This window comes from Tetrao urogallus (assembly GCF_951394365.1).
Source record: "Tetrao urogallus genome assembly, chromosome: 23".
Lineage (NCBI taxonomy): Eukaryota > Metazoa > Chordata > Aves > Galliformes > Phasianidae > Tetrao > Tetrao urogallus.
The window spans coordinates 1538950-1671583 of record NC_136836.1 but is presented as its reverse complement, the minus strand read 5'-3'; the positions used below and the strand labels follow the sequence as shown (position 1 = coordinate 1671583).

Sequence of the window (132634 nt, the reverse complement as noted above, 5' to 3'; positions counted from 1 at the left end):
TTGTGCTGTTTCACTCTATTCATTTCTAGTTTGAGAGCTGAACGAGATGTCAGAAATGCATCTGTACCTGTGCAGGCATCGTCTTTCTCAGCAAGTTCAGCTTCAGAAAGGTCTGAGCTGACTGTGGAGATCTGCTTCCATTACTGTTCAGTGCAGCTGTTGCAGTTAAGAGACCTGCAGCTCCTCCCTGCACTGCATGGTGCTTGGAAGGACTCTTCTCCCAAGATCTGATTTCCATTCTGAAATCCCAGCTCTCAAGCTTACACTTCTGTTAATCTCAGACCAGCTGGTCACTTTCTGTAAAGATAAAATAACGTCTCAAATAATAGTTATGTTGCAATGGTCTGTATGTAAAATAAATTTTTACCCAAGTTACCTTTTTTTTTTTTCTTTTTTCTTTTTTTTTTTTTGCAAGGAATTATTCAAAGATACACTTGCAAATTGAGTGCTGGCCACTGAGATGTTACTACTGCTCAGTAACACTTGCCCTGGTAAGGTTTTGCAATTATTCCAAAGTCTGATGTGACTTGAATTTTGAGTTAGTAGTCCTCCATTGTGGCAATAAGGAAGACTGGAAGAAGACATCTCTTCCTTTGGATGCTGCCTGAGTGGGCTCTGAATGTTCCAGGGTCCATGCTGATTCCTGGTCTTGTTGCCATGCCTTTGGGTGGTGAGCACAGATGGGGTGGGAGGACTTATGAATCTGGCAGGGGGAGTGTAACTTCTCAGAACTGTGGGATCACATTAAACTCGTGAGTTTTGTTTTTCAAAATTGTGCTTCAGGTGTTCATTTAAGTTTCAAAGAGATTCTCAGCTATTCAGAGGCATACCACCTGGATTGTTCTACTGATTCACGTGTTCCTGGTGGACTCCTCTGTTGTCTGAGCTTGGAGACTCCTCCGTTCTGTCCTGATGGCAATCCTCACATCTGGGACTTGTGTGTAGATGCTCCCATGAAGATACTGCTCTTCGTCTTCCTCGCCGCCTCTAGCCTGTTCACTCCTATTCATCTCTTATACCCTTCACATTAGTTCAGTCCACTGTGCTGCTTTTTGTGCCTAGAACATGGTCAAGTCAGAAGGATGGTTTTTGCTGCCCCTGAAGAGGTGTTTTATCTTCCAGTGTCTCAACCAATAAGTTTTGATGATTGAACTCTTTCTGCATGCTGCAGAAGGGTGATGTGATCAAGCAGTGTTACCACTCAGCTCTCTGCAGGAAGAGCAGCTCCCAGACGAGCAGTGCTTTCTGACACAGCCTGAGGCTTAGATGAATGTGCTGAAAGGTGGCTTGTGTTTTCCACTTGCTTCTGTTTCTTCTTTTCCTGTAATACACTGGTCTGGGTGGCCAGATGTAGTGAAACACCTTCCTAATAAAACTAAGGTAGACTGAACTGTACAGCATTGCTGTGTTCAGACAGTGAAATTCCTTTTTATTGGCGTTGCTCATTCCTTCATCAACTGGGAATGCTTTGGTGGGACACAACTTCTTTGTTGAGGCAGCAATTAGACTCAGTTGTGGGGAAAATGTTAGTTAACTTTTGTGGTATTTCTGAGATGCATCTCCTGTGCTTCACAGACGAAGGCTGTAAGAAATGAGCAGTGCTGGGCAGTAGCTCAGAGGGTTTGAGCTCTATTGTGCAGATGGTCCATCTGGAATCTCTCACCCAGAAGATGCTGTTCCTTTCACTCAGCTGGCTCTGGTTCCCCTGTCAAAGTATTTCTCACTTAGAGATCTCCCCCAGTGACTTTTCTCCCAGTCATTGTTTTTGATTTTGAAGTCTTGGTCTTGCTGGTAGCGTTTCCTTTCACATGGTTTAATGTCTTTGCTGACACACGTATTGACCTTTCAGATCTTCTTTTCACGTTTTTTTTCAAGTAGCACAGGATGAGTCCCATTAGAGCTCGAGATTTTTCTTATGTGAAGTTCCTGATTCTCTTTCTCAGAAATGCATCTGTTTATGAGTGTGACCGATGGAGCGATGTAGCACTGACACTGAGGAGTGCAGCCTTGAGCTCCTTTGAGTCATTTGTTCCACTGAGTGTGCCTTGCTGTGCAGCAAAACGTGTCTTAGAAATAGAAATGTCTTAGCAATAAGGTTGTTCACTTTCAATTTAGCTGCTCCTGTTTCCTTTCTTCCCGTTCTACCTGTATGCTTATATGTCCAAATATGCAGTTCTTCTCCTACTTTATCTACTCAGCCAAGTCCTTTGAAGCTTCTCATCAGCTTGGTGATCTTTAACAGCAACAAAATACCTGGCCCTTTGCTGACTATTTCCCTGCTGTATTGAAGGGAGGTGAATCTTGATCCTTTTATTCAGGCTTTGTAAAATCAAACTTGTTTGAATTGCTTGGATGGATAATAATGGCACCATGTGGGTGCACAACAGATGCAGCCTGAGCTGTTGCTCAGCCTCTGCAGTGTACACCAAGGCTGTGGGGCAGACTGAATGAAACACTTCAATTTCAAGAGGTAGAGATGATGCAAATCCTAAAACCCTCAGATCATCTTCTTTGGAGCTGTTTTTGGGTCAGTGCTGTGTGGAGGCTGAAGTGTTTGTCCTAAACCTAAAGGTTTTGGTTCTCATCTGAGGCAAAGATTCTGCCTTTCCCTTTGCAAATCAAGTTATGACAGCTGTAGAAAACTGAGTGATAAGACAGAGATGAAATCTGTTCTTGAAGAGGCACGAACCATTGTGTTACTTAACATTTATCTTAGGTTGTTGCACATTGTGGTGTTCTCTCATTTACTTCTCCTGCTCAGGAACCCCCTTAGTGAATTGAGTTCTATTAGCAGAGACAGAATGAAGTAAAACAATCCTCCTAGCTGTGAAGCCATGTTGTGGAGCTGCCGTACAGATTACACAGATGCCTATTTTTTATATGTGCTTTACGTATAACCTTCAAAAAGAGTACAGAGGGAAATCAAGTCATCAAGCTGTTCTCTTCCCAAACCCATGAACAAGAGGTTATGGAGGGAAATGAACAAGAAATTGGTTGAAAAGACAGAAATATGTTTCCTGCTAGCTGAGGAGGTCTCTGCCACAGATTGGCAGATGCTGGTGGAGATGCTTTCTTTTGCTTATCATCCCCTAGCTCCTGCTGGACATGGTGTGCAGTCAGGTGGCTTGGGTCCAGCACCACCTTGCCTGTGCTGTGTATGCTGCTGTATCTTCTGGCCTTCCTGTTCCCTAAGAGATGCCTATCCTTGCAAAAGCATGGAGAATCCCTCTTTTTCCTACCCTGCCTATTTCAGGAGCATAACTGTAGCTCTGGGGTATTGCCTATAGGTATGGCAATGCTGGATAGAAGGACCCAGGTAGCAGAGATCGAGGGCAGGTCCTCTTCCTCCAAATAGGAGGTATTTGTGCTGGACTGTGCTCTCTCAAAACATCTTAAACTGTGAGAGGTTGGGCTTTAGCTTAGCAAGTTTCCTTCACAAAGAATTGGGCTGTTGCAGTGCTGTTATCTAGAACACAAAGGCTGTCATGGCTTCCTTTTCTTCTTACAAATGGAGATAGAAGCAAACAAGGCCTCCTCTGCTCGGGCAGCTGCGATTCACACGGCCATGGGATGCAGGCGTTGTCTCTTATCGTGTGTACCAACGTGCTGCCCAGGGCCTGACAGCACGCATGGCTGTGCTGGGGGCTGAGCTGCATGCTGTGCTCCTCTGGCAGCTGGCAGCTCCTGCGGTTTTAGCAATGCCTTTTGCTGCTTGGACTTGGTTTTGTGCACAAAACGGGCACAAAAAGGCTCCAGAGTCCTTGGGCAAGAATGGCTACGTCCTTTGGGAGAACTGAGTCTTTCATTTCTAGCAGATGTGTAGCTTGACCTCTTCCATATCTCTGCACTGGACTCTTCACGTTGCCAGCCTCTCTGACAGCCTGCTTCATTGAGATTTCCCATCTGAGATACCTGCGTGTCCTACAGCTGCAGAGAACTCAGAATCAGTCAAGTTGGAAAAGACCTCTGAGATCCCAAAGTCCATCCCCACCCCTACTGCTGCCCCATCCCTCAGTGCCACATCCCTGTGGCTCTGGAGCACCTGGTGACCCACCACCCCCTGTGCAGCCTGTGTCACTGCATCACTGCTCTCTTGGGAAAGCTGTTCCTAATATCCAACCTGAAGTTCCCTTTATGCTGCAACTTGAGGCCATTACCTCTCATCCTAAAGTCCTCGTGTTCTCTTTTGTATCCTTCTCCCAGATAACAAAAAATTCATTTTTGTTTCAATCATCTCTATTAGAAAACCACACGGCCCCTCCTCCAAGCCAGAACGGAAGGGTGACCTGTCAAATAGCATTAATATTAACATGAAACTAAGGTGCAGAGTCACTTGCTTTTGCCTTTTGTTCTCACCAAAGCAAGCAAGGATGTAAATTGAAAATAACGGATGAGATTTATCTATCACCCATCTTATCTGGTGCATCCTTTTCAGCTGCAGGCACACCCCGTCTGGGCGCTTTGCCATGTTGACCTGGGTGGAATGGAGTTTATGTGAGGGTATTTTGATGACGAGGAGCGGTAAAGGAAAATCGTGCTGGCACATGGCCCAGCGCAATTGTTGCGGTTTGAGCAGAGCAGCTGGGTGTCCAGCAGGCTTAGATGGGGACCTGTGTGACTACAGGCTGTGTCTGTTCCATTTGGTAACAGCCCAGGTTGGATATGATGCACTTTCAACATACTTCTGTGCACCTACCTGCAGTTGTTGTTCAGCCCTTTGGGGCTGTCCCAGCTCTCAGAATCCTCATGCTTCCTTCCTTGCAGAAACCAGTGCCGGCTCTTGTTAAGAGAGAAAAAACCCAGCAGCATTTCCGTGTTAAACAGCCTGCGGTGAATGCAGGCAGCAGAAGGAAATGTGGAATCTCATTACAGCACGAGTGACTCAAACTGGTGTTATGCCTGTAGTCTGTGCAATATCGATGCACAATTGGGGAAACCCTAGGTGGAACCTGGCCATTGCCCTGGGGCTATGGCAGCAAACCAGAGAGTGAGCGGGCTCCACAGAAAAGGAGCTCCATCCATCCTTTCTTCCCTAAGTGGTGGGAAGGGAGCTGCCATGAGGGCAAGGGAACTTGCAGCCACAGCCTGGGGTGTTTTTCTGGCCAGTGTTTCCCCATCGCCCTCTGGGACTCCTACACTGAGCAGCCTCATACTGACACAGTACCTCACTGCAAGTCAGCTGCTGCTGAGATGTTGGAACAAGCATGGAGTGCTGTGCTGGCTGCCACCCGTGCTTGGAAGGGAATGAGAAGCCCAGAGGATGCTGAGCCCAGACCCCTGGTGTGGAGCTGCTGCAGGTGGGGCTGCCCCATCCCAGGGCACAGGATGATGCCAGAGAGTAGCGAGCCTCTGTCCTGCACAGCCATTTCCCTGTGAGATCCGTGGTTTGCACCAGGGTGTGGCTGGGGCACGTCGGAGCCGTGTTGCAAGTGCCAAGAGGGAAGTGAGTCACCCACCTGTGGACCAGCGCCTTCTTTCCCGTCCCTGCTCCTCCTGACAGAGCTCCTCCAGGCCTGGCACGCTGCTGCTGCTCACGGAGGACCAGCGTCTGCTGGGCTGGATAGCCCCAAGGTAAGGGCATCCCATCCCTTCTGCTCACCTCCCTCCCGAGCTCATCAGCTCTTTCTGCTCTGTGTTGTGGCGGTGGGATGCAGGCTGGCTGCGCATCCCCAGGAGGTCTCTGGCCTGAGGCTGCCCTGTCCCTCTCTGCCTGGCTGCCCCCAGCAGACGTGTGTGTTTGTGCCCTGAGTTCACTGCCCTGTGCCCTGCTGAGAGCTCACAACCACAGAATAGAAGTGGAATCGTGGCGATGCAGCGGTGGCAGTGCAGTCCGTTGCTGTTTGTCTGGGGGCTGTTTTAATGCCATCGCTGTAAGGGGGCACCAACACGGCTTCTGGGCAGAGCACAGCTCTTACTGCAGCCGTTGTGCTGGAGAGCCCTGCACTCAGTGTCAGTGATGGGGATTTCCTGCCCAAAGGGGTGCAGAGGCAAAGCTTCCATTCAGAGCAGCCCTGAGCTGCAGTGTTCAAACCCTGATGCTGATGGGTCTGGGTAACAAAGAAATCTAGAGTCTGCCTGGCTCGTGCACGTCTGCAGAGCTCACCCATTGCCTGGGAGCAGCAGGGCTCACGCTCACCTGTATTCCTGCCCTGCACACAGCACCGCACTGCTCTTGTCCTGCTGGCAGCTTCAGCACTGGCACTTCATGTTGTTTCTTTTTGCTGCCCTTGTCACTGAACAGAGCAGTTGAAAATGTGTGCAGAGCCCACCTGCTAACTGCTGCTGCTCTGCTTGCAGTCCATGCTGAGTTTTTCTCCACTAATAAAATGATCTCCAGGGATTTGCTAATGAGATCATATTTTCTAAACCATCGTGCCTGCAAAACTAAGCTGTGGTCATAAAAAATGGGTATTCTGCTAACAGGCTGTGTCTCAAGGGGATGAGCTTAAGAAAAACTGCCAGTGCATACAAGGAGGCAGCACCCACCTCTGTGCATGGTGGGAGCAAGTGCTCGCTCTGAAAGTACTGATGTGGTGCCAGGAACCAGGGGAGCATCCCACTGCATTCCAGCCAGATGTTGGCCCCGAAAAGCATCAATTGGAAGAGCTACTCCAGGATCCAGTGTCCTGGATACAGCAAGCAAAAGTACCATTAATGCTAATTATCAGCACCGCGTGGGAATCAATTATAGTAAAAAAAAATAATAATTAGATTGTGTTTTTTTTTTTTTAATAAAACTAAAGGCATGTTCAAGATGGCATCCAGTGCAGGCAGACTCTGTGTGCTTCCCCAGGGCTGGAAGAGCCGGGCTGCTCTGTAAGTTGGGCTCCTGAAAGCACCATGCATTCAAAGGCTGGATTCCATGTCACACACTCAGAAACAGCAGCGGCGCAGTCCCAGAAGAGCAGGGTGTGATTTCTGACCAGAACTCCTCCCCAGCCCCAGACCTCTTGGGCTTTCATTTCCTCTAAGAACTTGGCTGCGCAGGACGGCACACTTTGTTTTGCAGCTTTGCAGCCTTTGCTAATGGTCCCCTTCCCCCTGTGACAAGATATCCTCACCGCCTGCTCTGTCCAAAGCCACAGCCCAGTTGCCAGCCAGCCTCCCTGGAGTGCTTTTAATTTGTTTTTAATTTAAGTTCCCAGAATCGCTGTCACAGGCAGGGCACAAATGGGGCTCTGGCCATTCCGAGGAGGATCGGGGTCTTTGGTTCACCTTCACAGTACTGCTGGTGCCTCTCGCATGGAGGGCAGAGTAGCCCCCAGCATGGGAGCTGCATTTGGAACATGCTGGCCTAGCAGGGGCCGTACCTGCAGCTTTGCTTATCACTGGCATCCTCCTGAGCACCGCATCAATTTGCATCCCTGTGATGAGTGCTCCTCAGGCTGCCCCAATCGTGGCGGTCAGAACGTGATGGCCAGTGATCCAGAAGATCTGACATGCTGCTGTGTCCCAGTGCCTGCTGAAGGCCGCTTAGATGAAAGGAGATGTGGCATGGCGATATTCCTGGGTCTGTTTGCACCGAACACAAATGTGAAGGAGACTCTGCTAGAGAATGAGTCTGTCTGTGAGGTATATGAGTCTTCTGGCACTTTCTTTTCTTTGAGTTATTGGGTCAAAACTCTTCTGGCTTCTGCCATTCATCTATTTAGGAGAAGGATGTTCAAATGCTATCTGATCCCAGGGACAAAGAGTGGATTCCTGTTCTGCATTTAAAGGAAAATTCCAACTCTGCCTTCTTTCGGGATAATCAGAAGATGTTTTGAGGAAACAGCTCTAAGGACTTTCCAGATCTTTGCTGCGGTTGATTGCTTTCCTCTACAAGGCTATTTTATTTCTCATTTCCTTTGAGCTGATGTCACACATTTCCTCTTCTCTAGTGACTCTGCACTCATGCTGCAGTTGCTCCCATTCTGGTGTCCTCTCCTTGAGAGCTGCCCTCGGGGAGACCTTTCAGACCGTGGTTGGAGAATGTAACACTGAGAAGAGGACTGAGCCCCTCAGTAAGACACCGATCTCCATTAGAGCTGAAGATGGACATATTGCACTGAATCCCTTTGTGGTAAGGCACAAAAGCGATTTTCTTGATGCTATTCCTGCTGAAAGATGTTTTTCTGATGTCGTAGCCATCAGCCAGCGAATCCTTACTGGGAGAGCATGGCCCATTGGAGAGACTGGGACCAGGGTCTGTGTTCATCCCAGCCGCTCTCCTGTGCAGCTGCTGACTTCACCTCTAGTTCTGTACACGGTAGACCTGAGGATAGGAAGCTCTGGGGATTATCAGCTGGTGCACAGGTGTACTGGGCAGTGGCTTTGGGCTACAGCTACCAGGGATGTGGTAACACAGTGCAGCCTGGTGCAACTGGGAATGGGACCCACAGTTGCCAGCCTGGACTCGACCACCACTTTTCCCTCGTGCTGGCACAGAGAACGTTTGTGTTTTATATAAAGGGGAACTGCCTCGAGAGGAGAGACTGAGTGGGATGACCATATGGTTGCTGTGGCTGAAGAGTAAAATTGGTGTTGAATAAGTTTGGAGGGGAGTGGTGCCACGCTCTCAGCTAGTTACATGATGTGGAACATCTGAGGTGGCAAACAAGAAGGCAGAAACTCTCTTGAGATTCCCTGGAGGACCTCAGCATTGGCTCTGCACAGCCAACTACTGCCAAGGTAGATGAGTTTGACCAAGCTCTGCCAGAGCTGTAGAAGGCATCGTCCTCTCCTACCGCCCATCCTGCTCCTTTGCCAGAGCACAGATAACAACTTAGAGCACATCCTTGCATTCATTTCTCCAGTCAGAGTGCAGCCCCGTCAGCCCAAACCTGTCTTCCTTGGGTGCAGGGCTTTGCAAGTGGGGGATGCACAGCTTTAACTTCCTTAGCACCTGTCTGCTCAATCCAGCAGCTGGGGGCAGGTCTGGAAAAAGACAGCAGGGAAGTTCATAGAGCCCCAGTGTGCAGCAGCAGACATGCAGGGGTGGAGGGATTTCACTGCGGCAGAGCCCAAATTGACTTTGTCGGTTACGTCAAAGATCCCAGCCCCAAACAGCAGAACTATTTGCTGAAGGTGGCAGCCAGTCAGAACAGTGAGTTTAAGATACAGATTTGAAGCAACCATGAGGTCTCTAATGATCTTCGGCAATTAAGACTTCATTTTACTTCTTATTCTGCCATTAGAAGAGTGCATATCGAGCACAGAGGTCCCCATGAGTCTCTCTTCACCCCTTGCCTGAAGTGTCTGTGCCTGCTGCCCCCTGACCAGGGATGCCAGCCCTTCCAATTGTCTCATGTCTTTACCTGGGGTGGGTTCCCATTGAGCGGGAGAGCAATTTTCATCTATAAATGAGGGTGCAGAAATGGAGCCATGAGATAATACAGGACTTGCCTTGAGCCTTGCATAAATCAGAACAGGGTGCAGAGCAACCAGCAGCAATGGGAAGGACCCAGGGCAGGTCATGGGCATCCAGAGTTGTCATGTCCATAAGGCACCTGTAAGGAGTAAGGATGGACAGGCTGGGGAAGGTGACTGCTGCCTTCCTCTTCTCCCAGCTGGGAAGTACAAAGAAGTACAAAGGTGTTTGCAGAGTGTTCTGAGGAAAGGGGCAGTTTTCTTGAGGTAAAGATGACTTCTCTATTTGGAGAGGAAAACTGCAGTGCCACAAATGAGGAACCAACACCATGTGGACACAAAAGTGTCTCAGAGAGGGTTTCGTGCCCCTGCTGCTAGGGAAGATGCAGTTTTGAGGCAGAAGGTGCTTGCCCAGGAGGAAGCTTGCTGTGAAACTCTTGGTGTCCATGGGGCTGGCAGAGCACAGCAAGCACATTGCAATGCGCAGCACTTGGCTTTGCCCTCATACTTTGCACAAGAAGTTCAGGCATTGTGACTGGTGGCAGAATTTACATGGCAAACCACCACGTTCCGCATTGTACAAACCCTGCGTTGGCTTGGATTATTTACAAGCCTTGTGTGAGGTGAATGAGCAGCCTCACACTCATTTGGTGGCTCACCACAACAAAGCAGCAACTCTGTGATAGTCAGTCATCTTCCTTCAGCTTCCTAAGGGAGCAAAAACCAGCAGATCTGCAGGACTGGGAGAGGTGAGTGCCTGTCCAGCGTCAAACAGGGCGCAGGTGCTAGAAAGAAGAGCAGGGCTTATGTCCTCTGTACAGTGAAATAAGCAGGCTGGAGTATGCAAGGGATTGGTCTGAATCCCACCTAGACCTGAGACAAGAACACAGACCCTACTGACGACGCAGAAATTGGATGTCAAAGCTGTAGATAAGGTCTGAAGAACTACTAACTGAGGGGGAGACTGGTAATGCTAAAATCCTGAAGGCATCTCTTTAGTGACTGTCAGTTACTTTCAGTGGAAAGCACAGAACTGCTGCTGCTCCAATTGCATTTGATGCAGGAATGATAGGGGGAAAAAAGAGCCAAATCGATTTGAGAAAAGCCTGAATTCAGAATGAGGGCACAGCCAAAAACAGGCAGGCTTTAAAGAAAGAGAACTGCAGTTAAGAATCAAGAAAACGCTGCATGCCGGTAGTAAAAGATGAAGAAGCTCAGTCTGTGTAGCTGGGAGGAGAGTAAGAGAGGCTTTACCTGTTATATGAACCTTCATGCAGAAGTCTTTTGAGATTGGTGATCTGAGATCAGCACTGTAGCAAAAAACACTGGATGAAGACCCAGAGGAAAGTATGGTGTGGAAATGGGATAGATGGCAGGACCCAAGGGGGCAGAGCAGGTGCCTGAGCCTTGAACGAGGGCACAGGGCAAAACACCTGTGGTTCCAGACTGCCGAAGTTGAAAGCTGGGCTTTGGCTTAGCAGTGGCACAACACCAATCAGCTCATTTTATGCTTCTTATTTTCAGGCAAGAAGAAAAGCTACAGCAGGAAATCGTGATTCACACGTATCCACTCAACAGCACGATGTCTGGAGAGGGCAAAGATGATGCTGCAGGCAATGTGTGCCCAATAGACTCTGAGTTTCGCTACAGCCTCTTCACTGTTTTCTACAGCATCATTTTCATTCTGGGCTTTGTCGCCAACTGCTACGTGCTCTGGATTTTCAGCCGTATTTACTCCACCAAGAAGCTCAATGAAATCAAGATATTTATGCTGAACCTGACAGTAGCTGACCTGCTCTTCCTGGTTACAATGCCACTGTGGATTGTTTACTATCACCACCACGGGGACTGGATCATGCCCAAGTTCCTCTGTAATGTGGCTGGCTGTTTCTTTTTCGTGAACACCTACGCTTCTGTTGCCTTCCTGATGGTCATTACATACAACCGTTACCAAGCTGTGACGAATCCCATTAGAGCAGCTCAGTTTACCACCCAGAGAAGGGGTATCTTTCTCTCAGCAGCCATCTGGATCATAACAGTGGGCAGTGCTTTGTATTATCTTTTTGATGATAATACGAATGTGGAGAAAATTGGCTCAAATAATTATACGCGTTGCTTTGAGCGCTATGACTCTACTGGCAATGTTACACCGGTTCTTGCCATTCATGTCATCATCTGCACCCTTTTCTACATCATTTTCCTATTTATCCTAGCTTGGAACATCATCATTATCAGGACCCTGTTCTCCAAATCAGGGCAGCAGCGGAAGAACGCTCATGTAAAGCAAAGGGCGCTCTGGATGGTTTGCACTGTGCTGGTTGTGTTCATCATCAGCTTTGTGCCTCATCACATTGTGGACCTGCCCTGGACGCTGACTGTTCTGGAGCAATGGAAGAAGGAAAACTGTCGCTTGCGCCAGCAGCTCAACGATGCTCACCAGGTGACTTTGTGCCTCCTGAGTATGAACTGCGTGTTGGACCCAGTCATCTACTGCTTCCTCACCAAGAAGTTCCAAAAGCACGTATCACAAAATCTGAAAAGCATGAAAGGGAGCCGCAAGTGCTCCAGGCAAACCACAGATACGGTGATTGAGGGCACCATTCACCAGGAGGACGCCATTGGGTTCTAGGTCAGTCGGTTTTGATTGCAGAGGCTGAGGTGCTGAATGAGTCCCTCATCTTTTCTCAAACGAAGGCACAGAGGGACACGACAGGGCCAGAATATTACTTTCCATTTTTCCTGTAAGACAGAAGAATGAACACCCGTTTGTGACAGGACAAGAGGCAGTGTGCATAAACTGGAACACAGGAGGTTTGCCCTGAACATTAGGGAGAACTCTTTAATGTGAGGCTGACGGAGCACTGGCACAGGTTGCCCAGGGAATCTCCTCCTTGGAGATCTTCATAAGCCACATGGATGTGGTGCTGGGCAAGAGGTGTCCCTTCTGAAGCAGGGGTTGGACCAGATGGACTCAGATGTCTCTTCCAACCTCTGTCATTCTATGATTTCTTCTATCGCTCTCAACTGGCAGCACTGAAACTTGTAAAAATCTGTGAGAAAACCACCTTCTGTCTGTGCTGTGGGCACTGAGAGCAGCTCAGGCAATCTGCTTTTACTGAGAGAAATGCAGCGAATGTCTGCAACGAGCAAAGTACACTGAAATTATACATGATGTCAGCCCTGGTAGTACCATGCCTGGTCCTTTGCCTGCTCAGCTTCCAGGAAAAGTCCAGTATCAGAGCTGTAAGACTTCTAAACAGCCTGGTGGAACGTGCTGAGCTGCTACCATAATCAAGTAACATTTCTGAGCAGCTGTTCTGAACTGTCTTTGCTCACAGCTTTTGTATCAGACAAGTCACTGGACAAAGACAACACAAGGAAGAGAAATTGGCAGTGCCTCAGCCCCAATCCCAAATCAGCTCCTCAGAGGGGGCTGCTGCATGCCCTCTGGTTTCTTGTATGATTGCAGAACTGGAAAGTAAGTGGCCTCTTGCACTCAGATTTTGGCTGGCTGGTATTTTTGTGCCTGTGGAGATCCCACCTCATTTTGGATGCTCTGGGTAACAGAAGACTGCTGTCAGCAGGGGCATTATTAGGAGAAGACAAAAAACTTCAAATGCTTCTCTATCTTTGTTCTTATTTATTTAAATGAGGATTGTAAAAAGCAACTGTGCGCTGTCCTTCCTCTAGCCTTTTTATTTCTGCTATGAAGAAAAGAAGCTGACTGGCTCTTGATAATCTACCACAAATGAAGTATTGGGTTTCTGAGTAAATCGGTGATGCATAGTGATGCAGTGCACTTTGCAGAGATGTAAGTAATGCAATTGTGAAAGACTTGAGACTCCTCACTCAGGGCTGGCAGCAGCCAGCAGGGCCCCAGGGTAGTTTTCCAGGGGTGCCCATTTCTGTTACAAGTCATGAGACAGTTGAGGTTTCTTTTTCTGACTGTAATTACTCAATCCAGCACAGGAAATTGGGCAGGGCAAGGAAGGGAAGCTACTTGTTTTTAACAATCATTTTTTGGTTCCTCAAACTGCATGGGAGAGTCTGGGTGGTAATACAAGAAAAGTCTATCTGACATGGCAATATTATTGATTTATACATGTTGTCAGCAGCCTTCGTATGCCCACCAGTTATGAGGAGAAGGTGAAAGATGAGCTTTCCAAATATAGGACCAACAGACCTATCAGACCTGTCTATGTTTCAGTGAAGATGGGTGTCCTTCAGCTGTATCTCCTGCAGCTCCTCGAGCAGCTTTTGCACTTATGTGTGTAAATGAGCAAAGGAATTAAAATGTTTTTTTCTTTTTAATGCCACACCTGATGGTGAGCTGTGCACTCCTGTACCAGGCAGTGGGCAGAATGTGATCACAAGCCAAATGCGTTCCCTCTTGGTTCTGTGCTCTGTATGGTCACTCACAAAGAATACTTGCTGGCATCATTTCGCAGAGACTTTTCCCTGGTCCCTCGGCCATGTTCAAAGCTTTGCTCCGTATCCGCAGTCACACAGTGCATAGCAAGGATCACAATACTTCATCTAAAAGCCTAAATCCTGGGAGCTGGAGGAATGTGCTTCTGTATTTTGCCCTCGAGAGACGGCACATTCTGGTTGGAAAAACTTCTCCTCACCACCCCACATGTCAGTAGATCTTGCTTCACAGCTGCTAAAGCACTGGACAGATCGAGTTTGGCAACTCTTGGAGGAAATGGAAAGGGATTGTTTTATGTAGAAATGTGTAAGTTTATGGTCTTCTATAGACTGCTGGGAAACTTGCAGTGGAGTGTATAGTTTGGGTTACTTACTGTTTGCAAATACACACAGAAGGCAAATACTCCACAGAAACCAACTGTAAGGCAAGTGGGAGATCAACAGAACAAATGTAAACTTGCTTCTAAGGGAAAGGTTAAACAGTGAAAGAATTCTGAGGACTCTTCACGAGATTATGTTGCAATAACTAAGTCAGCAAAAAGGCATTTTAAAAGAAGTTTGACCTTCTACTTCTGTTCCTGGAATTACTTGTTCTACAGCAGTGTTGCAGGACAGAGTTTTGATTTGCAATGAAAGGAATCCTCAAATGTTCTTCTAAATAAAGCGTGTTTCCCAAATGTGTTGCCATTAAGGTCTCTTTTCTTCTCATCTTTCTGTATTTACACTTAAATGCTTTGATACCACACAAAGTTGATGTGATGGCATATTCATGTTCCTTTTGGTGTTTTTGTTTTCTATCACCACATGAATCATCACAAAAGGTGACACTGAAGCAAACGCAGCAAGTTTTGACCTGCTAAAAAACCCCACAACTTCTGAAGCACGTTTAAGCTGCCAAGAAGCAAACCTGAGGAAACCCCCAACCGGTGACCTACACACACAGGAAGTTTTCCACAAGAAGCCTACCGTGTGGCTTTAACACTCAGGCCGAAAAGCGACAAGTTATTTCACGTAACTGCAATCGCAACGCCTGTACCAAGAGAAAATAAAGACAGAAGAGCGGCACAGCGCCAAGGACCGCCAAGCCCCGCCTCCCCTCAGCCGCCCCTGGCGAGCACGGCCTCGGCCCTCGGGTGGCGGTGACGCCACTTCCGGCGCAGCCGCGTTCTGTTTCCGGGTCGTGCTGCGGCAGTGGAGCCGTGGGGCTGCCGCTGCCATGTCGGATGCGGGACGCGTTCCCGGGCGCGGCTGTGGGGCCGCTTCTCGGTAAGAGATCGTCGAGCGCGCCCGGCTGCGCTACGCGGGGCCTCTGCCGTTCATCCCCGTCGCCTTTCCGGCCCTTCAGGCCCAACGGGCCGCGGCTCGGGGGAGCGCGAGGAGCGCGAGGAGCGCGTGGCTCCGTTATCGCCTTTCCCGCGGGCCTGAGGGGATGCCCGGGGCCGCTCGGGCGATGGCGTCGGGTTAGAGCCCAGCACTCGGCCGCGGGGTACCGCTGGCCCGGCCCGGAGTGGTGCTCCTGGGAGTCCCGGTGCCTCCTGAGGGCGCTGGGGAGCATCCGAGAGCCGTGGGAAGAGGCTGTCCGGCTCCCTGAGCTCGGGAGTGAGGAACGGTTTGTGAGGTAACCGGGGAGCACGGCCTGCGGTGCACCTGGGCCTCGTGGATCGTCTGCCAGGCCATCAGCCGTGTGGAGCTCCAGCTCAAGGCAGCCTTGCTTAGCCTGTGGTGGCTTTGCAGGGAGTCAATTAATAGAATAGTTCCTTTGGACAGGACCGTATTGGTAACAGAATCACAGAATAGTTGGGTTAGAAGGGATCTCAAAACCTCCCAGCGCAAACCCCTTCTATGGGCTGAGTGCACCCACTACATTGGGCTGCCCAGGGCCCATCCGTGGCCTGGGACATCTCCAGGAATGGGGCATCCACAGCTCTGGGCAGCAGTATCAGTGCCTCACCACCCACTGAGCAAAGAATTTCTCCTCATATCTAACCTAAATCTCCTTTCTTTTGATTTAAAACGGCTCCCCCTTGACCTATCACTGTCATGTCATATAGAAAGTCAATTTCCATCTTGTTTATCAGTACTTATAATAATACGTACGGGAAGGCAGCAGTGAGGTCACCCCAGAGATCATCTCATCCAACTGCCCAACCACTTGAGGGCTAACCAAAAGTTAAAGCATACCATTGAGGGTATTATTCAAATGCTATCGAACACCAGCAGGCATGGGACATCAACCACCCTGCTAGGAAGCCTGTCCCAGTGTTTGACCAGCCTCCTGGAGAAGAAATTTCTCCTAATGTCCAGTTGGAACCTCCCTTGTGCAGCTTTGTGCTCTTCCCACATGTCTTGCCACTGGTTGTAGAGAGAAGAGACCAACACCTTCCTCTGTACCTCCTCTCCCCAGGAAGCTGCAGGGACCATTGAGGCCATCTCTTGGCCTCGTCTTCTCCACACTGCACAACCCAGGTGTTCTCAGCCTCTCGTAGGTCACCTCTTCAGCCCTGTTACCAGCTTTGTTGGCACTGTCTGGGTGCATTCTTATCTGTAAACATACCTGCACATTTTTGTCTGGATGGGTTTGGTATGGGCTCGCACCAGAGCTTGTGTAGATACATCCAAGAGGATGTGTTTGGGTTTGGCAGTGCCGTGATCAGCTGGGCTTCATAGCTGCGTTGGACTCAGATCCGTGCTTCTTGATGTTCCTGGTTTGTAGAATCATAGAATAGTTTGAGTTGGATGGGCTCTTTAAAGGTCATCACCTACTTCAACTCCCCTGTGGTGCACAGGGACATTTACAGCTCGATCAGGTTGCTCAGAGCCCCAGCCAGTCTAACCTTGAATACCTCTGGGGATGGGGCATCCACCACTTCTCTGGGCAAGGTGCTCTACGCTTGCTGTGCAGAATTGCTGAAGCTTTATGTGGAGCCAGCTCTGCAGTAGAGTGCCTTATTTGGCTTCTACTGCGTGGTGAGGCTAAATTGCTTCCAACTGAAGCTAGTCCTTGATGTGGAGTATCTCTAGCAAGTCAGATGGATCGTCATACCAGGCCTCTTTTTCTGTATGGAGCTAGCTCTACTTCTGGTTTTGTGATGCACTTAGTCTGTAGCCTGGTAACTTCCAGCCTGCAATTAAAACTCAATCATATTTGCTATTAGGATAAGATATGTACAGTTGTCATCTGCCTTGGTTATTTGGTTCCATGACTTTTTGCAGATTATCCTGAATTCATTGTACCAAATGGGATAGGCTTTTGTTTAGAATCACAGCAATTTGCATGCCTCCAGTCACTGTTTTCATAATTGACAGCTTAAAAAATGCATAAAGATTATTTAATTTGCTCAGTTTGCAAAGCTACGGGCCCACATACCTAACTGTGTACCTATTAACCTTTGTGATTTTTTAAATGATCTCCAGGTGTTATTTGTGCTTATGCAGTTCTGCAGTCCAGTTTTTACCACGCAGCCAACTTCAGGCAGCTGCATTCTCACTTGTAACCTTCAAAAGGGAGCTGAGGTGAAGGTCTAGCAGTGCACAGGCCACTGGAAGTAGTGCACGGCGTCCTTCTGTGCCTTTTGCCTGTATCTCAGCTCTCCCATGCAACGTCAGTGGCAGTTGTGGCACCTTGGTAACCGTGTGTTGTTGGTTTATGGGACAGACAATTGCAAAACTGTCACTTCCCTATCACAGATGTGTGCAACTTTGTAATAATTCCCAAGTAATTACTGACTTCTGAAGGATTTATAGCTTCTCAAAGTTCTGCCTGGTAGAAGTTGAGATGTTGGGGTAGGTTTTGAATTGATTATGTCTCTGCTTTATTAAAAGGGCTTCCATGTGTTAAGGAGTTGGAGTATCTCTCCAGCAAATTAAGTGTAGTGTGTCCTGGCTTCCATGTACTGAAGGACAGCTATAAATGGTACACATACTGCTGTGGTTTTTAAGTGAATGAAGAACCTGAAAGTAGTCTGTTTTTGTGTGAGCCACATTATGCATCAAGGTTCTGGATTTACAGCAGTTGTTACTTGAGGATGGACACGAGTAACACAGTGCCACTATCCTTATTTGTCAGAAATAGGAATATTTAAAATTTCTGCCCTGCAAATGGACAAGGGCCTGTCAGGATGGAGGCGCAGGGGAAATTTCTGAGGGCCTGAAGGGAACTGAGGATTTGATATTTTCTGTATGATCCCACAGCCAGCAGTGCTTATAAGCAACCCGCCTCCAGGCACTGCTGTCTCTAGCAGCAGCTGGTTTTCTTTGATCACCTGAACCAGCAGTGCACACTGGTTAGTTCTGAGTTGAAGGAGGCATTTTTCAGCTTTTCCTTGCTTTCTCTTGTCTTTAATTTATTCCTTTTTTTTTTCTTTCATCCTAATTTGTCCAGAGGTTTTTAATTTGTTAAAGGGCAGCAAAACAAGCTGCTCCTCAGCACTGTCCTCCCTGGTGGCTCCTCTGTAGCAGTGATCAAGGCGCAGTTCAGGTGGGTGTTGTGGCTGAAGGTTCCCTGGTACCCAAGGGAGTAACTTCAATTATTTCTTCCATCTTACAGCTGCATCTGGAGCTTCAGTTCAGGTGGTGCTGCATGGAGTTACATTCCTTCCTAACATGTTACCAAACCTGGCGTTGAGAATAGTGCTGTGGGAAGAAAGCACAGCCTATTCTTTGCTGGTTCTTCAGTGCGTGGAATCATTCTGGGATCTTTTTTAATCTCTTAGATAAACTTTGGAATTAAGAATGTGGGTCATCCAATTTCAGAGGCAATTAAATGGTAGCTCAGTTCTGCAGCAGATGGTCTGTCCTGAAGTTTAGACTGATTTAGGAGGCTGTTTTCCCATCCCAAGAGCTTCCTTTTGGAGATTTTCCAGAATAGCCTTTTGCTAATTTTTTTTCCATGATGGTTTTAGTTGCCCTTCTGTATTTGGGAAAGCATAAGAAATTCTTCCTTAATTACAAGTGATTTGAGATGAACAAAGAATACTGCATATTAGTATGAGTGTCGTTTGGAAAAGCAGATGGTTAATTACTTTTCAGAACAGAGGAAAATGAGTGTCAGCTCTTTTCAGAACTGCGTGGCGTTATTCTGAAATAGGTTTAGCCATAGGTTGACTAGAAGAAGTTTCCCCACACTTCTTTCCTGGTAAAAACATAATTTTTCTCGTATATGAATTAAGGAAAACACTGTCAGAGAAAACAATTCTGTTGAATTCAAGGTTTTAGAATTTTGCACAGAAGTCTGGTCTCATTTGCAATAACTTTGTTCAGTGCCACTGTAAGAGTTCTTGAAACTTCAGATGCCATTGCCTTGGTTTTTCTGTGTGTTAAACCTTTGTTTTCAGTCCACCCAAAACTTTTGGGGCTCAGGGAGAGAAGTTCATCTTTGGGGATGATAAAGGGGCTCAAAGGTAATAAGAAATACTTCTGTTCTTTGTTACCTTCCCAGTGCTCTGGAGAGCTATGCTCACACAAACATTTTCTTTTTCCATTGAACCCATTCTTTCTCTCTGCCATGTCAAGCCTGCTGCTAGGTTGGCATTTTTAGATATGAAGAAAAAAAGATACTTTTTAAGCCAGGAAATGAAAAGTGCTTACACTTATCTGGCCCGAAGGAAGCCAAGAAGCCCAGATAAGTCAATGATACAGCTTTTGGAGTTAAAGGCAGCAGAAAACAGTGTGGGCTGTTGTTTCTCAAAGGCTATCTGTTGCATTAGGTGAGTAAGAAGATATCTGACCTGGAGGGTCAACAAGCCTATGGCAGAGGTTGGAGGACTTGAAGGTTCCCAACCATTCTGTGATTCTATTGCTTGCAGAAGAGGAGGAGCAGGTGAGCAGGCTGAGGGTGTCGGTGGTTCTGCCAGAACTCCAGTGCTGTTAGTCACAGCTGGGAGTGACGCAGCTAACAGCATGCTGAGCTGCAGCAAGGGGTTGTGCCTAGCCCAGCTGTTAAGGAAATCTGATTGCAGCTTAACAGAGTGTAAGGCTAAACAGTTTTTTATAACCTCTGTGGTAGTTTGTGTAATGTGGTTCACTTTGCTACTGGTGTGAGTTAGATATCAAATACATGCTGCCACTTGCTGTGACTCAGCTAGTTGTAATTATATTAGTAAAACAAAAACCTAGTGCTTAATTTGTCCACGTTCATTTTGCAGTCCAGATATAAGCCTACAATAGTCAGAAACTTCAGAACACGCAGCACTGTTTTTGCTAGAATTTATTTGTTGTGTGGATAGGAATTAATTCTCAACAAAAAGATCTGAAGGAAAGTGTATTCACAGTAATGAAGACATCTTCATGATCTTGTTTGTTTCTTCATGGAGTCAAGCAACATACCAAAAGGTTAAAGGACCTGTTTCACATGATGCCTGAAGCAGTGAAGGTAGCTTTCATTGATGCTAGGGCTTGCAGCTGACTCTTGTTCAACTTTTTGTCCACTGGGATCTCCAGTTCCTTTTCTGCTTATCTGTGACCTTCCAGTTGGATCCCAGCCCTGCTGCTTGGGGTTACTGCATCCCTGGTTCAGCACACTGTACTTGTCTGTGTTGAATGTTGCAGGGTTTCTGCCAGCCCACACTTGCAGCATGTCACAGTTCTTGTAGTTTTGGCTTTTCAGGCATTTGAGCTTCAGCTTGTTGTCATCCACAGACAGGGTGAAATAGCATTCTGTCCCATAACCTTGCTCATGATCGTTTTACCTCCCTGTTTGTTTGCAGGGTGACTTTGCATTACTAAAATCAAGTTACAGAATATTTACAGCTTTCTTCTTCCACAGAGTCAATCTGCCTCTCATCAGGAATGGCACTCAGGTTGGTCAGGAAGCATTTGCTTTTGGTGAACCCGTTCTGTCTATTCCCAGCCACTTTCTTGCACTTCAAGTTGTGGGAATGGTCTCCATCTAGATTTGTTCTGCAGTCCTCTGACCCATTAAGGCAACTCTGAGTGGCCTGTATTTCCCTTATTGCTTGTTTTGAAGGCAACGTTTGCTCTTTCTCAGTCATCAGTGATCCCCCTGTATTGATGTGACCTTTCAAAAGTTGAGAGCACCCTTAACCCCTGCCATGACATTGGCCACCTCCTCCTTCCATTTGTTTGGTCTTATGGACACGTATAGATGCAGGCTTTTTTATGGCATGCTCTAACCTAATATTTTTGTACCATTGATCATGTCGGGGAGCAGCAGGGACATGTTAACCCCTGGGAAAGGAGTGCTGAGTGTGACAGCAAGGCAGAACAGCAAGGATACCTCCCTCAACACCCAATTGGTGAGTGGGACAAGCTGGATGAAGGCGAGAGGTCTGCAGAGCGGTCCACAGAAGGGCAGACTTGAGGTCAGGCTGAGAAATCACATCAGTCTCAGGCTCAGGATTGGAAACAGCAGCCACGGCCAAGCAGCAGCCTGTGCCAGGTGGCCCCGTGCTGACAGCTCTGCTTTGTGCTGCCTGGGACATCAGGTTGTGGGTTGGTGACAGGTGCCTGTCTAGGCACAGCCCACAGCTCAGCTGCACTGGTGCTCAGGTGGGCACCCAAGGTACAAGCCTTGGCTCACATTCACTCCCTGAGTGGGAAGCAGTGACCTTCACTGCAGTCTCCAGCAGAGCTTCCTGAGAGAACTGGCTCCAGGGTCACCAGCTGTGCTGTCTGTACAGATGCTCTCCTCCTCCAGCCCTGCCACTGAGCACAAGGACTTGGAAGACCTGAGAGCAGGCCTTGACAGTAAAGCCTGAAGTAAGAAAGACATTGAGTGTCTCAGCTTTACCTGTGGCCTTCACTGCTCCATCACCAGCCCTGCTCAGCAGCTAACACAGAGCTGTGGGTGCCCCATCCCTGGAGGTGCCTGAAGCCATGGATGGGCCCTGGGCAGCCCAACCTAGTGGGAGGCACCCGGCCCACAGCAGGGGTTAGGGCTGGGTGGGCTCTGAGTTCACTTCCAACCCAAACATTCTGTGCTTCATGGGAAACACATCAGTGTTGGAGATAGAGGACAAGGCAGGGCTGTCTCCTCCACGATCCTTTGAGCACAGGGGTCCTTTGAGCTGTGCCTCTGCCAGCAGCACGGATACCATGGGAGGGAATGGTATAATGAGTGTGCTGAATTAGAAGCAGCATCAGTTGCTGAGCATTGAACACAGTCGTTTAAACTTTTTCCTGAGTAAAAAATCTCAAATATCCAGTACTTCATTCTTTCCTTAATGATTTTTTTTTTTTGAGCAGGTTACTCCAGCAACTGTTGTTGCTAGGAGACAAATAGCTACAGATGTCCTCAGGACTGACTGCATGGTGATAAATGCCATGGGCTTCCCTTGCAAAATAACGAGAAATATGTAAATTCACTGCAGTGCCACCTTTTAAGTATAGTTATGGTGACAGCTGAGTTTCTCTCTGTCAGAACTGTAGCTTGGTTTCCTGGCAGTGTGATGGTGGCTGTGTTAGTAAAATTTCTCAGTGAAAAAGGTTTACAGCTGCATAACATCAATAATTCCTTTTTTTCCACAGTTGATACGATGCTGGGTTCTTTTTCTGAGTGATTTAAAACTTCAATCTCTTGTGGGTAAATGTTCAGGAAATTTCCAAACCTATTTTAATGAGTTGAAAGTGGTGTCTGGAAATGGGAGACAATATGCTCTATTGTTTGAAAGTTTGTTTTTAAAACAAGCTCTTCAGTCAAACATCATTTTTGATGCCTTTTTTTTTTTTCTTCAGAGCTGCAGCTCCTGAAGTTTGCAACCCAGTGATCAGTTTCCTAAACCACAAAAATATGTGCAAGCTGTTTTAGAAGAGCAGCCTGTTCAGTCGTGGTGAATTCTTATGAAAAGAGGAGTGAATTGGCTTTGTTACTTTCCTTATGTGTGTTTAAGTCATTGTGCTGTGCTTTGTAAGGAAAGCTGGTGCACGACACTTCAGCTGGGTGAGCTGTGTGTTACATCCATCTAGAAGTAATCATTGCCCTGTGTCTGGGTTTCTGGGCTCATTGGGAGCTGTTTTGCTCAAAGATGAAGCTGTTATTTCCAGATTTTCTTTTTGTGGGGAAAAAAAGAACAAACCAACACAGTGCATTTCTCCATTTAAAAATTTCCCTGTTGGGTTTCAAAATCGAATTGAAGAGAGTTGTGTAAGAGCAGGGCAGGCAGGCTGTGTGCATGGCACTGCAGACAGCCTTAACATCAGTAATGCTACGGGGATTTGAGAAAAAGAACATGAAAGTTCCTGCTAGTGAATTGAGCAGTGCTTAGGCTAAATATGTATTACAGCATTGAATTCCTCCATCTTTATATACCACGCTGTCCTCCCCCACCCCTCACTTTCAGATTATGAAATTTTGATCAAACGTGAACCTGAAGTCCTCCAGGACTGTGTTTACATGCTTGTCGCGGCCACTCTCACAGATGAGACACGTAATCTGCCTTCCCTATAACTTTTGCAGGTTTTTATTCCGAGTCTTCCCCAGTTAATAAAGACGGAGAGAGAGATCGAGCGTAGAGAGCAGCAAGCAATCCAGCAGATCTCACAGCAAAGGTTTGTTCTCTGGTGTTTGTCACAATATTTGGGCAGCCCATGTTGTGTGTGGGTGTGTGTGTGTGTGTGTAGAGATGGAGGAAAAGCAAAGAACAGTCAAGCAGAAATCTCTGCCATGAGATTTGCTGAGCTGTTAGAGATAAGAGATCTGCAGGCTGCTGTGTGGCACCGTTTTCATTCATCAGCTCTGCTCCATTTTTTCAAAAGGCTGCTCCCTGCTGTGGCAAAAATAAAAAAATAATAAAAAAAAAAAGGATGTACTGGAGAACTGTACTTAAAACAGGTGGATTTAACAGACCAAAGCTTGACGTATTGTGAACTGCCTTACAGGTGGATTCTGGGGAGAGTTTTAGTTCTGGAGAGCAAAGACTGAAGACTGCAGCCTGAGGAGATGGATGCCGGCAGTGTCAGTCAGAAGGAGTTGGGGCTCTCACGTTTTGGAGTTAGAAATCTCACTTCCTTTTCCCTCTTACTGCATCTGTGTTTTCCAGACTGTTCAACACCAAATGCTCAGCCTTAGTGTGTCACATCTGGCTGTGGTGTTACCCTCTGGTTGTGGTGCTCAGGGATGTGATTTAGCAGTGGGTTGTTAGGGTAGTATGGTTAGGTTGAGGTTGGACTTGATGATCTTGAAGATCTTTTCTAACCTGAGTAATTCTGTGATTTTGAATTAACTTGAGAACATCGTGTGAAGTAGATCATTCATGGTATTATTGAGGACTACTTGTGAAAGCAAATGCTTTGTTTCTTAGTGGGGGAGGAAAGCTGGGCTCCTGCTCCTCGCTGTCTGTCCTTGCATGGCGCTGCAGCTGCACTGTTGTGTTACACACCTTTCCTTCTCAGCCTCTTTGAAGTGTTTTGAATTTGTACTCAGACTCAGCAGACAGACTGTTTTACGGGTCAAGGCGTCTGTTTCCTCATTCTCTTGGTTTGTGTTGTTGTGATGGTACAGTGTTATAAAGCATTTTTATCTTCTTCTTTTCTAAAGGAAGGACAAACAGCACAGGATTCTAAATAGTTCAGTTCCTGACTGTTCCCAAAGGAGCCATCTCATTGTACCACCCAACCCAGCAGCCAGCCTGGTGCTGTCATTCCTGTTCTTTAATCAAGAACAAAACAGGAGATTCTGCAAAAGCTGTGATGAGTGCCTGTTCTTCCCATTCTTATGGGAGCTCTTAGGAAAAGAGCTGGGTTTGCTGTCCTGGTGCAGGGTGAATGCAAGTTTGGCTATTTGGGACATCAAGTTAAAAGTGTTTTGACAGCTTGACTGATGAAATAATGTCACAGTTGGGTTTGGGGATGCTGGAATATGAGGAAGGAGAAAATAGTGAAGAAACATTCCTGTGGAACAGGGAAGTTATGTGCAGGGTCGTGCTCCACTGGAAAAAATAAGAAGCTCAGACTCTTCTGTTGCTTAATTCATAGATTCACTTCTCTTCATTGTAAGCTTCTGGCCTTTGAGTAAATGAGGAATGGAAATAACAGCATAGGTCCCATTGTTACACATATCACAACAAAGCATTCTGTTTCAATTTCTATGTAATAGTTTTAATTTCATTAGGTCAACTTAGATTTTTTTTTCTAAAGGAAGTAGTGGCTATTTTGAAGTAAAACAAAACCATGTTCAAGCAGCTTTTTTTTCTTTTTAATCAGTATAATTACAGCTTGTTGGTTTTATCACATTATCCTTGACTTTAATTATCTGCAGCTTGAGAGGAGAACTGTTCCTTTATATGAAGCCAAAGCAGATGGCCTTGAAATGAACAAAATTAAAGTAAATAGCAGTCCAGCTAATAGCTGATAGCTTTTGGAAATTACATCCATAATGTCAGGTTGAAAGAATTTGATCAATATAGACTTTGCATTTTGGGATTTTAAAAATAGGATTTATTACAAGAAACTACCTGGGCCTTCAGTAGGGATTAGCACTGTTATGTTCTGTTATGTAGAACAGAAAGCAGTGACTAATTTGTGTAATTCTCTAATCCATACCCATGCTTTAATGCCTTGTTTTGAAATTTATGTAATGTGTTTCAATAAATTGAGCATGCAAAATGACCTGACGTGCAAAATGCCTCTCCTGGCTATTGCACATCGCTGGTGTGCTGGGCAAGTGGAGATTTAGCTGGCTTGGCTAATCAACAAATCCAATTTAAATTGAAAACTGTTGTTTAATTCAGATATTACAGGTAAATAATGAAAAGCATCCTACATAGGAAGGAAGTGTATGTTTCCAGCTTTTTGGCAGTCTTGACTTCTTCATTTTCCAGGATGTTTCTTTCACTGTGCTGATGTGTTAACTCATGGCACACCTGGTTGTGTTTTGTCGAAGCCTTTTCATTCGTAACCCCAGTGCCCCATGGAAGGATTCTGACCATCAGAACCAGCAGCTGGACACGAGCAGCAGTGTGCTTGCAGCACGGAAGGCCAGCTGTGTGCTGGGCTGCATGAAAAAGGGGCGGCCAGCAGGGAGAGGGAGGTGATCGTCCCCCTCTGCTCGGCTCTTGTGAGGCCCCATCTGCAGCGCTGCGTCCAGGCCTGGGGCCCCCAGCACAGGAAGGACGTGGAGCTCTTTGAACAGGTCCAGAGGAGGCACTGAGATGAGCAGAGGGCTGGAGCAGCTCTCCTATGAGGAAAGGTTGAGGGAACTGGGCTTGTTTAGCTTGGAGAAGACAAGGATCCAGGGAGACCTTGTGACCTTGCAATATTTGAAAGGAGCGTATAAACAGGAGGGGGAACGGCTGCTAACGAGGGTGGACAGTGATAGGACAAGGGGGAAAGGTTTTAAACTGAGACAGGGGAGGTTTAGGTTGGATATTAGGAGGTTTTTCACCCAGAGGGTGGTGATGCACTGGAACAGGTTGCCCAAGGAGGCTGTGGATCCCCATCCCTGCAGGCATTCAAGGCCAGGCTGGATGTGGCTCTGGGCAGCCTGGGCTGCTGGTTGGCGACTGTGCACATAGCGGGGGGTTGAAATTAGATGAACATTGTGGTCCTTTTCAACCCAGACCATTTTATAAGTCAATGAACTTCCCAGACCTCCCTCTCCCAAAAAGTATAATCAAAATATAGACAGGAAAAGTGACCAAACCCAGCTGCTCCCCAAACTGTTGATCTCCAGTTTCTTTTCTGAGGATAGCAAGCAGTTGGGAAGCTGTGGTTTTGCAGTGGGAAGGGGAGGAGGACTGATGACGGTGTTTCTTGCATGGCGATGATGTGGTCACCTCTGGTCATGGCACAACTGCCACAAGATGGGTACCAAAGCTATTGCAGATCTGCTTTGCTATCTCTTCTGTTGTGGTTGCCTATGGTTTAAAAATGTTTGATAATAGAAACCGTGTGGTAAGCTTATCTAAAGCACAGGCTGCCTTGAGTTTTATGTAAGTTAAAAATCTAATGCTGAAGTTTGGGATAATGGAAAAAAAAAATACAAAAAACAACTACCAAAAAACAGCTGTTGGCCTTGAACTTTTAATAATCAGCTGTTTGCCAAGGCAGATAATCCACCAGGTTTAAGCTGAGCAGGTGCAAGATGCTGGGGTTGCTTTTTTGGAAAGCCAAGTACTGCACCCAGGTTGGAGGCTGGCAGTGCTGAGTGGTGCTGTGTCCATAGCAGGCTGCTGGGGATGAGAAGGATTCAGCCCTGCTGGCTGCCAGGTGCAGCTGTAGCTGGCAGCTGCTCTGCTCTGCCTCCCTGCAGTGTGAGCCAAGCATGGAGTGGGGTTTTTCCCTTCCTGCTCCCGCCCTCCCCCCCCTCCCCCGTGTCCCTGGGTGCTCGTGGAGGCGGTGGTGGATGAGCTGAGGGCACAGCAGCTCTCTGCACCCATGCAGGGTGGGTGATCCGGGCTGAAAGGCCACTGAGTCACACAAGTGCCATGGCTGAGTGTGTGTCCCTGGTTTTGGCAATGTGAAAAATAAGTGAAAGAGTAAACGAAGCCATGATGTTACAGTGACTGTTAATGGGAAAGGACATCCTGTGTTCCCACTTCTGTTCACTTGCCTGTTTTTTTGTGTTTTATTGTTTTTTTTTTTCTATAGTACAAGATCAAATCCAGCCTGTGGCAGCCAGGCACAAAGGAAGGGCATCATGCGAGCAAGAGTGGGTTGCTGGAGATAAGGGAGGAGCAGGAGCTTTTCCTTCCTCAGCAGCTCCAGCTGAAACTGTGGCATAGGAAACCTTTACTAAAGTACAGCCCTGTCGCTCCTAGCAAGTCCAGGTGTGCTGCTTAAGCACATCTCTGTCATCCAGAAATGCACTCTGCTTCTTCTGGTTGTTCTGCCTGCTTCTCTGCGAAAACACTGGGAGATCCTCTGCCCCACCTGCTGTTTCTGGAGCTGTAGATTCTCTAGAAGACAGTGTGGCAGTGATTCTTTCTCCATACGGTAGAGTTCAGTTTTGGAGTTTTATAAGAAAGTATGCAATGAAACTGTAAAATCAAAGGACAGGGGACAGGACCAGACTCATGTGATACCAAATTCAAACATCACTGCTGTTCGCATTTGTATTCCACACTTGTAGTTATAACTTTTGAATGCCACAGCCTCTCTTGTATCTTGAGTTTCCTGTATTATCTCTATTAAAAAGAAATAAAGTAGAAGGAAATGGGTTTTTGTATTTCAAACAGTGAACAGTTAAAACTGATTTTCACTGAGAGTGAAAATTGGAATGGTGACAGTATCCCTTTGTTTTGCATACTTTCTTGTAAGTAAGGTGTTGTAAGGTGTTGTTGGAGAAGATATGGAGTTACTGAAATGCTTTGGTGCAAATTCAGTTGTTTCCCAGTTAAGGCAGTGAAGATAATTATAAGTAACCCTTAATTATGGGAGATGGCCTTGGAAAATACTCAAACCCTCAGTGCAGTTTTACCTGGCATTTAAGATCTTTTACCTTTCCTTTTGTAAGGGAAAAGAAATGCATTGTGTTTCCATGGATAATAGGGATTTATTACTGCCTTCCGTGTTCCCACCGAGGTACATGGCAACGTTTTTGTGGCTCTGGAGGCAGGAATAGATTGTAACTCAGCAGAGGAATTGCAGGTGCTGTTGCTGTATTTGATTATTTCCTCTGAACCACTGAGGGTTTTTCTGCTTTTCCTCTAACTGCTGTAACCCATGCAGGAGTTGCTGTGTGTGCCGTAACACACATAATGCCCATGGAGGGACAGCTGTGCTGGGTGGGCTCTGGGAAGATGGGATCCCAGAAGACAAAATGTGGTCAGCTGGTCGGTGAGCTGGTCTGGCAGAGCTGGGGAGGATGCATGCCTTCATCTGTTGTCCAGCAAGTAGCAAAAAGTTGATAAAGTGATGACAGCAACCTGCAAAATTGTATTTTCTTGGATATAAAACCTTGCTTACAGCAACTTTTTGGTGCAGTATATAGGAACTCTGTGCTAAATGTGACCGGGTTACTGTCTGCTACTTTTTGGAACCACATGCTCATCAAATGCATCTTTTTTGAGGGGTGCAGTTGGAATACTGAGCTTTCTTTGTGAAGCTGACAATAAGCAGTGCTGTGTGTAAATACATTTAGGTGTAGGCTCTTGTCCTGATTTTTTTTTTTTTGGTGTGTGTGTGTTCGTTATATAAATGTTCTAAATTAAAACAGGTTAGATTGAATCACTCTGTTTACTGACCTAGTAGACCAGTCTCGATCATTTAAAGTGTCTTTAAAATCATGGTGCACGTGTCTGATTGACACGTTAGCTTCTGTGGTCAGTATGGTACAAGCAAGTGATGCAGAAATGTGCCACGTGATGAAAAATGTCTGTAAGTTGAAGCTTAAAGCTAAATCCCTTGTTTATGAAATCTTTCCGTATATGAATTTTGTCTCTTAGTTGGGAGAGGGCAACACGAGTTTAGGAGGCTTGTGGGTGGAATATATAACAATTATCATTCTCTGATAGCCTAAATGATAAGTCCCCCCAAAAGTACATAAAGCTATGAACACCTTTTCTTGACAGGCTTTGAAGACTGCCGAGGAGGACACGATTTGAATCGTTCAAGCATTAAAATAATAATACCCATGGAAGAGCCACAAGATTTACCCGAGCAACCAGTAAGTACATTTAAATCATACTGAAGATGAGCATGTAAAAGCAATCAGTGATCTCACAAATTCAGTATGCAGTTATTTTATTTAATAATGGACAGTAAGGCTGTCTGTTAGTAAAACAGTAATAAAAGGAATGTGTGCCTAAACTCTGTAGTGTTTCTATGTAAAATTATCTGTTTTGCTGAGAAAGCCAGACCATTTATAATCCTAGAAGAAATTCAAAATCACTGTTTTAATGACAGAATCCACGTGCTGGCTGTTACCACGTAAATAGTCTGTAATACTTCTTGTGCTTAAGGTCTTGGAAAGGTTCCACGACCCTAAGCGTGCCATCGTATCTACTGCTGGAGAACAGTATTTAAAGTCCTTAATTGAACAGGGCACTGACGTAGGGAGGTGTATCTTAAGATAGGAATTGCTATCTGGAGTTATTAGATATTTGCAACGCTGTCCACATTAAAAAATGCTGATTTTATAACATCCGATAAGTTTTGTTTGGGATGGTTGTTACTGTGGTATGACGTGAAGGTAAATTATTAAAGTTACACTGCTTGACACAACATGCAAATTATTCCTGTCTGTGTCTGTGCACAAAACGTGAGGCTAATCAGCAGCAACTTACAATTTGAAGTCTAAATGTCTGCAGGATTTAAACTTAAATTAAAAAAGGAAATATCTGTTATTACGTCTTTACATAACCAAAATTGTCTTTATAAACCTTTATTATTTGGAGTATAAGAGATGGAGCACAGCTTGCTTTTGGCACATGAGAGCATTGCCCTTAAGCAGACACTTTGTCTGCTGAAGGTTTCCTTGCTAATTTCAGGTAGGTACCTTTTGCTGCTCAGTCATTCTGAGACAGAATTTGAGTCTGTACTGATCACAGCTGTATGATGTGGTATCATCTTTTCAGCTTTGAAACCCAGAGTTGATACTGCACAAACTTGCTTTCTTTCTCAAATGATTTTTCTTTTCCCAATAATGGTCCTTGCAAACTGTTGATGACTGAGTGTGGAAGGGAGCCTGTAGGGAAGTCATCAGACTTGGAGTTAAATGCAATTTACTCCCTCCATTTAGTGCACATACTGCTGCAGGGATGCTAAACAGGTGAGCCTTTTGTCCTTGTTTTCGGATGTTTTTTCCCCTTCCAGATCTCAGTTTAAAATGGAAAAGTATGTGTAAGACTCAGTGTATTGAAACAGACATGGGAAGTAAGAGAGCAAAGGAAAGTTCGGAGAAAAGTGACCAAAAGTGACCTTTTGTATGACAAAAAAGTTTTAAAAGTGCTATTATTTATCTTTTAGAAGTGATCTCTTGTAGTAATCTCTCATTTGATGCAATACTTAATTTAATCCTGATTGCCAGAAAATGACAAAAGTCTTTTTGTAAGAGCTGGTGAACTTGTATTACATGCATTGCAGACACCCACAGAGTTGATTTCTGTTTGGAATGAGTTCTCATATGGGGCAAATGATGGGGAGAACCCAGAGGTGGGAAGGGCCCCAGGGAGACCCAGCATTGCCAAAAGGACAGAGGACAAATGGCTGTCAGGTGTTTGGACTGTAGGTTTTTCCCAACTCAAATTACCACAGGGATGGCAGTTAAACTCCACATTCCTGACTGGTGTACAGTCCTCTCTTCACAGCATTGCTGCAGGCAACACTGCTGCCATTGCTTTGGTCGTGTTTGCTTCAGCAGCTCATCATCTGCTTGGTTGGTGGGTGTGCTTTTCACTCAGAAATTTGTCTGTGAATGAGTCTGAGTGTGGAATTCTGTCACAGAGCAACTGCTGCCATGACAGCATGAAGAAAATGGTGCTTCTGCTTTGATCCTGACTATAAAAGTACAACTGCGCTTCTGACCTGAGGCTCAGAAGCTGTTTTCCACCCTTTCCCCTTTCTTTCCTTTCCCCTTTCAAACATTTTTTCTAATTAAGACTTGTTTTGAGTTGAAGAGCCCATGGTTACACTGGTTAGCTGTGCAGTTCAATGCCAGGCTTTCTTTTCAGCACTCGTGCAAACTCTATAGTAACCACTGGTGATGTGCTGCTGGAGGTGTGTGTGGATTCTGCCAAGGACGGCTCTTTTAGTTGTGCCTCTGAACATTTCTGTCTTTGCAGGTGAAAAAAGCCAAGATGCAGGAATCCCGAGAGCAAAGCTTAAGGTATGTCACTTTGAATTTTATCTTAGTGTGGAGCAATTACTGCTGCTCTCATGTCATTATAAGCTCCCGTTTTAGCAGCCTGCGTATTGCTGTATTTGTCAGAGAGATGGGGCAAATAAAACCCAGATTTGTGTTGGCTATAAAAAAAACAAATTAAGCAACCCTTTGGTATTAAGCCATTATAAAAAGTAAAGTTTTGATTACATCATCAAGCATCAGCTTTTTCCTCAGAATCTTACAAGGCTGTCACGTTCTGCACGTAACGTGCATTCTGATGAGACTCAGAATATTTTAGTAATCTCTCTGCTATGATTCTCAGATAAACTATGCAGGTGACTGTTTTGAGAAGTAGAGAGCTCTCAGTCTGATAGCTGCTTTTGTTTAAAGCTGCTGTGTTGTCCTAGTTGTGCTCAGTAGAGGCTGTCTGATGTGTGTTTGGTTTAGGAGCTAATCACTGCGATTTCATGTAGAGAGGATGTCTGTATTTGGATTTATTCTTGTCTTGTGAGTAATAGCAAAAACTAAATATAAAGATTTCTTTTTGGATCCTCTGACATCTCAGTGTGAGTGAGGAGTAAGCACAGCGTGCCATTCATGCAACAGTGGACATGGTAATGGAAGCCCTGAATTACATCAGTAGTTACATGATTATTAAACAAAGAATGATGAAGGGAATGCTTTGACAAGAAGCAGTGAGCAGTGTGAAATTCACCACCTGAATGTTAGAAACTGCTGGAAGCTGCATTTCCAGCCAGCGTAAGGCGAGAGGAGCCCAGCCTAGGGGCGCCTCTGCTCTCGTAGGTGGTAAGTGATGGAGAACAAGAGTGCTTGGGATGAATTTGTACCAAAGCACAGGTGTGTGGTTGAGGAGTAACACTGAGAAAGCTAGAAGAAACAAGGGCTGATAGAGTATAACCAGGAATTTTATCTGCTGTCACATTTTCCACAACAAGTGATAAGTAGAAGTAGCTGTACAGCTCTCAGCCTATTTGCAAGCTGTACGGAATTTGACAGCCACAGGTTAACTGTGTCACGGAATCACAGGACTTTTATCCCACAAGAAGTGCAGTAGATGAATGCTCTGAGTCTTTACTGAAATGTGAGGTTTTTTAATTGCAAAACTCAAAATGTTCTAATGAAGTCTGTTCAGCTACTAGCATTGAAAAAAGGTTTTCACAGAGTCTGGTTATGAATGTTTTCAGAGGGGAGAAACACCAGTTCATGCATTTTGAGCAAACTTCATTCCTTTTCCCCAGCCATAGGAAGGAAAACGACATGCATGAGACCAAATCCACAGCACTCACTGCTCAGCTCTTCCATCCCCACACTCTGCCCAGCACTGCCTTGCTGGCCCCAGGGTTTCACCTGAAAGCTGCCTGCAAGGAGCAGGGCAGGCGGAGGTCACATCCCTGGGGTGGGTGAATGAAGCAAAAGCACCCCCACAATTTTTTCTGCTCATTCAGCAAATTAAACTTCCATGGAAGAGCCTGGTGGGTGTCTGAGGTGCTGCAGAGAAGTAGGAGGCCGTGTCCAGGTGGGAGGAAAGAAATTTGTGCTTCACACTGCAGATGGCAGTGCCAAGCTGCTAGGTCTGCTGCTGGGCTGCAGCTTCATATGGAGAGATGGGCTGGTGAGTTAACATGCTGAATGGCAGTTTCATGTCTGATCAGAGCTGCAGATCTCTCTCTTAGGTTCTCTGTGTGACATATCAAAGTGTGCAGAGCTAGTTTTTGTTAAAAGTCAGTTTCTCTCAGTGCAGAAGGCTGAAGTGGGGGTTAAGATAACAAAGGATGTTAATGCAGAGGTTCACAGTGCTGATGTTTAGGTTTGTTTGTTCTAGCAGTCATGTGAGCAACACCGAAGTCAGCGATCAGAAACCTGAATCTTCAAGCCTTGGTTCAAACCTTTCCATGTCAACTGAGAGTAAGTATCTTTCAGAATCCTTCTGCTCCCAGTGTGTCTGCTCTCTTCATTTCTGCTGCTGATCTCATCACTTTTGTGTTTCATCACTGAAGTGCAGACTTCATCTCCTCTTTATAATTTGTCCATGCTATCAGTTGTAAGGTGAAGGTTTGCTGTGGTGCTTACAAAGCACCACACGCCTGCATGTGTGATGGTAAGCAAACACCATTTCCTATTTACTTTTCCATTACTGTCCCCAAACTTGCAGTTGGTTACTGCTGTGTATTACCTGTCTGTTATTTTCCTTTGGGGAAGGGTTGAATTAATAATGATGCCTGTTAGAAAGATTTCAGTTTTATCATCATCTCTACACAGCTGGTTGGGTCTTTTCTAATAATACACTGTATGTTTAATTTTAGACTGAACTATATATAATGTTTGCAGAAATTACTTACAAAGTACTTTGGGAGGGAACTGAGGCAGAAAATTAAAAATATTGCGTAGTAAGAGGGAGGTGGAATCTGTTCTCACTGGAAAAGCAGGGCTGGAGGTTATTATGGAAGTAAGAGTCCTGTGCAGAATATTTCTGACTGTCTACAGTTACTTATAACTGTAAATCAGTTCAACCTGATTAAAAATATATACCATACAACTTTGCATTGCTAACTGATTGCATATTTGCTATTTTAATCAGTGTGCTGCAATGCAGTTGAAGAAGTTACCAGGAATTTTAGCCTGCAAATCTGCTGCCTATCTGGCTAAGCCATTTGCAAATTATGTAAGTTACATGGATCCATAAGCAGCACAGCTGTGTTTGCTAAGAATTTGGCTATGGTGCTTGTGGGTCAGAACTGTTGAACTCATGTACTCTGCAGACTTACTGTCAGACTTACTGTTTAGCTTGGAGATCACTGCACCATAGTATTTTATGGGCTGACATGCCACAAGGGCCTGTATGGTGCCAGGTTCTGTGCTGGAGGCCCTACATATTCTCACTTTCCTGGTCTGATGGACAGCTCAGTGTTTATCAGGTCTGCTCATCTGAATTCTGGATGCTGCAGTGGCTGCTGGGTTAAGTCGTACCAACTCAAGCACCCCAGTGCTGTATTGGGATCTATCTCATGAGGTATCTGAGATGAGTTTGAACTCAGGTTGTGCAGCCTGAGTGACTCTCTTATCCGTTCTAGAGTGTGATTGCTGTGGATTTATTCGAACAGAAAAATGGAAGCATTGCATTATATGCAGTGAATTGGCAAGAACGTTTTTGGTGTGGTTTAATGCTGTGGGTTTTGAGAATTTACTTTAAGACAGGTATCCAAGGCACTAAAAAGCCTTCTTGTGTTGGTGAAAATCATGTGAGTGTGCAGGTAATTAACTGACGTTAGTTGTTGGTTTTAGAAATCTGTGTAATCATATAAACTTTCTTTTTCCAGTTATGACATGCACTGACTATATCCCAAGGTCATCAAATGATTATACCTCACAGATGTATTCTGCAAAGTAAGTTGAACAACTGTTACAAAATTCAGTAGCTCCTTTCTGAAGTCATCTTTCCATATCACTATGTATTTAATTACTCTGACCATACTCCCCTATCTGCTATGCAGCAGGCACTCACTGCTGTGCACACTGAGCCTAATGGAAGTCATCCTTCAGCTTCAGTGGCCATTATCTAATGATTCCAGGAATAAATAGACCTCTTCAATTAATTAACAATGGAGTGATCTTGTTGAATAGCATTTGAGAGATAAGCAAGCGTATAAAAGGAGTGTAAGATGTTACCAATCACTGTATTTGAGCATCATAAAATGTTTTCTCATTGCATGGTACAGGAGGCCTAAATCTCCTGTGTTTGTTTTTGTATAGTCTGTTCCATTAGTTCTGACACCACTGTATTCTTTATATCACTGCTAGCTTTAGGATTTGCTGCTGTAAGGCACCATAGGTGAAACTAACTGCTCGTGCCTGTTGGAACATGGAGTTCCTTTGGCCCCGCTCCCTGCCCTCGCAGTCCCAGTAATTGAGGATTGTTTCTTCTTTCTAAAGCAATTTAATAATGCATCTTCTGGCTTGGGAGGCTGAAAACTGCGTATGTGAAAAGTTATGTTGGTTTGTTTGTTTGTAATTTTTCTTCCCTCTTTTAATCAGGCCATATGCACATATCCTTTCTGTACCTGTATCCGAAACAATGAGCCCTTACCCTGGTCAGACTCAGTACCAAGCACTACAGCAATCTCAGCCCTACACCATCTACCCCCAGACCACCCAAACCTATGGACTACCTCCTTTTGGTAAGAAATACATTTGCAAAGATTTCTCAGTGCCTGCAGTTACTTTCTTACGTCTCATTAAAAAGCAAATAGGAAGATTAACCAGGTGTGTTGGAGAGAAGCACATAGAGGAGAGCACAACCCAGCTTAAATTGTAGATCTGTGTGGAGCGATGGAAAGGTGTGTGTCAATGGCAATAGCTGTGGTTTAATGTGAGTCATCTCTAGATGAAACTTCATCTTGTAAGACCTTTTTTGTTTTTTATTTAACAAAATTGCTTTTCTGGACAGTAATTTGAATGTAGCCACGCAGCTTGCTGAATGCTTCTTAGTTTAGGGCCATCATTTTCTCCAGTTATGGCATGGCTCTGTTTGTGCAGATCACAGAAGGCCCCATACTAGAGCATCTTTTCTTGAATATATTTTTCTTTTCCTTTTTGTTGGCTAAGATTAAGACTTCTGTTACCTCACGTTTCACCAAATGCAGATTTCATGCAAAAATGTCACCGAGTTTTCTCAGCCTGTGAGTTTGCTTAAGCTGCTCTGATAGTTGAGCCCTCTATTAGCCATGGCAGCTTTTGTAAAAGCTTGCAGGGTAAGAGTCCTGTTGTAACTGAAAATCCAAAGCTTGATGACAAGGTTTGAGCTGTTCACCATGTGCTTCCTTGGTACGTATGGTAGCACAGGTGGTTTTGCCCCTCAGTGCCTGCTTTATTGTGAGAGAGGACAGCACATCACCTTCTATGCAGGTAACACAGTGGATTGTCAGCTATGAGATAGCCATGAAATGTTTGTCTTGGGGATTTGTAGTCATGTTTCGTAGCTAAATTAACAGAGCCTCATGCCAAATTGTCTTCAGTGCTAAAATCTTAGGATATCAGACTGTAAAAGGATGAGTTTTCCTTCATTGGAGAACTAAATGCCTTTGTGTCCTAAGCAGGTATGGCTGGTTAGGCACTGACAGAGCAATTAATTTTACATATAACAGAACCATATATATGTATATATATATATTACAAAGCAATTAATTTGTTGTGTTATTTTTGGAAGATGATGTGGAAAAACAGATGCAACTGGCCTCATTCTTATTAGACATAAGTTACATTACTATGTGATTTAGCACAAATTGTTACCTTTTCAAGTGTGGTCAACATGTAGAACTGATGCATGCACCTTTTTTCCTCCTTTTCTTTCTCATTTTATTATCAGAAAGGTGGTTTTTCTGTTTGTGCTTGAGGGCATCCTTAGGAATAGAATGATGGGACTGCAAGGGTTTACTTGCACAATATCTCCCAAATCAAATTTGTGCTGTATTAATACATTATTCTAACTGCTTGAATGCCATCAGAAAGAAACTTGGCAGGGTGTAACCTGCAGGGTAGCTAGGACAGGTGGTCTGCTCTGTTTCTAAACCCTCCTTGTCTTGTTTGTGCCATGGTAGTGTTGGGTGGTGCCAGATGCTCTGCTGCTGACAGCGTGCCTGACCCAGCCCATAGCAGGCATTGGAAAGCACGTTTCATACCTGCTGCCTGCACCCCACTTTCAGTCTCTTTAGTGCATCTAAACAGTGGCTGGTAGTTTCATTTCCTTCCCCAGGTTGGTGTTTATTGGTGGTTTGCTGTGGGCAGTGCACCGTGGCTGCTTTGAAGGTTCATTTGAAGGCACTTGGCAGTGGTTGTTGGTTTCCAGTGGGAAATATTGGAAACGTTCATTTGAAGTTTTAGGTCAAGATGTTTTATAAGGGTATTTTAGACTTTTCTCTGAGTTTTGTATTTTGTATTTTAGGGTTTTTCATTTGGGTTCTGTGATGTTTTGTTGGTGGTGGATGTTGGTTACTGTGACTTTTTTTTTTTTTCACCTTTTTTTTTTTCTCTGTAATTAGGTGTTTATTAATTTCTACTGTTGCATTCAGAGTATCTTCTGGAGACCTAGGCAAGAGATAAGCATTTTCTGTTGACTTCATAGCAACTTTTGTCCATTAAACTTCTTCTGAAATGCAATCAATTCACTTACTGAAATGTTTTGGTAAGGATTTTGTGGACTATTATTAAGTACCTGAGTTTTTAGTCTAAATTCAAGTGTTACAGAAGTGCTAGAAGGCACATTTCCAGTAATGGAAATCATACTGGAGTAGTACCTGTGTCATCATACTGGGAAGATGGACAGACTGGGTGGATGGTGCAGGGCTAACCATGTGCAGTGCTAAGGAAAGTCTAATTATGTTTCTACTCCCAGTATTTCTTTGACAATGTGAGAACTTGACTGGATTGACTAGATTGATTAGATATTTTACCAGCAAACCCAAGGTTTGCATCTCTTCTTATTGAGGGTTTTATTCTATGCCAAAAAGAAGACATCATGGATTAGGAGCAAAGCAGAAGTGTTTTATGTATGAAATTCAAGCCAGCTGTCAAACACTCGGTTCAGGGTGCTGCTTTTCAGAGAAGAGATGGCCTATATATATAAATATGAACAGGATGCCTATTTGACACTTTTCCTTGTGCTGTAATATTTTTTCTGGCACTTAGTGCACTGTTATGTATAGAACATAGTTGTGAAAACAAATATTAAAACAGGAGTGATGACATAACAAGCCTTGTGGCTTTTAGTTGGGTTAGAAGCACTGTAGATGTGATGGTTTACATGGACTCGAGCAGAACATACAGGTGGTGATCTGTCCTGTGGGGCCTTTCTGTCTCCATACACGTGTTCTGTGACATTCCTCTGCCTCGGCTGCAGTGCTGCCATCTGATGTGGGGGGGTTTTGTGCTCCCTTATCCTCCGTGTCATCCTGGAAGCTGTGCTGCTGCAGAACAGCAGGGAAGGACGTGCATCACCAGGGCCAGGTGTGCCTCGCTGAGCAAGGCAGCTGTGGAAGGCTGGGGTTGGAAGATGCCTGAGTTAGCTGCTGCACCTACAGCCAACCCTGTGGGCACCTCTGACACGTTTATCTGATCTGCCTTTACACTCCTTGTGTGATAATTGTCCTGCAGCGTTCCAGTGTTGTTTGTGTTTCTCTATCACAGTGGGTGGGCACGTTGGTATGCTCTGTGACTGACTGATTTTGGTGTTCTCTGCTGCTTTCCACTGATCTTGCACTGTAAGGAACTGTTGGTTACTGTCTTCTCCAAAAGCTACTTAAAAATACCACACCTTTTGCTCTCCTTAGATCTGTTTCCCATATATTTGCCCTGCAGTTTCTGCAGTATGTCTGCAATCTTCCTTAAATCATTCTTTCACTATTATTTGCTAATTATCATGGCTTTCAAGATTTAAAACCATAATGAACAGGAATCAAAACCCTGAAAGACCATACAGATGAGTGACTTCATATGATTCACAGGTGCCTGTTTAATTTTTTTACACCCCTCCCAAGGTTGAATAGGTTTTTAGATGGAAGGTCATCTTTCTGCTGGCCCTGAACATTGTTTCTAGCTCCAGGTGGCCTTTGTCCCTCAGCTTTGTGCATTCCTCCTCCTTTCTAAGTAGATCTTCCCAACTAATTCCTGCTTTTTTACTGCAGGTCAGAAAGAAGTGCCTTTAACTAGGTATTGATTAACCCCAGCTGGTTAAATTTCTTGCACTGGGGATTGCAGCAACTTTAACTGCTGGCTGTATTACAAACTCTGAGTTGATAATTTGAGTCATAAATGTGATTAAATGATGGTTCTCAGCACCCTTCTGTCAGTCTGCTGTTAAAAGACTGAATGTAATTCTCTTCTACCCCTTCTTGAAAATGGAGTATCTCATTTCAAAGGGAGTTTTTCCTGCTTCCCATAAGCAGATCTTTGTCCAGGAGGGTGGAAGAGCTGTAGCATCTTCAGTCTTTAGCAGTCAGCTTTTAGACTCCAATACTTACAATTGCAACAAACAAAGGAAATAAATGAAATTTGAGTTCAGAAACAGCTTTTAAGAAAACAAACCTGGGGAGCCCAGAAGAATCAGGCCTTGGTGAGTTCCTGAGGTCAGGCACTGTTGTCATTGCTTCCAGCATAGCAGAATGGACCTTAATGTAGCACCTGAACTGAAACCACAGTGCCTGTGTGTGCCTCATGCATAGGAATTAAAAATGACACTGCTGCATGTCCTTTGGTCAGTATTGCCATGAACGGGCATGAATGATTCTAGAATGACAGAAGGTCTAGAGGAAACTCTGTGGTCTTTTTTTCCTTTGAGCTCTATTTTTCCTCATGTTCAGCCTATGAAAAGGACTGACTTTTAGCTTGTTTTTAAGTATTTGACCCCAAACTTAGTAAAGGAGTACAAGTGTTGACATCAGTAAATTCCAACCCCAGCTTTGCTACATGCTGGCTGCTCAGGGATCAGCAGTTCCTTCCTACCTACATGGCAGTGAGCCTTACTGTTACACTAATGGATTTTTATTTGATAGCTTTGGAGGTTGGTCTTGTTGGTGTTTTTAATTTTCTTTTTTCAGCAAGTTTTGTCAGCAGCCCTAATCCATGTGCTGCTTGACAATCAGGACTTTTTATTGCAGAAAGTAAACATTTTCATGTGTGATTTGTTCCTTGCTTTTGTCACAAGCAAAAGTCTTACTCTGAGGTAGCAGCGTGCTGTTTGGTCCCAGCATGTTTATTTATAACTGGTCCAATTTATCTGATTTAGGTGCACTGTGGCCAGGTATGAAACCTGAAAGTGGTTTAATTCAGACTCCATCTACAAGTCAGCACAGTGTTCTTACCTGCACTACAGGGTTAACCACAAGCCAGCCCAGCCCAGCACATTATTCTTATTCCGTTGAAGGTAACTTGGCATGGTTTTTATCTGCATCTCTCTCCACCTGATTGAGTACCACAAATAGAGAGGCTTGCACGTTTGTTCTTGGTTTGTGCATGCTTCTTTATGCTTTGTCTCTTTTCTATTTGTGTGTGCTTGTTTGGTTTTGTATTTGCTGTGTACCTCTGTATGCACCAGGCTGGCTTGTTGGTGCCATGCTGATGGACTTCACAGGGTGAAGAGCAAATGGAATGGGGAAAGGAGACTAAATGTTGTGTTCTTTTGCATGTGTTTACTGGGAATGTTCTTGCAGCTCTTTGTTGGTAGATTTTAGCTTGAAGTCAGTAAATATACTGACGGAGACTGGATTTTGTTGTTGTTATGTCTGGAAGTAGAGGGCTCATGTACGATACACACACACACAGCTTACACCCCCCCACAGATACATTGCTTGTGTTGCTGTGTCAGGCCTCCAGCTTGGTAGATCTGCTAGGAAGTGAATTTGTAATTACAGAACTGGCCTACAGATAACTCCCAGTGCCAGAAGTGTCATATCTAAGAAGCCACGTGCTGAATTTCACCAGCTTCCAAAGCAGTTTTTAGATGTAGATAGGCTATTTAGCTGAGTAATGATATTCTGTTGCTTGTGGCAAATACATGCAAATAGCTATTTGTTTTAGACTTGAATTTTTGCCACTTGTGCATGGATGATGAATTATGAAAATTCGTCTCTGTGATGTTTAGAAAGCAGTTCAAGGATTCTTAATCCTTGTGACTTCAGGTGTGTAATTCTGAGACTTCGGGGATCTTTGGTTCATCCTCCTGCTTGAGGAACAGCTGGCATGGAATTCAGAGCAGGTTGCTCAGGGCTTTTGGGTTTCTCCATTTGGGTTTCACAGATCTCCAAAATATGGTGATGAAATCTCCTCGAGTGACTATGATGATGGTGAAATTATTACCTCTGGCAGGTCAGGGCATCTCTCCCTTTATGTTGTGACCATTTCTCTTCTGCTGCTGTACACTTGCATAAACAACCTGACTTTCTTCTTGGTAACTTATTTTCTATGTGGCAGGCTGATATCAGACCCCACTGAAACCATCTCTGCAGCACCAACACCTTGCCTGAGGATGATTTCCCAGAAGTAGAGTTATTTGTTCCTTCAGTTTTCCCCCCAGTGAAGATGATGTTATTCCTTTTCCATATAGCACTGTTCTGGCTCTGGAGGAGCTTAATGAACATGCAGACTGTGGGCTACCAACAGAGAATGAAATGATCAGTTCTGGAAAGTTTGGGTCAACAGTGAAGCAAAACAGCACGGTAACATCAAGAAACTAAAGAGTGGGTATAGGAGAAGCCATATGATGCAAAGAATAATACTGAAGCTTACAGCTGCAGCTAACAAGCTCTGCTAGGCTTAAAGGTTCCCCTAACATAGATCTTAATGAATACAGTATGAATTTGGTTCAGTTTATCTGACTTTATGGGGTTTCAAGCTTGACTCTGCTGTACAGCCTTCTCTTGCAGGGTGTGTGCTTCAGCTCCCTCACCATTTTGGTGGCTCTGTGCCAGACCTGCTCAAGTTTATCAACATTTGTCATCTGTTTGAGGCCCCAAACTGAATGTCGCATCCAGATGTGGTGTAATGAGTAGAGGAGAGTAGTTAAGTAATAAAGAGGTTTTAGCATGGATTTTGCAAATAGAAAAGACATATAGAATGTTGTTGTACTTGCTCAACCTTGACTCATTGCAACAGTAGATAGCCCAGTGTAATGCTTATTCTTAACAGACTTTTCAAATTTGTGGTTCAAGATTAGAAATACAACAGATGACACCAAGTTGAGTGGTGCAGTTGATAAGAAAAAAGAAAGGATGTCATCCAAAGGGACCTGACCAAGCTTGAAAGGTGGATCTTTGTAAACCTAATGAGGTTCAACAAGGTCAAGTGCAAGGTGCTGCACTTGGGTCTGGGCAATCCCAGATGTAAGTACTGACTGGTAGAAGAGCTCATTGAGAGCAGCCCTTAGGAGAAGGACTTGAGGGTTGTGGTGGGGAACAGCTGGACATGAGCCAGCAGTGTGTGCTTGCAGCCTGGAAGGTCAACAGCACCCTGAGCTGAGTCAGCAGAGGGGTGGCAGCAGGCAGGGGGGATTTACCCTCTGCTCTGCCCTCATGAGGCCCCATCTGGCTGGAATGTTGCATCCAGGTCTGGGGCCTCCTGCACAAGAAAGATGTGGATCTGTTGGAGAGGGTCTGGAGGAGAGCATAAGAATACTCAGAGGGCAGGAGCTACTCTGCTATGGAGAAAGGCTGAGGAAGCTGGGCATGTTCAGCCTGGAGAAGAGGGGGCTCTTGAAAAGAGCTTCTGAACAGGAGGAGAGTGACTTTTTACATGGTCTAATAGTGATAGGACAAGCCGGAATGGTTTTCAACTAAAAGAGGGGGGATTTAGGTTAAATATCAGGGCTGTGAGATGCTGACACTGTTGCCCAGATGGGTGCTTCATCCCTGGAGGTGCTCAGGGCCATGGATGGGTCCTGGGGAGCCTGATCTAGAGCTTGATCTGGCTGTTGACAGCCAGCCCACAGCAGGATTTGGGGCTGCATCATCTTTGATGCCCCTTCCGACCCAAGCCAGTCTGATTCTATGAAATACGACCATCCTTTAAATACAGCTCTCCTTTGGGCAGAATAAATTGTAATGTTTTATAGCATTGGTCTTAATCACAAAGAGGAGTTTGTCAAAAACAGTTCTGCATGAGGTGAATCTGAATGAGTTTGCCAGCTGATGGACCACAGAAAACAGGTAGGGAATAAATGAGGCAGCAGGGAGCCCTGGTCAGGGTGTTGAAATACTTGAGCTGTTCTCCTGTAAGGATGTGACATAGCAGCCTCATGTTATGTAACATGGAGAATTTCTCTTCAGTCTGCTCTTTAGAATTATGAAAAAACACCCGATCTGTGCTGGAGAGCAGGAGCTGAAGTTGATTTGCTGGTAGGCTCTTAATTGTTTCTCTCCAAACAAGGCAGTAGGGTGATACACTGCTGTATGGTGCTGCTGGCCCAGCAGAAACGTTTTGCGGTGTGTGATCAGTATGGTGTAGTCTGCAGACTAACTCTTAATTGGGTTTACATGATTTTTAAACCCTGGTGATGTGTCAGGTGCATTTAGTGGCTAAGAATGTTGCTTTTGGTAGCAACTGTGCAAGCTGTGGCAGTGGTGGCAGTGGCAGAGGCTCCATGAAGTGCTGGAAGTGACGTGGCTCCTGCTTGCCCAGCCTCTTCTTCCCATGTGAGCAAAGCAGCCAAGTGAAATGTAAAATGCATTAATCACCATTTACCTTCCCAGCAAGTTGGGGAGAAAAAGAGAAGAGAGAAGAGAAAGAGACGTGGCAGCTTCAAGGCACAGGTGCTCGCAGGTCTGTGAAAACTGAGGTTGTGAAATGGTCATGAATAGTTCTTGTGGCACAGCCGCGTCAAACATCTTTGTGTGGTTTTGGCCCATTTGCAGGTAAAGGGGCAGACCCACAGTGCAGAATAAAGGGTGTGATCAGGGCAGTGAGAGCTGTTTGTAAAGAACTTATCTGTTGTTTTGTATAGATAAGGGATAATTCAAGAAGAAATCTTGGAATGAGACCAGAGTTTGTAAGGTAAACAACAAAGTTGATTGTGGGGAGGCTGTGTTTTAGCAGTTACAGCTCTTGGAAGCTCTTTTCTGTGATACCTTGCACTATCCATCCCAGTGGCTAAGCAGCCTCTTCAGAGCACTACGGATGAGAAGCTGTAGAATGATTCTGGCTTCTCAGCAGTTCATCTCCTCCGGCTTCCTGGGAGCTTCACTCTGTGTTGGGGAGGAGCTTTTCTGGAGGGCTGCTCTTCACAGCGCCCTCGGTTTTTTTCAGGTTCTCACTGTTTCGGTATCACATACAGTTTGGAAACTGTCCCCTGCTCTTCAGCAGCTGCTTATGAGGGGTATCCACTGCTGCTTCTGATAGCTGCATATGTTTGCAAACATTGCTGCATATGAGTGCAAACTCATGTTTGCACTTGAGTGTTTTCATTGCCATTATTGCTGTTCAGTGCAGCCTTTCTCCCTTTTTCTAAATGTTCACCCTCCAAAACTTTCTTCCTCTTGTTTTTTTGAACACTGTTGCTCCTATCTTTGATGGGATTCCCAAGGCCTTCATTACTTGCCTTCATTTATGCTTCTGCAGAAAGACCTCTCCACGTTTCCCACCTCTCATACTTTTTATTGCTGCACCTCTTTTAAGATACATTGCTTTTGTTTTTCATCTTTTTTGAGCCGTGGGTCTGTTCCTCTTTCCTGGAGCTGTTCACCAGCTGTTCACCTGGGTTTGCAATGTAGGAAACTCTTGATAAAGAGTTTGTGGTGGGGTCTTCATCCCTTTGCAGCTTCCTTAGGATGGAAAGTCTGAAGCCTTCAGGACCTCAAATACTTCAGTCTTGGGTTGAATTCTGCATGGATGTGATTTGCAGAAAAGCTTTTCTTTTAGTGATAATACAGTAGGTGATACTGTGGATTTCTGCAAGCCTTTTCCTAAATGTCTGACTGTTGTTGGTTTTGTTTGTGTGCAGAGAAAGAAGGTTTAGCACAAGATATTCCTTGGTGACCCTTGATTTAGTACATGCTGGCTTTGTTCGTGCTGATTTCAGGATTTCTTTCCACTAATTTGAGGTTACTGAAGCCCTGTGTGGAGTAATGTTTAATGGTGTGGCCCTATAGCTGTAAAACCATAAAATGTGCTAAGTGACTCTTGTTCCCAGAAGGTGCTCTGGCTGCCTCTCTGTGTTTTAGAAGGGCTGACTGCATTGACACGAAGACTATTCAACTAACAACTAGATGTCTCTAACAATTTGTCTTACATAACAGTTTCTTTCAGGAACTCTCTTCCAAAAACTAGATGTAGTGCCATAGGGCGTGGGGTTTTTATTTCTAGTAGGAAGCATTCTTTTTATAGTATTTGAAATATTTTTTCTAATTCCCTGTTGTTTTGATCTAATTAAGCCAACTGTACTAATTCCAGAGGAAGCAGAAACGTCACTGTTACCAGGACTGATTTAAATACATCCATATCCATGGTCTACTCTGATTCATTTCTAATTGCTAGTAGTTAAATATCAGGATGTGATTTTTGTCGTCTTAAAACTTGTAAGAAAGGTATGAAGCTGAATTGAACTCCAGTTGCACAGCAGGCATGGAAAGAAAATGTTTTCTTTTTTGAAGCTTTGGATAAAATTTCTGAAATACTGCATACATTTTTAAAGATCACTGTGTGTCAGCTCTCCTCCTCTCTAAGCCCAGTGGAAATACGGCTGGTCTCTAGATACACCCCAACACTTTTTTGTCTGCTAGAAGCACAATTACATGCATATAGGCCTTGTAAGAACTTATTTTTACACCTGGAATCGGTCTTGTCTCTCATGCCATCAGAAACATGTATATATGCAGTAATTCTTAATTTTACAGCATCAACTACCAATGCCAGTCCAGTCTCTACATCCTCAACTGTTGTCAATATTTCCACATCAGCAGTAGCCAGCATCTCACAGGTAAAATTTCCTCCTTGTTATATTTATGTGCAGCATCTTGTTCACTTCTGTTTAACACGTTATTCGAAACGAACATAAGAAGGCAAAATATTTGCATTGCTTTAAATGAAATGCAGTGAGTATTAAAGTTGCAGGCTTCTGTTTGTAACTCAAAGTCAGCAAAACTACCTTTGCTGCATCTTCGACCACACTGTTGATCCCTCTGGCCTTTGCAGCTAATTTACTTGAGCTGTTGTAGCTGTTCCCTTATGTGCTGTTTGTGTGGGAACCTTAAGCACAGCACTGAGATCCTCCATGAGAGACACTGGAGAAGAAGCAAAAGAACAATTATTAGAACCAAACTAAGGGAGGATTATGTTTGGACATCTTTTGAATGCCTTTGGTCTCCCACAGCAAGAGAAGGAAAATAGATTGTGCACAAATAAGCAAAAAAGTGAGCGGGATAAACATTCTGATACTTAAAGTCAAACAAAATTAAGAAGCTGTGAAGCTGACACAGAGCCCTTCCCTCTTACACCATGACCTGCTGTAAGAGGTAGCACTGTGTTCTCCATCCAGTCAGCAGTTAACTGGCATCCTGAATATTTGGGTGTGATGAATGAACCCTTCAGCTTTGCAGACTGAGGATATAAGAGCTGTGGGAAATCCAAGGGTTGAAGCAAAACACTTGCATGCTTACAGTGCTACTTTTTAGGGTTCTTTCATTATCAGGAATTTGCTTGGAACTTTAAGGAAAAGGCTTTCCTGGGTGGTGATGCAGACTGATGTAAGTTCACAAATCCAGAATGTTCCTTCAGGGAACTGGGAATGCACCGTGTGCCAGAGGAGAGTGGCATGGCTTTTGGAGGTGGCTGTTTTGTTAACATCAGTAGCAGAAATGAAAATCCTCAGGTATAGCTTGAGTTCAGGTGCCCTGACTGATTTCATTGACCACATTGCTTCCTGATGTAAGGACATGAATAAAGGCACACAAACCTCTTTTGGATCGAGTTGTATGCTGACCCAGTGCCAAGGCTGATCTCTGTCACTGTCATTACATCTCGTATCAGCAAGTAAATCACAAGACAAAGCAACCAATTCTAGAAGACAGACAGAGTGGACTTGGTGCTCCCCTGTAACTGTCACATCATTCACATACATCTATTTTTGAAGAAACTGGAGGCAGAGGAAGGGCCCTGTGTTTTCTGGCCTTCTGTGAGCAGAACCTACCTGCTGTGTAGCCATTGGGAAGTTGTATCTCTCAATCCTTTTGGGGGATTTCCTACGTGTTCAGAAGGAAATAACATGAAGTCAGCCTGTGCTCTTGCTGACGTTTCTCTTTGACAAACATCACTTAGTATAAAAGTCATCATAGATAACGCTGTCTGAAAGGAGTATCCTATAGTAACTGATCTTTCCTCTCATAGGAATATCCTACGTACACAATCCTTGGCCAGAGTCAGTACCAGACGTGTTACCCAAGTTCTGGCTTTGGAGTCATAACACCAGCAGACAGCAACGCGGAGAGTTCTGCATTAGCAACAGCTACGTATCCATCTGACAAAGCAAACGCCATGGTGCCTACACGGACAGTGCAGAGACATTCCTCTGGTAACAGTTGCATCTTTAACGGGGTGGCTGTAAGATATCTGTTATAAACAATGCAGTATACAGACGTGGAGAAAACTTGATTCCGGAATGTAAATGCAGCACCTTTGTGTTCTGACCTGGACAGGATGCTTGCTTTCCATTGTCACGCTTGCCTCACTCGTGGGCAGTCTGTATGGTGGAATGGCCAGACTTGTGTATTGGAAGTCTGACACTGCTGTGATTCAGGAGACACAAACCATGTGCTCAGAGTGCTGTAGAGAGAGGGCATTCCAAGGGTGACTGGCAGAAGGGCTGACAGCAGCTCCATGGGTGTGTTGCCTCCTGTCATGTGTCAGGGCTCAGTGTCTAGATATGCTCTGTCAGTGGATGCCAGAAAGACAGCTGCTGCCAAGAAGTGCTCCTTCCAATGTAACTGCCCACGCCACGGAACTACAGGAATTTTACCAGACTTATTGTGTGGGTTTCACACTTTGCTTTCAGTTTCTACAAACACAATTACATCCTGTGCACTCCTTGGTGATGTGTCCCTTTGCACACTGAGCATGCCTTTCTTAATTCTCTCTCCTTTCTAGTGGTAGATCCTGACTATTCAGAGATGCCTTCTCCATCCTCCCAGAGTCCATCAGTAGTACCTGATCACTCCCAAGTCCTCAAATTCATGGCATGATGGAAATCAAGGATAGTTGGCTGCCAGTGAGCAAAGCATACACATCAGTGGTCCTGATCTTGCCAGTGTTTAAAACTGCTCTTTTGTTTATGGAATGCTCTAGAAGGTGGTGGCAAACAGCACACTGTGATGTTGGAAATCAAGAGGCATTGTTCTCCAAGTGTTTTGCCTTTTTCAAGAGGTATTTGTCCTCTATTTGGGGTGAACAACAGGAGACCTACTCTCCTGAATTTATTTTTATTTGATTGTGACCTCTTATTTCAAGGCACTGACCAGGGAATGGTCATTAACATTCTCAGCGACATTTTCTAGGTTCAGGAGCACTTTTGAGTTGACCATTCCACATGAATTTTCATAAGAATTGCTCAATTTTCATGAATTACTTCATGCTCGAGACCCAGGCTGATTTCAAACTCTTTTCAGATTGTCTTGTCAGTGGTCAGAAACTGGTCTGGTGACTCTGGGTGAAGACATGGATGATCCTGTGCCTTTCTGCATTCCTGATAGAGTTCTAGTCCTATTTCTGAACTAGTCAGACACCTGGGATAGTAAATCTTCTCATTGAACTGTTAGTAAAGGATTCAGAGGGTACCTCCCACTGTGATCATAGTACTCTGCACATTAAAACACATAGTTATTTATCTTAGAGTCCTTTCTCTGTGGCAGGAGTTCTTACAGTTGCAGAATAGGCTCTGTAGTTTATTCATACTTCAGTAATGGCCGTGCTGCTTGGCCAAGTCTTTGTCTCCAGCACCAAGTACATTCCTGTGATTGATTGATCTGTGGGGGCATGGCAGTGTAGCTGTAGTGTAAGCATTTTGAGTTATAGTTGGCATTCTGTGGGTTTGTGTGTGATGCACATAGTGTAGATAACTGTACCTGGGCTGTTTCACTGTATTGTGGTGGAACAGGAGGGAGTAGTGGCAGCAGAGGTGAGAACAGCATGTCTCATATAGGATTGCTCCACACAGAAAAGGCATTTGACAAACCTGGGAAATCTAGGATGGAGGGACATTACTCAATACTTTCCTTTGTAGTTTCATTCCAGACTAAGAGTTTCTGATATGGTATCAAAAAGTATTAAAATAAGCTATTGAATAATAAAACAGAGGATGAGTGCTATTTGATTTTTTTTTCTGCAGGAGATGCATCCACAAGTCCCTCATTGTCAAGAGCAACAGCAAGTAAAGAGTTAGATGAGCAGGCGAGAAAAAATATCCCTGGTAAGAACAGAGGGAAAAGGAAAGCAGACACCTCTTCTTCACAAGACAGTGAACTGGAGGTAAGTGGGGATGTTTTCTACAGGCAGAGTTGTAGAATGGTGTGGTGTTAAATATTCTCCTCTCTTTCTTTCCTTCTGTATGTTTGGAAATGAAAGGGGATAATCTAGGAAATCCTTGTAACTCTTGCTATTGGAGAATTGCCCTAGATTAATTTTTCAGTGGCTCTTGACAAGTTTCACTTAAGCATGTCTTGGAATCACAGTGGTTTCAATGGAGCAGACATCTGGGTGTCTCTCAGGCAGTCTGCTGCTTGGAGCGAGGCTGTCCCCATCACCAGAACAGGGTGACTGGCTCTGTTCAGCCGAGTGTTGAGAATCTCTTAGGTTGGAGATCGTGCACCTCCCTAATAATGTGTCCCACCACACCCACCTGCAGAAGATTTTCTTTCTCCAACCAGAATCTCCCATGCTGCAATTTGCCTCCTCCTTTTTTTTCCATTGTAATTTTCCATCCAGCACTACAGAGGAGAATTTGTTTCCGTCATCTTGGCAGTTCCCCTTTCACATAGCTGTGGGCAGTTAGCAAGTCACTCTTGCTTTGTCTTTAAACCATCACAACTCCCTCAGCACTCCTCTAAGCTGGTGACTGTGTTAGCAGCCCTTGGCTGGCTGCTCAGCTGGACAAACAGAGTGGAATTACCTTCCCTCCATCAGCTTGCAGTTCATCTTATCTGCAGGTAGAGTGTGCTGCAAGTCATGTTGCACCTGGTGTCCACTGTGCCATCCAGCACTTTGCATCTTGGACCTTTGTGAGGGGTTACTCTACCACGTATGAAGAATCTGCAATTAGTGAATGTCTTGTAGTTCCTCTTGGCTTAACTTCTCAAGTTTATCAGAGCCCATCTGTACTGAAACTGTTCGTCGTGACAGCCAGTCCTCATTATTTATCTTAACAAAGGTCATTTACCTGGTGCTCTCTACATCACAGGCAGTAAATTTCTACACTGGCAATGCTTTAAAGTTCATTATCAGTTTGGGTTTGTTGTTTTTTTTTTTCCTTTTGTAACTATAGAAGCAAGAGAAGCTTAGAGAGGTTTGATCAGAAGTCTTACCTGTGTGTTTGGTTGCACTGTTTCGGTGTGTAAACTCCATCATACTAAACTGAAAAAGTTTAATAACTCATTTAGCCTGTGGGATGAACACTGTTGTTCATATCTTCAGCTAACCACAAAAGGAACCCTAAAGCTTGCTTTATTGTAGGACCATACTTAGAATATCTCAGCTCTAACTTGCTTTTACTCTCTACACAGCGAGTGTTTCTCTGGGACCTGGATGAGACCATCATAATTTTCCATTCACTTCTCACAGGGTCTTATGCTCAAAAATATGGCAAGGTAATACTGTCTCTTATGTGGAAGAAAAATAATCTGTTATTAGTAAAGCAGAAGTAAATGTCAATTTCTGTAAAATTAATAGAAAAATGTTATTTTGTTTTAAGTGCATAAAGTGATACTTCTGACTTGTTGCCAATTTGGGGGGGCGGAAAAGAATTGACATTATTTCCTTCTGTTTTGCCAGGATCCAACTCTGGTAATTGGCTCAGGTCTCTCAATGGAGGAGATGATTTTTGAAGTAGCCGATACTCACCTGTTTTTCAATGACTTGGAGGTACACAGCAAATGTTTTTGTGACACAGAACACTGCAGAGTTGGTGAGGGCAGATGTGCTTCTCATCAAGTCAGTACTGAAATGTAATAATCTGCCAAAACTGAACAGGTTCTAAGCATGGCCAAATCAAAGGGGTATTCTTTTTGTCTGAGACAGGGGCATCCTGAACACTTTTGTGTCGTGGGCTTTGCTGGCTCTCATGGGTTCTACTTGTGCCTAAAGCATCAAGAGCGATGCCTGCTTTGTGTTACAGTTTCATTCTGAACCAGGAAGCATTTTGCTTTCACTGTTCCTGCTTTGAAATGGAGATGTGGAGAAAGAAGTGACCCATATGGCAGTACTTGGGGCTTTGTCTAACGCAGAGGCAGAATGCAATTTGCAGTCTCAGCCAGCATACCAGTAGGTCACGCTGGTTGTGTAACAGCTGTGAAGGTGTGCTTCCATGCAATAGGTGGCTGTCCACACTGATGTCTTCCCCTCTATTCCCACAGCCTTTCTCTGCTGCTCTCCCATTCCTCTTCTTCTCAAGGGACTTCTGTTCTGCTTCCATTCTCTTTCACACACACCAGTCTTTACCAAATAAAATACATCTCTTTGTTCTGCACCACTTTCACAGAAGTTGAATATAAATCTTTGCTTTAATCCTGGCTGTATCCTATGCTATGATGTATTATTAGGTAGTGGTGAAGAGAGTACTGTGAGCTATATGGGGAGGTGTGAAATTATACTGTAGTCTGGAATTGAGTGGTTAGAAATAGATTTCCAGACTGGCAGTGAACTTCCAGTACAACTTGTTTAGTGAACATTGAGTTTTCTTCTTTGCTGACAACACAAAATGTTGTGAAAATTCCTTTTTTTGGACATTTCTGGTCCATCAAATCCCAGTCTTGACAAGGGCCTGTAGGCAGTGGGAAGTGAAACAAAGCTAATGGGAGTACTGGAGGGCAAAGCTAATGGAAGCCGTATCTGGGCTCATGGAGGCAGTATGGCTTGGTTTATTGCTGTTGGCAAATGTGAGGAGATTGTTGTATCTCTTTCTCTTTTCCAGTCTGCACATTTTGGTATCTTTCTGGATTACAACAGCAGCTTTTGATTTATTTTCTCTCTCAAACAGGAGTGTGACCAGGTACACATAGAAGATGTGGCATCTGATGATAACGGCCAGGATTTAAGGTGGCGTATTGAGGAATGCATGAAATGTAGAACTGATGTAGTCTGGTTTATTTTGTGGGGCTTCAGAAAGGGACCAAACTGTGATGGGGTTAAGGAATGGAGGTCAGCACTGTGCAGGAGCTGAAATTTGGCAAATGGTGTTTATTGGCTGCGTGGTTTTCTGTGGTTGTTTTTCCTCTTGGTTGTTTTTTGGGGGGAGGATAAGACCTACGAAAGGTTAAGACTTATGGAATTGCAATGTGAATTATATTGTCTAACTTGAATATTACCTATGTTTTTAGTCATGTGAAATGAGTGGAACTAGCACTCCAAACTTGATGATTTTGGCCTTTGAGTCTGCCTATGTTTTGCACCCTTGTGTGAGCTGATCATATACACACTCAGGCAGAGTGGATCAGTGTTCTGTTGCATTAGCAGAACTGACTCATGGAAAGGTCTGAGAAGTGCCTGTATGTCAGGAAGAAAGAAACTGTGCTGAGATTTATCACTGCAGAACAAGAGGTCTAGTGGGATGAATGTTGATATCAAGGAGAGCAAAGAGCAAAGGAAGGTTTTGTGTTGGAGGGTGAGCAAGAGGGGTTGCATCAATGCATTTCAGTACAGCAGCTCAGGACTGGCAGCAGGTGTAGCTGGGTGTTGGTGCACACTGCCCACAGCAGCTGGTCTCTGTCAGAGGTGCAGTGGTGGTTGTGCAAAGTTCTTCATGGTGCTTTTCCAACCCAGCCAGAAAGTTTGTAGGGATTCTGACACTGTAGCACACATAACAAATCAGTTTTTCTTTAACAGCAACTACAATTTCTCCACGGATGGCTTCAGTGGCTCAGGAAGCAATGCCAATCACAGTTCATCAGTTGGTGTCCAAGGTGGAGTGGACTGGATGAGGAAATTGGCCTTCCGTTACCGCAGGGTACGAGAGATCTACGATAAATACAAAACAAACGTTGGAGGTGAGTGCTGCCCTGCACCAGGGTGTGCAGAGTTAGTGACACCACACTTGGTCTTTCTTGGTGGCAGTTCCATACAGTAGCTTTTGCTTTCCTAAATGTTTGAATATGAAAAGTAACCATTCTGAGATCAGGTCTCTGTGGAATCTAAGAGGATGCATCTTTCAAAACTGAGCAGCATTTCAGTGCAGTGACCGAGTTACCATATAGTAGATAGAGGTCAGTCAATCCTGTATCTAATAGAAAGGTCTGGCTCAGTGTCCCTCTGCTACTTTTGAATGAAAGGCTGCCTATTTCTGCACAGAATGGGCCTAAATGACTTCTATATCACTCCACTTAGGAGGCCTTTTCACATGTCTCATAAAACCATCTACTGTGCCATTGTCAACAAGTTACACGTTCACCCTTTTGGCTGCTGTGCTTACGGTCTGACATGACGACTCCTGTTGTGAAGTCTGGTCACAAAATCACTTTAAAAATTTCTATTTGTGCTTCCCTTCCAATGCCAAAGCAGTAATAAAGATGCAAACCACGGCTGTATTTCATAGCAAATGTCAGTAAAGTTGTTTAGTTTGAATCTTGGCACTGACATCCTGAGAAATGGAGCAGAACCAGGCGACTTGGCCTGGTGGGTTTCAGGTTTGGGTACCCTTAACCTATGTAAAAGAAACTTGATACAACTTTCTCTTGGACATTCTGAAAAATGGGTGATCACAGCTATTACTTGCAGCTGTGAAGGTGATAAGCCTGCATTCCAGTGCTCCACAATTACTTGATTTCTGGTAGGGAGCAGACTTTGCATATTTTATGTGTGGGAAACCCAGATGTGGAGTTTTTTCATGTATGTAAGGATACACAGTGGCATCACACAGCACCTACTTCTGTGTTTTGAGAAATGCATTTTATTGTGTGTGTCCTGAGAGCTGCACAGGGCTCCCTGGTGTCACTGGAAGCTGATTTCCCCTGTTGTCTTGTTACAGTCTCAACTTTGAGATGACTTCAGTATGATATTGGCTATGGCAGAACAGGCAGGTGTTAACTGAGCTGTGGCTCTCTTAAACTTAACAACTCAGCTGAGAGAACTCGTGTTGCTTTCCAGGCCTTCTCAGCCCACAGAAGAGGGAAGCTCTGCAGCGACTAAGAACTGATATAGAAGTGTTAACAGATTCTTGGCTGGAAACTGCATTAAAGTCCCTGCTACTCATACAGTCAAGGTATGGAAAGTGGAAACATGTCTGTTCCTTTCTCAGCAATTCTTCTCACTTAGTCCAGTTACAGTAGTGCCAACGTGTAATTGTAGTGCTGCTTGTCACAGAAACTTCACTGTTGAGCACCCTTTGAGACCTTCCTGTGACAGCATCCTGTGTTAGGAAGGTCCTTTGAGTAAGACTGTGCTCAGAGAATTGCATTCCTGTGGAAGAATATCTGTTTGAAGTAGATAAGCAAACAAAATTAAAATCTGAGCCTCAGAGAGGCTGGGCAGCAAAGTTGATGGCACCTTTGGAAAGCTGAGCAAGCTGCCCAGAGTGGCCTTCAGCACTACTGGCTGCTGTTAGGACTTTAAAAGTGCTTTCTTTGTTGTTTTTTCTTTCAGAAAAAACTGTGTGAACATCCTGATCACAACCACCCAACTGGTGCCAGCTCTTGCCAAAGTTCTCCTGTATGGATTGGGCGAGGTGTTTCCCATTGAAAATATTTATAGTGCAACCAAAATAGGTAAGGGGCTGTGCTGGATAGCTGGCACTCAGGTGCTGATTTTTTTTGTGGATTAGCTAGGATTTTAACACAGGAAACACAATTTCTACAGCGGAGCAGCACTTGTGACTGAGGAGATGCTGATGATTGCTAATAGTGATGGCTTCATGTCTTAGAAACTAAACTGGGCATTCTCCCCATCCCAGTAAGACAAGAATGTATTTTTGTGTCAGCAGGGCTTGTTCAGGCTGTTTCTGCCTAAAGCTCATTACAGTGGGATTGTGTTTTGGCAGGCAAAGAGAGCTGTTTTGAGAGGATTGTGTCACGATTTGGAAAGAAAGTCACCTATGTGGTAATTGGAGATGGGCGTGATGAAGAGGTTGCAGCTAAGCAGGTGGGTTTCTGTGGATGTGGGGCAGTGGGTTGATCAGAGGGAACTACAGTAGCAGTCTCTATTTCAAGGACACTTTACAGGGCTTACTTCTTCAGGCCAGGGTCAGTGAGTGGAACACCTTGCCTTTAATGCAAGATCTGTCAGTATTTTAACACAGGAGTTATTTGACTCTGCTTTAAATTTTCTGTTTTTCTCTTGTTTGGAGTTGCAGTTCTGGTATATTTGCAGTCTGTGTAACTGACCCTGTAACACAGTATTGTGGTGTGGCATGCCTTGATCATAGCATGGATAAAGCAATTTCTCAGAAGCACTGAGGGAGTCAGGACGTGTTGCCAGCAGTCAGCTCAATACACAGCATCGACCATTAAGTCTGAATCACAGATAAGAAGGAACTGCCAGTTTGACTGATTCGGACGGGCTATCCACTAGAAATTAAAGGTGCTGAAGAGCACAGATTGCTGTCAGGACAGCGTCTCTCAGGCTTCACACTGTGCCACGTGTCAGAGCTGTTGTCCGCATGGATTCCCTCGCAGGCCTGGAAAGGCTTTGCTCTGCGGAGCAGCGCCTTGCAGCCCAGCGTGGAGGTTTCCATTGGGACTGTGTGAAGTAGCTGACAGTCAGTGCCTGTCACAGAGAGCTGTGCAGATAAGATAACCTTCAGATACTGCCGTGCTCTGTGGCTGAGATCCTTTCTGAACGTGCTGCCCTCTGTCAGTGCTGTCACAAATGCTGTATTGCCCAGCTCTGCAGGTGTACCTTGACTGCTTCCACCCAGCTGTAAAGTCACCCCAATAAAACTGACCTTATCTTCTCATTGCAGCACAACATGCCTTTCTGGAGGATCACAAACCATGCAGACCTTGTGTCCCTTCACCAAGCCCTTGAGTTAGACTTCCTGTAAGAAGCCAGAGCAAAGGTGTGGCTGTGGCTCCTGCAATCTCTCCATCACTGGGGAGGCAAAGATCTCATAAACAACTGGGGACATTTTCAGCTTGATGAAGAAAACATACCTAATGCAAATTGTACAGTAGACTTCAGATCATTTCCTCAGGAGCACAGACCTGGCCAAGTCCAGAGGTGTCCTATGAGAAGCACTAGACTCAGCAGAGCTAGAGCTTGACTGGTGAAGAGACTCATGGAATCCAGCTGAATTCTTCTGGCAGGTAGTCTCCAGAGGGAGGGGGTAACACAGCTGAGAAGGCTCTTACTGATACTTCTGCTTTTCTATTCTGCTTAGTTATAGAAACCCAAGTAAACATAAAACCTTATTTTTATAGAAAAAAACTGATGGCAGAGCTGAACCTCTCTTGTTTTGCAAAGCCAAAAAGAGATATTGGTTGTTTTTTGTTTGTTTTTTTTTTCCATGGGAAATATTAATGAAAATGTCAAAAATACCTCTGCTGCTGTGAAAATGTGTCCTCTCTCCTTCTCTGGGTGTTCAAAAGCAGTTAATTTATTATGATATCCTTACATTATTTCTATAACATAGGATTTTTCCCATTCTGGGATAAGTGGTTCCTAGTAGAGGGAGGTGTTGCTGTTGGTTTCTCCCATTGGCTTCTAGGCAGTGTGTGTGTAGGATGCACATGGCTGAGCCCTGTTAATGAGCAGAGCATCATTGGATTCCAGCTGTCCGTGTCCCATAGGTCCCGCAGGTTTTTCCTGGATGGGAAAATGAAACTGCCCACAAACCTTACAGAGTGCAACACTATTGAAGAGAGTGGTGAGATCTGAACAGAGTCCTCATTTGGACTGGGAGTAATTTGAGAGAGAACTAAATTCTCACGGATGTTACAAAGAAGAATATGGTAACTGATCTCTGCCTCTGCTTTTCTGACTCCATTTGTGAGAATGTGTTTCCTTTGGTAGAATCAGATTCAGTTTTCTTGTATCCTTTGCATTAGCTTAGCTACATAGTGAGCACCAAAATAAAGTCCTTGGCAGGAGGTACTGAATTCTGTAACACACTGTGACTTGCCAGCCTGGAGCACACTGGCCTTGGAAGTGATGGATACACTGATTTATTTTATTTTATTCTTTTGCTACCATCTCAGAAAATAAGTCTGGAGTCAGTGAGCTGCAGTACTGCTGACCAGAAGGGGCAACTGGAGGCTGGGGGCTGCTTTTGTGCCAAGTCAGGCTGCATGCAGTGGGGTCTGCCCCCCACCTGTGCCCCCTGATGGCACCAAACCAGCAGATGCCTGAGATTTCAGAGGATGGATGTCTGCTTTGCTGCTGAGCCAAATGCTGCAGCTGCACCCAAACCCTTCCAGACTGTTTCCAGCCCAGCATCACCCAGCTGTGTCCCGTGGGGACTGGTCTCAAAGGTGCAGAGTGTGACTTAGGAAGGATGCGGACTGCTCAGGTTGTGCCCACAAGAGCAGGTGATGTTTGCTGCACTCCTATCATGGCATTAATGACTGAGGAATCATTTCCATCAGTGCTGGGGGGTGCTGGCGTGGCTCAGCACATGTGTGGATTTGTCCTGTAAGGGACTGCTGTGAAGTGTGTCCCTGTGCTCTGCTCACCGCTGCTGGGGCTGCTGAAGGTACGTGGCTTGGATCCTGTTCTCTGTTTCAGCCCTGGTTTTGGCTGTAAAGATAAATACAAATCAGAGGAGTTTGCCTTTCTCCGAGATGGCCTCAGGGCCATCTGCTTATCCGCCAGCTCAGCGCCAGATGCCAACCAAGTGCTTTGATCACAGGCGGACATTCCAGGGCTGCTTCCACAGGAAGCCTCTGCCTTGGGAGTGCAGAGCTGGAGGGGGGAGATGGTGCAGGGCAATGGTTTGCTGCTGGAGCCATAGAATGGTTGGGGCCGAAGGCACCTCAGAGCCCCCAGCCCCTGCTGTGGGCTGGTTGCCACTCCCCCATCAGCTGCCCAGGGCCTTACCCTGCCTGACCTTGACACCTCCCATCCTTGGCAGGACTGCTGACTGTCAGGCACACTCCTGTGCTTTACTCCCAGCACAGCATGTGGCCACTGCCCCCTGCAGCCCAGGGTGGGGGTCCAGGGCTGGCAGGCCGTTCTCTTGGCACACAGCACACTGCAGCCAGCAGGCCCTGCTTTGGTTGTTTACTTTAAAATGTTTTAAGGGAATTTTAGGACAGCAACAGAATTGTAGCTGAGCACGGACCTATTGCAGCCAGTGGCATTTCATACTGATATTTATACGATGTCTCCTTGAATGTATGTAAAGTACTTTTATAGCAGGAGGTCGGTGGTACATTTCTGTGTTTGTTTAATAAAGGCTGACCCGGCGATTTTATTATTTTCCTCTGCTGGCTGCTCTTAAGCGTTTTCCTGTCTCGCACAGCAGAGGCAGCGCCTTTACCCGACCACTGATTTGCTTCGTGTCCCTTTGCTGTTCCCAACCCGGCTGTAAGCTGAACTGCTGACAAATGCCAAATGGAAGCGGCCTCCTTCTGGCTGCCCACCAGGATCCCACACCACTGACTGCACAGACCCTGGGGCTGCCCTCGTCCTGGGGAAGCTCACAGAGCCCCTTCTGTGCTCACATGGGAAGCCCAGGGCTGCCTGCGGTGCAGCCGCTTCTGTGTGCGTTCTGTGTAATGGGAACTGTCCTATGAACTGGAAAAAAAAATAAAGTCTTTTATTTTCTATAGTCACCGTTTCTGCCTGTTGTCCACCAGCCCTGTGGTCCCTCCCCAGCCTCCACTGTGGCTGTGCTGGCTCGGGGCAGCGCTCTCTGCGCTGTCATTGCCTGGGCTCTGAGCCTGCTGTGGTGGCCGGGGACAAGGCGCTTTTTGGGTACTGAGGCACACAGCACCTTTTCATATTTCCTTTTTTTCTTCCCTTTTGCACGCATCCCTCCTTCCAGCACAGCTGCGTGCTGCAGTGCTGCTGTCCCTTTGCACTGCGCTCACCCTGTGCTGGTGACTCTGGAGATGTGCAGTCTGGGCAGTCCTCCAACCCCCGCCGTTCTGTGGCAGTGGGTGGTGCTGCAGCAAAATGTGGCAGGAGCTGCAGTGCCAGCACGGGGTGCCCATGCCACAGCTGCTGCCCCTTCAGCCCCAGAGCAGCTGAGGTGCAGCATTATGGGCTCAGGCCCTGCTCACAGCAATGAGGGACCCCAATGAGGGAGTCCCCTGCAGAGCCTGGGCTGCTGATGGCGCTCAGCTCAGTGCTGCCGCCATGCCAGGACCCCCACTGTCGCACCCCTCCCTGCCCCTCTCTGGGCCACATCTCAGCACTGTGCAGCCTTCAGCCTTAAAGTCAAACAACAGAACTGCAAACAGACATCTGACAGCCACTGCCAAACAGGGAGCGACCTTGGAGTGACCAAGGAGGAATGACCTTGGCAGCGGGCACCAGAAGATGCATGGACAACCAGGTGTTATTTTTTTTTTTCCTTTTTTCTTTTTTTTGGAAAAGGTGAATAATAAATAACAAGAATCAACACTGCCACAGCGCCATGCAGGCCTAGCACCAAGCTCTGAGCCTTCCTGCCCGCATCCCTGCTGTGGCAATGAACTGCCAAAACTGCAGCTTGGCGTACACAATAGAAAGAACCAAACAGAACCTCCCCAACAACTCAAACCACTTGGATAAGGCACAATTCCATCTCAAGGAGTGCAGGACTCAGACAGCAGCTGTCCCATTCAGCAGGTGCGGCTCTGCCAGCACAGACAGCGGGAAGTGGCTCCGTGCGAGGCACCGCAGCCGGGAGTTCACCAGGACCGGCTCTGAAACACTGCGGAGCTCACAAGGCTCTGAAATGCTGCGGAACTCCACGGCCCCATCAGCCCTTCCATCAGCCCTTCCATTAGCATCCACCTCGTCACCTCTGCTCCGTAGCTGTGCTTGCACATTGGGGTGCAGCCACCCGTAGTAGGTGACGCGCAGCAGCAGCCCCAGGAGGTAGCAGGGCAGCGCAGCCCACAGCGCCGGGATGAGCAATGGGTGCTGCTCCTCAGGAGGATGGCCCCAGAGCCAGGCCAGGGTCAGCAGCGTGCTGTCCACCAGGATGAAGCTGTGATAGATGACGCTGCGGTGCAGGGTCCTCCCTGGGGCCACGTTGAACCAGCTGAAGTAGAGGATGACGGCCACCATGGCGCGGTAGAGCTGCTCGGGGCCCGGAGATTCCATGAAATCGGTGCCCTGCAGGCTGACCCAGAGAAACATCGCCAGCCACACCAGTGGGAAGTGCACAGCCACACCGTAGGGCCACAGCAGGGCAAAGAGGGCGAGCGCCAGGATGCGGGGGCAGAGGAGGAAGAGGTTCCATAGGAAGTAGATGACAGAGGAGCCCCAGCCCATCTCGTACTTGTCCTGCAGGAAGGAGCGCAGGGACTGGTGGTAGTCCAGCAGGGACCAGGTCACACACAGGAACGCCGTGCAGATTCCCATTCCTGCAACAGAGCAGCAGCCATGGAGAATGCAGACCAAGCTGGGGCTGGTCCTGCTCCAAACAGCCCCCAACACCTCTGAAAGGAGCCCCCCATCAGCAAAGCAGCGGCTTCGGGGGCTCTGAGCATCAGCACCTCCATTTCTCCTTCCCTCACTTCCCACTTCCTGCCTTTCCCAAGCAGCAGCTGGTGCTGCTCTCAGGGGAGCCCACACTTTGCCCAAGGACAGAACGTCCGTCCGTCCGTCCGTCCGTCCGTCCCCCCCACCGCTTCAGTTCCCTGCAGGCCCAGCATAGCGCGTAGGGGCCCACGGGGCTGGGATAGCACAGCGCCAAAGGGACGGCGGTGGGAGCGCAGCAGCAGCAGAGCAGAGCAGCAGAGCAGAGCAGCAGAGCAGAGCAGCAGAGCCCCGACCTCCCAACCCGACCCCCCATCCCGGCCCCGCACCCTGGGAAGGCTCAGCCTTGTTGCTGCGCAGGACGCTGTAGAGGAGCAGCGCGAGCTGCGGGGCGTTCTCCAGGAAGGTCTCGAAGAGACGCAACATGCTGATGTCGTGGGTCAGGAACGCCATGTGATTCCTCTCCTCCTCCGTCGCCTCCGTCCGGCACAGCCTCCAGCCCAGCCGCAGCGCTCGGACGCACCTGGCCGGAGCACGGCGCGATCAGCGGCGAACGCAGCGCTCCGGGACCGCGGCTCCGCTCCGCCGCAGCCGGGGCCGCGGCGGAAGAGCGGGGCCGCAGCCCGAGGGAGGAACGCCGCGCTTCGGGAGAGCCGTACCTGTACAAGAAGCCGAGCTGCAGGAGGTGCAGAGCGGCGAGGAGGCGGCGGGACGGCTCGGGGCGCAGCGCCGGCGGATCGGAGCGGAACCACAGCCAGCTGCAGGCCTGCCGGGCGGCGCAGCCCGCGGCCCACAGCCCCAAACCCAGCGCCGCGCAGCCCGGCCGCCCCGCGCGCGCGTATCCCACCGCCACCCACACGTCCGCTCCCGCGTCCCACACCGCCGCCGCCGCGCCCCCCGCCGCCAGCAGCCACTGCCAAGGCCCGAAACGCGCCGGGCCCCGCACCGCCATCCCGGGGCGCGCCGCCCCGCCCGGCCTCGAGAGCCGCCCCGCCCCGCAGCTCCGCTCCCCGCCCCGCCTTTGGGTTCCCGGTTCCCCATTGAAAGAAAAAAGCCCATCCGCGGCAGAGCCGGCGGTGCTTCCCAGCGGTTTTTTTTGTTCTTTTTCTCCATGATTTTTAGATCATTCCATACGCAGTGGCTCATTTCCAGACCCCGGCACCCTTTCCCCTGCAAGCAGTGCCTACCCCGAGCACAGCCGAAGAGCGCAGGCGCTGCTCCTGTGATCCCCCCCGAGCTGCGCCAGGGGCAAATGCCACCAACCCCTGCAAAGCTGCAGCTCTGCACAAGGCTGCGCCTCCCCTGGCCGTGCTTCCCCTCTGACACAACACTGTTCCACTACTGCTTCTCTGGAGCTGCCTCCAAACAACTGCTTACAGACAGCACAAGGATTTCTGCACTGTCTCATCCACTTGTCCCCAGGGCCCTACAGTGTCACTTTTCTTTGGTTCACGTGTGGTTTTCGCATGAGCAGACAGAAGGCTGGCGAGGCACGGAGGGCTTCTTTGCAGTTTGCGCAGCTAAAGAAAAGCAGATGTGAGTTAAAAGAACACCAAAGGTGCTTGGGGGGAAAGCCGTCTGTGTTCAGCATCTGAAAAAAAACCATGAAGCTTCTCACCCTGCTGCCTCACTGTGGATGCTGACACGTGAAAGTCACGGCCCAAACTGTCACAGGAAGTTCTGACACTGCCTGGCTTTGCTCACACACCAGAGGCAAAGCTGCTGCTGTACAAGGCCACCAAAATGAGACCCTGCAGGCCAGCTGTTGTGTTGTGGTTTATTTTCCAGAAGAGAAGCACGCTCTGATTCCTCAGGAACGTGTGGCAGCTCACAGCTCTCACACTAAGGGTGGGTAACTCACAGGGAGGCCTTCATCTCATCTGTGCAACTGCCTCAGAAGTTGCAGCAGAAGGAAGATGAACTCCCTGATGTGGGTCAGACTGGTACAGAAAGGCTTTGTAACCATCTCTGATGCATCAAGCTTTTCTAGAAGTGCTCAAATCAACATCATAGAGCTTTTACTACAAAGCACTGATTATTTCTTGGTTTTCAAATAAGTCCCCAATTCCAAAAGCATTCATGACTGCCAATTCCTGTGCACTGTGAAGCTGTCCTCTCTTCACTCGTGCTCTCAGTCGTTACAGTGTTTGCAGGGGATCAAAGATCCCTAAGAGTAAAGAGAGCAATAAAAGGCAAACACTGACGATGGCAGAAGCAGAGCTGCTGGCTTTAAGGCACTCCTCGTATCTGGTAAAATCAATTTCCCTGATGGCACAAACGTGGTCGACTCGGCAGGTCTCCCCACACAGGGTAAGGTCGTATTTGACAGAGTTGAACTCATAATATTGCTGCAGATACTTTGCATCCTTGGATATCTTTTCCAACACGGTCTGCATGGATTGTGTGGAGCCATCAGGCACCTGAAAGGCGCTCGTCAGCCGGTATTCCTCCTCCCATGCTGGGGCCATCAGATTGGCGTGAGTTAAGTTCAGGTAGTAAGTCACCACATCCTACAGGGTGAGAGAGATGGAACCGAAGTCAAACCAAGAAAGGATCGGCCCTGGAGTGAAATGTTGGTTTAGAATATGGGATCTGCACCAAATAATGCACCTCTCTGCCCAGGAAGGAGAGCAGCTTTCCTTCTGGCAAGACGTAAAGCCGTGGATAGATGATTTAGGTGAGAGCCTCCACAAAGCAGCAGCATCTAATTAAATCATTCAGCAATTAAAGGGAACCCAAATAAATTTCTAGAGAGTTCAGATTTTTTAGACGGGGTTCAACAAGTTCATCAGTCCCCAAAAGGAAATCCTGCGATCCACTCTGCCTGCATGTTGAGGTGTCAAAGTGTCAAACCAAGCTGCCCTGCGCTGGGACTCACCCCAGCAGAGGCCTGCGCCTGCTGCATTTGGTCACCCTGCCTTCTTCACTCACTGATGTTCTTACTGCATCCCTGTGCCAACTACAAGACTGTCAGAGGTCGCTCCCTGTAAATCCTCTTGGGTCCCATAGTTCTGCCTGTGGAGGAATAAAATATTCCTCTAGAACTGCAGTGCAAAGCACGAGGGGATCCTCTACCTGCACCTGAAGGGTGTCTGCGTCGTAATCGATCACTCGGATCCCAGGGTTGTTGGCTCCATTGTTCACTCCAGGTAGTGTTGTTTTCCAGGGGGTCACTCCGGGGGCCAGGAACATGACGTTGATTGGGGAACCTTAACAGAAAGGCAAAGCGGCCATGAAGGGCAGACTTCAGCTTCAGCTTCATCTCATAAACACATCACTGCCAGCAGCCAGCTCTAATTCCAACAGTACACACGTAACAATCATCCCTGACCAGCACAAAGGATTAAATGTTGGACTGCTGCAGTGAAAAACAGGTTTACTAAAGCTGCAGAAGACTCCTGTGGTGAGTGTGTGTGCAAGAGAGCCATGTTTGAAGGACACCCAGAGCACCACACATAACCCCAGTGCAAAGATTTGTAATCATTCCCTTTTGCCTCAGCTCGTGTCCAAAGCTCACCAGCACAGAGCAGCACCAGCAGCATGGCTGAAAAAGATGAAATGTGAGGGGAAATTGGAAGGAGGCTTTCTCAGCAGCATCCAGCTAGCAGACACTGAAAATTCTCATTGACAGTGATGTGATGGTGGTTGGCAGAGATACCAGGAAAACACGAAGGCAGTCAGAACTGCTACCTGAATCGCTGTAAAACATGCGGAAGCTGTCTGTGTGATGGTGTCCAAAGAACTGGGCAGCAATCACTCTGTGGTGCTTCTGCACAATTTTCAAGTATCGCTCATTGAAATCCCTGCGGAACCACGGCTTGCCTCGTTTCTTCTCAAAGAAGCCCGGAGGGATGTGACCCACAATATAGACCTGCAAGAATGAGGAGCTGCACTGAATGCGCTGCCCAGACTTCCTGTAAAGCACCGGCTGGCAGTGACAGCACAGAGGGGAGCTGAAGAGCAAGAAGAGCTTCCAAACTGTTATTGAGTTTTTTAAAATCTTATTTTAATACCATTTCTTCTGCTTTAGAGGCATTGGTCAGTGTTTCCTCCAGCCACTGGAATTGCCCTCCGGGATCTTCCTCACCAGCAGTCTGGTTGTTCTGGTCATAGTACAGATTGGTATTGAGAACAATCATTCGCCCCCTGCTATCTGAGCTGGGCAGCTTCTCACTGTAGAAAGCTCCTGCAAGAGGCAAGCAGCAGGGAAAGAGCTGGAGGTGTGGTGCAGCCGAGTGCTGGAACCCAGGATCCCTGCATTCCCAGCTCTCTCCATGGCAATCGCCATAGCAGAGTCACTGCACAGGGTGACAGCAGTGCTCTGAACAGACTTGGCTGGGGAACTGGTGTGACCCTTCACTGTGTGTCTCCTGTCCTTCTTAGGTATCCCAGGGTGAAGGGAATGCTGACAGGCACAGCGTGCAGGACCAGGAGCTGGGCAGTTGTAAAGAGTCACAGTGCTGGGCTACAACTGCAGCCTTCCAGCCTTCTTAAAAGATTGGTTTTTGTTGGTTTTTTTTCCCCACTGAAGCTTACCACCCTGCATTCTCTGCAGGGACACTTACCTGTAACTTGAACAAAGCAGGAGAGACCAAAGCATAAGGAAATTTTTTTTCTCACACGCAGAAAAACACAGTAAATTAACATTAATTGAACCTTTCCTCTATAAGTACTGCTGCTCTGAGCATAAAAGCATGGAAAACTATTTGTGGTACTCTCTTAACCACCCCCAGCTCTCCAGAGTGCTGCTAACATGCACCAGCAGTGCCATACCTGCTCTGAACAGAGGAATGGAAGTTTCATTCAACCAGGAACGCCACAGTTCTGCTGTTTGGTTGTAGATCCTGTTCTCCTTCCCCGGAAGCTGATTCTTGGGGTGGAAGTCATGATTACCCATCGCTGCATAGACTTTAGTATCTAAGGACAGAGGAAAGGCAGAAGGGAGAAGTCTGTTCTTGTTTCAGGGTTCCTCATCATCAGAGCTCTCCAATGACTCAGAAAGAACAGCGTGACTCAACAGCCTGGTGAAGGTGTTTCACCCACATGCAGCCACACTGAGTGCAGGTACAACACTGCAGAGATGCCATGGGACTCCTCAGGGCAAGACACCCCAGAGACACAGCTTTAAGACCAGTCAATGAGCTCTCACTGCCTATAACGCTCCTTCCCTCACTGCTGTGATTGATAGAATAGGAAGAATTTTTGCAGGCTTTTCTGCCTAAATGAGTAATCAGAGAAATGTTTATTTTCCTCTCTTCTGAGTGCATTAACCAGAAATAATAACAGTGTGTCAGACTCCTCAATTCAGACACACCTCACACCATACAGCAGCTAAGAAGAGGACAAATAAGTCATATTGCCCACAGCCTTTCTGGGCTTTTCCCCTTCCCCATTCTATCATTGTTCCATACAGATAAAATCTTCCATGAAAATCTGTACTTCTCTCCCCTTCTCATTCCCTCACGTCCTACCTGGAAATACCTGTTTTATCAGAGAGGTCAGGTTTTCAATGATGTGCAGAACCTTTTCTTCTCCAAGCTGCTCATCGGGGACATGAGGAGTATCATCCCTGGAGAAGCAGAAACAGCACAGCTGTTACATGTGGCCAGCAGGGCGCGTGCTCAAAGAAAGGCACAGAACACGTGCATGAGCCCCCTGTTTTCTTTTTCCCTCATAGAAGATAAAGTCAAAGGCTTTGGGGGTAGGAACTGGCACTGTGCTCTCTGGCTCAGGCGCTGCAGGAGCATCAGGAAATGGCTCCAAGTGAAAAGCTGCTCCATTTTATTCTACTTTGACAAAACTATACAGTTTTGAGAACAGAGAACAAGAAGCAGGCTTGTCAGATTTCAGCACGTTTAATACATGCTACAGCTGAGTGGGCATCATGCAAGAGAGAACATATTGCAACCTCAGGTTAAAAGTGGATAACTGCAGGGAAGCAGAAGTCATTTGCATCCAAGAGAACAGCAGGATAACTATTCTCCTGAAAAGGAACCAAATGAATGCCTCCAGCAAGGCAGTGATCACTGAGATCTGCCCCAAAATCTGGTGTATGGACACTTCTATGTTTTCAGCATCCAGGGTCAGTGACAGCAGCACCCCCTCGGGCAGCCTGTGCCAGTGCATCACCCCTCTTCCAGCCAAGCTTTTCCAAAGACCTGTGCTCCAGACCCCTCACAGCTCCATTCCCTTCTCTGCACACTGGAGGGCCTCAACGTCTTTACTGCAGCAAGGGGCCCAGCGCTGAGCACAGCACTGAGGTGCAGCCCCAGCAGTGGCAGCACAGAGGGATGATCACCTCCTGCTGGCTGCACTGCTGCTGACACAGCCAGGATGCCATTGGGCTCCTTGGCCACCTGGGCACCCTGCTGGTGACAAGTGTCACCAACAGCCCCAGGTCCTTCTCCACGTTTCAGCAACAGTGGGTTACCTCCACTGGTGCAGATGTTTATGAGCACAGCACGCATCTCCTGCTCGTCGCTGGCAGAAACACGCTGAAAAATAACGCTTTACAGCTGAGAATTTGCTCATTTAATGCAGCGCTGTCGCGCTCTTCGTAGCTGCAGACGATTCCACGGCAATAAATAGAAGGCATTACTCTTGGAGCGACTTAGCATTAGGAGAAACGAACGAAAAAGAGAGAGAGAAGATGAGAGTCGCCAGGTCCTCACCCGGTCCAGAGCACGAAGTCGGGCTGCGGCAGCAGGCGGCGCATGGCGAACACGGCGGAGCTCAGCAAACCCCACGGCGCATCGCACAGGTAGCTGCCCCACAGCCCCGCGCCTGGCGAAGCCTCGGAGCCGCCCGACGGACAGCGCTCCCCAGCCGCCATCGCCGCCTCGTAGCCGGGGTCCCAGTGCAGGTCCGTGAGGTGCCAGAAGCGCCCCGCCAGGCCCGGCGGGCACAGCAGCAGAAGCAGCGCGATCGCCCGCATCCCGGCCTCCCGCATCTCAGCGCCTTCACCTGCCCGCCCCGCCCCATCGCGTCAGCGCGGCCGGGCAGCGCCAGCACCCAGCGTGGCGGCGCCGGCGTCCCCGCCGCCGGAAGCTGTCGGAACAAGGAGGGCCGTAAGCGGCTCTCAGCACTGGAAGCCGTCGGGAAAAAAAAGAGGATGGTGATTGGCGCTCTCTGCAGGAAGACGTCGGAAGAAAGAGGGCGGTGATTGGCTCTCGCCGCCGGAAGCAGTCGGAAGAAGGAAGGTTGTGATTGGCTCCCGTTGCCGGGGCGCGGGACGCCGTGCTCGAGGAACGAGTCCTGCCGCAGCTGGGCTCTGCCGCCATGTGGGGCGGGCACGGTGCGGGCCGGAGCGGCACGGGGAGGTGGGCGGGTTGGGCGCGCCTCCCCTCCTCACGGCTCTTCCTTTCCTTTCTCAGGTAACTTTGACGGTGGCTACGGCCCCGCGGGCGGCTACACGCAGTCCCCGGGAGGTTTCAGCTCTCCAACAGGCGCGCAGGCGGAGAAGAAGCAGGTAGGGCCAGAAGGGGCCGGGGGAGCGGGCGGCTGCGGCGTTGGGCTGAGCAGAGCCGGGCCTGTCTCTGACCGCGGCGCGTCTCCTTCGCCCCACCCTCCTGCAGCGCAGCCGCTCGCAGAGCATCGTGCCCTGCACCGTGTCACAGCTGCTGGCGGCCGAGCAGGTGGATGAGGCGTTCCGCATCCACGATGTGGAGATCTCACAGGTGGGCACCCGCTGCCATCCCTACTGGGGCGACTCTGAGGGGCTGCGGGTGCTTCTCCCCGCCTCCTGACGGCCCTTCCTGCCGCAGGTCACCGTGGTTGGCATCGTAAGGCACGCAGAGAAGGCACCCACCAACATCCTGTACAAGGTGGACGACATGACAGCAGCGCCCATGGATGTGCGGCAGTGGGTTGACACTGACGTAAGCAATGAAACCATCCCGAGGTGCTGCTATGGGGGGAGGCACTGCGAGATGTAAAACAGTCAGTCTGAGAGCTGGGCAGTGCTGTGCCTATGAGAGCCAGGCTGGATGCTGCAGTAGCAAAGATCAGTGGTTCTGTGCTTTTGTGATCTTCTACTCTGTAGTTCATACATCAAATAACATAAATAATTTCTTACAGTTTAACTGCCTAATCTCAATTGTTACTTAAAGGTGTGCACTCTGTTCTTTTGTGCGAGAAATGTAAAACCAGAGAGTGGAAGAGGTTTGTGTGTTGTCTTGTTGCCTGGTGCCTGGCTCCTGTGGTGCTGCTGGTCTCCACTGTGCTCTCCTGTTGACAGAGCTGCTGCTTGCACACAGCCTGTGTTGCTGGTAAATGTGTCTGGAGGTGAACAGCTGCATTCAGCTGAACAACTCTAGGAGTAATTAAAGAGATCCTCAGTTGGCTTATCTACAGGTTTGCCATAAGATTCTGTGACTGCTTGAACCCCCCCAGCTGTGTTCGGTGTTTGAATATGTGGGTGTGGTTTGTTCTTAAAATGCTTTGGGTTCTTTCTTCTCCTTCTGTGAGAATCCCTCAGCAGTGAACAGAGCAGCAGCAGAACGTACAACTGGCATTGACTGCTATCAAGCATACAGTGCATTCAAATAAACATCTTTCATCTGCAGTTACATTTACCTAACTGCTCTTACTGATTGTCTGAACGTGTGTCGTTTGTGTTTGCTTGAGATTAGAGTCCTTAAGTTGGTCATTGTGATAATTGAGAAATGGAGGGATGAAATCAGCAAAACCTCACTTTCTCCTTTCGTTCTCTGTAAGGAGGCAGGTAGTGAGAATATCGTGGTACCCCCAGGAACTTACGTAAAAGTCGCTGGTCATCTTCGCTCCTTTCAGGTAAGATCATCTGTGACTCCTCAAGAAGTGAGGCTGGAGCAGTGGCACGAAGGGTTGGTGATCTGGCAAAGTGTTGTAAGAAAACCCACAGTGTATTGTATGGTAAGAGTTGCCTCGTAGCAGTCATTCATCATGCTGCATGTGGTAAAGCAAAGTGCAGTTACCAGCTGGATAGAAACAAGTTGCCCAGACACTGTCCTGCATGGTTCCACAGAAAAGCCTTTGAGTTCAAAAACTTTGCTAATTAAAGGCAGACAAACTCCCCACCTGCTACTGCTCCTGTTCCTAGCTGGAGCATTTAAGTTGTATGTCAAGCATATTGGTGTTGCTACCCTGTTAACTATATTTTTTTTCTTTTCTCTGGAAGAATAAGAAAAGTTTGGTGGCATTTAAGATCATGCCTTTGGAAAACATGAACGAGTTCACCACGCACATACTTGAGACTGTCAATGCACATATGATCCTCAGAAAAAACCTGCTGGTATGTAGCTGGGGGTGTGGTTCCATCACAGCTGTTGCTGGGTGTTACTGGTCATCTCCCAAGGAGATCTCTGGGTTCAGTGAGAAATCGTATGTAAGTTGTGGGTCTGCAAAGCCTGGAGTTTGAAGGGCTGCAGTGGGGGTGTGCTGTGAGTCTTGAATTCCTTCGAGAGACATTCTGTTGTAGCCAGTTCTACTTGATTTCTCTTGGAAATCTGTCTTTAATTACTGTACGGGAGTAATTAGGCAGAGCCTTTCATGCCTTGGGTTTGCAGCAGCCTGTGAAGCCACAGTTCTTTTACCCTTGCAATTGCAGTTAGCATCAAGAGCACCTCAATCATTTACCTCTGCTGGAATGAGTGATGTAGGGAGCTACGGTGGAGGCAGCCTGCCTGTGAATGGACTCACAGCACATCAGAGTCAGGTGGGTGCCAGCATCTTCAAGCCAGGAGCACGGGTGTCCCAGTGGGTGCTGCTGCAGTGTGAGTTGGGACAAAGCTTGGTTATTCTCAGAAGGCTGGTAATTCTTTTTTTTTGGCCTCACTGCTCAGTGTTGATAGAGCCTCGCTGTTGCTGATGCTGGTTGATGTTCTTCCAGGTGCTGAACCTGATTAAAAACTGCCATTCTCCAGAAGGTATGAGTCTTCAAGAGCTGAAACTTCAGCTCCACAATGTCAGCATACCAACAATCAAGTAAGTGTGTAGAAATGAAGGATTTGCTTCCAGTCTGCACAGTCCTTTCTGGAATCTGCTGAAAGTAGACAAAGAGGAAAGAAGTGGGCAAGGCCGGATGCTGGCTTATTTTTTTAACAGTGTTTTGTGATTTAATGTGTCCCCACAGGGTGCAATGGTCAACCTGAGTTCATGAATTCTTTAGTGAAACAGCTTAGAATGAGTTTGTTGAAATGATAAAGCCTTGGAAAAACTTTTATGTTTGTGTTGATGATGGAGCAGCACTTTTAAATGCTGATGGGATGCATCTCTGGGTGCATCTTTTGGCAGATGCCAGAAAGGAATGATGGGGACATCAGGCTGTGGGTGGGAAATGGTTGAGAGAAGGGCATCAATGTGAGCTAGGTACTAATTGGTACTAATTGCCTTTTTTTTTCTTCAAAGGCAAGCAGTTGAGTTCCTTAGCAGTGAGGGACACATCTACTCTACTGTGGATGATGATCACTATAAGTCCACAGATGCTGATTGAGGTTCTTTCCACCTGGATTTGCTTCTATCCAAGTGCTTGTTGATGTCTCAAGTCAACCTGCTGGGCTTTGCAACCTGGAAGTGATCTTTGCTTTCTAACCAGTTATTCTGTGAGTCCCTGCACCTTGGAATTTAAGGACAAGCAGAACATTTGGGAGGGTTCTGGTATCTGGGCTTGGTTAATATGCCACGACCACGTGATGGAAGTGTAAGCAGATATGGGAGAACCAAACTTCTCAAAGCTTCTGATCCTGCAGTTTGTTTTTGCCTGTTAGAACAACTATGTTACAAAGAGCCCCTTTCACATCTTGTGAGCAGATTCTTTTGTTGTTTCTTCCTAATGCTTTCATTCCATTTCATTCACAAGAGGGGTAGCCAAGAGAAACGTTTTACTAATGTACAGTAATCATGACTAGATTTGTAATTAGTTTGTGCACTTAAATCTATATTTGTACTATGAAGTAGTCTTGTTACAATGGCTTTTGAAATTATTTTCAATAAAATTTAAACTAGGATCCTGAGCTTCTGTGGCTCTGCAGGTTTTTGTTCTTCCCTAAAGAAGAAAAACATTTGTCACTGGAACTCAGACATGTGGGTACAAACACAGCCCCTGCTTTCCCAGGATTTGGTTGTCTGTGCTTATTATTTTCTGAAGCTTTTGAAGCGAATTGCTTTATGAACAAACACCTGGGTGTGAAAACATGAAAGAAGCTGCAGGTTGTAGCAGTGACCCATCTGGAGCCAGGATCATTGCTGCTAACAGGACAAAGGCGAAGTTAGGAAAGAGCATTATGGACATTGGGGGTGCAGCAGTGAGGAGATGATGAGTTCACATCTCTTTCTGTGTGTGGCACTGCTTTGCTCAGGTAGGAGCTCCTGCACCGTATTTGTTCTCCTAATTTCCTGTAACAGAAAATGCAGAACTGAAAGCTGCCTCCTGGGCGCCGTCCTGCATCGGTTGGTAGGAGTGGAGTGCAGTTCATAAATGTTCCGAACCACTTAATGACCCTGTAGGGAACACGGCAGTTCTCCCATAGTGAGAGTGCTTCCTGTGGGAAGCATTTTTAGCACTGCTAACAGGCAGGGCCTGGGATTGTTGAAGTTGACTTGATGGGAGCTTTGTTTGCTGCTCTTTGAGAGCTGCTTTCTATTTTCTCCCTAGCACAGGATCTGCCAGAGGAAGCTGGTGCTCCCTGCTCATCAGCTGTGTGAGTCTGGCTTTCTGCAGGAGCTGCAAACTGTGGGTTTCAGTGCAGATTTTTATCTTGTCTGAGAGAGGTAAAGTAAGCTAGCTTTGGAAAAGTAGCTCTTTCCACAAAGCACCTTGTGAGACTGGCTTCCCTACCAAGTGCCTCGGTTTCTGTTAATAATGCTCTAGCAAGCTCTGTGTATCCTGCTGAATTTTAGGCAGTGGCCCAGCTGTAGCCCTTGGTACTTGTGGAGCTAAATTGTAGCATGGATGTGTAACAGGTCAGCTTCTATGACAGGGGGTCTAGCAGACCTAGAAGCCAACAGTAGTGCAGTTTTTCTTGTAGAAGGCGTGTAGATTAGGAAACAAATCCCTGATGATTTTTGGAGGTGCAGAAGCACGGAATTGCTTGCAGTATAGAGAGGAGCTGTAGGAGTCCAGAAATGTGATCTGACAAGAGAGGTATCATAGAATGAATCATAATGTCTTCAACTTGGGAAGGAGTTCAATTCTTTCACTACTCTACCCTTTGCTGTTTCTTTAAAGCATTCAAGAGCATCTGACCATGCTGTGAAAGCACTGACAGTGAGTGTAAATCCCAGAGTAGAAACAGAGCAAGAAAGAAAGCAGGAAACCAGCCCATGTCCTAGTAAGGGCTTGAGATCATCTCTGCAGCCTTATAAATCTGCCCTAGATTCTCAGATGAGGAACAACACAACAAATCTGAACCCAAAGCTACACAAAGGGAGAGGAAAAAAGCCCAAACAGCAGTTTGCTAATAAATGAAATTTAAAGTTTATTTTCCAGCTCTGATTTGTACCTGCTTCTAGTTTAAAGCAGCTGGGACTGGAAATTTCCCTGTATTGGTGCTCCTGGTGACTGGTGGTGCCTTCTCTGATAGGGATGGGATGTGTAGGGGAAGCCATCAGTGGCCTCTAGTAGATTCCAACAAAGTGACCACAAGAAAGGAATTTGTCTTAGAACTTCTCAGTCTGAAACGCTGATGAGCACAGCACAGCCGTGGGATCCAGCCAAGCTATTCTACAAGTGTGTGGGTGATGTTAATGCAAAAGGAGCTGGGTGAGATAAGTGTCCCCAAGCCTTGGCTGGCGTCTCAGTGCCATGTTGGTGGTTGCTCAGCTCCCAGGATGGTTGCCCCACTGTATGCTGCTCTGGTGCAATTGGAGAGTCCCATAGGCAACATCTGAGGACGTGATCCACAGTATGACAGCCCCCCATAGCAGAGCAGGGAGGATTTATTCTGCACCTCTGGCTGTTCCTCAGATGTGTGAGCTGCTTGCATTTGAGCAAAGTGGGCACATATTGAGGCAAATAGAGGCTGTGCTGTGGATCTGAGGGTCCCTGAGGTTGTTTCAGCCTTTGTTTAATAGCATTAATTTAACATAAGGTTTAAGAATAGTTGGAGTCTGGACAGCTGCAGAAACCAGAGGATTAAAAAGGAAGAATAGCCTGCACTTTGCGAATCGTCTTCTGAATGCCGCCTTCAATGATTTCATAATCGTGTTCATCACTGCTTCTCTTCACATCTGGAGGAGAACAGCACGGACAGAGTGTGTAATTGGAGCTGGACTATGGCAGAAATCCTACAAGTGGGTGCCCAGACTGCTCCCCCCTCCTCCCTGGCTTAGTGATGTGCCCACAGAGGTGCTCACACCAGGACACAGCAATGGTCCCAGTGAGCTGCGGCCAAAGGCCTGGAAGGAAGAGGGCTTCTTGCAGTGGGGTGGCAGCTGCTCTGCCCCAGCAGACACCAGTTTCCAGTGCCATGGGTCCCTGCAGTCTGCGGGGCAGGAATGTTTCCCATTTGATGGCAGATCAAGGTGAACTGTTTGTCTGCCACATTCATCTCCTCGCAGGAGGAGGCCAGGCCTTGTTTCCCCTCACGCTGTGGTCCATGTCTGGGACAAGGCAATGGAGAAATCACCCTAGGGGTAACCTGGTGCCCGGTTGCAAGTCCCCCAGCAGTGCATCCCTGCCCCACATCCAACCAGGAACAGCTGCGCGTACATCAGTGCCCCCGGTGGAAAACATCCCCCACCCCCCACTGAGGTTTGCATCCCCTCACCTGTGTCTCCAGGAGCATCGTGGAGCTGTGGGGCTGCCGGCCTGTAGGGGCACGGGCTGTACTTGTTGGGGGTGCTCTGCTGGACGGGGAGGCTTTTCGCCTTCAGGGGCGACAAAGGAGCCGGGTGGGCCTGGGGGCTGGCGGGGTGCTGAGGGGCCGGGGGGCAGCTTCCTCTGGGGTGTGCCTGGTTCTTCTGGCCCTGGGCACGGCCCTTGCGTGGCTGTGCCTTCCCACTGGCCGCCTTCGGCTTGGGGGGCCGTGGGGGCGGTGGGGCCGAACCGCCCGGCAGCTGTGCCAGCAGTTGGTAGTAGAAGGCCTCGCTCAGCTCCTCCACGTGGGAGCGGTGCGCGGATGGGGCCTGGGTGCCGACGGGCTCCCCGGTGAGGACGAGGGAGAGGTCCAACCACTGGGGTGGGATCTCAAAGCCCTCATCCGGCTCCTTGCAGAAGCTGCAGAGCAGGAAGGGCTGGGAGATGCGGGCCTCCAAGCGCAGGGAGGAGAAGGAACCCAACACATCCCGCTCCAGCACCGGATCCGTGGCCACCACCCGCACATCGCACGGCAGCGTCAGCCGTTCCAGCAGCTCAGCCAGCCCGTACTTCTTGCTGTCGCACACCTCCTCCACGAAGCTGCCCCCCAGGTCCAGCGGCAGCAGGAGCTCCTCGCCCTCCTCATCCTCTCCGTCCTCCTCCTCGCTGCGGCGCCAGCACAAGAGCCTGGTGCTGCCGGCGTTCTGCAGCAGCTGCCGGGCCTCCAGCCGGTCGCCCACACTGAGCGGAGGCACGTCGTCCCCGCGGCCCTCGCAGTCCTGCGTCACCACCACGTGCAGCCGCTGGCCTGGCTGCAGGCCGGCCACCATCTCCTGCACCCCGGCAAATTGCCGAGGCCGCCGGCGGAACCGGCCCTGGTAGGCACTGGAGAGGAGGAAGCGGCGGGCGCTGCTGCGGGCCGAGGCCAACACCCTCCAGGAGTGGGAGCAGCCGTGGATCTGCAGCCGCTGCCCCTTCTGCAGGCGGGAGGCCCAGGAGCTCTCGAAGATGGTGGCGCTCTGGGGCCCCTCCAGGATCTCAGCCTGGGCCGGCAGCACCTCCTCCATCCCCAGCAGCTCGCTGAGCAGCAGCGGCCGGGCAAAGTGCACGTCTTGGGACTCTTCCGTCACGTCTTCCACGTCCACCTCCAGCGTGGAGGGGATTTTCACCTGGTCCCTGCGCACTGCAGGAGCAGAGCCGCCCTGGTTTTGTGCTCGCTCCACGCCATAGAGAAGCCCTCTTCCCAACCGCCCCCCCCTGCAGCCTCACACGCTGCCTGTATCCCAGCACCAAACCTGGCACCTCCACCCTCAGCACCCTTCCCAACTCTGCAACTGGACTCACAGTGCATGGTGGCCTGCACCTCGTACACAGGGCTCAGCAGCAAGGCATGTGGGCTGATGCTGGGGCACAGCAGGGGTTGTGTCTGCCCACCGCTCTGCCCCACAGCCTGGTGCAGGGTCAGGCCCTTCTGCCTGCTGCCTGGCCGGGAGGGTTCCTGTGGTGTAGGACATGGCGATGGAGATGAAGAGAGCTGGAAAAGACCTGTGGGATGGCAAAGCTGAGCCCCCTGTGGCCATAAAGGTCTCCTGGGGAGGAGGGTCCCATGGGGAGAAGTGGAGCTTGGGGGTAGTGGCCCAGATCAGAACAGCCCTGCTCACCCTTAAACGTCGGTGGCAGCTCTGTCTTCTGCCCCGTCTGCACGTTCTCACAGATAACCTTCTGCAGCGTGACAGCCGTGACTTTCAGCAGATCCCCGGTTGACAGGCAGCACTCGTTGCCAGAGATCTCATATACGGACCCTGCGGGGTGAGGAGGGGCCCGTCACAAACTTGGCAGCAACTGGATCTGCAGCCCGTGTGGCCCCTGCACCTCCTGTTTGTGAGCTGGGGGGTGGAGGTGTGCCAGCTCCACTGCTCCACTGCCTCCCAGAAGAGCACGGGGATGCAGAGCTCTCACCCAGCAGCGTGGGAACCCCAGGAGTGGTGCAGGAAGCTGCCAGCACCAAACCTACCTCCAGCTGTAAGCTGGTCAGAAATGGGGTTATTTCTGTCTGGCTGACTCATTCTGGACCCAGATGCTTTGATTACCAGTGGGTAGAGATTGTTATTGGTCACACAAGACTGCACAATCTGTTGCTGCTGCTGGAGATCTGGATGAGTGGAACTGGGACAGAGCACCTTGAGGGCTGAATATGATGGAGCTCAGCACAGCTGTGTGGGGTGGGCAGCCAGCATCACTTGGGCTGCACCCACGAGTGTTGACATGATGAGAAGGCTCTCAGTTATATTAGAGAGGTGCTGGGCAAATCAGGAAGATTGGAAAAGCAAAGCTCCTGAAGAGGGAAGTCTTTGGGGAAGTTAAACATCCATCCCAACTGAGCAGCGTTATCCCACTGCAACTGCTTTCTCTTTACAAGTCAGTGTGACATCAAGAAATGCTACAAATTCCACAAGTCCAGCTGGTAAATGCCACATTGCTGATAGCACAGCAGGCAAGAACCCAGAGTGCATTTCCAGCATTTTTGAGAAGCCCGGAAATCTAGCCAAAGCATTTGGTTATTTCTGACTCCATTTCACCCACAACATTGCTATCAGCTGAAGGAGCATCAGGACTTCACCTTTACCTAAGATGTCTCCGTGGCCACGGCCCAGGAGGAAGCAGAGAGCTCAGATCAGACTGTGAGGCTGCTCTCTTGCTCCACTCCTTGCGCTGGGGCCAGGAGCAATGCTATCCCACCTCTCTCCAGCCACCGAGCCACCAACCCTGCCAGAGCCACCACCCACAGGGGATTCACTGCCCGGGTGAGAGTTCAGATGGCCTCTGTCACCCCACCGCCTTCCTGGCAGCACTGGGGCACTCAGCTGAATGGGTGCTGGCTGTAAAGGAGAAAGGTTTGCCTCAGGCACAAGCAGCTGGCAGCAGCACGAAGATGTGTGCCATCCCCCAGCACCTGCTGACAAGGAATCAGGCATCTTCAAGGCAGGAGGGGAGAGCTCAGGCTGCGGTGACATTGAGAGTGGATGTGGGGAGGTGGCAGAGCCTGGGAGGATGTGAGCACTCGATACTCACCTTGGAAGTAGACACCAGAGCATATCCTGAGGATGCGGGGAAGGGTGGCGGGGTCCAGGGAGCAGATGTATTCCTGGAAGGAGAGGGGCTCCATGCCCGCACTGCTGGGTGCTGTGGGTCACTCTGCAGGCAGTGAATGATGCAGGAAACAGCTCTGCGCTCTGCTTTGACTTCTGTGTGCTTTTCACTTCTGCTTCTCACAGGAGTAGTTCCCTCTCTGGCCACAACCCCTCTCCTCCCGCAGCGCTCTGCTCTGTGCTGACATCCTCCTTGCACCCACACCCTGGCATCCACCACAACCCGGTGCTTCCCAGCCCTGCTTTGCCAGTGCTGGCAGTGGCTGAAGGCACGAGCCCCCGGCTTTGCTATGGTGTTTCCCTGGATGTGCTGATGCTCCAGCTTGTCCTGCCCAGGCTGTCCCCACTTCATGTGTCCCATACACAGCTCCGTGGCTGAGGTCAGGCAGGCAGACAGTGCTGTGGGGCAGAGGTTGGGTCTGTACAGAGCACCTCTGAGCCAAAAAAAAAGGCTGTGCCCAGGCTGCCCTCAACCCACACAGGCACCTTTAGCCTGCTCACCTCCAGGCGTTCAGATGCCATTTGCCCCCAGCACAAATGTCCCCTGCACTGTGCAAGGGATCCACTACACTGATGGTGCACCACGCCACGTGTGGGTGCAGCAGCCTCAGCCATGGGCAAGGCAGGAGCCAGAGCCACACGCCTCCGGGATGGGCAGCAACATCCGGCTCATTCTCCCCTTGAGACAGACCCCATCCTTCACCAAAGCCTTTGAGCATTGGTCCCCAGGGCCACTGGCCCCACACACCGACCCCAGTAGGCTGCTGAGATGGAAACAGCATTTTGGAGATCTGCAACTCCAGATCTCCAGACCTGATCCAGATCTGCAGCTTTTTGTTACAGCTTTCCTCCAACTCGGCTGATGAATAAAACTGAAACTGCAAGCTAGGAACAGCAGGAAGATGGGCCTGCATGTGGAAATAAAACTTGAAGAGAAGTTTTTTGAAGAGATGATGGACAAAATCATGTCTCTCTCTCTGCTTCGATTCCAGCTACAGGAATCAGCTGCACTTGTGTTTTCTATTGGAACAGGAAGAAGCGATCTGATGGAAAGAGCGTGCTGCAGCGCTGTGAGTCCTGTACATGGGCAACTTCAGTATGCCTTAAGTGTCACAGCAGTAGGGACATCCTGAGAACTTCCACTTGGAGCTGGGCTGCCCTTGGCACCAGAGCAGGTTGGCTGTGTCAAGACCAGGACAGCCTACGAAGGTGAAGACCTCCTGTCCTTCTGCATTCCTTCTCCCATACAAAATGCTTCCCTAATGCTCAGCCTTGCATATCCCAAGCTACAAATGTGGCCATTGGCCCATTCCAAAAATGCTCCTGTTGTGTTGCAAGCCCAGCCTCCCGGCCGTATTAGTCGCCCTTTGTTGGACCTTCTCTATATATTCCTCTTGAACTCAGGGTTCAACACTGCGTTCAGTGCAGCCAGGCAGCAGGAGCAGCCTCCCTTGATCAGCCAGCAGTGACCTGGTGTTAGAACAGCACTCAGTATGCTCTGTTCACAGAATCGTGCAATCACAGAATGCTTTCAGTTGGAGGGGACCTCAAAGCCCACCCAGCCCTAACCCTGCTGTGGGCTGGGGGCCCTCCATCAGGTTGGGATGCCCAGGCCGTTATCATTGGGCTCGGGCACCTCCAGGAATGGGGTGCTGCAGGCAGCGCCTCACAGCCCCTGGGTAAAGAAAGGCAGGTGGGACATCAGGAGCTTGCAAGTGAGTCAGAGGCCAAAATGCCTCCAGGTAACAGGCGCAAAGCATCTGCAGAGCTTTGGTGAGAGCAGGTCATCACAGGATCGTATGGTTGTGTCAGACTTAGATAGTCAGAGTCAGAGATGGTTAGAGCCACTGAAGATGTTGTTCATCCTCTGCAGACCTGTACTGCGCTGCCAGCCTGGGGAAAAATGGAAGGGAGGCTGGAAACAGAATTAGGTCAAAAGTCAGAAGGGAGAAAAATATGTTTAAATATATAAGGTCATACAGGAACATGTACAGTGGCCTAAAGGGAACAGTGATAATTAGTAAAGCCAGCAAAACCAATGCCACAGAGCTGCTTCAAAGCTCAGGAGCAGTGAACACGGCTGGAGAAGATACTGAAGGCTGTTCTTGCTCTTTGCTGAGGCTGCCATTCACACGTGTGAAAAACAATGAAGCAGAGTCAGCATAGAGGAAACCCAGCACTTGCATAGCTCTGCTCATGGGCACTTTTTGGGATGCTGTTGTGAGTTGCTGGTCCAGCTGCCCCTGATCCTCACAGCATTTGAACAACACATGGCAACATGCTCCAGAAGGATGCTGGTGAGTGCGTCTGTCCCAGGACGTTTGGGACCCAGTGTCCCAATCTCTCTGGAAAGTTTAAGAAAATATAAATGGTCATGGAGGTGTCCAGCCCTGGACATGGAGACTGTAAGCACGGTGGAGGTGGTGGCTCCATGCTCAGCTCAAAACCACACCGGATCTTGTCTGAAAGAAGCGTCTGTGAGCCAGCCTGCAGGCTGCTGAGCTACAGTGAGGAGCCAGGCCTGACTGCAATGGCAAATTGGAGTCAAGGAGGAAGGAGCTGGGCCAGGAGCATCTCTTGAGCTCTGTGTGGGGAGTGAGGAGAGGGCAAGACACATCCAGGCCAGCTGATGATAGGCCGTGGGGTAAGCGGCTGTGCTTTGGGGCAGTGACATCTGCTACACTTTCCTGGCAGCTCAGCCTTCAGCCTGATTTCATCCAATGAGGCTCAGGAGAGGGGAAGAGGTTGGCACATGCAGTGGGCCCAGGAAGGCTGGGATGCCTGTAGGAAGCCACAGAGCAGCTGCAGGAGGAAAAAAACAGCTGTCAGGGCTTCGTCAGCCCCAAAGCCCTGGGCTGAATAAACGAGCAGAATGAATGACCCAGTGTTTTCACTTCCTCCTGCCAGCACTGCCTGTAGGAGGACAAGGCCAACGGCCCTGGGAACCACTGGTCCCACGCACACCGAAACTGCCTCATTTCCATCCGTGCTCAGCCCTCACTTCCCCGTGAAGGACGTGACACCACCGCGGCTCTGAGGCACACAGCCCTCACTGGGTGCCCCCTCTGATCTCAGCACGGAGGGGTCCTGCCCAGCAGCGCCTTGCTGTGCAGACAGGAGGGCAGCTATGGAGCCACAGGACATGGAGATGGGAGCTCCTCACCAGCAGATCCCACTGTGCCAGTATGGGGAACAGCACAGTGTGGGCAACCAGGGCTCACGTTTTAGTTTTTATCCCCCTGAAGCTCCAAAGGTGCAAATGGCAGTGGGCAGAGCAGAGGACTTGCATCAGAGGAAGTTGCCACAATCCTCCGGGCTCAGATTGCTGACAGGAAGGTGAATGCAATTGCTCTTTTCCTCCAGAGGAAAAAAGCACCTTTTGTTATCATCACTGACATACGGAGGAAAAAAAGATGCTGGAAATGGTTTATATAAATTCAAAGGCTGAACTGGGTTTGTGTTGGTCTTGACTTGGATTTTGGTCAGCAAGAAGCAGCTGACACCAGCACCAACGACACCAACACCACCGACCATGAGTTGCCTTCTGCATGTGGAGCAGCCAAAACAAAATGGTCAAAAGAGAAAGGTGTGGAGCCTATCATCAAATAGAAGGGCCCAGTGATATCAGCCGAGGAATTGCTGTTGGCTCACAATGCCAGCAGTCAGAGCGCTTCCATCAGTCCCACACAGCTGCAAAAGACAGGGTGGACAGAAGGAGCCCTTTTATAAGAAATGGTGAAGGAAGTTCCATCTGAACGTGGTGTTGCTGTGCCAATGAGGAGCACTGCAGCAGGCTGCCCAGACAGGTCCCAAAGCTGTATGGATGCTGCCCTGGGCTACGTGCTCTATCAGAACCTTGCTTCATTTCCAGCAGTCCCTTCTGACTCCAACCATTCCGTAAAGTTGTTTTGTTTTTTGGGTTGCTTTTTCGTGGAATTGGCTTTCCCCCAACCCCAACCAACCATAAACACCACATAACCAAAGAGGAAGCGGTGAGCAGACGGTGTTTCTCATAAATCATGTGGAACTTCTGAGCCCCTACGCTGGGACTGAGCACAGCAAGCAAAAGGAAACACACACTTGTATGTGGCAAGGTCTTGACAGAGCTGTGGGGTCAGCAGAGGTGTCCTCTGCTTGCTACAAGCACCGCAGTGAAGTTGAAATGAATGGGACCCTGGATTCATTATATGTAACTAAAAAATAATAATAATTTTAAAAAAGGTAAGTAGAAAATAGAAGAAACTGGGGCAGAACGGGGTTTTGGAGGTTTAAACTAATCTGAGAAACTGAACTGGAGAGATCCCAAGGCTTTTCTCCTTAATAATATTTTGGGAGGTCAACATTTTCATCATGTTGCTTTGTATGTTAAGGGTCAGTGGGTCCGAAGACAATTTAATTTGGCAATGAATGCGAGGATTCAGGAAGTTGCAGCACCTCACCAGTATCTCCACTTGCCTACCAATACCAGAATCGAGCAAAGAGCCAATTCTGGGTGGAATTTTAACCCCCAACAGAACCACTGCATTCAAGTCCAGGCCAATAGTGAAATACTTCTGTATTGATCATATGGCTAACACAGCTCATGGAAGTAGGGAGTAGAAAAACAGTGGACAACAGTGGAATAAATGAGATTTTGAAGGAAATTGGAGGCTGGTCATTGACAGAATGGCTTGCTCACCTTTTGCAGGTTGTCCAACACTATTCTAACAGTGGTTAAGTTATGATTATTGGGATGTATGGAAGCTGCACTAATGCAGATGTGCTTTACCTGATGCTACCTAAAGGCTATGGAAGTCTCAGGTAAGGGATTTGAAACTTCCAAAGGGGAAAAGTGAAGTCTCAAAATGACTTTCCAGTTCAGATATTTGCTCAAGGTTGAAGTTCTGCTTTAAATTCCAGATATCCCACTTCTCTGTAATAAACATACTGGGTGTTCCTCTTCATGACTTTCATAAAGAACTGACAACCTTGAGAAAGTGGCACAAATCCAAGACAGAAAGCAACCAGAAGAGAGAAAGTGCCTTCCCCAAGCTGAGTCCATTTACCTCATGACAGTTATTTGTGAGTGAACTCACAGGATTCTCTCCTGCTGAGGAGGAGTGAAGGAGGAGCTTGGTGGGCACCAGCCAGTTGGCCAAGGTCTATCAGCTGCAGTGCTGCATATGAAGGAGAGCAATTTCCATAGCACAGCTCAACTGAAGCATTCATGGGCAGGAGGGCTGGAACTCGATGATCCTTGAGGTCACTTCCAACCCAAGCCATCCCATGAGTTGTGATTCAAGCTTGCTGTCTCCTGGCAGAGAAAAAGCTGCTCAAGACACATTCCTCTGTGTCATTTCCACTTCCACTGTACTTGCTGGTAGATGTCATGTGTAGCATTTCATAGAAGCATTCCCAGCCAGTCACTGCAGTGTAGAGATTTTTTTGGTGCTAGCAGAGATAAAGGGGCTTGATAAGAGCCACCAGAACTTTGGCTCCATCTTCCCTGGTTAGGATGGGCTGTTTGTATGCAAAGTCTCGCATTTATCTTGAAAAAATTCAGAGTGCTCAATAAGTTTCTTCTCTGCTGCTTGCCCTGTGGTACTCAGCATCACATGGAGGTGACAGGGCGACAAAGAGGATCCCCAGACCATGACCAGGGCATAGCAAGACCAGGTCAGAATAGGACAGTGAGCATAGAGGCACCACTGCCCTGCAGCTCTGGCCCACAACAAAGCCAAGTGCAAAGTCTTGCAGCTGGGTACTCCAAGCTAGGGGACAAAAGGACTGAGCACAGCCCCACCAAAAGAACTTAGGGGTGCTGCTCAGCTAGGCACGAGCCAGCCATGTGCCCTCACAGCACAGAAAGGCAACCACACCTCGGGCTGCATTTAAAACAAGGCCAGCAGGGCAAGGAAGGTGATCCTGCCCAGGTGCTTTCCTGTGCAACCTGCTCTAGGGAACCTGTTTTTGGGGAAGGGGCTGGTCTGGGAACCTCCAGAGGTCCCTTCCAGGCCCTATGATTCTGTGAGTCTGTGAATTGCTCTCTGCCATCCCTCAGATGGACTGGCACCTCACTGGGCCCTCGGCAAACCCCTCAGCTGTGCCACATCCTAAACAACACTTTGAGATCTACGTTGAACCAAAAGGCCATATCCATGCTCACGGTCAGGCCCTGCAGGCTCAGGACACTCTCCACCCCTGCACGTAGGGCTGCCAGCTGCTTTCTGTGTCCCTGCAGTAATTCACATAGACAAAATGTCATTCTGTTGTGTCCTTTCTGCTCAGGTGACAGTTGGTGGATAGAGCTCCTTGGAAAACAGTGCTGGTTTTCTCATCTGCAGAGCACCATTCAAGCCACATCAGGTATTACCAGTTATTTTCAGCCCACCTGGGCTTGTGGATCTCATTTTCTTCCTTTGCCCATCTTAGCCATTACCTTGGCTTCCAACAGCATTTGCAGGCTCAGGCAGAGAAGACATTTAGGTACCAGCACTCTCCATTGTGCCAGGGCTCCTGCCCTCAGGATTTCTTCTCCTTTTATCTTCATGTGGCTTGGCTGGAAGAAAGCAAAGTGAAGCAGACACAGAAGCAGTGGCAGTCACAGGGGCACATGATGTCTGTGCTGTAAGAAGTCAGGAGCAAGGCTTGAACTGTTCAGCTTCAGGCAATGGGAGGAAGTCACACCTTGTCATAAACACCTCCAGGAAGCACAGCTGTCCACCTGCTCCTCTGGTGTCCACTCTAACTGGGGAAACATAAAAATTGCCTGAAGAATTACCTTTCAGGGTAGACACACAACTGATTTTAGGCACAACAGATTTTAGGCACTCCTTGAGTCATCATGACCTGCTTGTCGTTCAAAGTCCTAAGCTTTGACTACTGATGTTGTAGCTGATGTTACAACAAGCAAGAGGCCAGAGCTCCTCAGACAAGAAGCGGGAATCAACAAGCAGGATCCCAGCCAGACCAGCCCAGGTGAAAGGTGAAGTCAGCTGCTAGGATCCAAGCAACAGTGGGCTCAGCATGAAGCATCCTCACAGCTGGGTTACCAGCGTTAGCTTCCTGCAGCAGAGCACAACCAACCTCTGACCTGTTAACAAGCAAGCAGTATCAGAATAACTTGCAAAATCTGAACTGAACCAGCAGCACTACTGAAGCAGACATGGGGATTACTGTTTCAAAAGGCCATTTCCAGGCTTTCCCTCATCTTTGCTGAACAGTGGAATTGCTATCAAAGTAACTCAATACTCTGCTGTGCCTACAGAAGAAAGGTTAACTGGGAACAAGGTTCTGCAAGCTTTTGGAATCATAACAGCAAAAATCATAAAAGGATGAACTGCTGGTTGTGCCTCCCTTCGGAAGGGACTCGCCCTGCCATGACACAGCGATCACTTACCCACCAGAAGGAATGCTGCTGTTTTCAACTCTCACTCCTCTTAGACATATCTAGAAGTAGATGAGGAACCTCAGGCAGGAACTGACACAGCAGAGTCCAGAAATTAATCGGGAAAGCCTCTGTATGTGGCTGTGACCAGAATTAACAGCACACAATGTTAACTCAGTTCTACTGGCCAGTTCCTCAAAAGTCAGCACAAAGACTAGCAGCTTTCCATCTGGGTGTCTTTGCAAGATGGCAATAACTTGGACCACGGCAGATATATCAGAATAACCTAAGTGGTACTAGGAGGACATTTGCTATTTAAGACCTCCTTCTCAACCATCTTCTGCAAATGTGTCTGAATTTGCCAGGATGTGCCAGATGATACCAGATGGCAGACAGTTATACACAAGAAGGTGGTCGTGTGGATGTGGGCTCTTCAGCAACTTCTCCTCTTCTTGAAGATTCCCTGAAAAAGAAGGCATTTCTTGGAAGCAAAACACAACACCAAGGCAACCGTCAGAACTCAGTGGGAAGGTGCAGGGTGTTTTGAGAAAGGCAGCAAAAAGAAGACAGGGACAGTGGGAGTTCCAGTCATATGCACTGGCCTGATGCCAGCGAGTCAGGTATCATTTGTGGGCTACAGGACTTCCAGGAAGGCTAATTTCAAAGAAAAGGACCCAAACCACATCTGGCTGCTCTCAGCTGGGCACAATCCTACTTCCCTAGCTTCCTTTAAAAGCTGCAGCCTGAGCCAGCCACTAAGAACAAGCCTGCAGTGATGGCTGCAGTGGCACAACTCCTTTAATAGGCCACAAAAAATGTACAATCTCAACTGCAGAAGAAGTGTAGACTGGGAACGAACACACTACATTCTCCATACTGGCAAAATCTGCATTTAATTTACAACATAGTAAAGGTTACAGGTAAAAAGCTCAACAGAAAGTGTGAAAAGGCCTATTACATATTACACAAGTGTACAAACTTCTGTACAAAGCCCCTGGATGTTACACTGTCCCCTCCTGTACTGGCCAGCTATGGCCGCTAAGCTCTGAAATAATGAGAGCTTGTACAAACCCAGGGAGGAGAAGAGCTTTAAAAACCAATAAGCAGTAAAGCTTCCCTTTTAAGAAAGATCTTGCAAAGAGCCACTGGCAAAACCAAACAATGAAAAATTAAAAAGAAAAAATAAAATAAAATAAAAGATGACCTGTTCAATGCTTACTTGCTCTAACTAGTCTTACTGTAAAGAGTTGCCTTCGTAAAACAGACTGGCTGGAAACAGAAAACTCTACATCCTGGAAATAAGCAAAAATCAACTGTGAGATTTTTAGGGAGGGTAGAAAGTGTCTGAAAGAAGAATGTCTCATTTTCAATAGCAACTAAGCACAGAGTGGCACAACTATATCATGGAGAAGTTACCGTGTTCATCAGAGGAATAGTCTGAGCTGGACATGAAGGCATGGAGGGGAACAAACCAGTCTCTAAAGGCATCACTCCTATGGGTGGGGTAGCCACTAGCTCTAATTGCCTCAACACCATGATAGATGCAATCACTGCAGATGCACGTCACACTGATTTTGAAGCACCTGTCCAAACCAAGTCTAGTGCCTACAGCACAGAGGCGCTATAAAATAGCACTGCTTCAGAAACCATCATATTTTCACAGAAATTCTTAGCCTGGTAGCTACAGTACTGTACACACGAATGAACAGCTGGCACCACTGTCATTTCAGTGCACATTTCCTAGAGGAATCCCTCAGACAAAGGAATGTGACTACATAGCTGAACTGCAATAGATAGTGTTAAAATACAAAAGAAATCCAAGAAGAAAAAAACAAAAGGGCTCTGGCCTTACCTTGTATAAAGGCATACAATCTGAGTAAATCTGAATCAGATTTTCAAATCTAAAACTGAGGATTTCATAGGCTGGAAACAACAATCCAAATCACACTTCTCATTTTACTCAATGGGGAAAAATGATGAAATAGTTAAAAATAAAATTAAAAAAAAGGGAAAAAGCTCATGTCATGAAACCAACTCGAACTTGGCATGCTTCTTTATTCAGGGTGAGGCAGAATCTCTACTGAGAATTCCTATTCTAGCTTTAGGTGGCACGTAATTCTTATCTTCTGTTACCAGCAGCCAAAACACCGTGCAGACTGCAGTTTTAGTTGTTAGACATGAGTCCTGCACCACTGCTGATGGCTGCTCATGTTCACCTGTGCCTTGTTGCATGCCATGTGCTCTAAGCTCAGAAATGCCATTAGCAAGTAAAAATGAAACTACTGAAGTTAAAAGGGCCACCAAGTTTAAAAAAGTATCTTCCTCTGTGTTAACTCTACCTTCAGTTACCACTACGTTGTTGTTGATTCTTTGCACACTGTAGACAGTTTCCAGCCACCAGTCAAATGCTCCCAGGCTTGCCATGCTTGTTTGCTGCCATAAACACCCATACAAACTCAGATCCATCCATGGGTGCCCCTCTATCCAGCCACACAGCAGTCTGTGATACAACACTGCACCACAGCTCAAGAAGCCCAGAGGTTCCCCATTCATCTCAACTCCCAAGCTCTCACGAACTCACGTGATGCTGCAGTGCTTTAGGTGGAAATTAAAACGAGTTGTAGCCAAAGTAGGAAGAAAAAAAAGAAAAAAAAAGAGATGCCCCATGCGGGTAAGGCTTTGAAAAGATAAAAAATAAAAGCTGGCCTGTATTTTGCAGGTTTTAGAACTCAGACCAGTGGGATTTCTGGAAGGCCTGGCCCCAAGAATATCGACTTCTGATACAGCTGACCTGCTATGAGCAAGCCTGGCAGGAACGACGTTACTCATAGTAAGCACAACACCTAAATACACACATTTGCAGGGTCATGCCATAAATGATAACCTAAACTGTGTGATTCTGCCCCTTCAACTTATATGATCAAAATTCATAGTAAAGACCTTTGGGGATAGAGGCTAAGAAAAGGCTGCCATATATTTTGGTTCAGAGGGAGATGGTAGCTATATTGTCGTTGTCTTTTTTTAAACAGTTATAAAAATGTTTGAAGACAGATCTTTAAAGGATTATTTCGCTTCTCCAACCTCCGTATTACATCTGGTTAGGACATTAAAATTGCAAAAGGACAATACTACACATAAACAGTTTCTGGAGTTCGTAACTCCCATCCTCCCTCATCAAACCCTAACTCAGATCAGCAGGGAAGGGGTTGGCTTCTTGCCCGGCCATGCCTCCTTTGCATATTTCTTCTTCTTGGGTTCATTCACAGCTTCAGGATTAAAGACAGCAGGATTTGGAGCTGGGTTCATGTTAACTGTTGAAGGTACAACAGGAGTCAAGTCCACATCTGGGGCAAGATTGGGGTAGGGCATTGGCAGACCACCAATGAGTGCTGTCCCATGGACGCCGTGTGACTGGGAACCTGCCTCATTGTGGGTTGGAGGCAAACCCCCATATAATCCTCCGCTGTAGGGGAAGTTCTGCATACGCCGCGTCGCAGAGTCATCCGTGGTCAGTGAGCCCGGATTGTCCAACCGTTTTTTCTGTAGAGCAAAAGCATTTTAGCAGTTATTCGGAATACATGAAACAAGAAAGCTACTTAAACCAGATGGCTGCACAATTTTCCCCCAAAACACTCTGAGAGCAGCCAGAAATAAGCAGTCACAGATACAAGTGGATTTCCCACTCTTTGTCCCAGAATATTTCCCTCGGGATTCTTTGAAAACTACTCAGTAATAAATGGTTAAAAATGCACAATGAATGCAGACCAGTCTTGAGCTTTTCCTGAACTCCAGACCAGGCAGGTCACTGGTCAGTAACACAGTTCCTCTTTTCCTTTTTAGTAAGAAAGAAACTGCAATTTCTACATCACTCGAATGATCCTCATCACCTCAATCTTCTCCTGCAGGCAGTAAGTTTGTGGCTTAGGTAGAATGATCCTTTTCCACACTTATTTTATACAAACAACAAATGCTGCTTAGTTACTTGAAGTTTTGCATAACTTCCTACAGTATTCAAATTAAACACAGTGCTGGCAACACACTTGTTCTGGAAGAGTCTTAGCTCTCTAAATTCTGGTATGCAGCCTTATCAAATCTTTACTACTTACAGTGTTTAAACAAACACTTTCTCATTTTTATTATTTGTTTTGCATATTTCCCACAATTTCAACCAATGCCCAGTATTACCATACTGAAAAGTGATTCGAGGTGCAAAAAAACCTGCCATTGAGCCCATGTGCTGTTAAAGAAAGAAGATAAGCTGGACTTAATGCAAAATGGTCAGACTGCTAAAAGGTATAACTGTGATACGCAAGCACAACTTCTCCTTAAAAGGAAAATCCCTTTCAGCACAGCACATTCTGTTGTAAGGAGTAAACCACCCGGTGAGTTACTCACTGTAATAATGGATTGATTACAAAGTTGAAAGTCACTGCGTACCTTAACAGGGACCACTGCTGTCTGTACCATGTTCCTGAAACGCCCAACAGAAGGGTCCACGTCCTCTGCAAAGGGAAGAACAGCGCAGCTTTCAGAATCAACAGAGGAAAAAACAGAACATCTGCCAAGTAAGGACATGAAGGAACCTACGCGAAGAGCTGGTACGTGGATGTACTTTCCAGCACTCCAGCAGCCCTCAGAAAGCACAAGCGTGCTTTAATAAAGAAGAGAGAAGTGGCTGGGTGGGGACACCTAGTGGCTTTGTGTCAAGGAGGCCTCATCAGTTACTCTGGCAAGGAAAACTTCCATGCAGCTACAAAATGGGGCAGTGATCTAGGAGAAGGGATAGATGGACAGCCGTGTTTACACTGCTCAAACTGAAAGGAATTGTGGGCTGAAAGGTGCTGCTGGACAATGCAGTGCGCATGCTCACAGGCACAAGAGCTGGTCCTGAAAGGCCTTGAAGGAGTCAATGAAGAAGAATTCAATGCAGCCTCTGAAAAATCAAACATGCAGATGTTCTGAGAGCTACATTATGAATAAGAATGGCTGTTCTGGGTGCCACGCATTATCAAATTAAGGCAAGACTTATGAATAAGCTGTGCTCACTATGAACATTAGCTACAAAATACATCATTAATGTCATTACCGTAAAAGAGCTGAGGAAGAAAAATGACTAAAGAGGAATTAGACACAACTCTAGAAGTGTCATTTTGAATTAGATAGCCAGACAAGTAGCAAAACACTGAGCTGAAGACAGACGCTGAATCCATTAGGGAACAGGAAGGGAAAGCATTAAGGCTCTAATTAAAAAACAAACAATAAGTTCAGTTCTCATTTAGATTCTAGAGAAGGCAAAGAATTCAAAACCTTTCTTTCTTTTGGATCCATAAGGTCTTTCCAAATCTGATTAAAATTGAACAATTAAGCTGAATGTGACATCTCCATCCTGCACAAAATCACGCAGAAATTTTACAGAGAGAAGAAAAGCAGAAATCACAGATTTAAGTGAGTCAGAAACAGCAGATCTCAAACATTCCCTGTCAAATTTCTATTCTCTTGCCTATATACAGCCATGAGGAATCTCTATCAGAATTTGGAAAGAGAGCTTTTAATGTTATCAACTAGAGAGTAAACTACTTACCTGGATTGATGATTTCATCATCATCACTGAATGTCACTCTGGAATTCTTCCGTTTTCTCTTTGGTCTCTGAATATCCAAGTTCCCTTCCTCTATGGTTAGTGTGGAAATTCTTTTGTTGTGGGCTGTATTAAACTCTGTCAGGTTCTAAAAAAAGATTTAGATAAGAAACATCTTAAGCAAGAAGTCTGTGAAGTCTGCTTTGATCATCGTCTGTGCATGTCAAAAGATTGCCACCCACTGCCTAACTTCAACTCTGGACCCCTAGGAAGAAAAAACGTTTTGATGCTGGAACAGATTATCTAGAAATGCTGCTGAGTGTTTCAGTGGAGATGCTAAAAACTTAACTAGGCTTGGGCAACTTGTTCTAGCTGACTTTGCTTGAACAGAGGGCCAGATGATCTCAAGAGCTCCTTTCCAAACTCAGTGATCCTACGAATACCATGCAAACTGCTCTGCCACTCTGCACTGGCTAACTGTAAGAAACAGAGCTGCATTCACTATTATTTGGCAACAGTGAACAGCATGGGAAATCACCAGTGACCTAGCTGGCAAGAGACAACTCTTTGCAAGGCCTGCAATCCCTCTGTGAAAAGACTATTGGAATAGTGGGATTATTGGAGCACTGATTCTGGGAAAAAGCATGAACATACCCTGTCATGGCAGAATTAGATGATCTGTACATTTCTGCTGGCAGAAGGCACCTCAGACCATCTTCATGAACAAGAAATTAAGAACCTGAACCAAGCAAACAAGTAGAAAATGCCACCTGTTACAGATGGATAGACCATCTAACAACAGGGGACCTTCATACTCACGTCAAGCTCCGTCTCCTCCTCTGGCAGGCCCAGCAAACCCTTGAGCTCTTCATCTTCACCACCCATTTTCTCATCTCCTTTAACTGCTGAAGGCAGAGTCTGAGGCTTCTCTCGCAGAGTATATGCCCGTGTAGAAGCACCAAATGAAACTGTGGAATCAATGGGTATCTGTTGGGGTTTGTGAGCTTCCAAACGGATATGACCCAAAAACGTGCCATGTGCTGAGAAGAACATCACAATGGAAAACAGTGTTAGTCATCTGCTCGAGCTCACAGTGTTCAAGCCTTGAGAAGTTCAAAACCTGCACGTGGTTTGCAGAGATACAAACCAACGAAGCACTGCTGCAAACACCAGCTGTGTGTGTGTTACCTATCATCTCACAAACTAAGACAGTCTGCAGAAAATCCTGTATGCCACAACGTACCGTATCTGCAACCATTCTCTTGGTGGAAAACACAGTATGTCAGCTTCTAGATCTTATAAAACCACTCCTAGGATAGAACGTTTCATGACAATTGCGAAGGAAAGGTCAAGTGATTTTCTTCCACTCTCTTAAGAGCCTAAAAATGCCACTTTAAACACCAGGGGAAGCAGAGGTAAGCTGCCTGGAACAAGCACTCACTTGTTCTTAACCACTGCCAATCTTTCACTAGGATGCTATTTCAGATTCTGACCATCTGGCCACACAGTGCAAACAACAACAAAAAAGAAAGGAAAGCATCTCTCATTCAAAAACGTTGAAGCACTGAAGCAGTATTACTGTGGGATTAAATGTCATGTTACTTACTGCTGTTTAGATCTATGAGGAAGACCCTCTTGAGATGTTTGTGATAGACCAAGGCAGCATGGACCCGAGAGCAAGACTGGTGGTCAATGGTAAAATCACACAGATCAGGATTTCTCCCAAAGAGATAATATTTCTTCTCATCAATGATGAGTTTCTGAGGTAGAATATCAAACAGAAGAGGATATTAGACTCCTAGAATCTTTTGGAGCTTCCTGGAAAAGTTCAAAAATGTGAATAAAAAGAGTAAATGCAAAACAAAGCATCATAAACTGACCACCATGTCAGTAATGGTTGACATTGTTCAACACAGAAACCTGCATTTTTTCTTTTTAAATTCAGAACAGCTGAATATGGAAGATGCCCAGTTATTCCTGTCTCTAACATCTCACTTGATACATCAAGAATCACTGATCAGAAATTCACCTTCAAACAGTATCTGCTGACAAACAAGGTGCAAGTGCAAATAAAACGTGAACAATTATATTCTTCCTGTTGGAACATCTGAAGCATGCAGGTCTCTCCTCTGAATTTACTTGTGTCTGGTGGAGAACTGTACACCTTGAAGGTTCACTGTAATTCAAACTAGAGCAATACACTGATACACTGAAAGAGTCTCCTGGACTTTTATATCTTCTGGGTACTTTATTATCACTGTCTCTTTATAAATACTGGTTTTCACAAGACTTCTCCTTTTCCCCTGCAAGCCCTAATCAACAATTACCATTCCTATGTTCTCCCTTGCCGCAGTTATTGCCCATTAATATTACAGCTGTTTCACCCAGCCACTGACCTGCAAACAGTGTTTGCTACAACACAGCTTTTGAGAAAGGTGAGCTGGGTTTTGTGGGGATCCAACCTCACACCAACAGCTTTATGACAAGTAGTACCCAGTATTGTCCCTTAGTTCAGCACTGAGAACTCTCCCCAAATTCAATACCTCTGTACCAATGAAATCTGTGGTTTCAGTTTGTGAGAAAGATGAGCACTAACTTCTGTTTTTGCATATTCAAACAAGTTACCTAAACAAAACTAGCATACAAATTGATGGATCTCTAAAAGCTTATTTCTTATGTAAGCATTTAGCTGTTTTACAATTTCAAGGACCACAAAAACTGGTCCAGTTATTTCTCATTCTTGGCCAAAATCTACTCCAAAACAAACATCCAACAGGTTTTCATTTGCACTCAGGAGCTTCCGCAGATTGAAACAAATTCATAAATTGGAAGTCTTGCAACAAATCACTGTTGCCTTCACTTCCCTGTCATGTTTCTAACATTCTCTGTGCCTCTGAGCTATAACCCAGTGTCATCCTTCGCACACTGAGCTTAAACACTGCAGGGCTCGTTTTAATGTTGCACTTTTCAGACCCAGCAATCACACAGTACACCTCAGACCTCTGGAGGAGACCCGGCATACAGACGGCTCGGTTAGTATCAAGTGCTCCAGGAGCCACTACAGCAAACAGGACCTCAGGCTGTGTAGGTGCCCGTAACCAGCAGTCGCCTCGTGCTGCAGCACTCAGCACACGGCGCAGTGCGCGGCAGGCAAAGCGCCCCTCACTGAGATGCTTCAAAGCTGATAATCAGCATCAGATGCTCCAGAGATGAAGTAGGACTCTATGGTCACTCCCTAACCTCTCCACGATCACATCCCCTACTGAACCCCTGAGTACCTGGACAGTAGGCTAGCAATGCCTGGTTAGAGTAAGCAAAAAGAACTGCTGGATTACCATGTGACAGTAGAAAAGGGAATCTGGATGTTTGCACCATCTTTACCCATTCAGACAGAGACCTCAGGCTTACAAAGCCAAACTTGGCCTTCTGCAGATCCAAAAGCTTTGGGTAGAACAGCCTAACCATCCATCCTTGGAACGTGACAGGACTAGGATGATATTCCTGACTGACAGTTTACCAACACTGAATTTCTTCGTGCATTGTCTAAAGCAATGGTGCATTCTCAGCTTCTGTATTGCATTCTGCTGCCTTTTTCAGTCTGGAACAGATCTCCTTTGATCGCCTCCATGGGTTCATTTAGCACAGAGTTGCATATGGGCTCTTTCATCCAAAAGCTCTCCATTCTCAAAAATCCAAAAGAAACATGACAAGAAAAACCTTGTCTTGTAGAGTAAGTCTCTCAGGTGGGAGGGCTGCAGTAATGCCACCTACCAGAGATCAGAAAAAAAACAAAGGCACTGCCAGCTGGCTCTGCTCACCATCTTCTTACACGGCCTGAAAGAAATACTGGAAAGCCTGATGCCAAGTACAATCCTTACCACAGATGCTATTGATAGGATGGCAGTGGGATGGCTGAGCTGACAAGCAGTCCTAATTCAGCTGTGACCTCTGAAACCTCTAAAACAGTTCCTAACAACTGCAACAACACTGAGAAAAGACAGAGATCATGGTTTGAAGACAAAAAATGCAGTAGGATTGAAAGCTATTTTGGGCTAGGGAGAGCCAGTGAAGGATAGCTGCACTGAAGGATAGCCCAAGTAGCTGGTATGAGCCAACTCATCCACTCCTTACACGGGGTAATGAAGTACTGTGAAGATGTGGTTACACGTGTTGGTACCTAGTTCCTTTCAAATTAAGGCTGAGCAAAGATCTCACACAGGTCAATGCTGGCATTGCCAACTGCCTGTGCTTTTAAATGTGGACTAAGAGCAATCTCTGAAAACAATCTGTTAAACCAACAAGTCGTGGACTATCCCCCATAAAGGCTCATTTTACTGGCTTCTGGGCTGGGCAAATATAAGCCTGTTTGTAAATCCTCTATTTTCTTTCCTTTGCAAAGCATATTCTGGTATCCTAATCAATTTTTAAACAGTAAATCTCTCCTGCAGGACATCAGAAGAAACACTTTACGTCTGATGCACTTGCAGTAGCATACAGTACAAATCAGCAAAGACTAAGCTCCTCAATCCTTCTTCATCTAACATTGAGCTCCTAGTTTTCCAAATTTCTGCTAAGAGAAGTTGGCTTGACTTTGCTGTCTAGAAACTTCTGTCTGTGTTCCAGTCAATTGGAGGTTAGGAGTCTCCCTGTGGCTAAAATAGGGTCACTGGCTTAGGTCTTTTCTGTCAAAAACATGAAGAGCATTTGGTTTGTGTGTAGGTTTTTGAAGAATTTTCATTCTTACTCTTTTGGATTTGAGGTTTCTTTCCCATGCCGAATTCCTGCTCCTGAAGTTCCTAAGACAAAATTCTAGGAAACAAAATTGCAACCTTGGAAGCAGTAAGACTCTGCCAAGTGCTGACTTTCCCTAACAAACATTTTATTTTCTCTCTCACACCAGGACAGGTTCAGCATTCAGGAACCAAAGCATCACTGTTTGCAAACTGACCACTGTGGTTCTGCATCCTTTCAAACACAGCACCTAGAAATGGAAGCACTGCACAGAATGAGAGACAGTACAGGCAAAGGAAAACTTTCACTTAATTCAGCAGTTTTGGAGTAAAAGAACGTGATTTGGAAATAGCAAACCTCAGAGAGAAGGGAAATACTTCTGAGTGGGTGTGGAAAGTGCTACCAGATTTTCTACCACTGGTGCCTATATATGTGATACATGGAGCACACACAGAATCTGCTCTCATACCTCAATGAGTTTGTCTCCTTTGACTACATCCAAATGTAAGCCAGGTGGAGGTTTTCCTGCCCTGGAAAATAAAGAAAGTTAAGTATAGTATCAAAGTATTTAGTGAAAAGTTCATTAACAGTAGAGCTAATATTCTATTAGATTTACAGACCAACGCAAGCAAATTTATTTGGAGAAAAAAAAAGATTAAACAGCCAAAAATTGTCCTTTTGCTCCATGCAGATTCCTTTGCCTACACATAAACCACACGTGTTTACAATGAGTTAAGCTAACAGAACACGGGCACTTCAAGATTCATTACTCCAATCAAACGACAGCAACTTCACAAACCAAACCGAGCAGCTCCCAACACGAACCCACAAGGAGAGAAGGGCACAGACTGGAGCTGTCAGTATAAGGGCCTCCTTACGAACAGCCTGAGCTGTTGAGAGGAACAGGATCTTCTACCATCTTCACCAGAACTGGGGATGGTCAAAAACATCAGAAGGGTTCCACACATATCTGAGTAATATAAGAATGCTGTCCAGTGACCAGTGTTCTTCCGCTTAGTCAAACTTCCCTACCAAAACAGGTAGCATGGAAGAAATGACAGCATTAGATGGGAAGGGGATCATGATCCTACAGCAGCACAGACCTCCTCCACCAAATTATCCCTACAGCTCAGATCCCCCTGCCCTATGGCTGCACTTCTGCTTACCCTATGAAGCAGATTCACTGGGCAGCTTCATTCTCTTGAGAAAAGGGAGCACAGAGGCACCTGGGATTCAGCAAGGCACAGCAGAACAACACCAGCACGTAGCTGAACACAAGCATTAATGCTGGTGATCAGCATTCACAGCCACAGCAGCACCATGGCATCAGTATGCTGCCATTCACAACAAAGGATCCTTGACTGCTGAGAGCAAACTGACTTTTTCTGCTCAGCCCTTTAAAGATGTGCATTTGTAACTCTCTCTTGCTGACAGCACCACTGCTGCTTGTCTCTGTGGCTTTCTGGGCAACAGCAGCGACCCAGTTCTCAGCTGCACTGCTGCCCTTCCCAAGAACAACCCCAGAGATCACATTTCCATTTATTGCTTTTCTTACTGCACAATGCAAGCCAAGAGAACAGTGACAATGGGCAGCGACATTCTCAGCACAGTCGGGGAAGGAAGAAAGGTCACTTGTAACTCAAGTTGTTTGAAGGGGTTAAATATAGATGCTGCTGGGACGTTTTGAAGGTTCATTCTGTGCCCTTGGATCAGTTGGTTACTATACACATGCTTTCTGAGGTAACTTCAGATAGAATAAGTCCTCTATTATTCCTACTCGTTTGTTTCTCATGTGTTGTGCAAGCGTTTTCCATTCCTGCTCCAAATCCATTATAGCAGCCTGCTCAGCTCTCTCCCTGACCCCTCCTGAATAGGCCAGTCCCTTTTCACAAGTTTTCTTACCAAGTCCTTCTCTCAGGTTGTGTGTAGCATCATCCTGTCAAGTGAAACGGATGCAGCTGATAGGCTTACTCTCTTGGATCAAAACAACAACAAAAAACAACCAAAAAACCACAGCATGTAAAGCAGACACAGCAAGGTCCCAGGAGGCTGAAATGGTCTGAAATGGTCCCCTGGCCAACAGACCCCTGACGGTCCCCTAAAAACAGGATTACGTTAGGGCAGAAGAAAGACCAGCAGGTAGAAATGCTCCCACTGAAGCTGCACTGTGTGGCTGGTGAGTTTTACAAGGATTCACCCCACCAGTCACCGAAACACAGCCAGGGAGCCACCTCCCCCCAGCACTCCTTCGGAGCCCAGCCCAGCTGCAGCTACAACCGCTCTCCCACCCTGTGCCGCTCTGTGATCTCAGCTCTCACGTTTCATTCTAAGATAGGTTTCATTCACAGCCTCCCATCATTTCTCACACCCACTTCCCAGTGTTTCCCCTTTCTCTCCCTGAGCACTGGCAAACTTGTTTTTCTCCGTTCTGCTGAAGATTCATCAAATTCTACAGCACAATTTCCTTCGGCAATTTCTGCAAAGCCTACCTTAATTCAATGGAACAAAAGCTGCCTCCCCTCCTTTTAAAAATAAATATCTGTAATTTGCTTCCAGCAAATTAATTCTACGTGGAAGTCCCCTCCTATTCAGCATGGCATCTGCTCTCCCCCCTCTCCTTCAGTGATTGCCTCCTGGTTACTCAAGGGTCAGCAAGCCTTAAAAACATTTCAGCAACATCTTCAACCCCTTGTTGGGCCAAGAGAATTGCTGCTAGGATGGCGCTGTGCCCTCAGCCCACCACAATCCCCACTACCCAAACCTCTTCTGCTCTCTACAGGTCAGCATTCTGCACCAGACCTTAAAGCCAGACCTGCCAATGGACTGCTGCAGCCCGTCAGCGTGATGAGCTCACTGAAACAAAGCCTGCCTAGCCCTCTCACTGCATCTCTGAAGGCTCACCTGCAAGAAGAGCAGCCTTCCACAGAGCTAACATGGCTGACTGATGAGAATACGACAGTTATTGGTGAATTACTCTGCCGGATCAGAGGGAAGAGGACATCCTATGATAGCATTTTCACTGATAAGGAAAATATGATAGCAGTCTTCACTGAAAAGGAGTATAAGGATCTTGAGTGCCAGTGCAAGAGAATCTGTGACAACCGCTTAAAGAAGAAACTGCAAAACCTAGATGATATTTACCCAAGTATTCGATGAGAAACCAAACACTTCTAAACCTAAGAGTATGGCAATTAAATTACTCAAAAAAGTCAGATAAATTAAGGTATCCACTGATGATGCTAATTTTCAAACGTGAGCGTGACGTGGAAACATACAATAAAGTCTGAAACTGGTAAAACTGTACTGATAGAAACTGTGTTGGCAGAAACTTGTGCTGAAGAAATACATACTGTGTGTGTACATACATTGTACCAAGGTGCACCGTTTAGTGGGAAAAACTGATTTGTATTGGTAGTGATAGGTGGATGGTTGGACTGGAAGACCTCGGAGGTCTTTTCTAACCGTGGTGATTCTATGATTCTATCAGACTGCATTACAAAGAAGATCTAACAGACACAGAACTGAGTAACAGCCAGCACAGAACAGAGCCATCTCATTTGCCCTTCAATATTCAGCAGTATTTTGTTTGAAAATACATGACGATACGCGGTGTGTGTTGGTCCCTCCAATGCCATGGAAACACTTTTTTTCTTTTACAGAAGAACAAACGTTGCTCTGAAGTACACACAACCTGCTCCATTCTGCAATAATAATTAATTCTGTGATAATGCCAGAAGAACCTGAAGGAGCACTGCATTCAAAGAACACAGCCAAGCACTGAAGTGGTTTCTGCTCTGTGGGTATCCTGAGGAGCTGTTAATGCAGGATGTAGAGAGTGCTGATGTCTACCAGCCAGATCAGTCGACTGCCTGCAAAAAGGAGTGCACACACCCATGGATCGTGACAAACAAGCACAGAAATGAGACCAAAAATGTCATCAGCAGACACAGAAACAAATGTGTGTGCAACCCATGACCTGTACAAGGGATGGAAGGTTACAAAATTGACTGTTTTCACACTCAAAACGTTCCCAGTAGGATGCACATTTACACGCTATAGGAGAAAAGAAACCAACACCAATATTCAGATTCCTTTGGACCATTTCTCACGTAAAACCAGAGTCCTATGAAGAGTGCAGCACTGCTTCTGAGTGATAAGCTCTACCATACCAACCACCTTACCAACTCTATTACTCTTTCTCACTCCTGTGGAACAGCATTGGGCAGACCAAAGTGACACAGGGTAAAGAACGTTTAGCAAAATGAAAACAACATCTAGCAACAGCATCACTCTCCCAGTTTACAACAGCTGCCTGCTCAAGGAGTCCCTGAGCCACAGCTGCTGTTCATACAGGTTGAACCCAGGTAAACTTACATTCACAGGATCTGACAGTTTCACAGATCACCCACATTCAGCTGAAGCATCACCTTCACTTCTTGGCCACAAATCTGCTTGCTACAAACTTCATTTTACAGACTCTGCTTCTTGTCTGAAGGACAGCAAACACTCATCTCCTACAGCTTCTGAGGACACCCAACACACCCCTTAGTTGTTCCTTTTCCAGACCATGGAGAAGCTCAGGCATCTGTATTGCAGCTTTCACTGTCCTGAAGATAATGCTTAGGATAACACCCAGGAGAAAGAACTCACCTGGTTTTTTGAAGAGGTGAGTATTAACCCACCATCTGTCATGCTTATTGCAGACAACCAAGATGCAAATAGTGCAGTACATGAGCAAAACAACAAGCAAACACAAAATGGCTCTCTTGATACATGTGATAGATGAGGACCACCTCAACCATGCAGATGCATCAAGGAGCTCTGAATTCCTTGCTGCTACTTAGGAAAGATCTGGAGACATCAAGATGCAATTCAGAAACAACCAGAAGAACATTCAACAACATCTGACAAAGGAAGAAATTACAAAAATAAAATGTTTTCACATTTTGGAAGCTCTATGACTTCTGGTTACTCTGTAGAGAAGGGTACAAGGACGACAGCCAGTACAGGTGGCGTTGCATGTGGGAAAACAAATAAGTGGAGTATCTCTCTTCAGGAGCTTAGGGAAACAAAAACATGCAAGCATCCATTCCCTAAGTCCTCTTAATGAATGCTACAAAACGAGCATATTCATTATTTCTTGAAGCATGGTAAACAATAATCCTTGGCTTTGAAGAGCACCAACAAGAGCACCTCTTCTAGCGTCTGCATCATCTGTGGAAAGACTGTCACTCAACGTTAACTTACAGCTTAATTCCACTGCAAAGGAGCACCAGGTCCAACGTTAGATGCTAAGCACGGCCATCCAAACACATTTTCACAAAGCCCCTCAACTTCTGGCAGCCAAAGGCAAGGTGTTGTCAAGAGGTAGGAAGAGGCAGTAACATAAGTTACCACTCACCATCATGGAATGACAGGAAACCACCTCAGTTATGTCTTCAATCACTGCTACCATCCTTCTGTTCTTTTTTTTACAGAAAGGAATTAGTAAAGATGCCTGGCGAACACAAGGGTTGTTTGTGATCTGTGCACCAGCAATGGAAATGCCACACATGCCTCTCTCAACACGCAGCATCACACTGCTGAAGCTGAGATCAGGTCAGCAGTGGAACATGTTGTGGTGAATAAACACAATGGTGAGGCCAAACTCTTTAGGGTAATTATTTTAGCTCACACTGAGTGGTTTCTTCCCACTTGGATGAAGAGAAGCGGGCTGCAGAAAGAGCTGCCCAGTAATTCTGACCCAACCTTGTTCTGTCTGGAGGAAATACAACGGTGAGGGCACTGAACTTCAAACAGAGGTGGATGGGAGGCATTTATGATTTCCTCTGCTCTTGGAAGCATTAAAATAATTCACAGAATTACAGAATACCCCGAGTTGGAAGGGACCCATGAGGAGCATTGAGTCCAGCTCAACTAGAGCAAGGAGACTTCAGCACAGGCTTCAAATTAACACGTTTTTAATTGCCATTCCCAGCAGGTCCCTTTGAGCTCTATTTTATGGCAGACTCCTGAGGAGAACTATGGCTGCTTTCACTGAACAAAGCATTCCACTAGGATTAAAGCAATTGCAGAACTTCACCTCAGTGCTGCTTGTTGTCCTGTTACAATGCACAGTTCCACACAGAATCAGACTGCACTGCTTCACTCAGGTTCCCTTGGTTACTTACTTGGGAATAAGGTCTGCACAGAATACGGTGCAGATTCAGAAACTGCATACAGAACCTCTGACAGAAGGGACTTAAATACCCCATCAGAGAGAACTGAAGGTTCCGTGGCATCCTAAATTCAGTTCAAACTGCACTCATCCTTCAATTTCTCATCAGTGAGTTTCTGCCTTGGAGTTCCTCGCTCAGGAAGTTAGAACTTAACTACCCTCCATCTCACATCTCTGTATTTATCTTATTTTTACTGTTCTTGCCTTCAGTTACAGCAAAAGGATGCACAATACTCTGACCTCTCTGGGTTGACCACACGTTATTGTAAGAACCGCGGTTGCTTTCGTCAAGGTCATTAATGAAAAAAACATGAACCCAGTCAGCCACAAACTATTAAATTGCTATTGCCTCCTCAAAGCCAACTGCTTACACACTCCCAGATCTCACCTGATCCCCTCTACAGCATTTTAAATGGCCATTTCCTATGTGCTCTGAAAGCAACTCTCCAAGAAAGGTGGTTCATCTGACAGAGAGCCTCTGCTCCCTCATTCAAATAATAATTCCTTCAAAATACAGCCCAGCAGCTGGACGTGGCAAAGCCCAGGCCTTCCCATAGCAACTCCAATCAAAAGCTGCTTAATAATGATTAGCAGTGATGTATTTCAGAGGGACACCATCAAACTAAAGCAACATCCACACCGGGTTTTCTGAAACACTTAAACAACAGAAGGCAAAGATCCATTCTTCTCTATTAGAAACTAAAAAAATGTGTTTCTTCAGTTTCTTCACCTCGTGCTACAAGGGCAGAATCACTGTTCTCTGTGCTACGCTGAGATGAAACTAGATGATCCTTTTCAACCCAGGTCATTCTATGATTCTGTGAGAAATCTGTATACATTATTTCTACCCTTGACGGCAAACCTTTTATTGCAGAGCCATACAGCAATGGGAAAGGAAAGGCACAGACACAAGAAAATGAAGAAGAGCCCAGGCTGAGCTTAATCGTGCATGGGGCAAAAAACTGGGAACGTTTCAAAAAAAGAGCACAAAGCCACCAATGCTTTGGGATGCTAGCTAGAAAGTACCAAATAATGGAACTGAACTCAACAATACCTTTTCAACAGCTCACATTCAGGGCTGACATAACAGCAGGGTCACAACATCCAGCTGCATCCAGTTCAAATGGAGAGCCTCACTGAAGCAAGCCCTATCCAGCTCAGAGAGAAACCTTGAGCTTTAGCTGTTCAGGACACAGACAGGCCAAATTCAGTTCTACTGTGTGCGTTTAAAATCAGGTCAATTATTTAGGTTCTTAATCGTGGGCTCGGAAAACTAATTTAGGCACTTCCTAAAATCTTGGTGTAGGTGACTGCTATGCACATCTCCATGCTGAACTTCAAGGACAAGGCACAATTTCCAGAGCTCAGCTTCTCCAGAGATCTGTGTAAATCTGTTCTTAGCCCCCAGAAACTGAAGAGAAACCACAGCTGCCATTCAGGAATACTACTTTACATGTATGTATACTGCAGAACAAGCCTGACATCCCAGCTACTGGTGTGTCCTGACAGAGCACAGCATGATTCCTGGTCCCAAAAGCAAGTTGAACCAGGACAGAAGGAAAGACAGGCGATATCCTTGAAACATGTGATGCTCACCTCAAAACCAGGCCAGAACATCTGCATCTGACTATACTAAAGCCACCTCAGAAAGTATGCCAGAGTCCCCATAAAGCCAGGATATGTAATTCTTTCTTAAGGACACTTTCTAGTCTTGTGGCTTGACTACATGTAATCCATGAAATGCCTTGATTACAACTTTAATCTGATTTTAATTATGTAGCCCATGCCCTTGGGCTGCATGGGCCCATGAAAGAATTACAGCACACGCATAAACGTGAAGCAAGGTAAGGGAATGCTATCGAGACAGATGACAAATAATAAGTGCTGTCCTGAGTTGGTTCAACTGTTGGAAATAAACAAGAATAAGCGTCCTATGGACTATGAAGAACTGAGCCACAGCAGCATGAGAACTAAACCAAAGCCCAGACTTCAACCATCGAAACCCATGAAACCCATGTCTTTGGAAACTGAATACTACAACATTATCCATATTAGGGAAGAACAGATACAATGACAGGGGCAGAGCTCAAAAGCACCACATGTTTAAAGACAAGAAAAAAACAACTACTTTGGACAATGATGTTTAAGATATATTTCCTATATGACTATATTTCCTATATAGGTGTTTGTAGCCCTTACAGCAGCTCCATGAGGAGGCAGAAAAGAAAACAGATAAGTAAAGACTATGACTTTGGTTCCAACACAAGTTAACGAGATTGGAAGGCACTCCCTGCAGAAGCAGCTGCTACTCACCATGAAGACTCCCTGAAATGTGATGGCTTCTGAGCACCCAGGGCTCTCCCTGCCAAGATCTACCTGGCTACCAAAGTTTGGGATATGTCCACACTGAGATTCTCTGGAATTCAGAGCTTCAGACTGGTCCAATTCTGCCACTGCAAGCCATTTCCACTCTACAGAATCCTAATAATGAAAAACTCATCACTTATTGAATATCGTAACTGCGTGCTCTTTGGCTTGCCCTGAAGCAGTAAGTACTTTCAAACTGTGAGCTAGAATCTGTAATTCAGTAGATACTAAGGGAGATCATGTAAATCTTTAACAAGAAATACATTCTACTCTTTCCAGACTAGAAGAATAAACCAGAAGTAAATAAATCCAGCACGACAGGAGAGATCCTCCCTCCTGCTGGATGAGGCAGTGGAACACCACCAACCCTAAGTGCCCCAGTTTCCATTCTCAGTTGCCTATATTCTTTGCAGAACACAAACACTGTGACTGGTAGCTACCTATATTGGCTCCCTGCTTCAACTTACTTTTCTTCAGTTAATGAAACTACTTACCTGCTTCAAAAGTGTTAACCAAGAACTTTATGTTAGCCCACACAAAAAGGAGTTATTCACTGAAATTAATTGCCACATCTTTGCACAGCAATTTGTGTAAGAATAGACAGAGTCAGGTGTGCCTTTACTATCCTGCATAAAGCTTGTATGATATATTATGATTTGCACACGTATAATAGAGGTGTACAGAAAAATAAGGAGCTCCCTTCAAAAGCACGAGTGTCCAAACACAAACTCTGGTTTACTTGTGAAGTACTTCAGGAAATTATAGTAAAAGAACATTCAGATTGAAGAAAAAAGGGAAGAAAAAAAAAAAAAGATTGGAATTGTTAGGAAGAAACAGGGCCCCAGTCTCCCAAGATGACCTCTTACTGCTAGGTGTGAAAACTCCAGCTTGGATCACATCCCAGCGCAATGGACTGTGCTTCAAACCTGGGTCAGGTCAGCAGCAGCACAGTGCAGAAAGCTGCTTGGCTCTGAGCCCTTGCCCTGCCTGCAGCAGAGCCAGAAAGCAATAGAGCTGAAGAGGCCCTTCACAGGTACAGTCCTTCTCTCCACACGGTATTTCTTTAGGAACTGTTCTGCAACAGCACTCAAGCAACTGAATCTAAGCATTAAGCCATACTTCTCCCAGCTGTTTCATCTACAGGTTCCAGTGGTAGAAACCATGCAAATTTATCACCAAATGTAACGTAAGTTGTTGAGCACGGTCGTATCCAAATGCAAGAAAAGCAAACTAGCTATCAAATTTCAAGCTGGATATCCAGAAGGCACTGAGTGTGAAGCTCAGAGGGCTGGAGCACCTCTCCTGCAATGACAGGCTGATGGAGCTGGGGGTGCTCAGCCTGGAGAAGAAAACGCTCCAGGGACACCTCATAAAGGCCTTTGTGAAGGGAGATTATAAACAGGAGAGAAACCAACTTTTTGCACAGGTAGATAGCGATAAGAAAAGGGGGAATAGCTTTAAACTAAAGGAAGGTGGATTTAAATTAGATGTCAGGGGAAGTTTTCCCTCAGAGGGCGGTGAGGCGCTGGCACTGCTGCCCAGAGCTGTGGGTGCCCCATCCTGGGAGGTGCTCAGGGCCACAGATGAGGTCCATGGCAGCACAACCTGGTGCCTGATGTAGCATCAGCAACCCTGCCATGGCAGAAGGCTCGGATCTGGATCATTTTGCGGGGTCGCTTCCAACCCAACCATGCTGTGATTCCATTTGCTGGTTTGATCTAACTCACACTGCTGTGTTACAGATCACCATCTTGTCTCATAGAGATGCTCGATACCGCCTAGACCCACCTCAAATGTTATTTTATTCGAGATTTAGACGGCTTTACGATTTAAACGAAAACTGAGAAGCACGTTGTCCTTGCAGCGGCTCATCGAGCGCTGCCATCCAGCACGCACAGCCAGGATCCGCAGCCGGATGACGGTGCAATCGGGGCCCGCAGCCACGCACACGCGTGCGGGGAACTCGCACCAAAAGCTGCCATCGCCTTTCAGCCCCGCCGTGCCCATCCACCCCCGAGCAGCGCAGCGGGGCCCGGCCGAGCAGCGGTGAGGCCCATCCCGGCCGTGCCGCGGGCAGAGCGCTGTGTAACCGCGACCGGCTCGGCCAAAGCCGCGTCGCAGCCCCTGCAGCCCATCGCTCTGCCCGGCTTCCCGCGCTGCCTCCATCCCGGCCCTGCCGCCCCGTCGCATCTCAGAAGAGACGCAGCTCGACTTCAGCTCGGCCCCACGCAGCGCCGCCCCGCCCCGAGCCGCCCCCAGCGCCGAGCCGGGCCTCCTCCGCTCCAGACCCCCGAACCCGACGCTGCCCCGCGGCCCGGCGGCTCCGTCTCCTCGCCCGTGAGGCTCCGCAGCCCCGCGGTTCGCCCCGCCCCGCCGCTGCTCCCCGAACCCGGTCGCGCGGCCGCTCTCCTCGGCGGCTCGCAGCGCCGCAGAACCGCGCGGCCGCGGCCCGCTCACCAGCTGGGGCATTCGAAGAGCGAGAGGCCGCCGCCGCCTCCGGCCGAGTTCGCGTTCGCCGCCATCTTGTATCTGCCCCATTCAGGCGGGCCGGGGGCAGCCGGGAGGGGCGGCGGGAGGAGCGGCGGAGGCGTCCCGGCGTGCACCGCGCCGGGCGGGGGCGGGGCCGAGCAGCGCCATGGGCGCCACGGCGCGACGGGCAGGCTGCGCTGTGCCGCTTCGGAAAGCGCGAGCGGTGCTCGCAGTTCCCGTAGAGCGCCTGGAGCCTCCGGAGCGAAAAGGACGCGGTGCTTTGGAGCGCCACGGAGGCGGTCAGAGGGTGGAACACCTCCGTGTGATGACAGTCGAGGTCTCTGCTGCCCGGAGAAAGATCGAGGGGACCTGAAAGCCCTTCCAGGACCTGAAGGAAACTGGGCAGGGACTTTTCATAAGGGCGACAGGACGTGATTTTAAACTGGAAGAAGGTAGATTGAGACTAGATGTTAAGATTAAAGGGGGCTGGAGCACCTCCCCTACGAAGACAGGCTGGGGGAGCTGGGCTTGTTCAGCCTGGAGAAAAGAAGCTGCGGGGTGACCTCATTGCAGCCTGCAGTACCTAAAGGGAGCCTACAGACAGGAGGGGAATCAACTCTTTGAAAGGGGAGATAACAGCAGGACAAGGGGAAATGGTTTGAAGTTGAGGGAGGGAAGATCGAGGTTGGATGTCAGGGGGAAGTTGTGTGCTATGAGTGGTGAGGTGCTGGAACAACTGCTCAGAGAGGCTGTGATGCCCCGTCCATCCCTGGAGGTGTTCAAGGCCAGGTTGGATGGGGCCCTGGGCAGTAAAATGTGGAGGTTGGTGGCCCTGCATGTGGCAGGGGGTTGGAGATTCGTAGTCCTTGAGGTCCCTTCCGACCCTGGCCATTCTGTGATTAAATTACTTACTGGAGGGTGTTTCATGCTGAAGAATCACAGACTGCAGTGCTAAATTGGAAGAGACACTGCTGGTGCTCCTATAAAGCAGACTTACAGAGGAATCTGCAATCACACTTCTGGCACCATTTAAGCTGCATGAGAAAGAAGCTCTGGCAAAGGCTTTTAAAAGTGTTTATTGATAGTTATTGGAATGATGGCGCAGTAGTGCAAACCAATGTGCAATTGGGAGAACACCCTCCCTTCCCAGCTTTCACATTTACTTTATTACACAGGAGACATGGAAGAAGGATTAAATACAAAATGGGTCAGTACGATGCATTTACCACGCTACAATGGGCTTGAGACAGGTTACTGATCCCTCAGTGCATGTCAGTTTAGAGCTATAACAAAGCAGGGAGTGACTGCTACGTCCTGACCAGCTCTGCTAGCAAGACAGCTAGAAGCAGCAATCCTTAATTTGCACACATCCTCAGTCTCAAAACCTTTGCACTTTGCTCAGCCAATTTCTGCACTTTGTTTCATAAAGAATGGAAAAATAACAGACATTCACAAGCCACACAATATTTACTGATACATTACAAGAAGCTTCAAGAGTCCTTCAAAGCAGGATTTCTCATAATACACATCTGTCTCATTTACCTGTAAGCTTAGGTACCTGCTTCCTCATCTTTACACCATTTTCTCCCTGAAAAATCAATTAGGAGCAAGAAACTCAACTTGTATTTTAGTGCTTTGAGAGTCAGCATTGAAAGAGATTTATTTGCCCAATAGTAAACCATCAGCTAATTTCTTCAATGACATTGCACTGCTAGATAGGACGTCCTCAGACTTACAGTACTCAACTGGTGCATTAAAAAAACCACAACCCCAACCATGCACAAAAATTAATAAAAACAACGAGTCTCAAGGCTAAACTGACTGTTTCTAAGCACGCAGTTCTGATCATCATCCATGCATACTTCTTGCTTCTCAGATCTGCAGTGGCATCTTTCTCTTCAATTGAATTTAGAACCACAGCCACCCAGAGACCAATAAAACCATGGGGCAGATATCGGAGACTTGAGAAACTGCTGGATTAAGGTAATGAAAGTCAGTGTTGTGCCATCTTTGAATGTCATTCTTATTCCAGTCCAAAGTTATCTATACATATAAAAAGTCAAATTTCTGCCACTTGTCAAAATAAACAAGACATCTCCAATTATTGATCACACTTCAGCATACAGTTGGGACAGGGAATAATGCATTACAGAAAGCAAAACCACAAGATGTTAGTTACATAAAACAATATAATTTGTATATAAACTGATAAATACTGTCTCCATGGTTCACTAATTCCAAATACTAGTTGTCTGCACATTAGTTGCTAATAACTATTACTAGAAGTAGTTCCAGCTTGTGCTCTCTCAGGGTGGTTTCATTTCCGAGACAAGTCTGCCTGTTCGTGCTGGGGGAAAAATATTCTCAGCAATGAGACAAGGTTCCACGTGAAGATCTCACTTTGCTGTCCACCAGATAATTAATCCTATGATTATAGAAGCCACAGCAAGGCCAAGAATCAGGATACAGATCTTCTTGCGGGATTTCTTCTGAAGAAGGAAGGAAAATAAAAAAGCCACTGATATCAAGAGCAGATGAGGAAGAAAAAGCAAGTTTGCCAGTTCATGTTATAAATTTGGTGAGTCAGAGCACTCAATACCCATAATTATTCAAGGGAATTAACAAGTACCATTTATACAATTTCATGTTCCTTAAATAGCATAAGCCACAACTAAATGTTTTTAGTTTTAGGTCTAAGAAATGCAATTAAATCAGAATGCAACAAATTCTGCTACTCTTAAGGCAAATTCAAAATTGTACTTCAAGATAACTACAAACAGGGAAGTCGGCAAAAACCTAATATACATTTCCTGCTAAGGTCTGCCACCAAGGCTGCAAAGGAAAGCTAAACATCTCTAGCTATTGGGATCTTCCACCTAAAACAAATGAAAATGCCATTCCTGTGATACAATCCCCCCATAGTCTGGTGCAGAGATAGTACTGCATTTCTACAGCTTAAATGATGCAGCATACAGTTACTGTACTTAGTTTTACTTTGATCACTTTCTTCATCATAGGAAGCCACAGTCTGTCCACGTGCACTGAGTATTTTTAACTTCACATAATGCTCTGAGTCTGGTTATGTATAATCACTTCCTTCTCTGTCTAGAAAAAAAAACACATCTAATACGTGCCTGTCTTGGTATACTGTCTTGGATGGATTTACTGCCATCTGAAAACATTTATAAATACTACGTACTGCCAGGTGGCAAAAGCTACTTTCTTCTTGCAGTTAAACAGCACTGAGTGTAAAGCTTTTCAGCATCTCAACACTTAAAAGCACCCAATTTTTTTTATCTTGTGTGGGAGCAGAAACCTTTTTCCTCACAGAACCTGAGCCAACAGTCACAACAACCACAGGTGGATGAGGTCAGAAGGCAGCTCTGGGTCTCTGTCCAACCACTGCTCAAGCAGGGACACCCACAGCACACTGCCAACGACCACAGCCAGGCAACTCCTCCAAGGAGGAGAATCCACAGCCTCTCCAGGCCAACTGTTCCGGTGCTCTGTCACTTGCACAGCACAGAAGAGCTCAAAAAGGACCTCGTGTTTCAGTCAGTGCCCAATGCCTCTCGCCCGTCACTGGGCAGACATTTCCACCAACAGCAATGTAAGGATGCTATGGAAACCATGGGCATCATAAAAATGATTTAAGCTGCAGTGAAAACCAATGCAGAAGAGGTGACTGGACAAGGAAGTCAGATCACAGGTTGGAAACTGAGCAGTTAGAAAGGCGCTGCAAATCTTGGTCATCACGAGTTCCCTTAGTTTGGGCAAGGATTTTATTTTTTAAGAACCTTTTTTTTTTTTTTTTTTTAGCCAAGTTCTTACATGAAATCTTGGCTTAGCTGATATGTTTATAAGATGGCCACAACATGCCAAACTGCTGTTAGCAGAACTGTTCAGCTCTCCCCTGAGAACAAAGACAGCTAAACATTTAAACCTGCTGAGAATACCTAGATGGAGGAACAGACTGACTACACCACTCTGAATTAGAAGGCTAATTTCAACAGAATGTTCTCGAGTCAGTTGCTTTATTCCTTTCAGCACAATTCTTTGGGAGCGCCAACTTGCATGATCTGTTTTTAATGGCCTGTTTGGTGTGCTGCAGTCCTTAGCATCTCGTTAGAGCTGTACCATTACTGGTACTCACCTGTACACTGACAATAATGCAAGCATACATAATTTACCTGATAATAGGCAGCTCTCTGTAACTGCTCACTGGCTCTTTCCACATGAACTTCTGCACTTTCCACATTTGCCTCTATGCTATCTATGGAAAAATAAGAGAACCTGTAAAATAATTCAGACTTTTGATGCTAAAAAAAAAAAAAAAAAAAAAAAAAAAAGAAATACAATTTTTTTTATTTTATTTATTTATTTTTTTTTTTTACAAAATATCAGAAAAATTGAACTACACAGGCAGAATGTGCAACTGAACTAGAAAAGAAGCTTCTTATTATCCAAACACTTACCAATCATATCTCCTTGGTCGTGAATCATCATGGCTAAATCCTTAAATATCTGATTGACATCCAAAATGTCGGCCTGAAGACAAGTTTGACAAGTTATACAAAACACTGGTTACAGCTTTTTTGCAGCCTAGTCCTTAGTGCCTCTTCAGAACATCACTCACAATAACTGAATAGGTACCATCACTCACTGACTCAGGTGACTCGATGTTGCTATTGATGGAACTTGGGATTAACATAAGAGCTTGCAATATTCTCACTGCTCATTCTTTCTTTCATGTCACAAGCAATTAGAGTAGGGAATTGAGATGAACCCTGTCACGAGTTGCTCCTACCATCTCTGAAGGCCCACCAGCAAACAGTGAAGGAAAATATACCTAGTCTCCTTAAACCAGAGCAGGGAGATTTATCTTGGCATCAATCCTTTCTACAAGGAACAGTTCTTTTACCTTCAGGTCTGCTCAGCCCATCCCATTAGATAGCACTGCATGAATTCTTTGGTTTACATCCTAATATTGTTAACTATATATTAACGTAAGTGCAGGATCTGCTCTTCACCTCTAATTGCCTGATTGCCGTTTCTCTTTCTTTAATGAGCTCAAGATCCTGTTCAGTTATTGCCACATCATCTTCTTGAGACTGCATTTGATTCCAGTCTTCACCACTGTGAAGAGAAGGAAAGAAAGTAAAACATTGTTTCTTTCAGCACAGGAATATTTTCTCACTATGATTACACTGAATCACCAGGGTGTTAAAGTTGAAAGGATTCCTACAGAACAACACCAGCCTTGCAACTAACTGCAGACTTATGACAGCAATTACAAGTGAGAACAATAACAGGGACAGACCAAGTAAAGTGGAGAAACTGAAAAGCAGTACATGCATAGGATAGTTTGTGCTAGGATGTGACCATTACCTATAGCATTATAGGACAGGCCTTATTTGAGGTTGCTTTTTTTAAGTTTGCTTTTTAAAGTGTCTGTACCTTCCTTTCCTCTCACCATCCCCCACAAAAAAGGGGGAATCAATCAGGGTGAAAGTCTTGATGGAGAGCAGCCTGCAAGCACAACATTATCAAATCAAAAGAACACCTGGCAAGCATCTTGGTGCTAAGATTCTCACTTGCTATCTGCCATTTGGGGATAGGAAGAACCTTTAGTATTTTCATTCATGAATCTAGCAAGAACTGCAAATTAAGTCACACATCAAGAAGGATGCTTAGAAAAATCTCTGCATCACGATGCACACCCACCCTGATGGCAGTACTTCATAACTGCCACGTAAGTGGCACACACTGATTACAGTGAAGGCAGTACCAATAATACAAAGTCAGCTGTGTCCAGCACAAAAGTCTTCTGGGGTAATATCTCCCTCTTCTTCTCGGAGCCAAGCATGTCTGAAAGCACTGCAATATACCCAACAGGCATGCTGTGACATAACTCCAACTTCCAAAGGCTCCAAGCACAAAAAGAAATGACAATAAACTACTTGAGTAGATCAGATACAGCAGAGACATTCAGGAATTCCGCTGAGTTGACAGCAGAATCTTCAGTTTTAAGGCACAAGTGTCTGATGTACAGCACATAAGGACAATTTCAAATATGGAGTAGTTGCTACTACATCTCTCTGAGACGAGGGCCTCTCCACAAGCAAGTATTTATGTGGCACCCCGTGCATTAGTGAGCAAGACTTCAAACTCATCACAGCATCTCTATAACTGAACAATTCAGCATGTGGAACCACAGGACTAACACCAAACAGCTGATCAGGGGATGAGACGTCTAAGATAGGTGCCTTGATTTAGGACATTACAAGGTTTATACAGATAGGGCCAACGTATTTCATCCTCCATTTTTCAGGCACGCATAGTGGAAGCTGACACCGCAATCACAAACGCTTTTGCAGTGTCTTGAGTTCACTTGACTCACTGTAGAGCTGATGCAACATTCTGCAAACTCATCTGCTATGCAGGCACAAAGTCACTGCAGAATCTATATATGAGCCTGATATTTTATAGTGATGTTGACTAGGCTGTTCTGGTATCAACTGATTATTACCTCCAAGGCTTCTGAGTTTAGAGCAGTCTCATCCACTACTTTGTAACGGCTCCATCTGGGCTCATAGATAACATCCAAACTCATGAAAGAAGTATGGAGTTGGGTTTTTTTTTTTTGGAAATTGTTTTGTGACAGAAAACATGTCTGGTAATCTTGTGCTCACAGTCCAGAACACCAGGAGTTCCAACTACCAGACGCTGGGGACTGAACTATTCCCACTGGGACAGTAATCAACTGCCTACATTTCAGCAGGCTCAAATACTGCCATGCACTTTTTGTTAAAACACTGTATATTACAAACACTGTACAAACTGCATAGCATCTTTCTGCTTTTCATTCAGCTGAAAGAGCCTTGCCCAACCTACAGTGTATCTACAATCATTTTAATTATGCATAGGTAAGAGTGTACCCCAAGAATGCAAGCAGCTGTTACCTATCAAACGAAACAAGCTGTTCTTCTCTGAACCGCTCATCAGCCTGGAATAAATAAATGAGGTGTTAATATTTCAGACTACCAGAACTACTAGCAAACAAAATCAACAGGAATATCCTGAAGACAAAGGCATATGCTGTCCAGAGAGTTCTTTGCCATTGTCTCTTCAACTTTCAGATTTAACCTCAGGGAGCTTAGATCAGATTTAATTTTAAACTCAGACTCTTTTTGCAAATCAAAGGCAACTGAAAGGCAAAGACAAGAGTCTCTTTACTCAGATAATCGGTGCATCAGCATATCAAGATGTGTGCCTACTAATTACAACATCTGGAACAGCAAAACGACCTACTGAGGCCTCATCTGCACTCAGTGATGAATCAGTAGACAACCATGAAGTCAGTGGGCAAACACAAGATCTCTGAAATGATTTGTAGTCCACTACATCACAACAGAACGCCTGCAAATACTTACAGAGATACGGGAGCCAGCTCTTGCCCTTGCTACAGTCTCTTTTTCCTTCTCTGACACTTGCCTCTGTACTGCCTGGAAATTATTTAAGGCTGCAGAGAAATCATTCATTAAACGTTCTTTCTGAAGCCTCTGTTGACGCTAAGGAAAAAAAAAACAACAAAACAACAAGCATTCAGATACTGCCATTCATGTTACTGCAACCACCTCCAAAACAGCATAAAAAGAAAAGTAAGTGCTAACATTTAAGTGATCCTTTGTTTCCAGCATTCTGGGGCAGAAACTGGAGAACAAAAAGCCCAAATGCTCTGTGCTCTACCTACTGTGGAACTGTCCTGTGCGTGTTTCCCTGGCACGTTCCCTTTGTGTTGTGACACCCCATGTATGGAAAACAAGAAGTAGGAAAAAAGACTTGACCCAAGGACAGTCAATACTACAGCTGATTCTTACACTTTCCACTGCAGAGATTACCAGTAGCCCTCTCAACCTGTAGGCTCTCTAGTACTTTCAAGAAGCTTGTAGCAATTCAGCAGATACGTCAAAGAAAAATAATACATACATTATCAATGAGATCTTGCTCCTACAGATTTCAACCGCACTGCTTCAGTGGGCTGCATTCACTTACAGAAGTCAGTGCCACACTCAGCCACGTGCACGTGACCGGACTTTGCTTAGAGTGAGATTAACTGAAAAATACTTTCTGAGCAAACACACAACACACCGCTGTACTTACAAGCGGTATTTAAACCTTTAGATAGAGAATTGCATCTACTAAGACAACATCTGCTGACCCATATCCACAGATGATCCCATAACAGCATCACAAAAGCAGATAAGCCAGCACTGCGGCAGTGATTTGAAGTGGAGACAAAAGACTCCAACAGCACAGGAGCGTCCATTCCCTCCCCTTCCCCACAGGAAGGGATGCCCTGAAAGACTGTTTTGCCAGAGACAAAGTCATAAGCATTGCCTCAGCAGATTTCTTTAGATGTGAGCAAGCTGAGTCAGCTCCTTCCCTCCCCCACCTTCAGTTCAGGCCATAAATCCCATGGAAGAAAAAGTTTCTTGGTGCAATCACACTTCATACTGACATTCAGCTTGCACTGAGTTTTTAATCCAAAAAACGCGGTCTCACATCACCAGACTGCTCTGTAAACAAGATTATTTCTTCAGAAATAGAGTTCCATACTCAGCTCTCCCCAAGTTTTAGAGCTATTTGCTGCTGATAAACGTTTCCCCCCCCAGCATCACGCACTCAGGATGTAGCTGGCTTAGTTTGTCTTCCCACTTCAACAACTGCCTTTGTTGCAGAAAGCTGCTGTCTCTTCAGCTGTGCCAGTTAAAGCTCTGTGAAACTGCACTCTAAGCCAGCTTATCAAGTCAAAAAACTCTAGAAAATTGTACATGCATACCTGTTCAGAAGCAGACAGAGGAAGTGGTAGAGACCCCAGCTCTTTGAGATACTCATTGGTCTCTTTGGCCAAGCAGTTTGCAGAATGCTGTAGCTGTTGTCTAAAACAGTGGTGCAGAAACAGTGACACAAGTTTCTTCCAAAAAGCAACCTGAGCATTTCAACATTTACAATAATGACCAAGTAAGGTTTCCAAGCTCACACATCTTTAAGGATATTTTTCCCTAAGAGAACAGAAATGTACTCCACGTGTAGTGAGCGCAGTGCCAACCATCACAACTGATGTATTTATGTGACAAGCAGCTATTACGAAAACGAGGATGTCGCATATTCAGATTCAAGGTGCAGTCACGTGAAAGATTACAGAAAAACTCACTTCTGACATTTCTTACTCCAGAATTTATTCTCTCCATAACATTCTATTTCTGCTTTTCAAGCAGTTATAACAGTCTCTGTGGGACATATTATAGACTGTACTGTTAAAATGTTTTACTGTTACAATGTTTTCTACACTGTCCTCCACTGGCTCGTTGTGAAGTTATACCTTGCATTTTGGCTGCCGGAGAGGATTGCTCATCTTTATAGCACCTCAAATTCTTCTGTATTAAAAGCTGTCTTTCCATCAAATACAGGCCTTCCTCACTGTTCTTCTGGACTGCCCTTATGTGAGGGCAAAATACCCAGTATGACATGCATGACTTTTAAACCACAAGAGAACTACTAGGGTTACTCCTCAGAACAGATAACACGTGGCTAATATCATACTGCTCTTTTTAGGTTCTATATACCATTTTCTAGTCAATCTTACTCAGTGTTTTGAGTGGTTTCTCTGGAGTCCTGCAGGAACACCTTCATATGTTCACTGAACTACTTCACACATCTCGTAATGTTTGCTTTGTAAGACCATATTAAATTCATGCAGTAAAGCATTTCTCCAAAGTAACTCACTTCTTCTAAGAACAAAGGTAAAAATAAAAGAGCTTGAACAACGTTTACTCAGTGAACACTTACAAGTTTTCCTGCAGCTTGCTGGAGTCCTGCTTGGTTCCCAGCTGGCTCATCAAATTCTTTATCTGAGCAGCTGAAGATAAAGAGACCACAAGATTAGTAAGAGGAGTTTTAGTATATTTTACCCCTTCTTTAAGGGCTTCTCCAATGAAAGATCTCTCCATATTTTGTTTAACTCAAGCTGGTAACACAACACTTAGACTTTGCATTTAAACATCCCCATTTAGCCATGGTCTAGCTCACTAGATTAACTTTCAGACAGAAAGATGACAGATTCACCTTTGGGATGTGTAGGCTGCACTACGTACCTAAAAGCTTGCATGCTCCTCTTCCTCAATTTTCCTAAACCAACAATAATTTTTGTTCCTACCAACCACGCTGTTTCTGCATCTCAGACCATCACTGCCAGAACTACTTTATTTAAAAAACAAAACCAAATAGTCTGTGTTTTGCTACTCCTGATAGACAGAAGCTGTTGCAGTACTGGTAAAGTCTTTCAGGTACAGCAGCTAGAGCAGCGTTAGCTTACATCAATCTTAATCAGATTGTAGCCAGAGAAGTTCTAGCCATTCCCTATCTTCGTCCACAGTTCCTCTTGTGCAGGCACTGCTTATCATACAACCCCCAAACCCTTAACACACCTGCAAAGCAGCCACCCCTTCCCCTCTGCCTCAGAAGGGGGAGGCAGAATGTTTGAGCAGCCCAGCATGCTGACCTGCTGTATCCTGCAGCTGCACGCTCCTTAGCATTAATAAGAGATGCTGGGGGCACCAGTAGGACAAAGCCTGATGGGCTCCTAGCAATCATGCCCTATTCCCTCAAGCAGCGAAGCAAGACATAGAAGCATCAACTTAGCATCGTTCTAAAGGCAGCTGAGTGTCAGTGAAATAACAAGAGATACTTCCAGTTCAGTGAGATCCTACTGGTGCAATTCCTGCTTTTAGCCCGGAGCAAAACACTTCAGTTGATGAAATGTGTTGCTAAAGAAACACCAGATTCCAATGACAGACCTCTCTTCTAAAGTGAAGGGTAACTGCTTATAACAACAGCAATTGAGCCAGGGCTGCAGTATGATTCAATCAGCAATGAGGCAATAATTCTGACTTCTGCATACAGCATGATGCACTTCTGGTTTCTATTAGTCCATACAGCAAGGAGTTGTTTAACAACTTCTGATACAACAAGCTGAATGCTGCTTTTAGCAAGCAAGACTGGACTAATTTCACAGATCTATGAGCCACATGCAGGTCCAAAGAGTTTGCAGCCAAGTTAAACTGACAACACATAGACCATACACCGTGTGGACATCGAGGACCAAGCAAGTGGAGTTTGTGCTACATCAAGATATTCTGTGCTATTTTTCCCTCCTTTGAGGGTATATTCTTGTACAAGTCCCATTGCCATGCCAGGCAATGTGTTTTCTGTTCTTGCCTTCACCAGTTCCCACAATTTTCCACGCGTAGCTTATTTCATCCAACAGTAATGCACAGAACCTACAGAAAATGGCAACAAAGCAACAGAGAGGCTGGAGCTCTTCCCCTTCATTTTTTGGGCGCCAAGCATACACATCAATATAGAAAGTCCCTTCTGTTAGCAGCTTTCAGTCTACAAATCCTTTCAATTTTAGGCACAAAGCGTTCCATGCTGTTATGCACTTCAGATTACTTACAACATTCTAACCTCCCTCTGGGTGTTTAGGTAAAACAACAGCCTTGCAGGCAATAGCTTTGCCAGCTTGCTCCAGCAGCTTTCTGCACACTTGTGAGAAGTGCTACTTCTGCTGGGTTTCCTAAAACAAATGAATACAACCCATCTGTCCCCACTGTTTGCTTGCTGCTTTTTCCTATGGGGAAAAAGAGGAGAAAGGAGGAAGTGCTCAAGGTTTCTGTTTCTCTTCAGGCCTTTTATCAAATACAGAGTACAGCTAATTACTGTAACGGTAAGGCAGCTGTTCTGTGTTCCCACCCACCTTGATAGAAGCTGTAAGACATTTGCTTCATCTGAAATTGGCAGTGCACTGAGGTAGGGCAGCTGCTGGTCATGAGACCAAGCAATCTTGTGCTAAGAGGAAGAGAAGCTGAACTAATTAGAGGAGGAAGCTCAGAGAAAACACACAGAAGAGGCAAGGCAAACCAAAGCCACGTTTTCTGACAACTTCAGGAAGAATTTAACAGGCATCCACACCAAGAGGAGGCAGAACAGCTTGAGGAATGCTTACAACTTGTGAGATCAAAGTGGAGTGGCAGAAAATCATTGAGGTTGGCAAAGACCCCTGAGAACACACAGCCCAACCATCCAACTACCAGCAGTTCTGCCTGGTAGGCTGCACAGGGACGATCAGCCACCCATCACAGTGCCCGAGCACTCCTGCAGAGAAGCTTTTCCTAATATCCAACCTGACAGACTCCGCCAGCCGCATTCAGAGGACCAGAGACACGGCAGCAAGATTCGGGTTCCACCTTTAGAAAAGGCAGCATCTTCGCCAAGGGATCGATCACCCGACTGGAAACGACCCCCTCACACAGCGGCAGGGCTCAATACCCAGATTTCAACGACTACTTCACGACATTAACTACTTTATGACCGACACTAACTACTCTACGACATTAGCTACTTTATGACACGAGCTGGAACAGGTCTGCAGCCGCCCCGCCCCGCCCCAGGCCCACCGAGGAGCCCCGGCCCGGTCCTCCGGCACTCACTGTACTGCGCGATGCGCTGCACGTTGCCGCTGCATGTCTGAATGATAGCACCGAAATCCCGCGGCGGGGCCGTCGGCCCGGCCCGGTAGGGATCCAGCGGCCCGTACGACATGACCGGGCGAGTGACGGCTGCTCCGGGCCCGGCTGCCAGCACCCCGCCGCTCACCGCGCATGCGCGACCGCTGCTGACGGAGCGTCCGCCCTAAGCCGATGGGACGCTGCCTGCGCATGCGCGGGCGCGGCCGGGCGCGGCCTCCGGTTGCCATGGTGACGGCAGCGTCTCAGGAAGGCGTGAAGGCCGCAAGCTGTGTCGCAGCCCTGAACGTGGAGTCGGCTGCGCTTTGACACTGGCACACGGCTCGGCACCACCATGCCGCTCCCAGGGAGGTTGTGGATGCCCCATCCCTGGGGGCATTCGAGGCCAGGCTGGATGTGGCTCTGGGCAGCCTGGTCTGCTGGTTGGTGACCCTGCATGTAGCAAGGGGTTGAAATGAGATGAGCATTGTGGTGCTTTTCAACCCAGGCCATTCTGTGATTCTGATTCTGATTCTTGCTCATCTTCTCAGCAGCGGCAGAGGGAGAAAATGACATGGAACAACTCTTAGGTTGAGATAGGATGGGGAGATCACTCACTGGTTACTGTCACCAGCAAAACAGACTCAATGTAGGGAGGTTAATGTGATTTATTGCCTACTGCTAACAGACCAGAGCAATGAGAACTAAAGGCAACACATACCCCCCTCCCATCCGTGTTCTACCTCCCCCTCACCCAGCAGCATGGCACAATGGGGGCTGTGCTCAGACCATATCACCCCATCTCTGCTTCTCCTTCCTCCTCACCATGTCCCTGTCCCAGCGCAGGGTCCTTCCCACACAGTGCTGTCCTTCCCAAACAGTGTGAGCTTCCCACAGGCTGCAGATCAAGCCCCGCTCTAACACAGCTCTGTATCACAGGCCCATTTTTCAGGGGCTGCTCCAGCATGAGGCCTATAGGCAGCAGCTCCCCCAGCCCTCCTGCAGTCTTCACCCTGGAGCCTGATCCTGTGGGACCTCTTTGCACTGCTGTAATGTGGGCTCCTCTATGGCTGCACGTGGAGATCTGCTCCGCATGGTGCCCCTGGGCTGCAGAGGGACAGTTTAGAATTAAGCTTTATCCTTAATCTTCCAGTTATTGTTATGCAGCCAAAGACAATCACAGAATCAAAGGGTGCTTGAGGTCGGTCAGAAAGGATGTCAGGGTCCCTCTGGTCCAACCCCTGCTCGAGCAGAGACACTGGATCTGTTTGTCCAGGACCACATCCACGTGGCTTTTAAAGATCTCCATGGAGGAGGTTTCACACCTTTTCCGACAGCCGGTTCCAGGGCAGAAATACACAATAAAAATAATGACATCCTGATGTTCAGACAGGATCCTCCTATGTACCGGTTTGTGCCCCTTGCCTCTTGTCCTGGCACTGGGTACCACAAGCAAGAACCTGGCTCCATCCTCTTCACCTTCCCTCCAGGCATTTATGGTCATTAATAAGATCTCCCTGCTCCTCCACTTCTCCAGGCTGAGCAGCCCCAGCTCTCTCACCCTCTCCTCGTGACAATGCCCGCATAAAATGTCCCAAAACAGATTAAAATAGAGAAATGTTTAGAGAGGAGACATTGCTTTATTCTGCATGCAGCATAAGGAGAGAAATCCCCACAAATCGTGCTCACCAAGTCTTCACACTGGTTTCTCCTTATAGTCATACCTACCTATTATATTTTCATAAAATTATCCAAATACACAATTACGTATTTTAATCTTCTGTATTTGAACAAGAGTCTTTGGTGATTGTTTGGAGAGGTGTCCCGTTACTCACCTTGTCCATATTTGGGCACAGGATTTTTTAAGGACACCTAATCAGTCTCTTCTGATTGGTTTCTGTCTTGAATTTGTGCTCTTTCCCCACTTTATTGTAACCAGAGGTTCTGCTGGGGACTCTTTGGAGGCCACCCCCAGTTCCCATCAGTCAGAATCTAAATTCAAAGCTAGCAGATCTGCAACATGTGAATTTACTCCTTCCCATGGACCCCCCTTTGGTTTCTGATTTAACAGGTGTTCTCTTTTTCTGTGTCCATGACTCCAGCACCCTGCATGGTGACCCTTCCTCAGTGATGAAACAGCTGAAATTGGTTCAAACTGTTTTTGCCTATTCTCCCTGCTTGAAAAATGACCCATCGCTGTCCTTTTGTCATTATATCCTCACCCCAGGGTGAGATTGGTACACCCACATTTGGGACTAGGGTGAAGTCTCATACTGCCCACATGAAGCTGGAAAGAAGAGCATGAATGCACAGTCCCTGCAAGGATCCACAAAGCCCACAGCATCCCCCACGGAGCACATGGGGGTGAGCCCTGAATTCTGCGTCCCCCAAATCCTGCATCCTCCCCTTATACCCATCCCCCCTACAGTGCCCAGCTGTACTCTGTATCTTGTACCCCCCTTTAGACCCTGATTCCTGTGTCCCACACTTTCACCCCAAATCCACAGTTCTGCATCCTGCCCCCAAATTCAACATCTCCCAAATCCTACATCTTCACCCTAAATTCCCTATTACCCCACCAAGTCTGCATTCCCTCTAAATATAAGATCCCCCAAATCTCATTTTGCTCAAATCCCACAGCTTCACCCCAAATTCAGCATTTCCTCAAATTCCCCCTTTCACCTCAGATCCCACAGCTTCAACTCAAGTCCCATGTTGCTCTAAATCCTACAACTTTGCCATAAATCCTGCATTACCCAAACCGCACAGTTTTACCCCAAGTCTCACATTGGCCAAATCCTTCAGTTTTATCCCAGATCTCTCAGTTGCATCCCAACTCCTGCAAGGCCCAAATCCCACAGCTTCACTTCAAATACTCGGTTGCCCAAATCCTAGCTTTACTTTGAATCCTGCAGTTTGCCCCAAGTTTCCTGTCACCCCAAATCCTGTTTCATCCCAAATCCCCCAGCTTTGCCCCAAGTCCCTCTTTGCCAGAAATCTCCCAGTTTCACCACAATTCCCCCACTTCCATTCCAGTCCCTGCAGGATACTGCAGCTGCTCCTGCCCAGCTGGTCAGTGATGCCCAGGCTGTTGTACACCAGGTGCTGGAGAGCAGCAATGCCAGCACGAAGATCCAGGCATCACTGTGGCTGTTGCCCTGCACCCGCAGCTCTGTTTTAGGGGGCCAGCCATCAGAAATCCACAGAATGCCCCAGAAGGTTCCCAGAACAGATAGGGAGCCCTGGTTGAGGCTGGCCAGGTGTTTCATCATTTGCCACTGTGATAGGGCTCCTGATGGCCACCATCACCGGGGGCTGGAGCACCTCCTGCAGTGCCGTGGGGTTGAGGGTCAGCGCCCTGACTGTTTTCCAGCCAGTCCCCAAGCAGCAGCAGCCCACCTGACAAACTCCTCTCACTTTTTCAAGCTGTCCTTCTGTACAGTGTCCTATGGAACGGAATATCCCTTTGGCCAGCTAAGGTCAGTGGGTGGAAAGTGTCCTCCCTTATTCCCTCTGTAGCCTGGTGCCACAAGGAGACAGAGCAAAGCGTAATTACTCATAGCATCCAAGATACAGGTCCTAAAGTACAAAGATCACTACAGCGTTGAGCACAAACACCAGATTAGTTCCCAGTCAGCAGTTTTATCATACTGTAAGCCAAAATCACAAAGCACAGCAAAATGACAACTTCAATGCAACTCCTGGAGATGGTAAACAACTTGAATGACACATAAATATCAAGTGCTAAATGATATAGTTCCAAGAAAACACTGAAATATCTGTGCAAAAAAAATGCCATAATAATTAGCAATTATCAAGCTTACATCATACTGAATATTTGTTTGGCCAGTTCAGGTTAGGTATCTCAGTTCTGTCCCCTCCCAACTCCTTGCATCCCCCACAGCCCTCCTCACTGGCAGGGCAGTAGGAGAAACTGAGAAACTGAAATGTCCTTGGCTCTGTATAACACTGCTCAGCAACAGCTAAAACATTAGTCCGTTATCAATGCTGTTTTTCTCCTAAAGCCCAAACACATCATAAACACAATGAAGGAAAATTCAGCGCCATCTCAGCTGAAGCCAGGTCACAGGGACAGGTGGCTGGGCTACAGGATGCGCTGCATCAGATTGCCTACAATGCCCGCTGCCTTGCTGACCACGCCGGGCAGGAAGAACGCAGCCAGGCTGGCCAGGTGGCCCACAGCCGAGACGATCCATGTGTAGTTTTCAGTGCTCTTCTTCTCCTCCCTCAGCCTCTTGATCTGCAGCTGCATTTTCTCTGCATCATGCTTGTAACCCTCCTCCATCAGTGCCCGATGTTCCTGTGGGACAGAGAGTGCTGTTGGTACTGCTGCACAACGCCACAGTACAGCCGCAACATTTGCCACAACACCATCATTCACGGCACAGCCACAACATGCTGGTTCCACCACACAACACTGTCACAGCGCTCACCTTCAGGTAGTGCTCCAGCAGGCGGTTTTGCTCCTTCAGCCGCAGGCGCTGCTCCTCCAGCAGTTGCTGCTCCAGCTGCCTGCAGTGCTCCTCCAGGCTGCGTTGCTGCTCCTTCAGGCACTCTGTCTCTGCCTCCCTGGCTGCTGCTTCCTTGGCTGCTGCTGCCTCCTTCTGCCACTCCATCATCATCATGCGTGCATCGACCGCATGCAGCGCCTGTGCCAGCGGCTCACGATCTTGCAGGAACACGTCCAGCACTGCATCCGCCTGATGGTACAACTATGAGGCACCGCCTGCATTGCCACACCAGGCTCCATCACACCCCACTCACCTTAACACCCTTCTCAGGCCACCACTGGTACTTTTCCAGGACGTGGCACAGATCATCCTGGAACAGCTGTGCTCCGCCTGGTGCTGCATAGTCCTCACACTGCAGACGGTGCTCCACGTCTTGCCACAGCTCCCGCAGCACCGCCCGACAACGCTGCTCCGATGCCTCCTCATTGCGCCGGCAGAACTTCTCCTTGGCCGCCTCCAGCTCTCGCTGCACCACAAAACAGGTCTGAATCAAAGAGAAATTGCCCCCAGAACCCCACGGCGTGACAGTGACTCACCATCAGCTGACATTGGTAGGTGCGCTCATTGTCAGCAAAGGCACGGGACAGGAAGAGGGTGACAGCACGGCGCTCCCAGCGCTGGTGCACATCCACCAAAGTGGCACGCGAGTCCGTGGGCAGCACCAGGTCCTGCTCCATGCCCTTCTGGTACTCAGCCACTGCTGCTGCCACTGCTGCGGTGTTCTCGGTCTTTGCCAGTGCTGTCACTGCGCTCTCCACACAAGGCACTTTATCTTTCACAATGGTAGCCACATATTTCTCCACCAGGGAAGCCAGCACTGTGGGAGACACCATCACTGAGACGCATCACACCCACACACATCCCCGTGTGCCACACCATCCTCATGCCACCGCCACTCACTGGTGCCCGTCACCCGGCGCCCGCCTGGCAACTCCTTCACCGGCGCCTTCTCCCAGATGTGCTGGCAGAAGGCAGCTGCCTTTTGCCGGAAGCGTGGCTGCAGTTCATCCTCCCGCATCTCCTCCAGTCGTGCCAGGTTTGCATCAGCCGTCGGTCTCTCCAGCACAAACAGCTTGCGGTTTTTGAAGAAGGCGCGCAGGCAGCGCCGCAACTCATTGTGCTCCTGCACCACGCGCCCATTCCCTGCATTGCCAACATCAGCATGGTGCCACCACCCATAGGGACATATGGTGACACATGGTGATGGCCATACCGGACTTTAAGAGCAGTGCATCGTTCAGGTAGTCATCCTCAGTCAGCACACGCTCGCCCTCCCGCAGCTGCAGTGTGAAGTCACGCACGGCCCAGACGAAGCTGGGGAAGACGCGGCTGAACTCAGTTTCTGGATCTTCATCCTCCACCCTCACGCGTATGTGATTCGTCAGCTCTGTCACCAGCCTGCAAGACCCATGTCAGTGTTATCACCATGTGAGCGTTGTCACTACCATGGGAACACTGTCACTACCCTCCCGCTCATCCCCATACCGCAGCTGATCCAGCGCCTGCTGGTTGATAGTGCCCATGCTGTTGTACACCAGGGTGCTGGACAACAGCACTGCCAGTGAGAAGATCCAGGCATCATTGCTGTTGTCACCCTGCACACACAGTTGGGTTTAGGAGGGTCCAGGAGGCTGTGAGAGGGCCTGGGGCTGCTTACCCCTGGCACCCACCTTGTGGGGATCTCCCAGCCCCTCGGTATCCAGCAGCACCAGTGCCACACCATGCCGGCGTGGGTGCGGCAGGCACCACATCCAGATGCCCTTGGTCTCCGCCCGCACTGTGGAGCCCAACGGGAAACCTGTGGGCAGTGAAACCATCAGAAATCCCCCAAATGCCCCCAAACATGCCCCACATGGATGTGGTTCCCCTGCACCAGCTCACCAGTACGCCGCTGTGCCAGCTGGTTCATCAAGAAAGACTTGCCAGTGCGGTAGGGCCCGGCAATGGCCACAACCACCACGGGCTGAGTGATACCACGTAGCACTGCCAGTGCTCTGGGGTTGAGTGACAGTTTGTTACTGTCACTGTTGTACACCAGGCAAAGTGGGGCTGGCATCAGGGACAGTGGGTGGGGGGATGGTGCTTCCACCCAGGCCGCATCCTCCTGCTGTTGAGTGGTGTCACCCTCGGTGTCATCATGTCGTGGGGAGGTGCTGGCCTGGGGGATGTCATCGTGTTGTGGGATGGTGTCACTGGTGTCAGTGTTCCTCAGGAAAGTGTCATCTTGCCAAAAGTTGGTGGCTGTGGGCCACTTGTCACCAGTCTCCTGTGTAGGGACAGCACAGTGTAGGAACACAGAGACAACACGGTGTCAGGACATGGGAACATGGAGACAATGTGGTGTGGGGACATGGGGACACCATGGTGTCTCTGTGCCCCCATCTACCTGCTGTGCCATCTCCTTGGCCTCCTGGCAGAGCCGCCCAATCCGCAGCACTGCATCCTCTTGCATTGCATCCACCACTCGCTCTGCCAGCGCTGCCAGGTCTGGGAACATGGCATCCTTAGAGGGGGTCCCACAGCATCACCCCCATAAACCCTCAGAGCCTCCACTCACAGGCACCGCCCACTTCTGTCCCTCCAGGCTCTATTTTGGGATCACAGCCCAGCAGGTGGGTGCAGAGCTGGGTCAGGCCCTCGGCACTGCTTTCAGACACACGGAACAGCTTCTGCTCAGGGAACAGTGCCAGGACACAGCGTGCCACAGGGCCTGTCGGGACAAAGAGACAGTTGAGTGACATGGGGACAGGAGTGGAAGAGGTGGCTGTGAGGATCTAGGGATGCAGAGACATGGGGGCTGGGGACATGGCAACTGGGGACACAGCGCACCTGGGGGGTTGCGCAGGGCTGGCTCCAGCTTGTGGTCCTCATCCCCCAACAACTCCTCATCCTCGGGTGCCTGGGCTGTGCTGCACAGGCTCCAGACGAAGGGTGGCAGCACGAAGCGCAGCAGATGGTCTTCATCTTCTTCATCCTCCTCCTCCTCCAGCAGGCGCAGATGGTGTGGCAACTTCTGGGCGTAGCTGCGCAGTGAAGGAAAACAGGAAAACAAACAAGAAAGACCTAAAGGGGGAAAAGGACCACACCCTGAACACAGGATACGTGAGGAGCTCGAGCTGTTCCTGTGCGTCACCATTGCCGTCACCACTGCCGTAAACCAGCACGCTGCCCAGCAGCAGCTGCAGCATGAAGAGCCGCAGCCCGGCGCCATCCTGCGAGGGGGGAGGAATTAGGGGCGGGAATTGGGGGTCGCTCAGTGGGGCCGCCCCACCCCGGACCCCGCTCGTTACCTCCGGTTCCTCGCCCCCGAAGAATCCTCCGGCGTGCAGCAGCAGCAGTTCACGGTCGGGCCACTCGGGGTGCGGGCATCTCCACATCCACAGCCCAGGGCTGCCGGGGAAGCCTGTAGGGCAGCGGAGGGGATGGGGCGGAGAGGGCGGGGTCAGATCTCCGCCGACCCCCTTTAGGGTCCCCTCTCCCCTCCTCCCGGCTTCCACTCCCTTACCGCAGCCCGATCCCGACAGCTGCTCCATGAGGAACACGGAGCCCCCGTCGGGCGGCCCCAGCGCCGCCACCACGTGCAGGGGAGCGGGCAGGGCCCGCAGAGCCTCCAGACCCCGGGGGAAGAGCCGTATGCTCCCCCCCGGCCTGTCCGCAGCCGCCAACAGCAGCGGCTGCTCCATGGGTGCCACAGAGCTTCTGACAGTTTCTGTTTCGATTCCCGCCTGGTCCCGCCCTATGGGAGCGCTCCTCACGCCGGGTTCGCTGCTGTTTGCCTTTCCCCATTGGCCACTCCGCAAGCTAAAAGTGAAAGCTTGGCGGCTATTGGTTTTCCAGGCTGTCAGTAGGTGGAACACGTGCTGTGATTGGCTGCGGGGAGGCAGCATCGCAGCCACTTCTGGCGTGCTCACAGCCCCGCGGGTACGGGGTGGTTTGGGAGATATTCTGGGGGCAATTCGGGGCTTTCAGCACTTTGGTGAAGCTGTTCAGTTTTGATTTGGTGCGGGCCAGTGCTTTATTTGGGCTGTCTGTGTGTCTGTTGGTGCGTCCACTGCTGTACCGTGAGCGCTGTGAAGGGGATCCACAATGGATCAACATCATGTTAAGACTGCGGGCAAACGGGGCTCCTCACAAAGCACAGGCATGGATGGGACACAGCGCAGCTCGGTCATTTCCCACACTGAACCTATTCGTGACGCAGACTGATGTGAAATAGAACGCATTCGAGGAGAAGTAGAAGATAAAATCATCATAAAATCATCCAGTGAGGCACTGCAACAGGTTGCCCAAGGAGGCTGTGGATCCCCATCCCTGCAGGCATTCAAGGCCAGGCTGGATGTGGCTCTGGGCAGCCTGGGCTGCTGGTTGGCGACCTGCACACAGCAGGGGGTTGGAACTGGAGATAATTGTGATCCTTTTCAACCCAGGCCATTCTCTGATTTTATGATCCTCCCCAGATCTGCTGAATTACATTCCTAAGAAAGGTTTAAGAAAGTAAATCAAAGAGGAACAAGTATGAAGGTGTTGGATTGCAGTAACTTGTGCTGATGAGTTGTCTTTTAGATACACCAACAAAGCAAACTGTTGTCAAGACATAAAAACAAAGTCTGAAGGAAAGAACCAATACTGTGAAAGATTATATTATATGTATTTTCTATGGACGTGTTATCAGTTGTAACAACATTGTTAAGCTTGCTAGTGTTCATCGATGGATAGCCCTGCTCTGCAGTTTGTTTAGATAACAAAGCTGTGTCTCTGAACTGTGGAGATAAGGAAGTTCTGCTGAGCCTTTGTACCACGGAAACAGGAGGTCCTGCTTGGAACCAGACACTGAATATGTAAGACACTGAGAAATTTCAGCACTTGTCACACAAGAAATGTGTATAAACTGAAGGTCTTTTGTGTCGGCTATGCATGGCAGGAGGATTTACCTCTGTGCATCCAGCGCTGCTGGTAAAGAATGTCTCCAACTGGAGGCTTAGTGAGTTTCCTGATGGACCATCTTACAGTACCAGGTCACAATAAGAATCCAGGTTTCTATCTTGGCTGTGTGACTTCTGAAGACCTGTAACCACACTGCAATAATTCAGCTGTACAGCTGCTCTCCTGGGTGAGCTGCTCTTCTGAAAGAGCTTCCATTTCAGTGAGGTGCATTTGTTGTTATAAAACCCCACACTCCCTCTGTCCTCTGATGAACAAGATGCTCTCATCAAGGAGAAAAAGTTATCTTTCTCTTGCTGCTCTTTCGTTCTGATTTGTCAGTGCCAGCCCTGAAGGAGCAACAGACAACCAGCCTGCCTCTTGGAGACGTTTTGTTGTGTAAATTTCTGGCCTGATAATTTACACATTGCATTGCCTGAAAGGACCAGCATCTTCTTTGGGTGCTTTTCTGCACCCAGAAATAGGGTTGTTTTTTTTTATTATTATTTTTGGGGGGTGGGAGAACCAATAAAAATGGAAATGACAAAGGGAATCTCTGGGTCATGAGATTTCACTGCACACATGGACTGATGATCCGTGGTGGAAGGGAGCACGGCTCGAGCTTCCTGATGGATGCTCGTTCACTCTCTAAGTACAATGAGCTTCCATCAACAGCAGGCATGAACGTTAACTGCTAAATCAATCCAGCCTTGCTCCAGGAGCAAACTGCCCGGAGGTGCCCCACGATGCTCACCCAGCCTCCCAGTTCGCCCAGCGCTGCTGCTGGACTGGGCTGTGCTGCTCGCCGGGGCCACCGGGAGGCAGCAGCGCCCCGTGGGCCTTCTGGGTGACCCCAAGTGCCAGAGCTGCCCTGCAGAAAGGGACAGGTCTTCTGAAACAGCCTCTTTAACCGAGTAGCCTGCAAGATGCGTGGGGTTTACATTGGGTCCTTAAAGTTCCTATGTGGTGCTCCTGCACCGAGCTGCTGTGCTTGGAGCAGGAGCTGCAGGGTCCAGCCCTTTTCTCCAAGCTGTCTTGTTGCCACTCTTACACTATGACAGAGGATTTACCTCTCTTTTCTTTTTTTCTTTCTTATTCCTGCAATGTTGTATATTTTAGCCTGAGTTCCAGTGATCTGTGAAAGCATAGGAAGGTCTTTTAATGCAAGGCCATCGCCTTGCACTGCAGCGCTCCTCCAGCATGCTCAAGTTCTTCAGAGTTCTCACATAACTTCGATCTGGAGTGCAGAAATGAAAGAGCTGATGGAGCACCATGCTGCAAAGGAGGGTTGTGCATCAAGGAGCATCGTGCTGCAAGGAGCATCATGCTGCAAGGAGCATTGTGCTGCAAGGAGCATCGTGCTGCAAGGAGCATCGTGCTGCAAGGAGTGTCGTGTGCAAGGAGCCTCCTCTCTGCCTGCTGGCCATGTCAAGCTACAGGATAGAAAGCTGTGTCCCCTGCCTGCCACCCTTCCGGGCCCTGGGAGCTGAGCGCACTGAAGCAGATGCAGAGGTTAACATGCTGAAAAATTGAGAAGGGCTTTTTCAGCTCTGAATGTTCTTTATTCTTTGCCATGTACTGACACAAGAACGGAAAGTGCCTTTTCCTGAAATGGGCTATTTATAAACTTGACTTTCCTTGCCTTGAATTCACCCCAGGTCCTTCAGACTGAAGTGAATAGAGCAGATCATGCAGCCCATCTGCTGGGACACCCTGCAGCACTGACAGCTTTTAAAAACTCTTTGGGAATACAATCCTCCAATCTGAAGCAGCCTTAAACACTTCCGCTGTGCAGTTGGTGTTCACAGCCCTGGATTGTGGCAGAAGTTTTGCAGGAGAAATCAGGCATCTGTGGCAGTCGTGCCTTTAACAAATGCAACAGTTGTGTTTGCACAAGGCTCCTCGGGGTGTATGGGCAGGATTCAGCAGTGGTTTCTAGCAGTTTCTTTTCAAGCCACTGAACACTGTGCAGCATTTGCTGCATGCACACACTTGGGGTGGCATTTGTCTGCTCTGGGGTGTGTAGCACACAGTCCCCAAGGCTTGCTTTGCTTTCCTATCACAGGAGGCAAATAGGCACCTTCAAATCTCACCTCCGTGAGATGCTTTCTGAGGATTTCACCACGTAGGGCAACACTGCCTACGTTTCCCTGTGCCCCTCCAGCAGACCAGCAGCTCTGTGAGGCATTGCTGAGCTCCTCTTCTTCCTCTTCTTTTCATCAGAAACACTGAGGAAGACTGTGTTTAATTATTAAAACTACTGCTCCTTCCCTGACCTAACTGTGTCCCCTTTGCAAACACAGCTTGCTCTTGGCACTGCTTGCAGAATGGAGTGGGAAAAGACAAGAAAGCTGATGAACTGAGGTCTCCTCACCCACGCTGTGCTTCACAGGCCACGAATAAGACACAGACTTTTGGAGCAGGCTGAACTTGTAGAATTCCCTGGAAATGTGAACTCAGGGATATTTCTGGCAAATCTGGAAAGGAAATTATCTTCCATCCGGAGGCTGCAGGATGCAACGTGGCCCTCTTTGCACTGAAAGGTCTCAGTGCTTCTGAGCTACACAAACACAACTGAAAACGGGACTTGGCTGGCTTGCCAAAACTTCTCTCAGTTTGCTATAATGCCCTGTAACCATCTTTTGCATTTACAGTTGAAACAGGAAAAGCAGGACTTGGTCCATACCTTGGTGTAGCAATTATGAAGCAACCTAACGGCACTCTGAAACCAGCATCTGAAAGTTATCGGTGTTGTAATGTGCCATAACCTACTACATACACCAGAAGGGACCTTCATCTTACAAATACTGCTGAGAGATGGACCACAGAGTAACCCAGTGTTTGACCAGAGACCTGGGGTGCACATACCCTCTTCTCTCCCCCTCCTTCAGTACCTTGGATGAATTAGGAGTCGGGTTGGGATTAGATGCTTGCAAAAGCAGTTGCTTGCAAAGCTATGGGCTTGAGTCTGTTGGATCTGGAACATCACTTGGATTTGGCAAAGAGCTGCTTTCCCTAATTCCCAGTCATGTAGAAGCTCCTGGGAATTCATGTTTCAGTTAGTGAAAGAAAAGTGGAACCATTCCCCACGCGTGCTCCACAGCAGCGTGTGCATGAGACCACAGCCTGCATGCCTGGCCCAGGGCAGAGGTGCACAGCACAACACTTCTGCACTGCTCTTCTTGACTGCAACCCCTTCCCCACGATTCAGAGAGTAAGCAAAGCTGCTGACCCAAAAGAGAAAGAAAACATTGAGTCAGCAAGCCAGCAACTGGTGCTTTCAGACTCTTTTCCATGCACATATGTGCTGACCCTGAAACCTCAGCTGGCTCCTGTGGATCCAGATGGACATGAAGATGAGCCATGGCAGGCATCCTACTTTGTCCCAAGTCCTGGTTGGAATGGGGATGCTTATTGTACTGCATCAAAGATGTATGTCAGCTCCCCTTCCTCACCCTACTTTGCTGCAAAGGTCACACCAACACCGCACTGCAGTGCAGCAGACACGTGGTTTTTTGTTCTAAATATTTAAGAAGGAGGTCCAGAAACACTCTGGCCTGACGGTCATTTCCTGTAAAACCCCAATCCCCCCTTTCCCAAAGATTTGGCTGTTACAGAAGAAGCCACAAAACCCTCCAAGCACCCTCTGCTACAGCCAAAGATCTCCTGTCCCACTGCTCAGGATGTGGAGGATAGGGCTGGGGCTGCAGCTCTTGCCACAGCTGTCAACAGAGAATGACATTTGCTGTTGACTGGGCAATGATTGCACCTTTCTTAACATGCAGAGGTGGTCATCCTCCATCTCCTTGGCTGGTAGAGCTCAAAGGAGAGAGAACCATACCATGCAGAAGTTGCTACAAATGCAATATTATCCTTCGGAGTCTGTGTGTACAGGCCAGGTCAGTGCTTGTGTCAACCAGCAAGCAACTGAAATGGGAGAAACTGGGAAAGAAATGAGAGCAGTGCAGCACTGAAACAAGGATGTGGAGAAATGCCATTCTGTGAGGTTTTCAGAATTTGGCTGGATAAGGCCCTGAGCAATCTGCCCTATCTCTGAAGCCAGTTGGAGCAGGAGATGAAACAGTGACCTCCATAGGTCCCTTTCAGTCCAAATCTTTCTGTAGCTCTGTGATGAATAAGTGGAAAATAGAACAGCC

General features: G+C 47.2%; 9 protein-coding genes across 11 annotated transcripts; 3 read left to right on the top strand and 6 right to left on the bottom strand.

The window, feature by feature from the left end:
• Positions 1-10930: 10930 nt before the first annotated feature.
• Positions 10931-11977, top strand: PTAFR (platelet activating factor receptor; the record flags this gene model as incomplete). The annotated part of the gene is made up of 1 exon (XM_079546034.1): positions 10931-11977. The coding sequence occupies one exon, from the start codon at positions 10931-10933 to the stop codon at positions 11975-11977; it is 1047 nt and encodes a 348-aa protein (XP_079402160.1).
• Positions 11978-29302: 17325 nt separating this feature from the next.
• Positions 29303-56222, top strand: EYA3 (EYA transcriptional coactivator and phosphatase 3; the record flags this gene model as incomplete). 3 transcript variants are annotated; one of them, XM_079546225.1, is made up of 17 exons in its annotated part: positions 29303-29335; positions 31452-31495; positions 33339-33418; positions 34831-34897; positions 35546-35688; positions 40290-40427; positions 45886-45968; positions 47375-47558; positions 49368-49507; positions 50758-50841; positions 51026-51115; positions 52230-52288; positions 53075-53235; positions 54332-54446; positions 54827-54948; positions 55221-55321; positions 56142-56222. In XM_079546225.1, 17 exons carry the CDS (start codon positions 29303-29305, stop codon positions 56220-56222), a joined length of 1725 nt encoding a protein of 574 aa, XP_079402351.1. The 3 variants fall into 3 exon arrangements, with proteins under 3 accessions (XP_079402351.1, XP_079402350.1, XP_079402352.1); XM_079546224.1 differs by having other exon boundaries at positions 33336-33418; XM_079546226.1 differs by lacking the exon at positions 40290-40427.
• Positions 56223-59923: 3701 nt separating this feature from the next.
• Positions 59924-61760, bottom strand: XKR8 (XK related 8; the record flags this gene model as incomplete). Its single annotated transcript, XM_079545949.1, has 3 exons — positions 59924-60693; positions 61138-61331; positions 61468-61760. 3 exons carry the CDS (start codon positions 61758-61760, stop codon positions 59924-59926), a joined length of 1257 nt encoding a protein of 418 aa, XP_079402075.1.
• Positions 61761-62946: 1186 nt separating this feature from the next.
• SMPDL3B (sphingomyelin phosphodiesterase acid like 3B) lies at positions 62947-67757 on the bottom strand (the record flags this gene model as incomplete). The annotated part of the gene is made up of 7 exons (XM_079546138.1): positions 62947-63318; positions 63884-64017; positions 64499-64679; positions 64822-64994; positions 65582-65725; positions 66280-66377; positions 67480-67757. The coding sequence occupies 7 exons, from the start codon at positions 67755-67757 to the stop codon at positions 62947-62949; spliced, it is 1380 nt and encodes a 459-aa protein (XP_079402264.1).
• A 329-nt stretch (positions 67758-68086) lies between these two features.
• Positions 68087-71279, top strand: RPA2 (replication protein A2; the record flags this gene model as incomplete). The annotated part of the gene is made up of 9 exons (XM_079546095.1): positions 68087-68102; positions 68182-68276; positions 68383-68484; positions 68572-68685; positions 69524-69598; positions 69966-70079; positions 70395-70502; positions 70677-70771; positions 71195-71279. 9 exons carry the CDS (start codon positions 68087-68089, stop codon positions 71277-71279), a joined length of 804 nt encoding a protein of 267 aa, XP_079402221.1.
• A 2640-nt stretch (positions 71280-73919) lies between these two features.
• Positions 73920-77748, bottom strand: THEMIS2 (thymocyte selection associated family member 2; the record flags this gene model as incomplete). Its single annotated transcript, XM_079545945.1, has 5 exons — positions 73920-74014; positions 74554-75765; positions 75927-76127; positions 76244-76384; positions 77655-77748. The coding sequence occupies 5 exons, from the start codon at positions 77746-77748 to the stop codon at positions 73920-73922; spliced, it is 1743 nt and encodes a 580-aa protein (XP_079402071.1).
• Positions 77749-88283: 10535 nt separating this feature from the next.
• Positions 88284-106512, bottom strand: PPP1R8 (protein phosphatase 1 regulatory subunit 8; the record flags this gene model as incomplete). The annotated part of the gene is made up of 7 exons (XM_079546105.1): positions 88284-88637; positions 89535-89599; positions 90679-90823; positions 91495-91715; positions 92282-92435; positions 95876-95936; positions 106448-106512. 7 exons carry the CDS (start codon positions 106510-106512, stop codon positions 88284-88286), a joined length of 1065 nt encoding a protein of 354 aa, XP_079402231.1.
• Positions 106513-108855: 2343 nt separating this feature from the next.
• Positions 108856-119122, bottom strand: STX12 (syntaxin 12; the record flags this gene model as incomplete). Its single annotated transcript, XM_079545969.1, has 9 exons — positions 108856-108948; positions 110650-110732; positions 110935-111007; positions 111490-111595; positions 113422-113465; positions 113893-114030; positions 115302-115401; positions 116312-116381; positions 119011-119122. 9 exons carry the CDS (start codon positions 119120-119122, stop codon positions 108856-108858), a joined length of 819 nt encoding a protein of 272 aa, XP_079402095.1.
• Positions 119123-123795: 4673 nt separating this feature from the next.
• Positions 123796-125613, bottom strand: LOC306954930 (guanylate-binding protein 1-like; the record flags this gene model as incomplete). Its single annotated transcript, XM_079546137.1, has 7 exons — positions 123796-124023; positions 124094-124374; positions 124458-124700; positions 124771-124955; positions 125043-125152; positions 125228-125355; positions 125439-125613. The coding sequence occupies 7 exons, from the start codon at positions 125611-125613 to the stop codon at positions 123796-123798; spliced, it is 1350 nt and encodes a 449-aa protein (XP_079402263.1).
• Positions 125614-132634: the final 7021 nt, after the last annotated feature.